Source organism: Astatotilapia calliptera, chromosome 10 (assembly GCF_900246225.1).
Source record: "Astatotilapia calliptera chromosome 10, fAstCal1.2, whole genome shotgun sequence".
In the NCBI taxonomy this organism is placed as follows: Eukaryota; Metazoa; Chordata; class Actinopteri; order Cichliformes; family Cichlidae; genus Astatotilapia; species Astatotilapia calliptera.
Window position 1 is genome coordinate 1,505,986 of NC_039311.1, and position 144,179 is coordinate 1,650,164.

Below are 144,179 nucleotides of genomic sequence, written 5' to 3' on the forward strand. Positions count from 1 at the left end.
TATATGTAATAACAGTGTAATTAGATGATACTTAAAGCAGGTCTTTGGTGCTTTAATGTGGCACATTGTCTCCCAAAACATATCTACCTGTAATTGTGCAGTTACAACAATATTTAGATGTGTTTGTTTACTATGTACCAGCGTGAAGGATCCTGAAATTTCAGATTAGCTGAACTGACTGTAACTTACTACAAGAACAAATTACAAACATGAATCAAAACTAAAAGCAAGAACCGTGCACAGAAATCAGCTCTGAAAGAAAATGAAACCAAGGCAGAAAACAAAACTCAAAGATTAATACACAAAGCCCCAACAACCGCACAACCATGACACAATGCAACCATGTTTTCTTTGTTTAATTTGTTTTGTTTTCTGCGCTGGCTGACATTAAAACTAATTTCAGCAGAGGACACTCTTGTCTTTCGAGCCAAATAAATACCTAACAGGGGATGGTCTGAGTGACACGCTGCATGGATGCTCTTTTATCTAAAACATAAGATGAAGAAGCTCTTTTGTTTCTTGCAGTGCTTTGATAAAAACATACAGGATATGACTTACAATCAAAGTTCCTGGGGAAACCCTTCTGTGCATCGTCCTCTTTTCTGTCATTCCACAAAGGAAGGTAAAGGTCCTGTGATGTATTTGAACTCACACCTCCTATTCATGTGTCACTGGAGCCAGCTCACCAGGTCACACGGCACCTTGGATCCAAGAAAAAAGGCCAAAGTGAAGGTGTGTACCTTGTGCACATGCGCAGTGGTTATTAGCTGTCTTTAGAACATCAATACAGAGTCCCTGCGGCTGTTTCTAATTAATAAGGACACAAAGTGAATACAGCAACCTTATCATCTGCCATCTATTACATGGAAACTGCAGTAAATATGCTGCTGTTGACTGCTCCACCTTTGAGGGAAGTTAACTTGCAAAGTTGGAGCAACAGAGCAGTTTTGCGTGGCAGTGGTTCAGTCAAAGCTGCAGTCATGATAATGAATTGAACTCAACCAGCTGCGCCCTTCCCAAGTTTTGTAAGTGGTATCATGAAAGCATTCAAACATGTAAGGGCAAATCTGATTTGCAAAGCAAATACCCTTAGTCAAACAGCCACTGTCAGTTGTTCGTAAGTAGAGTGTATTAAAAAGCATTTATGTCACTTACAATTATGTATACAGACTTTTTTTTTTTTACAGCTACACGCTGCAGATAAACTGACAGAAAGCTAAGTTATGCATGCATGATTTGACATGCAAACCCTTAGAGAGTGTCCTTACTGTAAACATGATGGAATTTTCACAACTGACGTATCCGTGCATTGAAACAATACGTTAAACTATGTTGCCAGTAAAACAGAAACATGAAAAAATGATTCCAAGCTGAGATTCAGAGCTTCTGCTGAGAAACTTCCTCTGAGTGCAGGACGTGGTGCAAGCTGATCACACACATTATGCCGAGCATATTGCCCCTCAGAACAAGACAGTCTACACAGTAAATGTAAGACGCAGATGCAAACATGCATAATGTATGAGCGCGCAAGTGTTCACTTGCAATGTGAGTGCACCATGTTGAAAGTATTTATGACATATTGCGACGTGAATAATGTTCCTAGACACACATATGTGTGCACATATTTGCATCCACATACACATACATCTTCGCACACACACACACAAACTCACATGTACGCACGCACACACACACACACACACACACACAAACGCACGTGCGCGCGCACACACACACACATAGCTGTCTCTTGGCAGCTAACTACTCACTTAGGTTTCACTGAGCAAGCAAAAACACATATAGTATTATTAGCGTATTAAAAGGGGGCTCACAATAAGCTGTTGGTTTTTTGTTACTATTGTTATGCTGTTGTTAACAACTACAACAGGTTTAGTGTTCTCCATCTATCGATTACTGAACAGCAGAGACTGTTTACAGAGACCATGGGTTCTGCTTTTGGTAAACTCATTGATCAGTAACTAGTATGTTCAAATAAACCAGGCTCCCGAACATCTATGAAATGTTGCCGACTGTATCATGCTGGATAGGTTGTGTACTGTTGCATGTTACACAGGAGATGCACGCATGAGTGGAATTGTTTGAAACGTACTTGTGTGAATGCCACAGTTGTCTGTAAAAAGTCCTAAATATTTGTTTTTAAAAATAACAGTAATTGTAGCTATAATTTTGTGCATGACAAAACCTTGGTTGTGTCATTTCCTGTCAAATCTGGAGTGGAACTTTCAGAATTATTGTATTGATAATTTTTTCCTTTATTTATGACCATATGGATTCCAAAGCTTCTCAGCTGTTTTTAAACATCATGTTTGCTGATATATTGTTGCCTTTCTTAAACGTCCTTTCAGTGAAACTGCTGGTGGAAGGTTTCTTTGTATCCCAATTTTTAATTGTTAAGTCTGTAAATCTGTTACATTATAACAAATTAGACATCAAAAATGACAACTTTGAAAGTATTCATAAATTTGTTACTAGTGTAAATGACAAGCGTTCTTACATGTTTATACTGGATTTGATCCCGTTTGTTTTATAATCTACTTGTGAGGTGACTTGATCATGTCAGACGTTGACGTTTATGAGCTGGAAAATGAATTGAGACTTGGAACGTGCACATCAAGTGATTCGAACAAGTACAGGTTGCTTTTTTTTTTTTTTTTTGTAGAAATGGAGGACGGTGATACTCATCGATCACAGCACCACTTTAATTTAACCATTTCTGCCAGTGTTGCATTTTTCCAGCACAATCAACTAACGTAATGAGCTCAGTGCGGGAAGGTGAGGGGTGGTGAGGGTGGGGGTGTCGATGTGCTTTTGGTGTTGGGGCTGATAGGGTGATCGGATCCTATCACGAGGACTCAAAGCCTGCTGGGTGGTAAACGGGCCTCTATATCAACCAGCTGACTAGAAGGGGGAAACACACGGGCTCTGGAGCCTCCTCCATCCCACACACAGCCTCCAATTAAACAATTATGGAATGAGGCTGCTCTAATTGGAAACATGGCCGGTCCTGCCGCACAAGAGCCTCCACTGCGTCAACGGTCCTTCAGACACCCTACTCCACGCCTCTCGGCATGCCCTTGAGTTGAACTCTCCGCTCTGTCTTGCTGTCACCCTCGTGTTCCTGTTCTCTCTTTCTGTCTGCTTCTGTTTTCAGTTTTAATTGCAGTAGTCCATATGGACGCTGGGAAAACTGCAGTGTCTGCAAGCCTGTATGGACTGCATTTCCTGTGGCTGCTGTGTCCTTTATTTAACACATAACCTTCCATAATCTGAGACTAGGAGTTCAGGATTGCACTGCAGCCGGATCTGGGTGCAATCATTTGCATGTGTCCTTCTGAAGGTTTTTGTTGCTTGTTTATAGGAGTGGCTTTTGTAAACTGGAATAATCACGACACGTAGCGTGAATGCTTCTTCCCTGGATGCGGCCCGTCCCTCAGTGTCACTGTGGAGAAGAATGACAAAGTGCTGTGTCACAGAAGAATGCTGGGCATGTTGTAGCCAGTCGCACAGGTCAGCCTCCTGACAGCGGGCCAGTTTTATGGCTTTGCTGACTGCTGCTTTTAATGGTGTAATTGTGACAATGATCTCATTCTCTCCCTCTCTCCGCCTGATCTCGAGGAGCTCTGTGTTTCCCAGTGGCTGGCAGTCAGGGGGGAGAGGTGGGGGTTCACATTTCATTAGCTTTCAATTCATATTGAATTTATTAATCCCATGCTGGTTCTGCAGGCTCGAAGGCTGCTTAAAGGGGGGGTATCTTCGATATAGACACCTTTTCCTCCATCTGCTTGCAATGTGTGCACAAAACTGTATGAAAGGGGGGGGGGGGGGGTAAAGGAGCCAAGGAAGGCGGGAATGGAGAGGCAGAATAACAACGACAGCCTCACAACAAGGACTCGTGAAAAGACTCCAGCGGCAAAAAGTGTGTCAGATCATTTACCAGCAGGGATGCACGACTTCGCCTTTTTAAAGGCAGCGGCCCTGCAGAAAGGCTCTTGTCTAGTCAGCACTGCAACAAAGGCACAGCCACGGCTTTATTTGTGTGCCTGGAATGTTCCTGTGTGCTCAGGGGCAGCACCCGAACAACTAACCCTCGGCTCCATCAAGGGAGGGAGCGCGGCGCTAACCTCAGCTAGACCTCACCCCAGATAGAGAAGCCAAGCATTGTTGCAGCAACCGAGCTGACAAGCACTTCACACTATTTAGCTCCAGAAGTGACTCAACAAAGGGCAGCTCTCTGCCTAACTGTCTCTGAGTAACGCTGTTTGACGTCGCGCTGTTTCTGAAGAGACTCTGTGTTGTATCACACGGTCCTGTTACAAAGCACAGTATAGAGCTGGAAGTGAGCAGGTGTCAGCTGACAAAAAACAAGTTTATCCATCTCTTGTGCAAACAGTCTAAAAGCATACATTCTCAGCTAAACCACTTGTAGTTCACGATCAGCTATTCATGATCCCCTCACTCAGCGAGCCTTTACACACTACTGCCCGGATAGAGGCTTTGAGGGCACGGAGCCAACTGCTCTGCGTCCTCAGCACTCTGCAGCCCTTTCAAGCTAATAACAAGAAGGCTGTCTCGTGTTATCATTAAAAAAGCAAAAAACCCTTTTAAATTGGCTTTGCTTTATGTTCTTCTGTTAGTGGGAGGGGCTGCTGGGAAGTTCCCATTCAAGCTCAGGCCAAGTTTAAGTCGAGCTGTGTAGCAGCAGGATAGTGGAGTAAAGCAGTTTGATAGCATGAAACGCAATTTGTTTGTCTGTCATTCCAGAGCTTGTTGATTTGGGTGAAAATCTTCCTTGAACACCTCTCAGTCAGCTGGTGCGCTACATGCTGTACTTTCTCGTTCCACACGTACCTGATCTGCAGGCCTCGAGCTCTCTCCGCCAACCCTTAGTCTCACGTATTTCGTTTCATTCTTTCACTTTCCTTATGGGATCTTTCACCCCACTGAAAAGGTGCACGCTTATTCCGCATCATGACTGCATCTTTGCAAAGATCTAAAAGAGCAAACGCACAGTGAACCCCTTTATAAAGACTGCACACTGCACACTCTGTTCACCATTGACAGAAACTTGTTCAACAAAACTGATTTTAATAATGAATTCTAAATACGTCTGGACACAAACCAAACAAGGGCCAATTAAATGCTGCAGTGCATGATGAGTCCTCCACCTCACAGGTCAGGTTTTGCGTCTTTATTTTCATTGCCTGCATCATTATGTTTTATGTTGCGGTTCGTGTTAGATTTATCCCCCTCTGTCTGTGATTCAGCCTCATCAGCACACAGTTGTAGTGTTTTAGTTTACATGCATTTACTTGTCTGTTTCCTCCTTATATGGCTAATTCTTTCAGATGAATGAAGTAACACATGCAAATGTTTTAAGCCACTTCGATTTTATGTTCTCCCTCAGTGTGGATTATGAAGAGGGTGATTACCGTCTCAGAATATTACATTTCACACACAACCTCGGCACGCCTGACGTTTTTCTTCTTCTGTGTCAATAACTTTGCAGTCGATGCCATATGTCATCATTTGAGTGAATGAACAGAGTTAGCGGCTATTCTCACTATTTTCGAAAGTGTTTCTCAATCTAGTGGCTAATTATGAGCACTCGGGGAAGGAGCCAAGGAAGGAAGGAAGCAGGGGGAGCAAAGACAACATATATCTCCATGTGCATTAACATGGCGGCTGGGAGGGGGGTGGCTTTATTTGAACGTGGCACAGTTGTTGACCCTCTTCATAACTAACCTCTGCAGAGGCTAAGAGTGGGATATTACCACTTAGCCTCCGTAAACACAAGTTACACTGTTGAACTCTGGAGCTCGGAGTCGTGCTCTTAACTGCCGGGTGCCTCGGCCGTGTCTGCTCGTGAAGGGGAAAACCTCTTCCTGCCTGGGTGGTCACTTTCATTGATTTACAGAAAGCTTTTCAAATATTTCACATGACTGTTATGATCTTTCAGTAGCAGCATTGTTTGTCTTGTTTCTTGTCTCACGCCTAAGGCCACAGGACATACTCGAGAACAAGAGCAAACACACACACACACAAAGCAGAAAGCATACCAAAGGCTTGTGTTACATTTCTGCACTCAGTTTTCTCATCTTCAGTGTTTCATGATTTATCGTTTCAGCATGTTTAATGATAATCAAGGCTATTTTTCCATCCAGTACTGTAATGTTTTTGCTGTCTTATCTGACCGCAGGCCCTCATTAAATCCAGCCAATGTTTTTCTTCTGGCTAAATTTAACAGATTTTATGTTCACTTTTTCACGCAGGATTTAGAGACACATGGGAACTTTGACAAATGCTCCTACAGCAGACTGGCAGGGACCACAGAGCATGTCAAATCAAATGTCAAAGAAGCAGTCGGCCAAATTCAAACTATCCTAAACTCTCCTTTCCCCAATATGCTTTTGCGCTGCTGGGATAGAATATATGTGACAGAAAGTCTCTGTGGGGCTCAGATAAGAGGGAGCTGGAGATAAGTGAGAGAAAACTATCGGCAGATATGATCGCAATCTGTTACCCACATTACTTTCTCTGGTATGACAACTGTGCTCATCGACTTCACTATTAGATGTTTTTTTTCATTTCTGTTAAACAGTCTTATACAGATGGTATCATGCCACAATTGTTTTTCGTATCAAGGACTGATGATAAAGCGTGGGAAGCTCTGGAAGTGAGATTAACATCCATTCCTATGGGGAGATTTAAGGTTTAAAAAGCTACGCAGTCCTTTAGGATCAGATGAAAGACAAAGCTGATTTTGCAGAGCTTTGGGGAGTGCACAGAGCGAGCTAAAACTCTTGTTATATATATTGCATCTGTAATGCATTTAAGGGCTTGAACAATTAACATAGCTTTGTTAAATGCTGGATTTTTAAAAATGACAAACAGCTCTCTGTCTAAACAGTGAACAAGTATAATTTTGGTTCAGGCACAAATCAAACAGACGTGAGCAAAGTGTGAAAGATGGAAACAGAAGAAATGATCAAAGAGAATGTCACTTGCTTCGAGTGTGTACAGTTTTCATGTTCTGCAGGTGATCTTAGTGAAAATTTCTCCTCATAAGGTCTTGGAACAAATCGATTTCCTCACATGTTCTCTTCAGGCTACCGCACTGTGACTCCATCAGTGTTTCAGCAGCAGCCAGCTGCTTCTGGTCTCAGGATCATCACCGCCTTTCTGTTTCCCTGTTCTCACTGTAAGTCTTGTGAACAGCAGATGTCACTTATACTTATCCTGGGCACACAGGAAATGAACTGCTGCAGGCAGTTTTCAGGTCTGAATTATGTAAGCGCATTATTGCAGGCTTATACAAAAGTCCACAAATGCTGTAATAATGTCATAAACATAGGAATTTTGGAAAAACAGAGACATGTTCTTATGTTGGGATCAAAGGAAACAATACGTGGTATGATGAGATATATGATTATTCCAAAATGTGCAAATAGGAACTGAAATTCCTTGTGGATGAATCCCTGTATAACAGAAACAAAAGGGGCTGGCTACCCAACCATCGGCCATTCATTTCTTTAAAGAAATTATGACTAAAGACAGCTTACACTGTAATCTAATTAGGAACAGCCAACTGCAAAAAACGCAGTATTAGTATTCCATGAACCTACACTGCTCAGCAGGAGTAGACGACTTAAGGGTTAAAAAGGAAACAAACATTACTCTGGCTGAGTTTCATTTTTTAAGGTGACCAGTAATATGGGTTTGAATACATTTATTAAAAATTGATTGTTTAAAAAAATTATGTAGAGATGCAGATGACAACTACCATATACATAGTGATGCAGAAACAAAGGCTCTCTAAAAACAGATAACCTTAAGCTTGATGCACACTACAATACACAGAAGACAGGGACAAATGAGTTAACTGGGTTTATTTTGCATACTGTTTGCAGCACTAATAGAAATCCTTTTAATTTGGCCCAGCACCAACTTGGATCCTGGCTGGATGAGATCAGAGGTGCAGGATTTAGAAGTCTATATCTAGATGTCAATCTATTACTCTGTACTTCAGACAATTTAAAGTGGAAGTTCTTTAAAGCTTTTCTTACAGAGAAGAATTTGAAAAGAACATACAGTAATTACCCTGCTCTGTGTACTGTAGTTGGTGGTACTCAAATGCAACTCTTACTCTTATTTGGAAGGTAAATATTTAACAGCCACACTGCGGTTCAGTATTTTGGCACTGGTGCGTATCTCAGATATCACCCCCTGAACCCTACCAGGGCTCCCTGTCAGATGGTGTGATGAGTAGAGATGTGGCCTTTTTATAGTGAGCGATGTATTTGCTTGGATCTTACGGGTTCTCTTATTTCAAATCTGATGAAACACCCTACAGTGTAACTTTACTCTCTCTTTGATTTGGAATTTGTATAAACAAACAGCATCCTTAACGACACACTTTAGGGAGACTGTGTGGAACATCCTCTGCTATATTGCAACGGCATCAACAACGATTTCTATTTCATTTATTCATGAATTGAACTTTTGCTTCTTACATCTCTTTCACGTGTTGCATTCCTGCAGTGCAGCGCCTTATAAATATGAGATTTGACTGCTTTCATTTCGTCGCTTGAGCTACACAATTTTTAACTACTGCTTTGAATAAAGTAAAAAAAAGAATTCATCAATTCTTTTTGGTCGTGCATTTCAATTGCAAGTGCAACATCACATGCGCTAGGTGGTGCACTGTGTAAGTGAGCAAGTTTATAGGGTTTGATCATTAGTAACAAAATCTGTTGCTCAGTAGCGCCACTTGCGCTGGCCCAGCGGCAATACCTATCAGTCTTGTGTTATTACAGCCCTCATGACCACGACAGTGTCAAATCAACGGCACTAAAAGCGAAAGTCGTTGTCGGGACTTTCAAAGTAAGACGTCCATGAGCGGTAAAAAATTTTTTGCAGGCTCTCTTTTGACATGTTGCATGTAAAAAACAAACAAATGCATTATTTTAGTGAATAAATAGAAATCCCACATGCAATAATTATAGTGTTCAATATCTTTTTCATAACCACGTGTTTATGATATTACTGCAATTGTGAAGAGGAATAATTGCATGCTTTTATTTTTCCGGAAGTGCACCTTACTGTCTGACGCGTGTCTGCACGTGGACGGCTAACTTGCCAAAGATTTGACCACGAATGAGCCAATAGGCTGTGGAAGGCAGAGTTGTCCCTGTGGCCGCCATTAAAGAAAGGAATCCATGAATTCAAATGGAAACCAACAGGAACCGAGGCTGAAATAATGATCGAAATAATCGTTAAAATATAGGCCGGTGCCAGAATTCGAGAGGCTGCTACAGGATGTGTTTCGATTTTAGGCTAAATTTTGCGATGGAGGAGTGAGACAGGACGTTTTTATTTTTTTAAGCGGAGACCGTTTTAGGGCTAAGGGGGAGGGGGAGAGTTGCTTCTTTGCTCTCCTTTTCTTTTTGTTTTATGAACATTTTTCGCTTCCTTGAACGCGGTTTTACTGTGTGCTTTTGACATGTCGACTTAAAGACCACGCTGTCTTTTTTATCCGCTTTTATCCCCGGTGGGAGGAAACTGTAATCGGAAGGTTGTTGAATTAACTATCCTCCAGCCAAATGTTAGAAAAAATATTTCTCGCTGATTAAGCCTGTACATCTTAGAAAACACCGATCCGCAAATTCTTTTTATTTAATTTCCCGGGAAGTGAAATGATGGAGAGTTGGATTTCGCAGTGAAGAAGGATGAGTTCTTGTTTTGTACCAAACGGGGCCAGCTTGGAGGATTGCCATTCCAATCTATTCTGTCTGGTAAGAGATTTAAAACTAAAGGAAAGCAGCCATTTTTAACTAGCTGAACGGGGGCTAAGCTAACGCTAGCCACAGAGGCATCAGTTGATAGCAGCTTAGCTAGGCTTACGGCCCTGTCGAAGCTGACATCGTTTTAGGACAACAAGGTGTCCCACTTTGCTAATATTACCACGTACGCTTGTTATTTTAGTAAGTTTGGCCCCAGGTGTGACCGCTTGCCTATTATAATCTTCTTTCCATTACATTTCCGTTTCCCAGTTCACAAACAACACACTTGAGGTTAACGCCAGTGGCTTGCAAAGCTTCATTTACTTTATGTCATAAGACCCATACACACATACAGAGCAGCATATAGTCTTGTTAGCACGGAAATAAATGTTGTGCATTTTACTGCCAGAGGCAGGACCGTGCTGCCCTGAGTGGAGTTGTAGCACTTTCTCTCCTTTCGCCTCAGCACCTTGTTTATTATTAACTTGCTGCCTCGTTCTCATTGCATTTCCACTGTGTTTTATCGAGTGTTGACCCGTAAACCAAACATTTCATGGACTTCAGTTTGTGGCGTTTAGTCAGAGTCTGACGCTGTGGTGCCTTTGAATACTATTTTCTTTCCCGTGTGTGTGTTTGTGTGGCACTGACAACTCCTGGATGAAAGAATGTCGCTGCCCAACTTGCAGAGCCTGTCGATAGAAACACGCCCCTTAATAAGTCTTGTCTCGAAAGCTCTTTCCTTTTAACAGGCATGTTACTGATATTACCGCCGCAGTTGTCTGTTTGCAACCACTTATCTATTATGTCATCATCTTGTTTATTGGTGGGTTTAATCTCCTTGGACCTCATTTTCTAGTATTCACACCAACTAGGGCACAGGCCCCAGGCTGATTATATAATCTGTGGCATTCATCCCTGGGCACTACATCACACGGGGAAGCTACACACCTCAGCTACACCTAACGTTCTACACCTACCACCACCATCAGCATCTTGCCAGTTGTGGCTAGTTGGCATCACCCTAAATAGTTGTGGTTATGCTTCTAGCAGCTCAAAGCTCCCAGTATTCTTTTAAATCCCGTGCACTAAGAGCCAGTTGTGTGGTCTACAGTCTTAGCCACAGCAGCAAATGTAAAGGTGCTGCTTGAGCAGAGCGTCTCTGGGATAATCAGGAACACGGTCTGAATGTGTTTGTTGTTGCAGTTAATTGGCTTGTCAGCAGGCTTAACTCCAGTTTCACTTGTAGGTTAGCCGAGGAGCACAATGTGCTCGTCTCCAACCGCAGGAAATTGTTAATGTGATTGTCAAGTGCTGAAATGCACCCTTTAGAAAAAGGAGACTTCTTTTATAGATTAAATGACATAGAAACCACTCTGTGGTGCAGTGGCAAGGCTGCAAAGTGCATAGATTGTGACTCAGTTTGTTAATGTTATTATTAGTTATTATATTATTATTATTACATGAAAACCTCAAACAAGAAGTGAGACTACAAGTGCATCACAAGTAATTCTGACACAGAATCTAGCATAATAACAGTTGAGTGAAATATTACACTGTTCTTACCACAAATTGACACAGCTGTCCGCCCCCTAAAGGTAACGTTTTGCTGCAGAAAATCCCCACTCTCTCAGTACTGCTCTGTTGGGTCGATTGTGTGTGCTGAACTCATAATTACAATGTTTACGACAGCACTTGAAGGCAGCGTTGGCTACAGTATACAGGCGAGATAGAGGCTGGTAGTTGTGGTGCTGTGCCTGTCTGGCTGACATTTTCCTGCACACTGAGACTAAGCATAACACCACTGCTGTTATGACTCACTTACTGAACAGACTCCACTTTGTGGTTTTATGGTGAAAGAATGCGAAGACTTTGTGGTAGTCTCTCCCCCCCGTTCATTTTTCCGTGGATACTCTCCTCTGGAGTATGATACTACTTGTTGCATGCTTTTTCTTTCTTTTTTCTTCTTGGCATTTTTAAAGTGGGCTTACTTGGAATAACTCGGAGTGTAAGGTAAATTTATCTGTTCCTCCACTATGAAACACAATTGCAGCTGCCTTGTTGTGAAATTTATAGTTGGACCTGCGATACATTTATGAGCTGGAGAAGGCTGTAAACTCTAAAGAACCACTTGGCAGAGATCTTCCTTTCAGCGATGTGCATCAGTTGAAACTGATTGAATTTTTGCATTCTCCTGAACTCGAAATGCAAACTCACACTTGGTAGTTTCAGGTTTGTTTCCTGACAGTTAACGGTGGGAGAGGGGCAACAGGCAGGAAGAGGGACTTGCTATAAAAGGAGCATATGTGGTATGATTAGTGAAGCTTCACCTGGTGCTTGTCTCTTATCTTGAAAGGCATCTGCTTGAACACAGTGTTCCCATACCAAGAACCAGAACTCTTAAGTTGCTGGAGGGAAGGTGAGCAGCTGGCAAAAGCAGGGGTCATAACCTCCCCTGAGCAGGCATCACCTCAGGCAAACTTCCTGCCTGTATCCACTGGCTTTTTGGCCTTAGCTTCCCTCGTAATGCAGCAGTGTGATTTTTCTGGTTTGGCATATGAAAGACAAAACTTCTCGTGACCCACATCGCTTACGCTGCCGGGACATCTGTATAAGCTGCTGCTCACATACCTGAGCATTTACTAAGACACAGACGGGTGCCTGAAATGTTCAAGGCACACTCGTGCACACAGCCGGGACAGCATGAATGTTGGAAGGAAATACAGATATCCTTGGCATCCCCTGTTCTTTTTTTTGCGCACACACACAAGCTGCAACTAATTTATTTTGAAAGCACAGACAGAACAATTGCAGAAGGCACATTTATCCTTGATAGAGCAGTCTGCCTGTTGGATATTGTTGATGGGAGGCAAAGTACTGATGTGTCCGGCCTTCAGTCTCTTGCCTCTTAAAGCTCAGGACAATCTAAGGACAAAGGGAAATATGTGGTTTGATTTAGTACACTGTCACGTGTTTTGTGTCAGGTTAAAGACTGTTATGACAGCTAAAACAAAGCAGGGAAACAAACTGTAAGCAGGCTGACTGAAGGTGTCTACATTTGAACTACATGAGTTGCAAATGTAATTTAACACCAGTGTAATTCCTAACTGATGTAGCCAACTGTGCGTCTGTGCACCCTGAGAGATTACTTGTTTAAGAAACAGGTTGTATAAAAGCCTTTCACATGTTGTTTAAAGGTTGCGCGCAACTCAAACGACAGAACGTCGCTGGCAGGCAGTGCTGCCGAGAACTTTATCACATGCACACAGAGACGATTTGATCATCTATAAATGCAAAGATGGACTTTTAGCATTTGATGTTGTGGTGTTTGAAGAATTATAATTTACATCAACACATTTTCATTCGTCTTCATTGAGTCCATCCGTTATGAATCAGCAGTAGAAATATTTGGCTTACTTCCCGTCTAAACAAAGCAGATTCTGCTTGACATCTTGCAGGAGGAGACGGGTTTTTATTACTAAGTGGCTTGAGACATTTTCTCATCCAATTCTTCCCAGTAAGCTTAGCGGGTACAGATGTGTCGATAAAATAGAGCTGCTTTTTGTGGTCTTTGCTTGGCAATCCTATTGTCAGTGGAATAGACCAGAGGAACTCGTCGGTACAGTATTTACCCGAGTAGCTCGGTCGATGTTACGTTAGGGTTCAAGTCAAAATTTTTCGTTGATTTCTTTTGTGTAAGAAAATGTGTCCACGGACAGATATGAAGCCATAGCAGAAATGTTAACCATTTGCTAAGGGTTCACTTAACGCGTTGCATAAGTTGTCCTACACTGTGCACAAGCTTCATAAAACTCAGTCTCCTGTATTCAAGCAGCCACCGTAGTTTTTGACTGACAGCATTTCACTGTTGAACCAATTCACCATATTTTCACCTTCTAGATAAGGATGAGGCTGTGATAACATTGACAGCCCTGTTAAGTTGTTGCATTGTGTAACAGGGATCATTTATTGCAAAGTAAATAAAAGAATAGAGGAGGCTGTAGCAGTTTGATAAAGTTTCCGTTAATCATAAAGTCACATATCAAGGTTTGGAAGTGTCAGATTTAAAAAACAAAAACATGCACAAAGGCAGGCAGTTACTTTTTCACTGAAACGATTTGTGTGTGTGGTGTTTTTAAGTTTTATTATTCTAAGTTGTAATTTGATTGCATACTGCACATTAACTGCAGTACAAGAAAGTGTGTAACAAACAGCTGATGGCTGCAACTGCAGAGTAAGATGAAAATGTTCTGTTTCATTCATTCAAGCAGAAGCGTTACTCAGTGTTTTAGCAGTAAATCTCAGAGCCACACTGGATGTGGAGAGTTAACCAACTGTTTCATCTTCTCAGCTGATCAGTTTTTATGCATTTAAGTGCAACACGGTATAGTTAAGCCTCTTTTTTTAAGGAACTTGTCAGAAATACATTTTCACTTAATTGACTAAATATTAATGATCTTTATTGTTTTATTATAGATTACAACCGCTTAATTGCCTGTGAATGTAATACTTATGTGAAAGAACAGAGTAGGAAGTGATCAGATAGAAGAGCCCTGTAGCCACTATGTAAATTCAGGGAAGGCTTTTTATTGCTTGCTTGCTTAAGATAACTCAGCAATAGCAAAATGTCAAGGTAATGCTTATTCCAGTTGTATTTTCAGTGTTTCTCCATAGACGGCTCGACAGTTATTTAAAAAAATATCACAGGAAATATTTCAGATGGTGCAAGTATCTGGAAAAGATAATTATACAAACTGTATTGGCATTAATTCAGTATAGAAACTTGTCTGAGTAACGGCTGATGTACTGCGACCGACTTGCAGACTGTGTGCAGCACATAATCACTTCTAAATGTGTGAAACCAATATGGATGAGTGTGAGAGGCCTGTAATAAAATCTGTAGTGCACTCAAGACCAAAACCTTTTATATGGTGAAATGCACAATGCCATGGGGGACAGGCCATGGTCAGTAAGCTGATGAGGGCTGTTCACTTGCTAATTGCCTATCTGTACTGCCTATGATCTGGTTTCACAGTTAACCGTTGTCTTCGCCCTCCCTTTGCATTGTGTGCACAGATGTTTCCGAGCGAGGTGCAGGTGTAAAGAAGCGCTTCTCGCACTCCAGCAGGAAGGAGCAGCCTAACTGCTGCAGCTCTGTTACACACAGTTGTACACAGACTCATTTCTGCTGCTTAAATCTTGGAGTTTGTCCTCAGCATGTGCAGCTGCTTTGAATTCCCCAGGAGTCTGGTTGTGCATCAGAGACCATGGTGTTTTGATCATACACATGACTATAAAGCAACCTTGGGCTTTTTTGTGTTTGACTCTCGGTTTAGTGGTCGAGCTTGTCTGTATTTGAACAAGCAGCCAGGCTGTTTGTTGCATGTTGTATCATATAGCGAGCCTTTACAGGATTCATGCTTAAACTGATGTTTTTTTTTCTGCTTGTGGGTGGAAATATTCATGGTGTCTTGATCTCCTAACTTCTTGTTGTGATCCAACTCGGCTCCAGCTGACACAACACAATGCCTCCCTGTCCCAGCTAACACCATAACGCTAACGCCACTGCTTGACCACAACCGCTGGTAATCACTTGCTCTGGCTCAGTGCCTTTGCACTTGAATTAGGACGTCCCTTGAACTGTAATGGCTTAATTGGTTGAATATACAGACAGACAGCTTGCCAACTCGGCCAGAACGAAATGAAACTAAATGGTGGGAAGATGAACAGTCTGTGTTGTCGAAGATTACTTAAAATGATGTGCCCCTAAGGCATTGTGTGTATGTGTATTTTTTTATGGTAGTTAGCACGTGTGCATGTGTTTAGGTAGACATGGGTAGTCAGTCAGCGCTTGGGTGATAAGCTGCAGTGCCAGCCAGCAGCAGAGCGTAATGTTCCTGTTTTAACACTTAATAACCCCACCAGTGATTTACTGCCTATGAGGCTTTTTCCTGTGTGTTTTGTTCTCTTTATAAAAGCCAGACAGTGTTTATAGAAACCCCCCCCCCCCCCCCCACACACACACACACACAGTACTCTCCAATAATGAGGATTAAGCTGGTGAGACCACATTTACCAGCATTAGTTTTTTCCTGTGAGTGTTTCCAACATGTCTTTCATGATCGCAGCTGAAACATTAAGTACAAGATCTTTTACAGAAACAGTCGAATGTCCCACTTTGTTTGCGGCTGTTTCTCGTTTGCGTCTGTAGCGAAATGTTTTCTCCCTCACAGTCTCGACAGCATGGGGTGTTGTCAGGATAGTTAGGGGGTGAAAACCCCCATAAAAGAGGATTAATACTTACTCTTAACACTCTGCTCACCACATGTTTCCTCAGAGGTGCTGAGTGGGTCCCAAAGCAGCGACTCTGCACACTAACAGTTTCTCCCCCCCCCCCCCCCCCCCCCCCTCTCTCTCTCCTGTCTTGCAGGCTGACTTGACAGGGATCAAATGGAAGAGGTTTGTGTGGCAGGGTCCCACCTCTGCACCAATCCTCTTCCCGGTGACGGAGGAGGACCCCATCCTATGCAGCTTCAGTCGCTGCCTGAAGGCTGATATACTAAGCGTGTGGAGGAGATGCCAGCAGCAGGGTCGGAGGGAGCTTTGGCTCTTCTGGTGGGGTGACGACCCAAACTTTGCTGATCTCATCCACAATGAGCTTGCAGGTGGGAACTCTTTTGCATACACAGAAGTGCCATTAATTAGAATAAATAAGCAATGCATGTTACATTTACTGTTTAGGTGCATTGCATTTCTGCAGCTTCCTCTCTCTATGAAGGTCGGAGTCAGTTATAGGATAATAGCCAGATTAGTACCAGAGTTCAGAGGAGCAGGGCTGTTTGATAAAGAGATGCCCCTCACAGTTTAAGAGCAGTTCATTTACACTACTGCAGAAAGATGAACAGATAGTGTGGCAAGTTGTTTGGTTTTTTTCTTTTAGATGATGATTGAGTACAAGTGGAATGTTCTTTTATTTTGTCAGAGAAATGACTCAAGTCAAAAAGCCATTGTAGGAATATGAAATTCTACTTCTGCTGCCTCTGTCAGACTGAACCAAGGTTGCATAGCTAAATGAGTAATGGCTGTAAAAGATAGCAGAAAGTGTCGAGGACTCGCAGCTTGTGTAACAGAAGCACTTGAACATGCATCCCCCTATCAAGAAACGTTATTGGTTGTACAATGAAAAATGATACAGATGTCACCGCATGATTGTCAGGTAGGCACAGGGGAGGTACGCTGAAAGTGCGAGCCTCAAGCAAGTGTCGCTATCTGTGTAATCCAACACCTCCGTAGTGCCCCCACCCTTTGCCCTTCTCTGACTGATAACCCAGCCAGCCAGCCAGACTGGTAGTGCCAACATCTGCAGGGCTAACTCCCTCTCCCTGGAGACACTGGGCATCATGCTGTGTTATTATTACTTGTGTGTTTAAAACAGGGTTAACATGTCTGAGTGGTCCTAGGCTGCGGCTAAGGAATCAGCAGCTTGCCTTTTGGCTCGAACAAGCAAGTTGGAAGTCACATGTCACCGTTTTGCACAGGGTTAACAAAAAAGGAAGAAGGTATAAGAAGCAGAGCAGGGGCAGCCATGCAGAAATGAGGCACATGCACCCCCACCCCTGACCCTGCTCTGCTTCTTATTTAACTTTTTTTTAGTAATAGTACAATTACTGGTGGAAGATGGGAAAAGGCCATCTTTATGCATGCTCTCTGCCATGTAGATTGCAGTTTGGAGTCTGAGCTAAATACAGCCTGCCTGTGACACCCCCCCCCCCCCCCCCCCTCCCCTTATTATGGGACATTGTGCCTGAAGTAGCCTCAAAATGGGAGCTGAAGGCTGCAATGGGCAGCACATTTAACTCTTAACAGGTCCTGGTAGTAACCCAAAGTGTTTGGCTCAGGTCTTCTGATGTAGGCTGCTGGGGTCACTGCTGTGTTCTGGCTTTGGGCAGATTAAACATATTTAGTGTTTCAGGAGATGGATATTAGGTAATCAGATATTGTCTAGAAAACCTGGACTGGTATTTTTCCTTCCAGGTATTTTAACACCAAAAGGATGAATCATGTTTTTGCAGTAGTCTCGGCAGCTCGTCTTTGAGGTGTGGTGTTATTTGAATTTTTAATTAACCTCCATTGTGCCTTTTCCTCTTGGGACTAATCTTGACACGGACAGTCAGAGGCTTTTTGCACCGTCCTTGTCTTTGGGTCTTTTCGTGGGGCTGTGACAGCTCTGTACCATTAATGCCAGTGCTGAGCGTGTGAGCGCTCGCAGCAGTATTCTCCTGAACAACAACTGTTGCCACTCAGACAAAAGCACCTCATTGCCACTGGTATAAGTGGAAACCAGAGGCTAATTCCGTTTGAAGTCGGAAATCGGAATCTCCGAGTTTTCGGTCAGAATTTACAACAGGAACACCCGATCAAGTCGTACTTCCTAACGGGAAAGTCAGAGAAGCCGCATGAACCCTGACTTAAGAGTCCAAGATGGCAGCAGTGCATGTAAACATTAGTGAAATTGTAAAATCTGTAGCATTACTGCCGTTTATGTCTGACTGGTTAATTAAGACACACAGAGCACTAACCAGCCTCTCTCCATCAACGTGCTGCAGGAGTGTTGTACTGCCAGCATGAATGGCTTCACCCTTCTGAGGAGCAATGTCAGTTTTCCTCGCTTTCCCGACTTTTACTATGGGAATGCACTTAAACTGAGAATGATGTCACTTCGAGGCAAATGGATTGCTTCAAATGAAACACTTTGTCAGAAGTTTTCTTTGGGGTTGCAAATTCAACAAGTCAACCCCAAATTTCTAAAGCCACATCTTTCCAAACTGTTGCAGCATCTTGTTGCAGCGTTTTATAACCCACCTGTATATCTCTGCGTTCCTGTACTGACGTATCATAAAGAACCGACGGGATTGTACGCTCCCGTCTTCAGCCCAGCGCACGGTTACATAAATTGCTGCGCAGGAAAACTTCTCAGTTCCCAGATTAGAGGTTTTATTCATTTCAGCTCGCAACAGAAAGTCAATTGAATGTTAATAAAGTAGAAAGTGATCATCCTGAACACCAGGACACCAGCTCGAGCTGAGTGTGGGTCTCTGGGCGGGTGTCCCAGAGGAAGCAGGGTTCTGAATGAACACTTGCTTGTGTTTATGGACTCTTCGGGGTACCCTCCCTGTTGAGGTGTGAATTGACAGATAACTCCAACCTGTGCATCCAACCGGAATGTCACAACTGTTGTCGCCTTTTAAGCGCCTCAAACTCTCTGTTGTCGTTCTCTTTTCTTTGGTTCCTGGCATCTTGGGAATTTGAAAAAGCTTTATTTTCTTTTTGTTTTTTTTCCCAGCCTCTATTTTTTTTTTTGTCTTTAGTGCAATGTTGGCGGTAAACATGAAAATCCGCTCTTGTCCTTTCATTTCAGCAGCTGAAATGGCGCTTGCTCATTCCCCCACACCCTCCTTTCCACCCTCATTAGATTAGCAGCCTGTGAAAGTCTTTTAATTTTGAGCAAGTGCCATTTCTGTATACCAGTGTGCCAGTAATCCCTTCTCTCCAGGGAGATGAGGGGAGAAGGAACGAGCCAGAGAGATGGGAGTAGTGAAGGGCGGAAAACTTAAGGGATCTTTTAACGTCAGACTCTTAATCACCATTGAAGGAATGTAAGGGGAACAAACCACCAAGCCCCTTTTCCACACTGTTGGACAACCCGCGTTGCTTGCACTTACACAACGAGAAAACTAATTCTAATCTTCCCCTGGCCATGCACAGAAATTATTCCCAACAAGTGAATGCCATTGCTGAATTAAACGCCCCCCCCCCCCCCCCCCCCCCCCCCCCCCCCCCCGCGCCCCAACTGGGTTAGTATAGGCATGTATTCTTATGCAAATGCAGTGCTCTCTTCATCGTCGTCTCCCCCTCAAAAGCTGGTGGAGTCTCCTGACCAGGGGCAACCAGAGCGAAAGATAAATGCCTGCCTTTTCCTCCTCTCAAAGACCCACTGATCTTTCTTCTTTTTCCTGTTTTGCATAGAAATTAGGGAGTGGATGTCTGTCTGTGAGGGTAATTGCTCCATTGCACATTTGTCCTCAGTCTCCACTAGCTCGCTCAGGTCCTTTTTCTCTGCAAACTAAGTCCCGCCGAGGCTTCTGCTGCCAGCAGCCTGACACCACGTTTCTCTGGGGTGATTCCAAGTTCAGTGTTCCCCCAGCTGAACGTGACCGTAGAGTTGGTGGAGCTGCACTCACATATCAGATTTTTACATTTCCATGTTACGTCTAAGCTGAAAAAAATAGACAAAAATTCTGAAGATTTTTTTTTTAAAGAATAACTGAATAGTTCAGTTTAACTTCAGTGTTGCTGTATTATAATAGCTAATGTCTGCCTCTGAGTCGACAGATTTCAAATTGAAATGATCTGTTTCTGCTGTCCAGAACGGATTATCAGCGGCCCCTCTCTGCTTCGGTCATTGGTGGCCCCACATCTATTCATTACTGGGTGCTGGGTTAGATCCTTGAAGAGAGGAGAGACGATGGGGGCGGGGAGGTTGCGTTTACAATGCCCACCTCCTCCGTCAGTTTGATGATGAACACACTGAGACGTGTTCAGCGATGGAGGGAAGAAAAGTGCAATTTAGCAGCACTCTGTGGGCTTGTTTTTGCACTGATCATCTAACAGTTGTTTAGCTTTTTTTGCTGTTACGCTGTAATGTGTTTGTAGCTTTGCCAAACTTTTGGAGAATTTTCTTTTGTTGTTGTCGTCTGATGACTTTTGTCTGTGTTTGAATCAAGGATGAAATCAAAACAAGCCTGCTTTGCACCTCAGGGCAGAATCTCCAGTTCCAAAGGGCATATTTCAGTAGTCGGTGAGGGTCTGTTAGCTGAAAGTTTCACTTTCTCACAGGTCGGCCTAACCCCACCCCCCCCTGTGAAGATCTCTCGACTGCGTATTTATTGAACTGCCCTCAGATCTGTGACAGGTGCTCTGTTTGAAGCACGTCCTGCAGAATACAGATGCATGTTGACAATATTCACAAAATTCAAATATTAAGTGTTTGAATTACTGTATTTCCCAGACTACAAAGCGCACCTGAATATTAGCCGCACAAGCTAAAATCAGGGGAAAATCCTGTTTTGTACATACATTAGCCGCACCTGACCAAAAGCCGCAGGTGGTTCAATGTTGACTTATCATATGTAAGAGTAGAGCTGGGCGATATGAGATTTTTTCATATCACGATATGTTTTTTTCATTTCAGGCGATAACGATATCTATCACGATATAAGCCAAATAACTATATTTGTAAGATTTAAATGTGCCGTTGCTCACAAGTAAAATGTGAAATAATCAGCAGCTTGTTTTTATTTAAATATTTATTTCCCATAATAAGTTCAACAGGGTAGATGTACTTAAGGAACATGAGACTTTTTCAGATAAATAAAGGCAAATATTGCAAACTACACAAAAGGCAGCCGCTAAAGCGTTTAAGTTTCAAAATAGAACAAACGAAACAGACTAAATTGTCAATTCCACTTAGAAACAAAATATTAATTCTAAAAATAAATCTTAGTTTGTTTTACAGAAGAACAGACAAAACTGACTAACTTTTGTCAATATCAAATAAACTGAGAACTAAAAGGAAATTCTCAATCTCTCCTTGTTGTATAGCTGAGCTTTTCAAACAGTTTTAACAGTTACTTTATTCTGACAAAAGCCGAATGACGAATCAGCGCTTCCAGTCAGAGACTGAGGCTACGTCCACACGTACACGGGTATTTTTGAAAACGGAGATTTTCCGTTTTCGTTTTAAAAAATAATCCCGTCCACACATAAAGGCAGAAATGAAGGAAAACGCTGCTATGAACATGCCAAAGCAGCAGGTGGCGCTAGATTCCTAACCGTGCAGAAATGTTGGCCAATCAGAAGTCTAGAAGCCTCGGTGGGAAAAAGTAAACAAAGCTGGGGCATAGAAGCAGAACCGAGTCGTATGTGTGGAGGGACAGTAACTGTGTGTATATGTAAGCATTTAAACACTGCAGAGAGTAGAATTAACAGTATTGTAGAAATTCATTTCACTGAAACAATAACGTGGCGCACAGTGTGACGCATGCACCAGTTTATTGTATTTCCAGACTTGCTTTCGGCACAATTTACAGTGCAGCTACTCTGTTTTTAGTCAGACTTGAAATAGCCGAAATACCTTCACACTACGGAGCTTCTATGGCTCTTCCGTTCGACAATCTCTCCGGCGTTGGAACCATCATCTGTTTTCTCTTCGGTCACGCTCGGTTGATTTTTCTAGTCGGCACACTCATTTCCTCCATTACCCGCTGGCTGCTTCCCAAACAAACACACGTGCGGCTTGGCACTTGTGCTGTACGTAACAAGTCACGCGACGTGACGCTGCGGCTGTGATTGGTTCGGCTCTGCGCTAATTAGTTTGGATTGGCTGATCTTTTTATTTTTTATTTTTTATTTTATTTTAAGAGGACAAGAGCGGCGAGGTCTATCGCGATAGCTTAATTTCTCTATCGAGTAAAAGTTATATCGCGATACATATCGTTATCGTTCTATCGCCCAGCTCTATGTAAGAGAATATGCACAAAGCGAATTGTCAGGAAACAGATGGCTGTTTGGAGACGCACCCCTTTTATTAATATTTTGAAAAACAAGTTATGGGTACATATTTGCATAACTTTTTAGGTATATGTACAAGTAGCGGTAATTACAAGTACGAAACATGTACTGTGCTTCATAAATGAGTAACAAATGTAGTACATAACAATAACCTGCAGCACACCAGAAAAATAGATTCAGACTACCTTTCAGGCTCAGGTGCAGTGACACGGCTTTAACAAGAAGAAAAGTCAGTCATTCACCATCTTTCTTTTCTTCCTGCGCTCTAAAACCACCAAAGTCCTCTTCTCCAGTGTCAGATATGAACAGGCTCAGGATGGCTTCGTCATCCACTCTCAGCTTCTCTTCTTCGTCACTTTCAAAACCAAACAAATCCTCGTTGTCAGTGTCAGAGTCGAACACCCTCAGAAGGGCCGTGGCGGTGTCCTCCTCTCCATCATGCAACAGTCCAGCCCTTCGAAATCCGTTGGTGATCGTGGATGTTTTCACACTTTTCCACGCTGTCAGAATCCACCGGTGGAGTTGAGCATAACTTGCTTTTCGCAAGTTTATCGCCGCTCGTCATCCACGCCTCCCGCTGAACGCTACTTTGAAGTTTGTTTTTCGAGCTGCTTGTACGGCACTATGTTGCCTGGCGGATGGACATGTGACCAACATACCACTCTTGAACCCCGATACTGTGTGTCTGATCACATGCCCTTCCGCCAGGCAACGTAGTGCCGTACAACAGCGGAACAAACAAAACAAATCGTCTTACGATATGACAAAAATCACGGACAATCCAGAGAAAAGCCGCACCTGACTAAAAGCCGCAGGGTTCAAAGCTCGTGCACAACGTAGCGGCTTATAGCCCGACAATTACGGTACACTCCCTCATTATTTAAGTACCATTGATTCTTTAAACTCCCCATTGCGAGTTTAAAGGTTGCCTCTGCTGTTAATTTTTTGTAAGCCATTAATTAGGGTCATTTTTTTTTTACATTTTTTACAAAGGTAAATGTGGGATGTTTCATACATGACATATCACCATAAGACTTTGTAATCTAAAGTGATTTTCTTTGAGATTAAATTACAAATGAGTCCAAACAGGTTGGTTACTGACTTGTGATTGGTTTAAAGCAGGGCTTACCCTTTTGAAATTGCTCTGTGAGCTGATTTATTCTGTGTGTAGCATGCTGATGCGTTGCATGTGGTAGCCTATAAGTGACTTTTTGCAATCTGAATTAGACAGATGTGTTTATAAAAGCAACGCTTTTATTAGATTGAGTAAATTTCCGTTACATTAAGCTCAGTCCCTCATAATTTTTTCCTTGCGGTTGCCTGGTTTGAAAGACGTGGTTGAGACTTGCGTCGGTCTAGGATCATATGCGTACATAGCAGTCATAGTCCTGGCACAAAAATGACGAGCCATCCGTTATGTGAACGTCTGACTCTGTGGACTAAGATTCTCACTTGGATAGTGACAGAGGTGATGACACGCAACACGACTTGTGATGCAGATTCAGTCCCACGATGATGTAAGGCCAATTGTAAATGCTGTAGCCCAGTGGATGCCCCAGGCAAGGATTCAGAAAGGAGAAACGCCACTCACTCTTTTAGAATTTCCAAAAATTATTGAGGCGGACAGCCCGTGAAAGTCAGACTGAATTTTGAAATCTCCAAGCTTTAGCTGTAAACATGAACAAAGAGTCCACGAAGCTTTGAAGTGGAGCGTGGTTGGCGTACAATTTAGAAAGGAAACATTGTTTCTTTTTCCTTTTTTTGGGTTGTGTGATTGAAAGTTAATGTCCTACAGATACTTTAAAAGTTGCATTTTGTATCTAATGATGCTATAAAGGATGTTTAATGGAAATACTTCTTGATTGCTACCAAACACTTCTGCCCACACATGCGGTAGATTTGTTGAGCTATACGCTGGGGATGTATAGTGGAGATTATTAGTTACACTTGGTTAACCCTAATTTGGGCTTTTTGGTCCCCTCTTCCTTTAAAGGTGGTTCTACACTCGAGTGTGTAATGCAGAGATTGATGAATAGATAAACCCAGAGCAGGTCTTATGGAGAAAAAAGTGGAAGAGGCCGACGGCTTTTTGTGCTTGGGGATCAATTTTCCAGGGCTAATCTCCTGCCTGTGAACCACCCTCCGCTTTCCTCTTTTCCTCCTGCTCCATCTCCCTCGGCCGCTCTCTCTGATGGATCTCCTTTGGCTGGCACGGCACAGGGACTCGGCCATGCATGCAGCTCTGGCCCATGGGTGCACTCTTCCCTCTCTTCTCTCTCAATCCCTCTTTTCCCTCTCTGTTCAAGAAATATTCATTAATTAGTAATGGAGACTTTACAGAGCACTGCTGGTTCTCTCTTTCCTTGCAGATAAGGATGAATAGAGGGAGAAAGTGGAAAGAGAGGAGAGAACCTTTTGGCCAGACTTGGTTAGAATACCCCTGAGCACAGTTGATCACAAGCCATTAATCTTGCTGTTTAATGACTGATTGCTGCCCTAATTGCTTATATACACAGTTGAACATATGTGTGGGTGGGAGAGGGGCCTGTAACATATATAAATACCTTTGAGATTGTCTAATGTGCAGCACATTTTGGTGCTTTTTGGTTTACCGCTACTTCACCGGTTACTCTCGTTGCATCATAGTAAGGAGAAAAATGGGCCAGGCCTCACTCTTTTTAAAAAAAATTTTTTCACCCTGCAGTTATAATTGGTAGGTTAAATAGAAGCGCGCTCTCTGTAGGGACAGAGGATGAACTTAAAACTTTTCACTATGTTTAAATTGTATCAGTCACATGAGACTGATCTCAGTCAAGTCAGGTGCAGTTTAACAGCAAAGAATGTGAAATGTTCATATTTAACCTTTAAAGCTGGCCGAACGTTTGCTTCAACTCACAATGCCCTTCTCTGTTTTTGTAAACACAGAGGACACGCCTCATCATCTGTGATGGCCGAGTTTCTGCTTGTCATTAATTTATGTTTCCTCTGCAACAGTTAAAGCTCTTTCCAAAAGCCTTGACAGTCTCTGGCAGGTTACACTGAGCTGAACTAACATTTTTAGTGCTTTTTATATCTGAGCGACTCGATATAAATGGATTGCTAGCATAGCAACATTAAGACAAAAAAACAAAACAGACTTGTAATCTCCTACGTCAGCCTAAGAGCGATGGAGAATCTTCAAGTGTGTAGATGTTAATGGGCCTCGGACAGTTTGGCTCGTGGGGCAGAAAACTTTGCACCGAGCGGTTCGGCCCTTGTGTTCCAGCTTTTTTCAGTCAGCTTGTGTTTCTTTTCTATAGAAGTAGATGTGAGTTTGCCTGATACTGATGAGCTGCTGTGCTTCTGCCTAAGAGCTTTTATAAAGGTCAACTCATCTGGGTCTGCTGCACAGGAGGCAGAGACATGAAAGTGTCCTAACCATCAGCTGAGCCCATAAATCTTTGTTTAAATGAGGCCACTCATCTTTCACCCCCATGTGCTGACCACCGCCCACCACGCACCACATGTGCGCTCGTTGATCTGCCAGAAAGCTGGAATTTTGGACAAGTGCACATTTATCATGGTTTGGGAAATATTTCGAATATTTTTATTTATTTTCAGAGTCATTTCCAGTCAAAGATGCCAAACATTTTTCAGATGGGAGGATTTGATACTTTGTGTCCTCTAAAGTGAAGCTGATGTGTTTGAGACTATTGGGCTGACGTGAAAACGAGCAAATCGGTTAAATAAATGTAAAGGAATATTTTTATAAATAGTGATTTGTCAGTTAAGTGAGAAAATATTATTGCTTGTTCCATCTGGTGTTTGCTGGAACAGTTCAGTGTGTTCTGCAGCTCGTCACCTTGACTGTGACCTTTGCACGCTGTGAAGTGGATGGATGTTAAGTTACTTCAAGTGTTGGAAGTTTAGTTTCCTTCCTTCCTTTTTTTGTTTTTAAATGTGATTGTGTCTTTTGGTTTAGAGAGGCGGACTGGTAGATTTTGAGCAGAAAGTTATTGTGTCTGTCTGTCTGAAGTGTATTGCAGCGGGCATTGCATGATGAGCACGAGGTCGTTAAAAACACTTGAAGCAAACCAGATGTCTGTTTAAGAGCTACTTGGCGCTGGAGGGAAGGGACAGGCGACGGGGAGGAGGACGAACGGGGCAAATGTGGGTCTTGGCAGAGAAAAGCAAATGGGATAACCATGGCGGTCTTTACAGAGGAGGCCTGAAATGGGACTGGAGGTTTAAGCACTTACTTTGATGTTTTCACGATTTTTCGTCTTTTGAACATTATCGGTCTCAATGATCTGTCTCTCGAATCCTTGATTTCGGCCTAAATCCTATTTTGTTTTTCCCCCTCAAGTCCTTTCTTTTAATCTGCCATCAGTGCCTCAGTTAGTCGGCTTTCTTTTCTTGCTGACTTTTTGCCCTCTTGCCTGTAATACCTCTTTAGGATGGCCTAAAGACCAGATGCTAAATCGCTGAAAGCAGGCTTGTGTTAAGAAAAGGTCCTTCTTGTCTGTTTATGTCCACATTTTCTAGAAAGTTAATGGCTTTATGTTGTTGTTAAAATATTTTTAATCCACTGTTAGCGTTAATTTTTAATGGGGAAATTGTTTTCCTGCCCATTTCCTGCCTTTGCCGTACTTTTCAGTGTTCCTGATCTTATCCCCGAAGATATGTGTGCACCTGATGAATTAGTTTGTTTCTCTGAAAATCGTTGGGAACATAACCCCTTTACTTGGCAGCTAGCCTGAGGGTGTTTTTCTTTTGCTCGGCTGTAATGATTTAAAGGCTAGCCGGAGCTGAAGTTGACTGGATTTGATAGTGTTGGTAATATTTTCCTTCTGAATTGGGCGTCTTTTACATGGCAGGCAGATGTTGCATCCTTGCTTTTCTGGAGTTGAGTAAGCTACAAGCTCTCAGCATCTTAAACCTGCCAAGATGGCATAGAGCCTGTCTCATTCAAAAAAGGAAGCCAGTGTAATTTCCCATGTGAATAACCTTGCAATCATTTTAATTTAAAATGTCGTTACCTGAACTCGCATTAGAACAGCAAGCCAAGAGTTGGCTTAATAATTCAATAAAATTTTGATTAACTTGCTTCTGGGCTGACTCGTACCGCTCTGGCACACGGCGAGCTGACGTGAAGGTGGGTAGGTCACACTCGGTGTTTGTTTCGACTGCGCTCACGCAGAGACGGCACACTCGGGGAGATGTTTGCTGCAGACTTGACTGAAAGGAGCTTAAGTGCTATAAGATGTGAGCAGTGGCTGTTAATGAGATTAGGTCGGCATTCAGGCCAACACTGAATGTGAATCACAAAGCAGCTCTGATATGGGCCCGATCGTGCATTTCTTCATCCAGCGCGGCTAGATGGAGTGTAATGGGTGTCTTGTTTTATTTCAGTTGGACATGCAGACCAATTAAATACAGTCCTGTGCTTTTACGAGTAGTACAGCATCAGGTGGACACTGTAGCTAGGACATTAGGGCATTGTACTTTCCCAATACAGTGGGCAAAAATGATGTCTCACCACTGGACAACGAAGCTCTCTGATTCTCTTATCAGATTTCATTTGTAGCAGCTGTGTAAGTTCCTTCATAGAGAATAACAAGGGCAGCGCTTTTCAAATTCTTTTGCTGCCTCCAGGTCTCCACAAAGCTCTAATAGGTGAAAAAACCCCACACCTGACTTTTTGTACCCGAAGCTGTGGCATTACGCTGACACGTTGCTGTTGTATCGTAATCAGCCTACGGTGATGTCATTATCTCTTAAGGAATTTCCTCTCGTTTGTTTTCATTCCTGAGACGTCTCTTTCTTAAAAAGCTTTCCGCGATAAACATTACGCCCCATCAGCAGAGTGTTTACAGCTGCGCACGTGTATCGCGTGGAATCGGCGATTACTTTTCAGGAAGAGTTTGTGAGGAGGAGACTTATTGGCAGGTGAAAGCAGCGCAGGCATCATCTTATTATTATAGGTGGTTTGAAGTAATAATTCATGTCACTGAGATGTGTAGTAAATTTGTCAGGTCTGAAAGCAAATGGTGCTCGAAGTAAAAAGTGGAAGGGAAAGAATCAGTGCATGAAAGGACGAGGAGTCGAGAGGAGGAGGGGGATTCAGGTGCCAAATCATCATAAGGCTGATTCAGCGTTTGCATGCAGGAGCGTTTCTGCCATGCAAAGGAATGTTTTAATTTTAATAACAGTAAGAAAGTAGATGGGCGTATAAATATACTGGACCGATAGTGTTCACGTGTGCAACATTCTGAGCAAGACGATATTTAGTAAAGTCACTTTGCAGCATGCGTGTAACATTTAAGTTTTACTCTTTGCCTGAGACCAACTTGGGTTCCTACCTGCTGCTGTTTATGGGCGCACTGAGCGAGTGAAAAGGGAGTTGTTGGAGTCTGGAGATCCCTGCTCACCAAGAAACGGCATCACACACAAACTGTTTTATTTAAGGGGGAACTGGTGGACGTAATGGTCACAGACAGTGAATAGCAACGTGAATACAGCAAACATCTGCAGTGAAGTCTCGGTTTTTCCCCAGTGACCTGAAAGCAAAACCGGAGAACTGTTGAATTGTGCTCTTCCACTCCTGAACCCTGGTACTAAACACAAAACATCTGAAACCTCCACCACCTGAAAGCAGGCAGCGGCAGCAGGTTTCCACTTAACCGCTCCCTCTCTCAGTGATCGCACTCTTGTTTGCATGTACACGGCCTGTTTGCCATCTTTCTGACTGTTTTGCATTCCAGGAAATGTTTAATTTCTGTAGCAGAAGTGTCTCTGCGTCCAGACTGTGACAAATATCATGTTACAAGACTGTAACCCGGTCTCCTCTAGTGGTTAAATGTGAATTCACACCGCTGGTGTGATTGGTTGCCACACGTCAGTTTATTTGACAGTTTGTGATGCTGCAGGGTGTTTCATAATGACATCTATAGAATGAAAGGGCCATTTAGTCAGCGTGGATTTTGTTGTGAAGTCGTGGACGCGGCGTGCTCGTGCTCAGTTTGTCAGAAGTTTATACATATTCAGCAGTGATGCGTTATTAAAAAATAAACACTTTCACAGCATTTATGTGTCGCCCACTGTGAAGTCAGATGAGGTCATTCTGGGTGATGAAACGTTTTTAGTGTAAACCTCGGTGTTGGGTGTGATGTGACGATATGTTTAGTTATGACAGTTGGCGTTGCCATATGTAATGTTGTAAACACTGATAAATATCCTTATTAGTGACAGAGCCATCTGATCAAGTGTGAGGCTGCTTCTCCTCAGCACAGCAGCGACACGCTCTGTGCTCTCGTGATTGACATGATTGATTATTTGCCCTGCAGAGTTCTTACTGTTTTCTCTATAAAAATGGTACAAAAGCACTCAAATCTTCACCTTTCTGATAGCTCTTTTCTGTTTTCTTTACCAGCCGAGGACAATGGGCTTTGGGAGAATGGCCCTTCCTACGAGTGTCGCACTCTGCTATTCAAAGCCATCCACAACTTGTTGGAGCGCTGCCTCATGAATCGCAGCTTTGTTCGCATCGGCAAGTGGTTTGTCAAACCCTACGAGAAAGATGAGAAGCCCATCAACAAGAGGTAAGCTGGCACTGCTTGTTCTTGGCCTTATCCTCCTCTTTTTATTTTATAACATTGCTGTTTTGAGTGAGGCTGTGTGTTTGGGTGCAGCTGAGTGGGATGAGCCCTGACGTTAGTGGTTGTGTTCCCACTGTTCACTTGGCATGAATACATGCATTCGTGTGCTGGCTGTGGGGAGGAGCAGGTATCGGATAGTATGGATCGTACCAGGGATTTCCTGTTGTGTTTTTGCTGCAGATCCTCTCAGTAAACATTGTGTTTGGGCTGTCTTTCATGTTTGGCCCTTTTGCTGGAGCCCGAGCAAACAAAGGATCTGGCTTCATATGTGTTTGTTGATGTTTTGAAGCCTGGACTGACCTCAGTCCTGATGGGTGCATTTTTGCTGGGGAGGGGAGGAGGTACCCTTGTGCCAGCACCGTCTGTTTCCTTTCTCTCCTCTCACTCTGTGTGTGTGTGTGTGTGTGTGTGTGTGTGTGTGTGTGTGTGTGTGTGTGTAGCTGAGGTGTCCTCCACCTCCTCGTTGCTATCTGCTGAGCTGGGTTTCTTGCCGTCTGTGTCAGAGTTCATTGATAACAGACAGAGACACGGCTAGTGAGGACAAAATGACCATAGCAGTTCTTCCCCACCAGCTACCCTCCTCACTTTGTCTTCACACTGAACACACAGCCACTGGCTGAAAGCTCCATTGGAGGTCTTTGTAGATAATGCTTTTAAAAACTGCATTTGTAATGTTAGGTGCTGACTAAGATTAAACCATTTGGAGTTGGCATGGTGCTTTTGGTCAGATTTTCCAGACAGCTGATCACGGGGCAGTCCAGCTATTTGATCTTGTGTAGGCACAGCCACGTTTGTTTGTGTTTGCGAGACATTTGCAGCGTCCAGGTTAGAAATTGTGTAAACTGTATCTGCTGCCAGCTTGTTGTTATCACTGCCTCACTGTCGCGTACGAATACGTCTACTGTTTCACTCTCCTACATCTGTAGACAGTTACTCTTGTGTGGTAGCTTCATTTAAACACTGTTATAATAATAGACAAGATGGTACTGAAGATCAAGTAGCTTCTCTCTTGAGCTGTACACATGCCCTGTTTTTAGCTCTATCGCCTCTTTACCCAGTACGCTGATTGCAGAGGGCCCCGGTCAAGGGGAAAAAAACACAATGGTCTTTTCCTCTGCTCTGGAATTCACAGGCCACCCTGTCTGTGCGTCTGGCTTTGCCTCCCTCTCTTTCTCTCCCCTTCCCTCCATCCCCCTCTGCTGTCACGGAGCAGACTGGGCAGGTTATAAATAGTGGTGCAACTACCCTGAATCTCAGTTGTCGTCAAAGATTTTCTTTTCCTCCTCTCCTTTGGTGTGATCTGCAGTGCCCCAGCCGTGCTGGGATTTCAAAAAACACAGCGCCACAAAAGGGTGACAGCAAAGTAACCGGGCTAGTGTCACTGCCGTGTCCCGAACCGCTTTTAATGTAATGCTGTACTGTTAGTTATTCATAAATGGCTCTAGTAATGTTGAACACAGAGCAGAGTCTGACTGTCTTATCCTTCTTTGCCTCTTGTCTCCATGGCAATATTGAAGCTTGCCCTATCAGTACTGTGATAGAGAACTGAGTGTTTACCCCTCGGGAGACCTGATCGTGGTGTGCAGCATGACTCGTTATGACTTATGTCAGTGCGCATATCCAACATCCTTGTCGATGACTGGTTGAGTCCACTGGGAGTGAGTGGAGTCGGAGGGAATTCCCACTCTCATTGTCTTGTGAAAACTCTACTTAACTGTACAATGTTTAACTCCCGGATGCCCCCCACCCCAACTATTGTAACACCATGTAGTTGGATTACTTGACACAGTCGATGTTTGCCAACATAAGCACCTTGCTCTCCTTTCAGTGATTTAATTTAGTGTGACTTTTTCTTCTAAAACACTAATCGACAAGCAAAAGCTAAAATATGAGAATCAGGACGTGGTAAGAAAACTGCAGGTGTGCATGGTCTTTGTAGCTGATTACTATAATCAGAGACGCTGTGTCCAGGAGATACTCATTGTCTTATCTTTCATTTGGAGAGATGAATTAGGAGAACAGTAGTTTTAGAGATCTCCTCATTGAAGCGGTGTAACATAAAGTAGATTTGAGGTTTCTAGACTGAGTCCACGACATCAGTGTCCTGCAGTTATAGTGCCAGGTTTGTTCTTACTGTATCAGTCATAAAACCTTCACAGTGGCCTGCTTGTGTCGTCGTAGCATGCTGGCACCCCCAGTTTAGTGAGTGACTCTGTGATCAACATGTAGACTGAGCGCTTCTTGAATGGCTGTTGGTCTTTTTTAAAAAAGAAAAATCACTCCAGGTTGATTATGGGGGCTGTCCTATCCTGTTTGCCCCTCCTCACAATTCAAACTGACTTTAGTGAGATTGGAAGGTGAGAATTTGAATTCCATCACAACATGACAAAACCAAGTGTTTAGACTATTACTACATATATCGTTATTATATTACCTCAGTCAATGAGGTTATATGATCACCTCGCTCGCTTATGTCTTTCCTGATCTGTCACCTATGCAGAAGCATGCAAGAGCACATTTTTATATTCATTATTCCAGGAATAATGAATATAAAAACTGACTTAAACAGTCATGGAATTAAAAGAAAATCAATGAGAATATATTGTAAATTCTCACTGTGTGCATTTCTACATTTACTCGTAACTGTTTTCAGATGTGATCTGACTGCAGTTGAATCCTCGCTTAAATCCAAACAGGCTTGATTGATTTTGCCCCTTCGTGAGTGCTGATGCGTTATTCCAGCAGTATGTTGTTCTGGATACAAGTGTCTGCTGCAGAGAGCCCAGTCTGGTATAGCTGGACCACAGAGCAGTGCAAAGGTTTACATATACTATTGCTGGATGTTCACCTGTTAACTTCTCACTGCTTTTTGTTTGCTTTGTTGTTCCCTGGTTGGCACTGAGCCACGGTGTATTTACACACTGTATTAATCTGTGTTCAACAGGGCCAAAGTACTTCCATGGAATTGTTATCATGTTGCCTCTTTTCAGTATTTTTTCCCAGTTTTGGAGGAAAATGCACGTGTGTGCTTTGTATCACTTTTATGCCTCTCATTAGTTTTGCTTCTGTGTTTTATGCACCTGTAGTTCAAACAATGCTTTATAGCAGAAAATGTTTGTTTACTTTGACGTTAAATCCATAAGATGCAGACCGACTGGTTGTTTACTGCTGTTGTATGATGGGCTGGTAGATCAGTTGTGTGTAGGCTCTTTGAGAAGTGGTTCTCATCTGGGGAAATATGAAATTGTGATAGGCACATTATTTTCTGTACATACATAGGACGATAAGTATAAGTCACAGTGGATATTTAATGCAATATACAGTGTAGTGTACATGAGTGTACTGCTGGGGCATACTTTTGAATTGGTCAGCAGTCCAAACTTCCAACATTGGAAAAAGATGTTCAAAAGCTGGAACTAATAAATACTGAAACAGCTTGCTGGGTGTATAGCTAAAAATCAGATCTGCAGATGGGAAACGCCGGTCATCCCTCTGATCAGCAGGCGGCTCCTGTGCAGCATCCAAAGTCTCCAGTTGGTGGAGGCTGGGGCCAGCTGACACTGTTCATAACCTCAACCCCAGACCTCAGCACGCCCGTGTTGAAAAGCTTACATCATCCCTGCCCCTCCTCCTCCTCTTCGCTTCTCATTATAGCATGATGTATGTGGCAAACAGTTTTTCTCAATCTAAAAATAATAATAATTAAAATAAAAAACTGCAAAAAGTTGCTCCTCTAGTTATCTTTTATTAGATGACAGACTCGTTTCCATTTGATAAATAAATGGCTGCACGCTGATCAGTTAAATCCCTTTTGTTTAAAACGTGAGCTGCAGCAGCATGAGTCGATCCAGCTGACGGTAATTCTCTTTGTTTGGTGAAAAGGCGGCTCCAAGTTGTGTAGCTTCTGTGAACCTTCTACTGCGAGGTACACTGGCTCCAAGAAAGACAGAGAGGGGGGGAGGGAGGCGGGGAGCGAAGGAACAAGCAAGGGAGAGCTCCTCTTGGTTGTCATGGCAGCAGGGAAATGCACCCTGGGATCGAGTGTTTCCAAGGTGAAGCGGGATGCTCGTGCTCCATTGGTCAGCTTAAGGCAGACTAACTCGTCGACTTGCTCCTAATTGGCTGTGCCACTGAAATTCAGAGCAACATTAAATCCAGCCTGCTTTGAGGTTTCAATTTGATCAGGACAAAAGGGATATTATTTCTTTATCTGCATGGCGTGTGCCGTGTACTTGAAGCGGCATTTACAGCATCGACAATGTACTCCAGCTGCGCTGCAATCAGTGTTAGATTACCACTCCACTGTATTTAAAATGTGTGTATTTTTGTTGTGCATGCAGTTGTTGTTATTGTTGAAAGCATCGTTAACAAGTCAAGCTGTTATGAAATGAGGCCAGTCTGCAGCAGCTCGTATTACAAGAGACACACACACTAACAAACATGTCTCCCACACATGCAACTGTCTGCACTTTTCTGCATGACTGTGGCTTATGTGGATGAGCACATTCTTCCGCTATTGTTTTGGCCCGATGTTGGGAGGTGAATGCGCGAGTCCTGGTTCGCTGTGGCAGGCGGAAGCAGAGAGCAGCACTCTGTTAAGTAGGACAGTGCAGGATAAAGGGCCACTGCCTCCAGTCTGGGGCTAAAGTGCTAAATTTATCCCCTCCCTGCTCCTAGCACAACACAAACACACAAACATGTTCGTCAACAATCAGTATGCGAGCCAGTCCACATCGAGGGCAGTCTCGGTGTTGGCACGCAAGTGGCTGGACATAGAACCCGCAGTCAGCGAGGAAAACGCACGTAGTGCAGTCGCACAGATATAGACATGCAGGAGAGTTCAGCACCTCTGCTCGGTACCCTGCCCCCAGCACTCGACTGCCTACCCCCTGATCTTGCCCACACTTCATCAGTCTCTCTCTGCAGCAACAGGAACTCCAGGGAGACTGGGCTGAGGGACCATGTGACCCGGTGCTCTGGATATATCATGTTGCTGGAGAGATCCTGTCCAGAAGATAAATATGGCTCTTAAAGGAAAATACCGATAGCTTTCATTGGTATGGTTTGTTTGCTTAATTGCTGCCCAGTGATACAATATTAATGATTCATTTCCCTTGGCGTTACATTAGTGTTACATTTTTAAAGTCCTTGCACCCTCATCTTAGTAAGACTCTATAATCTGTAGCTGTCACCTAAGCTTAACTACATACCGACATCAAACCTGTCAGCTGTGTTGCAGAACTCGTTACCTCATTACTGTAAATTGGTTACAATTTTGAATATCGGAGCAGTTTCCGCTGTTTAGTGCCAACCAGAACTGATCAGTCTCTGTTTGTACTGTACCACTGAGAAAACACATTTTAGAAGTCAGCAGTGGAATTCAAGTGCAGCAGCATGACCAGAGTTCCTTGGTCATAGTGAACGATGCGTTCTTAGGTTTCCCCCCACTACCTCGAAGTCACCCTCTCATTTCCTCAGCAGCCGGTGACCCGCATTCCTTCCATTCCTCTCATCTTCCTATGTGACCAGGGGCTATGGTGCAGTACAAGCAAAGGTCTCAAAGAAGTCGTCATAGTTAATCCGTCAGGCGTCACGTCCCCTCATCTGCTCTGCTCTTTTCTGTGATTTGTGTGCTACTGTCTTTAATCCCAACATTCTGGCAGATGGTCACATTTAAAGATAATATCTTATGGTCGGGGGCATTTCACCTCATCACTGCAGACTCCTGTGCGGCTGCGTCACAGCCTGACCTAACCCTAAAATGTCCAGAAAAGATGGAGGCAGATTTATGGATTGCCAGATGTGTAATCCCTTCCATAGATTACATTGCCAATTACACACACATGTTGTCAAAATAATGACAAACCAGATGTTTGGTTTTAGGTAAATGCCATCTTATCTGGGCTATTATGATAAAAAAAAAAAAAAGAAGTAATCTGCAGCAGTACTCGCCAAGCACGCTGCTCCAAGCATCACGGAGTTGCCACAGCTCTTGTGTGGGTTTATTTTACCCCCAGTATCTTTTTATTTCTTTATGTAATCCCGAGCTGACTCCGTGATTTTGAAACTGGGGCTCTTTCAGGGCCATAGCATCTGTTGCAAGAGTCCTTGTTCTTCCTTTTGCTTGAAGGTTTTAATTAATGGCTAAAACCTTTTCACCACATGTGCAGCTTGAGCTTTTAACCTGCTAGTAAAGTCTTGGGCCTCATACTTGCAGGCTTCTGATATTTGTTCTGTTAATGAAAGAGATTCTGCCTTTCTGTTAACCTTTCTTTGTTTCATGAAACCTGTAAATTTGGTCATGGCATTCATTTACATTTGCATATAGTGTCTTATAGATGGTAAAAGTGTTACATGCTTTTCAAAAAGCATATCAGCTTATTAGAAAGAAAAGGGACAAAGCGGGCCTTGTCATTGTGGGTTCACTGCAGAAGCCCAGCTTTAATCCGGGATAATGCTGACTAATTGCCCTTAGCTCCGAGTAATGAATCTTTATTATTACAACTGCACAACTCGCTTACTTGTGTCATAATGATCTAATGACCCAGCACACTTTTAAACAGGCTTAAAATTATTTTGTCATTACATACTAGCATAGTAAATGTCCCCCCCCCCCCCGACAGGTATACGCTGTTTTATCCTTTTGTCTCATCCTTTAGTTTATGAGTGTAGCATGCTTTGAACAGACAGAATATTTCAACAGATTGGTATCACACAGCAGTGACACGAGCTCCTCTTTGACATGAACATGTGCACCGTCACAGTTGTGCTACAGTTGCAAAGGGGATGATGTAAATGTGGTAATGTGCGTAATGTCTGGCTCACATTGAGAAAATGGCTTTTAGCTGATTGTGTGTGTGTGTGTGTGTGTGTGTGTGTGTGCGCGCGCGTTTGTGTGTGTGTGTTACATGCTAAATGGGGAGGCAGCTAGAACCCGACTTGCTGTCAGGGTTATGTCAGTATTATCTTTAGTCAGCTGCGGCAGTATCCGTGTGCGGTTGTGATACACTTGCAGAGGATCGGATTTCTCCTCTTTTTATGGACTTGTCGTTCTATCTCCATCCATTTTTCCTTCCCTTCCAAGTTTAATCTGACGCGTATAAAGAGACTCAGCCCCCGTCTCCGTTCGTGGCAGAGGGAAATCAATTCAGCGTAATAGAGCTCTGCATGTGTGAAAGTGCTGGCCTTAAGATTTTTAGTTTGGTGTTTTCCCCAGCTCTGAGCCTCCTGTGTACACCAGCTAGAGCTGGTGTGTGTCTCTGGGCCTTGTGTGTTTTTGTGTTTATGTTACTTGGCAGTAGACAGCAGTGTTGTTTTTCCCAGTGGTCAGGTGGCTAGACAGTAGGGAAGATTATATCACCCTGGAAATGTCCTCAAATTCACTGCTGTTTACCGCTTTAATCCTTTTTCTTTTTGGCCTTGCCCTGCTGAGCAAAATGACACAAATGAAAATCTTCTGTTTCATTTCTCAAGCCAAAGGCAACCGTGGCATTTTACATTAAAGTCAGATTTGCACCGCCTTTCTGTGTATGTCCTAGTAACAGGCATGCAAACTAAACAGTAACACTGTTAAGGAAAACAGACTGTTTTGTTCTTTGTAAGAGAAACGCCTTTCACAACTAACCACACTTTCTTAGCATGAACATGGATAAACAGTTGTGACTGAGCGGTGACATAAAAGACTCCGTGTGTGATTGCTGCCAGCTCCAGAATCATTGTTTATTAATGTTGTGCCAGAATCTGTGCCTATGCCAGCATGTCTTGTCACTGCTGCAGCACATGACCAGTCAAAACATGTTTACATGCCCCAGATTGTAATAACAAGCTGCTACAATGGCAGATAACCATGTATTGGACAGCCCAGAGGTGACTGATGTTTACAGTAAAGCAAAATGACCAGAAGTGAAAGGGCCTTTGTTTTCCCCTGAGGAAGGCGCACTGGTTGTTGTGCTGAGGAAGTGTACAGCAGCTAAACGGAAGCCCACGTCTTAGAGCGGAGCAGCCGGACGAGCTCGACAAACATCTGTGGAATGTCACAGCTCGACTGTAACCTTCCTTTTTCTCTCTTCTGTCTTTTCACAACTTCCTCCCCCCAAACTCTTCTTGTCACTTCATGCTCCGTGGCTTACAATCGACTTCTGATTCTGCACAGGTCAAGTTTCATATTACCTTTCTAACTCTGTGCGTCGGTGTGTCATTCCTATGCTCAAACAATACAACAGTTCCCAGAAGACTTTTTGGCATTCTCTAAACCTTGTTTTACACTCTCCCAATTAAAACTGGATTAATAACAATAATAAAATGCTTTATTATATGGTTTTATCCAACAAAAGGATGTCTTATAAACAGAAACAAATGTGAAAAGCAAGAAAGAAAGTTATAACAGTGATACCACCAAAGTGCAGTTCACATGAACTTAATGTAGCTCAGGCAGTGAATGGTTTCATTGATTTCTGGGAACCTTGGATAAAGATGATGGCGATGACAAAGGTAAACAGGTGTACTTGGACTCTGGGTGTTGTGCAAATAGAAAAGTGGCAAAAGGCAAGGCTAATTGTGTTGTATGTGAGACACTAAGGAAGGAACAAAGGACTTGTATCAATTACCCAGGCAGAGAGATCGAGCTGGAAAGGATGTGCAGCAGGCTGGGGTGATTAAGGATGTGCTAACGAGGGAAGGGAATGTGCTCAGATGGTGGAAGGAGCTTTTTGAAGAGTTGATGAATGTAGAAAATGAAAGGAGCACAGTGAATCAGGAAGTGCAGATAATTGGTAAGGAGAAGAGGGGGTAGCTGGGAAGAGGAGAAAGGTAGCTGACCCAGACGAAAGTAGCAAGGTTTATGTGCAGAGCTGTAGTAAAAACAGGGGATTAAGCTGTTGATCCACACCAGGAAATTATGCTGAGACGAGAGGTGATGATCATTGAGCAGCAGTATGGCTTCATGCTGAGAGAGAGCACTACAGATGTGATGTTTGCTTTGAGAGGTCAGAACGAGTTTCACTCTGTTTTTGTGGATGTACAGTGCCAAGAGAGCAACCGTGGGACTGCCTGAGGAAGTGAGACGTGGTAGAGACGTATGCCAGGCTGGTGCAGAATATATACGAGGACAGTGGTGAGGTGTGTGGTAGGAGTGACAGATGGGTTCGAGGTGGGGGTGGGATTCCACCGGGGATCAACTCTGAGCCCCTTCTTGTTTGCACTTGTAGTGGTGGACAGGCTGACAGATGAGGTCAGGCAGAGTGAGCGTAGGGAGCACTCACTACCGGAAAGGCGGAGGTATGTTCTCCAGAGAAGGAGCAAGACAAAATAACATGGAGTCGAGGTAGTGAAGGTTGATAGGTTTAATTACCTGGGGTCAACCATCCGAAGCAACAGGCAGTAGACACGAGAGGGGAAGAAGAGTGTGGAGGCCGGGTGGAGTCAGGGGTGACAACAAGACGGTAGTGAGACCTGCTTTGGAGACTGTGGCACTAACAAGAAAACCAGAGGCTGGACTTGAGGTGGCAGAATTGAAAATGCTTCAGCCTGTGTGTGTTGATGCATGTGAAGGCGACAGAGGAATACAAGAAACTGAGTTGTTTGTTAGTGAGACGGTCATTATCATATCATCTGTTTGTGCTACTTATCAAACTATCCCTGCTGAAGGTGCTCTCCGTGCTCCGGTCCACCTGTGCCGCCGCACAGGTCGCTGGTCTTCAGCACCTCATTTTCATGCCAGTCCAGCCGAAGGCAAGTGTGCCCACCTGCCGCCTTTGGTATGTGGCCACGCTTCAAACCCTCACCGGATTGTCTTATTGTTTCCTTACCAAGCTGAGGGCCATTTGCATTTGAGAGGTGAAGCAGGCCTTGCCTCTGTGGACAATCAGAATGGCATGTGAGCAAGCGTCTGCTGTGTGTGACAGTGAAGAGAGTAAAAGGAGGAGAGCAGATCAGAGAGCAGCCTAAGCCATTTGCCAGTTAATAGATGAAGAGCAGAAGAGAGGGAAGTGGGAGGAAAGGTGGAGACGGATAGAAAAGATGATTAAAAGATCTCGAGGTTGCTTTTTCAGGCTACGTCAGCCTGTTTTCTTTTATAGTCGTTCTAAACATGACAGACATAAAAATGTGAAGCGGGATCCCACAAATCTAGTTAATGAACATAATACTCTGACAAGCATCACGCTGTTTTAAAGGCTGTTTAACTCAGCACTTTAGATGCACTGCAACCTGTTTCATCACATCATTCTTGAAATGATGCTTGAATTCCTTTAATAATTTGACAGACCAGAGGAGATACTTAGTTCTTTCTGTGTCCATTAGCTCGAGCTTTGTCTGCTGTTGACAGCTGGTGGTTTAATTGCAGCCACGCAGTCTTTTGTGGTACTCAACGCTGGCCTTGACTTTTGGCCTCTTTTTCCTCTCCAAGTGCAAGCAGTGTCTCGCTGCGGTGGAGATGACATTCTGAAATCCCAGAGAAGCTGAGTCTTGAGGCAGGTTCAGCACAAAGTAACAGACACAATGCGTGCCCCAAGGGATCCCTCTGGGGATTCCTGGTGAACCTTAGGCAAAGTATAAAGCTTCTGAATGAAGTCATAATTTCATTTGGAATCGAGTTGGGATGGGACTCCTACAGGGATGTCAGTGTTGCTTTTAAAGGAGCATCGTTTGCACATGATTTTTACATTTTTGTGATTTATTTTTTCGTGTGTATTCCGTACAGACTTGAGAGCATTACGTTTCAGCATGAAGGTCAGTAATGATTAGAGATGGGGGTGACTTGATAGAGCATTCTATCAATGCAAATATTCAGAATACTATAAACAAGAGGGTTCATCTCACGCACGACCATCCTGGGATAAGGTCAGCCGAGCAAACTTGCATCAAATTGGTTCAACTGAGAAATCATCCAACCCTGGACACACTTAGGTTAACAAAGTTGCCTCCTAATTCAAAGCAAGCTAATGGCACAGCAACCTCCTGCCATGTCTGGCAGGTTGGTTGCCCAGAGCTTGTTGCACGTTAACAGCAATTTCTAATTGAAAGGCAATAGGAAGCAACCTTTGTGCAAACAGTTGCAGTCTGACTTGGACCAAGTGCGAGTTTGTCAAAGTTGTGTAAATAATTGCTCCCTGATATATAAATGCAGACAGAATGCCAACATGTTGCCATCAGTCTGAATTCATCTTTGTCACATGTTGTGTGGGCTCAACTAGGGCTGTGCGATATGACCAGAATCTCATGTCCCGATATAAGACAGCTGCGCGTCATGTAGCTGAGTCGAGTGTTTTAACCGATGCATGAAACGATAAATTTTAGACATAAGTTGTAACGGCGCCGTTTTCTTTGTATTTATTACACGGCGTGCTGCGGGGAAAAGCCTGTTCTAACGTTTGAGTCTAAGCTTTATTTTTTAGCACCTGGCGGCTCTTTTTTACTTCTCATCTGTAAATGATCTGCTCTTTCACGTGATTCAGTTTATTTTGAAAAGTCTCAACAGGATCTTGAGCTTTATTGTGAAAGGTTTATGTGGAAAATAAACAAGCGGACACGCGATGCTGTTACCGTCGTTGTTGCTAACGACAACGCATAAAAACAGGCGCTTGTCTGTCAGCAGTGTGGGTATATTAAATATAAGAGAAAGAGAACTTTAATAAATGAATATAACCACTACAGTGACCATCAGAACGATTAAAAAATATTGCTGTAAACAGTTTATTTTGCGACACCACGAAACAAACGACAGCGTAAAATGAAACGATTTTTATATCGTCATCCGATATATAGGGCTGCTTTGGGTATTTGGGTTGCTGCCCCAAACGTAATAATTAAACGCAACAGATGAGACTTTCAGTGATTTATCGCAGTTTATTGCCGTCTTATCAGAAACAGATTGCATGTAATTGCAAACTTGACCACATTTAATTTCAGACTGATAGCAGCGTTTATAGCAGGTTTTAGGGACGCTGTCATTTTGCAGCCACAAAACAACATAATTTCCTGTTTTTAAAAAAGGTTTTAAATAGCAATGCAAAATGCCATAATATAATCTATCTTATTGTGATGATATCATACCATGGGGTGTCTGCTCTGGTGATTCCCACCTATAGTAGCCATGTACCAAACTCATTTACTCAGAAGTCCCAGTACTGCTCGACTCATCTTAGCTAGCGGAACAACCCGCCACTCTTACCAGCAGCTGTTGGCCGCTGTATGTGTCTGTCTTGCACACTGTGTGCGCACATGGTTTTACATCCTCCAGCTTGCTGTGGGTGTTTGGAGAAGGATTAAAGTTGGATCAATGCAGTGTGTTTGCGAATGTCACGCGTGGGGACAGGATGGTGAACACTAGCAGAGAGACTTGACAGTTTGTGCTACATTTAGTCACAGTGCAAGTTTTACCAAATCCTGCTCCTCGTGTGTGTGTGTGTGTGTGTGTGTGTGTGTGTGTGTGTGTGTGTCAGCAGTGAGGAAATGTATCTCATGCTGTTGATGTTGCGGTGCTTTTTAGGCCAAGTGCTGATCAAGCACCTGTTGACATTTAAAAGCATCTCTGTGCAAATTGCTGTGCAACTTGTAAAAATCACATTTAATTTGCCGGCCTACAGGATTCTGAAACACTGAAGTTACAGAAGGCAACAAAAAAAAAAAAAAGATTTTAAGCTGCAACTACATATTTAAACAGTTTAAAACAAGACGACAGAAGGATAACGTGACATTTGGGTGTTTAAAGCGAGATTCTCACACTGGGAAGTAATATGATAATTTAGTATGACTGTTTAAATGTCAGCAGCTGGCATGTCGAGTAATCTTTTTAACCTGTCAGCTGACACACTGACACACCAATCTGTACAATCACATTTGTAAAGAAATTGATTTGTGTGTGTGTGTGTGTGAGAGTATTTGGTTGTACTTCTGCCTGCTGAGCCACAGATGGCAGCCCTTTACCTCAAGCTTACAAGTGCCCCACAAACACAGATGTGTGTGAATGTGTGGTGTCAGGTTTTCTTTGCATGTGAGAAGAGAATGGCGTGCTGTATTTCTGTCGATGTCTGCAGAATGTGCCGGCACATTTTTACCTCACTCCCTCCCTTCCTCTTTTTTTCTCTCTCCTTGTCACTCTCGAAGCTGTTCACCTCTTTCCTTCCATGTACATAAATACACTACTGTATTAGTAAGTTGGCCTGGTTGGCCAGCAACAAAGACACTGCATTCAGTGCACGACAAGAGCAGTCTATCCAATTCTTAGAAAGCCAAGAATAGATCCTGAGGGGGGGCGGGGACACCACTACCCCTGCAAGCCCGTACTAGTCAAAATTTGCCGCCACCTTAACAATTTGGCTCCACGCCGTGAAAGCGGGAGGGGTGCTGGTGGTTTGGCGACGCGTCTTGGCTCCATAACTGGAGGGTGTTTTTCACAGCGCACACACCCCGTAAGATACGCACTGCAGTCAAAGAATCCTGTTGTATATGGCTGCCTGGTTACCTGAGCTGCTGCGACACACCTCCCAGACAAAGGTGTCTTTGCTGTCTCCTATCATGTGACCTAATTGCCCAGATGTCTCCTTGCATCAGTTAGTTAAGAAATGTCTCCTTGCCAACTTAATGGCAATAAATGTGATTTGTTATTATTTACATGTAGGTACAGACACGATCTGCGGTGGTTCTTCAGCTTTAGTCATTCAGAGTTTTACTGTAAAATAATTGTAAAACACACGTGAATCAACAGTGCACGAGAACCACGTTTAGATACGATTAGAAAAACGTGGAGTTGTTTAAGCCGTCATGTTGTGATTGCACAGAGGGTGCTGGTTCAGGCTGTTCCATTGCAAATGAATGCCACAGGTACAGCACAGCTGCACTATGATGTGTGACTGTTGCACATGTGACTTTGTTGTTTGGGGGTTAAAATAAAGGGGGGGGGGGGGGTACCCAAAAGCAACACTGAGAGGAAGTGTCAAAAGTCATAAGATAAGATAAGATAACCTTTATTAGTCCCACACGTGGGAAATTTGTTTTGTCACAGCAGGAAGTGGACAGTGCAAAAGTTATGAGGCAAAAATTAGAATACAATAAGAATAAATACAGTACACAGCTGTACAGAATAGAATAAAATACTATATACAGTAGAATAAAATAAAATAAATATACAATAAGATAAAAATAGAATACGAATGCTATATACAACTGAGTAAAAATACAACGATGACAGAAAGGATTATTGCACTTAGTATTATTGCATATGTATGGATGTGTGTGCTTGATCAGTTAAAGTCTTTATTATGGAGTCTGACAGCAGTGGGGAGGAAAGACCTGCGAAATCTCTCCGTCCCACACCGTGGGTGCCGCAGTCTCCCACTGAAGGAGCTGCTCAGTGCTGTCACAGTCTGCTGCATGGGGTGGGAGACGTTGTTGTCCATCAGGGATGACAGCTTAGCCGCCGTTCTCCTGTCACTCACCACCTCCACTGGGTCCAGAGGGCATCCTAGAACAGAGCTGGCCCTTCGGATCAGCCTGTTCAGTCTCTTCCTGTCCCCAGCAGAGATGCTGCCGCCCCAGCAGACCACACCATAAAAGATAGCAGAAGCCACAACAGAGTCATAGAAGGTCTTCAGGAGTGGGCCCTCCACTCCAAACGACCTGAGTCTCCACAGCAGGTACAGCCTGCTCTGCCCTTTCCTGTAGAGGGCGTCTGAGTTATGAGTCCAGTCCAGTCTGTTGTTCAGATGAACACCAAGGTACCTGTAGCTGTCCACAGCCTCAATGTCCATACCTTGGATGTTCAGTGGTTGCAGTGGAGAATGCTTGTGCCTGCGGAAGTCTACCACCAGCTCCTTGGTTTTACTGGCGTTGATCTGGAGGTAGTTCAGCTGGCACCAGTCCACAAAGTCTTGAGTCAGTCCTCTGTACTCCTTGTCGTCCCCATCAGTGATGAGGCCGACTATTGCAGAGTCATCAGAGAACTTCTGCAGGAAGCACTGGGTGGAATTGTGGGAGAAGTCTGCAGTGTAGATGGTGAAGAGGAACGGAGCCAGAACCGTTCCCTGTGGGGCCCCCGTACTGCAGACGACCCTGTCCGACACACAGCCCTGAGCCCTCACATACTGTGGTCGGTCGGTGAGGTAGTCCAGGATCCAGGTAGTGAGGTGATGCTCCACTCCAGAGTTCTCCAGCTTGTCCTTTAGAACCGAGGGAAGAATGGTGTTGAAGGCACTGGAGAAATCAAAGAACATGATTCTCACAGTGCTTCCAGCGGTCTCCAGGTGAGCGAGGGAACGATGTAGGAGGTGAATGACGGCATCATCCGCTCCAATGCCAGGCTGGTAGGCAAACTGAAGTGGGTCCAGTGATGAGCTTATTAGGTGCCGAAGCTGAGCCAGGACCAACCGCTCCAGGGTCTTCATCAGGTGGGATGTCAGAGCCACCGGCCTGTAGCTGTTGAGGTCCTTGGGGCGTGAAGTCTTTGGCACTGGTACAACACAGGAGGTTTTCCAGAGCTGTGGGACTCTTCCCAACCTCAGGCTCAGGTTGAAGAGGTGCTCCATATTTCCTGGATTACAGTTGCTTATTGATTTAATGATAATAACGACTGATATGATCTCTCATGTCTGTCGTTGTAACCACAGGAGCGATCTCTTGCAGTTGACTTGAAACAGTTTGTCTTCTTGCTTTTTTTTTTTTTTTTTTTTTTTAATCACTCAGTAAAGCTGGGCTTACACTCTGCGATTTTTGTCCCATTTTAGCCGTGCGACCATTTTGGTGACCGGCCCGATTCTGGCCTTCATCGTGCGTCGTGTAGTATACGCCGGGTAACGAGAAGCGATTAACACCTCACGACCAGCTCCCGATCATCAATCGCTTGGTCGTGAGGATTTCAAACCGTTGTGAGGGTGTCACCGCAGCTGCTCACACTGAGCACGTGCAAAGACATAAACGTCGGTGAAAAAGACGGAGCAGCAGTGCAGCGTGTGATCTGGACACAAGCGATGGAGGCACACCTTGTAGAACTTTGGCTCATCCGAGCCTTTTCGATGTGGCCTCACAAAATTATCACGACCACAACAACCGTGAAAATAGTTGGATTTACTCAAGCTGCTCAATCACAGCTGCCTGATCATGTTTTTCATTAGCAATTTAGCAAAGTTGATGTGGTGGTGTGTCTGTGTGAGTGAAAGACAGAGGGAGAGCCACAGATTTTCTGTTATAACCTCATATATCCATTTTTATGGGCGCACAGTGTGAGCACTCGGGTCGCATCAGAGCATCGGGCCATATAGTGTGAGACCTGCATCGTGACCTATGAACTTCTAACCCTGCGAGTCAATCATGCAGTTTGAGCAGGAGCTGGATAACGCGACTGAAAAAATCGCACAGTGTCTGCCCAGCTTAAGTGAGCTGCATATGCAGGGCAGATCTGCAGTGTAGAATCGAGGCTGAGGTTACAGATTGCATTAGTGACAAGAAAGAAATTGGACTTTGATTAACTTTATTCTAGCCAAACCTGATCCATCAGACGTGCCAAGTTCGGCCCAGGCACTGACCTTTGCAAGTACGACACCTCTTAGTACAAACAATTATGTGTGGCTCATTAAAGGCAAAGAAGCAATCGTGCTCTAAAAACCTCATAACAATGGAGAATGCCCGCTTGATGTGTGGAATTTGATTGCCATCTGCAATAACGCTCACTTGCTCAGGCTGCTCACACCTTAGGAGAACTTTATCAAGGCAATTTGTTTTTCTTTCACAAGACTGGAAGGTCTTTTCTCCCCATGTCGATCTGCCTCGCTCTGCTCCTTTCCTTTAATCCTCTGCACAGGAGGTGTGTCAGTGCCGGAGAGACGGGTAGAGAAGACTGATATTAGCTTAACCAAATCCTCAGAGGAGGCAACCCTCTCTGATCCACTTCCAAATTCACTTCGTCCTTACCCATTTGGTCATTTGCCACACACGCTGCCTCTTGCGCTAACTGTGTGTGTGCGTGCATGTACACGTCAGAGAGAGGAAAGCCTGCCGACAATGCTGTGCATCCCCCCCAGTCCCTTCTCCCTCAGTCTGCCCCGTCCTTGCTTTACTTCTTTAAGTTGTTGCTGCTGAGGTCAGACTGGCACAGGCAGGCTTTGTTGTGAGCACAAGAGCGTGTGTGAGGGAGGGAGGGAGGGAGGGAAAAGGTACTGTTTTGCTGTTAAGCATTTTGGCCACAATGCCAGAAGTAGTCGTGGCTCGCCTTTCTGTTTTACTCTGGATGAGATGTACAGACGCACACTTGAACTCCAAACCACCTGTAAGCATTGCTGTGCAGACTGACTTGCATCCCGGTCTCTGCACATGCTATTGAAGTCTTTAAATACCCACTCGTGTGTCATCGATTGAAAGGATTAGGATTGAACTCTGGAAACCTTTATCATCCACTCTGTTATCGGAATAAAAAAAAAGTGGCGCAGGCTATCGGAGCAATTTAATAGAGGCATAGGAGGCATCTTTGAATCAGATAAGTAGCTTTTACTCCCTCGGGTCTCTCTGGAATCGTTTTTTTTCTTTCTATCCAAAGTCTCTGTCATGTTGAAGCAGGATGTAGGTGAGACGTGAGATTCCATTATATCTGACACACACGAAAGGGAAAAACCACACACAGGTTTCTATAATCATTTTTTCTCTCTCTACCTTTCCTCTCCCTGCCATCTCCTCTGTTTCTGTCTTTGTGAATACGAACTTGAACTAGACTATGTGATCTGCTCATCCTTTTTTCTTTACTTTTTCTTTATTCTACTCCAAAGTCTGCTGGAGTTATTCACTGGAAGTCTTTTCAAAGGTGCATTTGAAAGTAGTGTAATCCCAAATGACTCATCTCACTCTCTTTCTCACAGTGAGCACTTGTCCTGCGCCTTCACCTTCTTCTTACATGGCGAGAGCAACGTGTGCACCAGCGTGGAGATCAACCAGCACCAGCCTGTCTACCATCTCACAGAGGAGCACCTTACTCTGGCTCAGCAGGCATCCAGCCCCTTCCAAGGTGGGTCACTGCTGTGTGTTACCCAGCCTTCAGTGACGTGCAAACATGTGACATAACATCAACTCACGTTGTCATGTTGTTGAATTTGGTTTATAATGGTTTCAGCTGCGTGGTGATGGGCATGTCGCTCCTACTTGTTATCATAGTGCAGGCATAGATATGTGAATTAGTTCAGCAGTCTTTTTACATTTTTCCTGAGCAGATTAAACTAGTGCAATATGAACAATTTATATCTTCACAACTATTGAAATGAATATTTAAACTGTCTTCTCGTTAAATTAGATAAAGACTTAGTTAACTGTCCAAGCATTTGTCCAGAGGTATTACTAAAGTGTCTGTAGAGTAACAAGACTTTGGTGTCACCTCATAATTTCAACCTGACCTTATGAATGAAGATCTGCTGCACACGAAGATTCCCCAAAGTCTGGTGACTGGCAAAAAATCAACACAAACAGGAAGTTCCTAATAATGTGTCAGGTTGATTTGATCTGCCAGACCTCACCCTCACATATTGTATTTTTTCAAATGGCAGTAAAATAATTTTTATGAGGGTTGTTGCTTGTTGTTTGCACAGAGATGCTTTTTTTGTATCTTTAATTTTGTGCATAAAACTACGTTGTAATCCAATAAAAATCTACCAAATAGTACAGAATGATCCCAAACAAATGAAGCACAATAAATATCACGGTTGCCCTGTATCGGCTGCAGGACTTTATTACTTAAGACTTAAAAAACAAAACTGGATTCTCTGGATTTTGCTCTTCAAACAAAAGGCTTATTTTTACACTGAATCAACACATTATTGCAAATTTTCTGCTGCTTGTCATTGTAAGTTTTTCTGAAATAGATTACACAAGTCGTTACAACAACGTGTCTGCTGCTGAGGACACAAACCACAAAGTTTAGAATTAAAGTTGATGAATTATTCAGTGTGAGAAAAATGTCAGAGCTGTAAATAAAATCACAAGTTTCTGCCTGTTTAAAAGTCCAGAGCTGTTCAACCCCACAGCCTCTTGAACCGTTGTTACGGTCAAATTTATTTTCTTCTTTGGATTCAAAGTAACAGGTCACTCATGCAGAGTGGCAACTTTTATCTTACAGTTACTTTAGACTGTTGAACACGCATAAATGGATTTTAATAAAATACTAATACTGCTTGTTTACATCATTGTATTTTGCACAACTTTGTTGCTTGTGAAGCTCGCACACAAGAATTTCACTCACATGTGCTGTACCAATGTACCTGCACATGTGATGTGACAATAAAAGTGATTTGATTTGATGGTTAACAAAAGTGTAGAGATATATTTTTTCTGAATGAAATGGATCAGCAGTCTGTGTGTTCGGTGCTGTTTGTAAGATAAATGGTATGTGATCTTCTGTCGCGCTGTCTTTCGCTGCTCTTTGGCTCGCAGACAGCTCAATGAAAAGTCACACCCCATCCAAATGTTCGTGTAGCGACTTTAATATGCATAGTTTCATACTCGTGTAGGAAGAAAACAGATTGCTTTATGAATACGGTCATTAGATGTAAAACTGCTATCACACACCCATCCTGTTGATTCTTCTATTAGTAGAGAGGTATGAGTGTCGTGTCATTATCTAGTACTCGGCTCTTTCATTTGCATACTTTGCTGACTTGCCTCGAGTGTTCTCTCAGCAGCGTTGGACCGCACGAATGCGCTCGGCTGTGATGTAACGTGTCCCCCTGCACAGAGATGATGCAGAAATTAAAATCATGCATAGCTAAAATGAATGTTTTGTGGAAATTTGACAAACCAGCCCTCACGAGGCTTATCTTTATTTAATCTTTGTGCACCAATAAAAAATAAAAAAAATAAACCCAGTTGGATGAGACGTTTTCCCAGAGGAAAAGTTTGCCGCCTTTACCTTTCTCATTTATGGCTGGATAGATGTGATGCAGCTGTCCTCTTTTTCTCTGTACGCCCCCTCCAGAGTAATAATAGTGATCACTTCCTCCATTCGCCACAGTAATTCCTGTACAGACGGCCCCTTTAGTGTCTCTAGAGACCTCATGAAGGGAGGTGATAATACCTCTCAGTTAAAGACGAGTACTTTAGATAAAAATAAAAAGACTATCAGAATTTAGCATGCAGATATGTATGGTGATGTTTATGGGGTTTTCCAGTTATTTAGAAGGATTATATTGCTCACCAGCTAAGAGTAACTTGCGACTGTTTTGTTAGTCTTTAAATACTTAAATGGCAATATCTCGCCGAGTTTCCATCCTGGTCAGGTAATTGAGGGCTCAAGGTTTTCAGAGATGCACACTGACACCTCTTCTCTTTTCACTGAGTGATAATGCTGCTGAGTACGCTCATACAAGTGATCCACAGGAGCAGTTTATTAGAATGATGCATTCGTTTTTGTAGCATTGGAAACACCCTCATGCAGCCCAGCTATGTGAAACTGATGCGTACACCTGTCTCTACTGTGAGAGCGTGTGTGTCTGTGTGCAGGTGTGCGTTTTCACCGCCGCAGTGTGTATCCTCCTGGCTAACCAAGCATAGCACCGAGAAAGGCCTGACTTCCATCCCCCTTTATCCATCTATCCGCCCCCCCCCCCCCCCCCCCACTCACCTCTGCCAGCTTGGTTTACTGCGCGGCAGAGCGCTCTGGCGGGCAGACCTCTCCAGGATGTGACCTCATAAAAGGGCGCAGAGTGAATGTAATGAACTCTCAGCCCATTACACTGATCTGAGCACATTTGACATGTCTTCAGGGAACCAGAGATGGACTCACAGCCAGAGAGAGGGGCAGGAGGGGTAGCTCGAGAGAGGGGAGGATGAGGTGCGGTGGCGATCAGGGGGAGGGGGGTAAACCATTTCCATAATTGTGCTGAATTTGATCTCTCCTCCACAATTGGCCCGAGGTCTTACGAGCGCGTGTGCGCACAGCAAGAAGTGCAGAAAAGGAGCAGGGCTGAATTTAATCAAGGTTAATGTGATCGTCCATAGCTGGATGTTGTCGTGCATCTCAACGTAAATAACCTTTTGTTCTTCTCTCTGTTGGGTTGTTTTCGCTGAGGTAGTGCGTTCTGTAGGCTGAAGCGAAACAGTACGCCGAGGGGCGTTCGGGGCTCGCGTCTAGATGACGTGTTTTTATAGCTTCTTTCTTTTTTTTAAATGCTCTGAGGTTCATTTGACAGTAAAAAACCAAAATAACATTATTCCTCCAAGTCACCTGACTTTGTCTGGTGAAGCTCAACATTGCTTCCAATCTGCTGCAGTGCTACTTATCTCCCACTGCCACCTGCCAGCGCCGTCCTTGAAATATCCCGAAGTGTCGGATCTGTTTGTCACTTTTTTCCCTTTGTGTCCAAACAGTGTCGTTTAAAGTTGTAATCCTTAAGATTTCAGCCCTGGTCAGTTTGATAACGGGCATGGTTGGCTTGTAAAAGCAAGTGCGGTTAAATGCTGCAGAATTCTTTGAGCCCCGACTTTGTCAGAAGCACAACAGAAGAGCAGCAAGTGAATCTGTTTAAAGTTGTACCAAAAACAAACTTGGATTGCCAGTCAAAAGTGAGGATAATCAGGGTGTGACTTCAAGTTTCACTGAAACAGGAAGCAGCTGTTCATCTTGTCCAGAAGTTAGGTGTACAGCCTGCTGCCCTCTGTGGTTGCTCCTGAGCCTTTTCCGTTTCTCCACGCGGTATTTAAAAGGATCCGCTTGCAACCAAACCTGCCACAGCATGTGATTGTTCTTGTTTCCTGTTGCTCCTTCATGATAAGTCCACAGTTGGAAGCTTTTGATGCAAAGAGCTGAAGTTAATGATTCATTGTAACTGCTTTTTAACCTCCTCGATCATTTTTTGCCCCTCGTGTGTTTACTCAGGTGGGTCACTTCGATCCTGCTATTAAAAGCTAACATATAGGTTTTTAAAAATTGCTTAATAGAAATGTGTTAAATGGCTGCTTCCAATAACCTACTGAACATAAATGGGACTTTATCTGCACATGCTCAAAGCTCCAGGCTCTTTCCTGGAAAGACTATTTGTGCACACAGGCTTTCTTTTTCTACCCTCTCCTTTTTTTCCATTGTCTCCTGCCATTTTCCTATCATGAAAGCTGTTCTGCAGTCCAGCCGCTCAATCAATACCTGGGGACAGAGGCCATCGAGTCTAGTAATGACATACTAGGAAGGCAGAGCAGAGAGGGACATTAACAAATGCTCACTCACACACCCACCAAGCCAGTCTGTTCGTAGAACCATTATACCCCCCTTTCCACATTTCAATGCATAATAGACAAAGAGAAAGGAGAATGGATGCATAGCAAGATGGTGTGTGTGTGTGTGTGTGTGCATGTTTCCAGTTGGTTTCTGTGCTCATACGTATGCATTATGCATGTTAGTTTATGGTGCTATCTGCATTTGGCTGATGGATGTTGGTCTGTTCTGTAAGCTGACTGATGGGCTCTCTCTGCCACTCTCATATGTCTGTGAGGTCAAGTGTGTTTGCCAAGGACTGGCCCCTTTTATAAGCCTCTGTTTATGGGCTCTGAGAGGCTGCTGCTTCTCAATAATTGGCGTCTGGAAAGGTCAGAGCGCTCCTGATTCGTCCAGAGATGGCAGAATGACAATGAAAGGAAAACACATGTACAAAGAAAGACGAGATGAATGATGTGAAGAATTTAGCGACAATAAGAACAGACAGGAAAAGAATCGCAAGTGGTATGGATTTAGAGAAAAAAGGGACCAGGATGTAATGGGAAAACACGAACTAGTTTTTAAGTGTAGTTGTGGAAGATGTGATGCAGAATGGAAGATTCCCAAAGTTATGCTGACTCTTTCCTTCTTGCTGCTTTTCCTTCCTCCCCCTTTTTAGTGATCCTGAGTCCATTTGGTCTAAATGGAACACTGACTGGCCAGTCCTTTAAGATGTCAGACCCACCTACCCAGAAGCTGATTGAGGAGTGGAACCAGTTCTATCCCATCAGTCCCAGTGCCAAGGAGAACGTGTCAGAGGACAAAGTAGAGGACATGGACTGGGAGGATGAATCTCTGGCCTCTGTTGAGGTCCTCGTTGGTCAGTATTTATTTTGAATCCACAATCTTAAGAATACCTTTTTCACGTGTAGAGTTTCTAGTTTAGTTTGACTGATTTGTGATCCTGAACTTTTTGCATGTTTTGGTTCAGGTGGTGTGCGTATGGTGTACCCAGCCTGCCTGGTGCTGGTACCCCAGTCAGACATCCCTGTTGTGACCCCTGTGGGGTCCTCCCACTGCACTGCCGTCTACTCGGGTGGCCACCAAGTGCCTGCTTCCCAGCGAGAGCCCGCCATGTCTTTGGTGACACTCACCCCTCCCACATCACCCGAAGAGGCGCAGACAGGTAAAGACATAAGACTCCTGCTGAGTCCTAAGTTGAGGATTTCTCTTAACATGACTGGAAGAATTTGTCATCTTTTGTCAAATGGTCTGTTAACCTTCCTCTTTCCTTCCCCAGTGGACTCTCACTCGGCTCAGAAGTGGGTTAAGATGCCTTCATCATCTGATGCGTTTAGCGTGGACAGAACAAGTCACCACGGAGGAAAGATTCCACGCCGGCTAGCCAGTCAGATGGTGGAGCGTGTCTGGCAAGAGTGCAATATCAACAGAGCCCAGAACAAGTACGTGTGACATTGTGCAGAGTGCTTAAACATGAAAACTGCCACTAGGTATGCCGTAATGGATGCATCACCTATCGGTTACATTGGCTTTGCTCTCAATCAGACTTGTTTGTCTTCACCGTATGATTATGGGAAAATATTTGACAGTAAATTCAATTTAATTTTATTTACACAGCACCAAAGGCACTTTATAATGTAAGGTAGAGCCTACAATAATACATACAGAGAAAAACCCAACAATCATATGACCCCCTATAAGCAGCACTTGGCGACAGTGGGAAGGAAAAACTCCCTTTTAACAGGAAGAAACCTCCGGCAGAACCAGGCTCAGGGAGGGGCGGGGTCATCTGCTGTGATTGGTTGGGGTGAGAGAAGGAAGACAGGATAAAGACATGCTGTGGAAGAGAGACAGAGATTAATAACAAGTGTGATTCAGTGCAGAGAGGTCTGTTAACACAGTGAGTGAAGAAGAAACACCCAGTGCATCATGGGAATCCCTCAGCAGCCTACACCTATTGCAGCATAACTAAGGATTCAGGGTCACCTGATCCAACTATATGCTTTAGCAAAATCAATCTAGACCCGTGCATTAACTGGTACAAACATGGTCACTGATCATTCCTGGTTAAAAACATATTATTTCAATATATGTGATGAACAGGAAGAAACCTCTGGCAGGATAAGAGGAGCAGTTACCTCTGTACAGAAATACTGAGTGTGTATTACAGCGAGTTGTGTTTATATACGTATATAAAATGTAGATAAAACTGAAGATCTGATTATTGCTTATTTGATATTAATTAGAAATATCATAAATAACCACATTACTTGCACAGACATAGATGAATTATTCTGCTACATTTCTGTCTGCTTTTTATTATTGATTAAACTCGGACAGATATAAATGTCGGTAGTCAAGTAATAGCTTAAAGTTTTAGGCCTTGGGTTGTTTTTATTATTCTACAGCAGTGACTCTGACACGTTGGGTGCACCTTGGGATCTGTTGCCTCTTGACCAAGCACAAAACGTTGCCTATCGTTAGCTGTCAGCCAAACCATTACCGCTCCAAGGAGGGTGATAAAATCAGCCGTGGCTCAAAGCTTTTACCAATCGCTGCTGTATGTGAAAGAAAAATGGCATCAAAAGTGGATGGGGCTGTTCACATAAATGCTGCTTGAAAGAATTGGGGAAATTGAAAAGTCTCAATAGAATTTCATTTCGACTTTTTATTTATTTATTTGAACTCCCTAGGCGAAAGTTTCCAGCTGCAACCAACGGTACCTGCGAGGAGGAGCCAAGTGAGAAAGTGGGAACCTGGGATTTTGTGGAGTCTTCACAGAGGTCGTACTGCAGCTGTTCGAGGTCAGTCGATGTGCAGTTCACACAGGTATTGCTCATATGTGTGCGCTCAAAGACATTTCAAAGAGGTTACATGGAGTCCACAGGGCTTTGAACACCGGCGCAGAGGGCCGTACTCAGCAAAATATCTGCAAGTTACATCTGCGTCTGGACTTTGACAAGCATATTATTCTTCACATTTTTCAATTTATCACTATTTTGTGTAAGCGACAGCCGTGGCGGGGCTGAAACCTCTGCTGGCTTGTGTGTTTCTGTAAGTCGGACGTTTTTATTCCCGCACTGACTGGAGTGATTTCAGGCGGAAAGAATAGTTTGACCTCTGATGTAGCTGTTGAGGGTGGTAAATGGAATGTGTGTTGTTAATGTGAACAAATAAGCTCAGATCATGTGTTTGCCCTGGTGTTTTATCAGTCTGAATCAGCCCAGCTGTCCTTATAAAGTCCTCACTGAACAACCTCCTCTGTATTTATTTAGGATAAAATAACACACCCATCATATGCATTAATATCATTTTGCATGCAGTAGTCTAACACCTTGTAAATGCTATTCTTTGTTTGCTTATGCCTGCAGACGGTTAATATTTGTCCTCTCTGGTTAATATATAGACATTCTTGTCTATCACATTTTATTTAATGACAGTTTTTAGATCATCGTAAACAGCATGCTGCTATGTCTGCGTCCCATGATCTTCATCTTCTCTGCCTCCTGATAAACTGCAGATACAGGCAGCTGTTTAATCCGCTGAAACGCAAGCCTGACCACTCCAGTCTGCACATCTAACCAGTATACTCTATGCCTGGATGCTTGACTGGTTTTGTCAGAAGTCCAAACCAACTGAAAGAAAGTCCTGCTTTGTGGTTGATAATGAAGCGCTATCTAAAGTGGATCTGTGTGCGTGTTTGGGGAATCCTCTGCACCGGGCTCGTGCACCTTGGACTGCAGATGAGCAGAGTGAATTGGGCCAGTCAGCTGGAGCATGTTAATTTGTTGGAAAGCACCCAACTCTTTGGCAGCACATAAATGGGAAGCTGTGCGTTGCCAGTTTTACTGTCCATTAGCTTTGTTTTGTAGATGGAAGCCATACGTGTCTGTTTATGTTGACAGCTGAATGCGAGGTCACACACAAAGCCTGCTTATTAAAGAGGGACACTGATGTGTAAGTGTTGCTTGCAGCGTGAGTGCTGAGCCGTCAAAACGGAGGGTAAAAGATGACCTCAGACTATTTTTCTTTGAAACGTGTCTGATGGGATGTAGGAGCCAGGTGATACCAAGGTGAGGTACGGGAGAGGGGCTTTGGTGAGGTGGGTGTTCTAGCAGGTCATGGCCCTGGTGAATCCTTCATATATTTTGTGTCTTTTCTTCTGACAGCACTCTGTGAATGTGCTTCATTAATTTCTGTTTGGCTGTCTGAGGAAAATACAATATTGATGTTTTAGAAGATGATTTTTTTTCATGCCATCAGTTTGACTGTGAATAATTAAAAAATGTATGACTATGCATTAGCCTTTGTGGTTTAGCTGTTACAGCTTTACTCTGGAGCTGATCCGTGAAGTGTTCTCTGCTAATTGTGTTGGGATAAATTTGGGGGGCGGTGCTGCCTTGTTGCTCGTGAGCATAATTGGGCTAATTGATGTTTTATAAGAGCAACGGATGCGATGGCTTAAAAGGAAGTTTCACACGAGCTGCACAACTTCTCGTAAAAGACTCTCTGTATGTGCGAGTGTTTTGCTCCTTGTCATCAGTACGTCACGGTCTCACTGCATTTCCCTGTTTTTGCTCTCCTGCAGATACAAATTAGTTAAGCAGCGAACAGCCAATAACACGGGCCAGCCTCAGTCAGCTGGCCAGCCATCCCAACCTCCGACCAAGCACAAAACTGGAGGAGAGAAGCCAGAGAAGGGTGACAAGCAGCAGAAAAGACCCCAGACACCCTTCCATCATCGCAGCCTGGCCAGCGACGAAGCCTCCATAGACACAGAAGCAACAGCTGGACAAAGGTTGGCCCTGAGGAGTCAGGATGGAGCAAGATTTCCTAGTATTCGCTCTGCAGATGTATCTGCCATCCAAAAAGCCCCCCAGCTCCACAGTGGGGGCGTTAGCACTGGGCCATCAGAACAGGCCAACTCCCCTCAGCCCCCACCACTTAGTCCCCACCCCTGTGAACGCAGTGAGGAGTCAGGGGAGGGCATGAAGAACCCTTCGACCCCCAATAGCCAACACTTTTACCAGCCGCAGCCGGAAGCTTGCCTGGTCGGGGTGAAGGGTAGCAGCGAGGAGCAAGGAGGGCCAGAGGCTCTGAATCAGCACTTCCAATCCCATCAACCCAACCCCCACCCCGGAACCTCAGCCTACTCCGAGCCTCCTGAGCCTACCGTGTATGTGGGTGCAGCGATCAACCTGGAGGACGACAGCTCCCACGCACCATGGAGGTTATTCAACTTACCCCGAAGGAAAGAAGCCGAGCTGCCCACGCCGCTGCTGCCTGGAGACAAGTTGAGAGAGGAGGCAGCCGCATCACAAGACAACCTGGTGTCGGTCACAGAGTGAGTGGCAATTACACTTCAGTCCCCGTTCAGTGGCCTCTGTTTGGGAAAGCCAGCTATCCCAGCTTTCCTACTTTGTATACGGTGCCAGTGAGCCGCTTTGAAGCACTTTCAACAGCCCAGAAAAAAATAGTTTAAAAAAATAATAACACATCTGCCTCCTCTTTCCTCACCCTTGCTGCCCCTCCTATTCCTCCTGTTCAGTGTAACACTTAGCTACACACAGCTTTGTGACCTTTTGACTTCATACATCACCAATATGCAGGGCTAGCACTACTCAGTGATTCCTTCACACAAGCACAAGAGAGCAATGAGGGAGAGAGTAATGATGGAGTTGGATAAAGAGAAAACACTGCTATTGTAATAGAGGTGGAGCTGATAAAAGTACTATCTGCTGGTTATCAGTTTAGCAGGTTCTAGAGAGCATTTGACTGAGCTGCAGCTGCTAGTGAGGTATCACAGATAGTGGCAGCATGAAGGGTCCAGGGTGAAGACCAGGGTGGCCAGAGAGGGAATTATCAGGGAAGTTATGCAGTCCTGAGTGGGGCCGGCCACTTGGATGGCCTATCCTAGCTGTAATCCCCCCAGCTACAGCTCTGAATATTGGCTAAGCTGTGACCCAGGTCACTGCACACCCATCACCTTGCATCAAAGCTGGACAGGCGTGATAGGAGGACAGAAAAACACAGTTGTTGCTGGCAGGGAAGGCCAAGGATAACGCCTTCTTCTCCGTGTCGTCCCGGGCTGTTACATATGATGAACACGTAGGCCAGAGTCCGAGCTACAGAAGAGTTTTTGATGAGTGATGCAACAGGTGATAGTTCTGTGTGTCAGGGCCACCGTGTTCTCATAAAGCCAGCAGAAATGTAATTGTCTGACAGCAAACAGGAGGCTTCTTCTGCATGACGGCTGTCGGAACCAGTTGCAGTCACTGCCATTTCTGTAACTCCAGTAAAAAACACTGGTACATGATGTCACACCAAAACAGAGCAGATGGGGCAGTGTTCTTCTCTCACCCTGTTCACACACAATCGCAATCATCAGTTAGACTGCTACTTTATGAAGATCTTTACATTAAACACTAGGAGTCACTGCGTTTTTTATCCCCTATCCAGGGTGATGTCTACGTCTAAATGGCCACTCAAGGTTTCCGAAGAACGCGTGCAGATGTATCGAGCCAGGAGGAACCAGCATCTTGCTGCTGCTGTAACAGATGGAGATCACGAGCCTGAGGTCGACCCCTACGCCTTTGAGGAAGGAGATGTCAAGTTCACATTTTCCAACAAGAAGGATAAGTCAGGCGGGGAGCGGGAGCCAGGAAAGAAACACAAGGTAAGGCCAGCCAAGTGGAGGAGCGAGGAATGCTCCTCAGCTGTTAGCAGGATATTCATACGGCTTTACTGCGCGCTGTAATGGATGCATTATGCCGACCTTGCTGTAAAAATGGCCCCTTTTGCTTATTGTTCTTCTGACAAGAACATCAGACAGTAAGCTGTAAGCTCTGCCTGCTCTCTATTACATTTTCTCCTATATGTCCATTACTTTATTTAGATGCATTCAGAATAGATTTTGCAACATTTTCAGAACTGAAAAAGTGTCACTTTCTGTGAATGCAAAATTACCTTTTGCACAAGTCACCCACAAGGTACGCTGCAAACCAGCTCTGCCATGTGCCATTTATTGGATGGTCTTCATTCTCTGATTTAGATCAAATTGCTTATTTGTGTAACAGTAATCTTTACAGTTATAATTGTAACTGTTGCAATCTAGATCTAAAATAGAACCGCTAACTGTGACCAGCACAGTATCCACAACATCCTGTTATTATCATTTACTCACTTTCTTGTCTCCATATTTGTGTCTTGAGCTCTGTTTGCACAGGACAGGGACACTGACAGCACGTTGTACTAATAGTTTGTAAGGTGAAAATGCAGAGGGGAATGATCATGTCCTGAACATCGTTATGATTTTGGTGTTTTTCTTTTTTTGTCGTTGTTGTCTTCACTACATTTCCCATCAGTCTCTTTTCCTTTGTGAGATTTATGGCTGCTGTGCTGGTGAAAAAATGAAAGTTTACACTTACAAAGTCAGGTGGGCACAGACTGGAGATCTATTCACAGATAAAGCGTAAATGATTATGGGAGATGAGATGGGTAGTAGGGCTGCACGATTTAGCATAAAATGAGAATCACGATTTTTTGGCTTAGAATTGAGATCACGATTCTCTCACGATTCTCTTTTCCAGTATAAATATTTATTGCACTTATTAACTGCACATCAACTTCATAACAGTTGAGACTGAACATAAAAACAATAAATAAACATAAAAATAACAAATGTCTCACGTTTTGTTGTTGTCCTGCTTGAAATTCCGTCTCCACCGTTGCTCGACGCTGCGTGTACAGAGCAGGTAGTGCAACAATAGAAAAATAGTTGCGGGACGGCACTGTGTAGCGTTTGTCTAGGGTGTTGATCATTTTCCTAAATCCCTCGTTTTGCACAGTGTTGATGGGAGCCATATCTTTGGTCAGGTGATAAGTGATAGCCTCCGTAATTTCTTTGTGCCTGCGGGAGGTCGACGGGTATAGGGAAGCGCTGTATAAGGTTCCCGTTATTGATGTTTGGGTGGTTGACCGGGACGGATTTTCTCCTGTCACTTTCTCGTCATCCCTGACGTGCTCTCCGTTGTTTTTTCCTGCTAATTTTAGCATCACACGGCACAGCTTCTGTATCACGTGGTATAAGGCTCCGCCCTTGTCATTTGTTGAGCAGGAAGAGTGAGCGCTTGTTTTCATGCAGAGTACGTCCCGGATCAAAATGCGGTACAGTCGTCGTCGTCTTTTTTTTTTTTTTTTTTTTTAATCGTTGTCATTTAGAAATGAGATCGCACATAAGTATGAATCGAGATCGCGATTTTCTAACGATTAATCGTGCAGCCCTAATGGGTAGCGTGCACTCTTTTCACAGGCCCAGCTTATTTAGCACAATATTATGTCTGCAGCTTGTAGTTGTTTAGCGCCAAATTTCAGACTTTGCTTATCTCCGTGAAAGTGTCGCAAAACACACAAATGTTGCTGGTAGTTTGTAAATCCCATGAAGTCTCCCAGTCGCACTGATCCCATGTAAAAAGGACTTGTTCCAAAAAAGAAAATTCCTTGTTGGTTTTAATATAAATTCATTTTATTCTAAACAACTTGTAACTGCAGCTTTAATATAAATGAGGAGTAAAAACTGCATGAAGTGACATTAAATATAAATAGTCGAGGCATGTTTGAGGATTAAATGTGCTTAGCTGCTTTCCTCTGATCATCATAATGATTATAAACCTGAGTCAGCAGATATTCCTGTCAAAGGCAGATTATCACGTGAGACTTTTATCGTGATTTATCTGTGGATTTGTCACCTTGAAGTCCAGCTAGTTTTAATGCTGGTTTACCTGCTTAGAAAACAGCTGTGCGAGGCGGTTTGGCTGCTTTTAGTTGCTCTTGTAGCCGCAGTCCATCGGCTATATTACAGAAAGCTGCAGTAACAGTTTGAAGAAGGCGTGTTGGTGCAAAGCCTTTTTGAGCATCACCGCTTTATTCCAAGCCGTCTTTCACTTAGTTGCCTGGGGTGAAAAAGGGACAAGAGGGCTGATTTTAAGATCCGGGAGCAGGCGAGTTAGAAAATAGGCCATCCGCATCCTCAGCAACGCTGCACTAAAAATAACAGGGCAACCACTTTCTGCATGCATCCGCTTTCACTGCCAAAGTCTAAATGAGCAGGAAACCATTCCTGAATCACTATTGTTGTTTGCGCCCAAAGGAACACCAAATAGTTAGCCTCTCCAATTTCCTTTGAGTTGTTGTGTTTTTCCTATTTGATCTGCCCTCTTCCTCCTTCCCCTCCTCGCTGTGTTCTCCTGCTCTGCTTCCGCCTCTGCGGCTTTTAGCTTCGGTTCCAGAGAAGGGCCACCTGTTGGCTGGTACGATTTTGAAAGGGAGATTCGATGTTTGTGTCCCCGTCCCCAGCGGGACGTCACAGTGCCACAAACCCGACTCACTGAAGCGTTGAGCCTTAAAAAGCGCACTCAACTATTTTCCTTCTCTTCTGTCTGGTTACGACCCCGCTGCACGCCCCCGATGTGTGCAGAAATGTGAGGGTGAAGGCAGCTCTCGGTGGAGTGAAGTCTCTTAAGAGCACTGTGTGCAGTGGAGCTCTCCCTCTGTCTGTCTGCTTTACTTTGTGTGTGCACATCCACCACATGCTCTGCGTGTGAGCGTGCACTGGTTATTTCTTAAACTAATAATTTTGTTGTCTTTCGGTTTGTTTTTGTTGTTGTTTTTTCCCCTTGAGTCATTCATCGTTGTAGCTGCAATGAATTTCACCTCCTACCTCAAATCAAATCACTTTTATTGTCACATCACATGTGCAGGTACATTGGTACAGCACATGTTAGTGAAATTCTTGTGTGCGAGCTTCACAAGCAACAGAGTTGTGCAAAATACAATAATGTAAACAAGCAAAATACAAGAATGGCTACATCTGAAACTAATAAATATATGTACAATATATAATAGTATATGCATTTCTGGATGTGTATACTAAATATTTTTCTGTGTGTGTGTGTGTGTGTGTGTGTACACATATTTTACAAATTAAATAGAGTAAACAATAAATAAAATACATAAAAATATAAAGAGTTGAGACATGTGCAAAACAGTGGCATTACTGTACAGTATGGAGTGCCACATATTTAATCTAAACCTTCAGAATCTGCCTGTGAAGGTTAACTTTACTGTGTCAAATTAAATCTTAATGTGAGATTAAGTCATTATTTTAATAACGCTTATTTGTCGAGTCAGACATATTTACTGCTCATCAGACTATTAAATCACTTACTGGCGACTCGTCTTGTGAGACGGAGAAGAAAGCTGGGCTGCTTTCGAGTCTTTTGCCAGATGCTAACACACCTTCCCACCCAAGGCTACGCTATTGATAAGGGGTTAAGGTGTCTTTGCCGCCTATAGATTGCAGCCTTGGTGGGGATGTTGTGCGCTGCCCTGGATTGGGCCTCTAAGGGAGACAGATTAAAGCCTGCGTTACTCAGAGAAAACCCTGGAGCGTAATGAAATCAATGGCCGGGACATAACATTGCTGTTCCCCTCTCAAACTGCTCAGCACACAGTGTACACACAACACGCCACAAGAGCACGCTGGCACAGAAGGCCAGGCCTCCCAGATATCGATGTCTGTGTAGGAGCCTAACAGGCCATTCCTTGGATCGTGATTTCACTCTGGGCTGCACTGGAAATCTTATTTGCCTCAGCAGACACGAGAATCTACTGCTCCCCGTTTGTCTGCCTCTCTCACTGTACTTTTGTTATTGATAGGTTGAATTATTTTGCACATTGATTGGATAAGGTAGCATGTGGCTTTTGAAATGGTTCTCTTTGTGTTTTTGTAGTTCATCAACTTTATTTGTACATTTTCTGAATCACAGTTTTGGGCTTAAAAGATTTGACACGCCTATAACCATGCAGTTGTGTGAGAATTTCATTGATATCGGTGCAATTTAATTTGAGAATATTGTTTAATGAAGCTATGAAACAGCGTGTCAGTAACAGTTCAGTGTTTGTGTTGTTCTAAGCAGCCAATCTCTTTTCTCTCTCACAGGGTGAGGATGGAGGGACCGGCCCATCAGATGGTAAGCAGCCTGTTTCCAGCATCACCCCAACACACTCAGTTGTACTGTTGCTCTCAGAAGACCGACATAGTAACTCCAGCGTTTTTCATTTTAGTATTCAGATGGATTTTGGCGAGCCACCACAGTGACTGAAACCTGTTAGCTACATTTCCAATATGTCAATAGAAATTAATTTACCAAATAAGTAACATTCATTCTCAATTACTTTTAATTTAAATCTCATATAACAGATTTGTCATGCTGAAAGCATTTCACTAATTGAATTTTTGGAGAATTCTAACGAAACGATCACAGCTCAGAGCAACGTTGCTGCCTTCAGTGGATTCTCAAACAGCTGCCGTCTACTTGTGGAAAGAGAGAAGTATTTACAGCAGTGTTTGTGTGCGCAGACCCTCAGCGTGCAGCGCCTCACAACCGCGTGACTTCCACCAGCCTGATCCACGAGACGGACCTGGTGGTGTCCATCAACGACCTGGACAACCTCTTCAACTCAGATGAGGATGAGCTGGCGGTCAGTAGAGATCTTGAGTGTGGTTTTGTGTGTGTTTCACTTTTGTGCCAGAGCAGTGGTACCTCTGGTATTTACAAGCCATTTGTGTGTGACTAATACCAGGAATGAATTAATAGCTATATTTACTGACTCAAAAATACCGACTTAATCAGGTGTTTTATTCTTTTTCGTCCCTCTCCCTCCTACAGCCGGGTTCCAGGCGACCGGTGAATGGAACGGACGGGATATTTGGCAACAAGGAAAACAAATCATCCATCTTGGATCCTGTACCCTGTATGTATCGCTCAGTCTCCCACCACTGTCTCTCTTGTGCCATGCCTCCCTAGGCTCCAAACACAGATGTAGAATCAGATTGGTCGCACCTGTGAGGCCCCTGAAAATTAAGAATTATACACTGAGGTTTTGCCAGAAGCCACCTGAGACATAAACACAGTATTCCCCACGCCTGGTATTCAGCTGAGGTTAAAGGTTTCATATCCTTTAATCCACTAAATGAAGTTCATGTTTTACAGCTCAAACACAGTTGTTGCTCAGACTGGATTTGGCCACCTAGTGGTGAAAAGTGTGACTGTTCGCTACCAGACAGCTTAGAAACCTGCTGCTGCTGGAAGTTATTGGTTTGTTAGTCTGAGGTCAGCTGCAGCTGAGATTTTCTAAGCAACAAAAACAAAATATGTTTCTGTTGCTTAGTGTTGGTTGGAGCACTGGGACACTAGAGCCTTTTAAAGATGCTGTATATTTCACTGTGAGGAAAATTGGTCTCAGATCAACCGTTGTCTTTAGTTTTATGTACAGCCCAGGGCCGTGGCCTTTACTTTAAATTGTGTGTGGTCTCCCAGATGCATCTCACAATAGCAAAAGTAGTTAGTTGTTGGATATTCCCTCAGCATACTGTGGCCATCTATTTATTTAACCAGGATTCTGCTGCAGACTTATCTTTATGTAAATGCAAGACATGTAAAAAGGAGCTGCTGGTTTCACTATCATCTACCTTTGCAACAGCTGAGTTTCAACAGCCCAGCTGAATTCTGAAAATAGTCTTGCATTGAATACCTAATGCAAATGCAAACTTTTCCTCACATGAGGGTGATAGTCCTGTTAGAGGAATGTAAGGAATTAGACATTCATTGGTTTGGTAGTCACATAGCTATAGCTGCCTGTAGCACCACCATGGCTGTCATATTTGATTACAGAAACATAAAACATGCATCAGCAGGCAGAACGCTTAGTAACACTTAAAGCTAAAATTGAAACATTTTTTGTGAAGCTATTTCCGTAGTTACTATCTTACTAAATGGTTTGTGAAGTGCGGTTTAAACATAGGATACAGACCTATAATTACTTGTATCCCCAGTGTAAGCTGTGTGATAACAGCAGTAGTCTTGCAATAGACGTTTGCCTTAAACCTCCTGCATTTGTTCCTCTTCAGACACGTTATAGCCTCAGTCTGACCTTCATCGTTACCCTCTGGTTCTTCTATTCTAGGTTCAGATCATCTAATCCAGATGTTTCCCACGCCTCCCTCCCTGGAGCAGCACATCATGGGATACTCACCTATGAACATGTGCAGCAAGGAGTACTGCACCATGGATCCCAGCACGGGCATGACAACAGTGGAAGGCCCTTCAACTCTAGGAGGGCACTTCAAGATTGAGGTGGAGGAGAGCTTCTGTAGCCCTAAGCCATCTGAGATCAAGGTGGGTGTGAGACTTACAGCTGACTGACTCTGTAGGGAGGATTTACTGCCAGAAACTGTAGATGTCAAAGCTGGTGATTATTGGTGGATTTGGTTTTTAAAACAGATTCGGAATCAAGGGCCCATACCACAATGCAATCTGCTGGATACCAAGAGCAAGAACAGCAATCTTTTGTTGTGATGCACAGAATTTAGAATTTCTTGTCTGTCGTGCTTCAGAGGTCTCTTCTTGTAGGGTGATCTAAACGTGCAAAAACATCTACTAGAAAATAAGGAAAAATGATCTTTTTTAACAAAAATGTAACTGGCCCAGTATCAAAGTAATCTAGTGATGCAAATATTGCAAACGGGATCTGGCCAGCACCAGTATGTCCTGCCTGTGCATGCATCTGATTTCATTTTCTGCAGCACATCCAAACAGAACATGCAAACTGTCAATACAATAACTGTGTATCAGGTAATATCTGAATGTGAAAAGAAGCTGCCGCAGGATTTGTTTGGGATGCTTGTCATTCATCTTTTGGGTGTTTGTTTGTGGCTACCCCGCCCCCAAAGGACCAGACACAGTGATGCCTTATTTTCTGTCCATTTTGCAGGACTATTCTTTTGTGTACAAGCCAGAGCTGTGTCAGCTATTTGTAGGCTGCTCCATGTTTGCCCCGCTGAAGACATTGCCCAGTCAGTGTCTCCCACCTATCAAAGTACCAGAGGACTGCATCTACCGACCCAGCTGGACCATGGGCAGGGACATGCTCAACCCCGTGCCTGTGATGACCTACCTTAACAAGGACAGGTATGCTGCTCTGTTTCTGTGATATTATTTGGATGTTTACCTTCAGGTGTGACTCTGTAGGTCTTTTTTTCTCTCTGTCTTTTGACAGTCAGTTGAACTAATTCAGATATGTCAGCCTGTTTGAAAGAATTGTTCTGATTCAGGGCTCTAGTTGAGTGTGGTGTGCGAGGAAGTGTGTACCCTGCTCTCTGTCTGTCCACACAGCCTCTGGTCTATCCCTGGACACCACCTTAGCAGTCAGCTCAATTTCCCATGCATGGCTGCCTCAGGCGGAGCAGGGATCCGAGTGTAAAATGCCTTCTTGGTTGAAGGCGAGGATTATAACCGCAGTGGTGAGATGGGCCCCCACAGCGGCTCCATGCCACCTAGCTGCTCATAGCAGCGTGCCGGCTATAGTAGATCTGTCAGTGCTGCTGTTGGCTACACACATGCAGCTCTGCTATTTTCCACACAAACATGGAAACTTATTTCTGACCGTTTGGTTTTTCTGCCTTTCTTCGGTCGACCCTCACATTAGCTTTGTGTTTGCTGATTTCTATCTAGGCTCTGTTGCTCCTCTTGTACAATGATGCACTTCTTATTTCAGTATTAACCAGTGTTACTTTACTTTGTGTGTTTGACTAATACATGCATATTGATAAACTGCATAACAAACCATGTAATTTTCTATAAATAATAAAAACCCTTTAAAGCAAATGACTGAACTGGACCAAACGCTAGTTGTTAAAGATACGAGACGCGTTGCTTTTTACTTACAGGAAGTGCTCTTTCTCAGCTGGAAAGGTTGACAGATTTTTTTTTAAAATTGTTTTTTCCACAAGAAGTCATTTTTTTAAAGCAGAACTAATTGCATCTGCGGGGTTATACTGTCGCCTGATGATGCAGATCATTTAAGAACATTTCTCTCTCGAGTACACTGGAGCATGACTGCAGATGTAGAGCATAACAAGCAAAGAAGGTGGTCAGTGTTTTTGGTTTAAATATTTGAATAACTGTAACATTAGTAAGGTTTTGGTTTAAGTTATTGGAACGCTAAGTTGAGCCTGAGTGGGTAGACAGAGGTGTCTATAAGCACTTTGTATATTGTTGCTATGGTGCTGCCTTGCCATCTGCATCCCATGGCGACTGTGTCCCGGCTGGAGAGTGTTGTGCTGGGACTTCCTTCTAATGGGTCTGCGCCAGGAGCTGTTCCCCCGACATGCAGCTAGGGACACGATGTGCTCACCCACCCCCACCCTTCTCTGGCTCTCTCACACACTCTGTCTCCCTCTGCTTCCTCACAGTTGCTTGCAAACCCAAAAATGTCCTCACCTCAGAGGGACGCTTGCTGAAATGTTTATTGAATGTCTTCTCCCTCTGCTGCCTTTTTTTGTTTCGCAGTCTCTCCCTCCTGCATTCGTGTTCCCTCATGTGTAAACATGTGTCTGAACCCACTCTGCGTTCCTTATTGTACTGCCTTATTACTCAAATTGTCTTCGCAAATTCAGCAAGACAGGTGGATGGCAGTATGCTGTTATCTCAAGCGGTGTACTGAATGTTGCTGATCTGGCACCCAAGAAGAACCATGTTTTGCATACAACTGTGTGGTGTCTCCCATATCTTTGCACCGCAGTTAGACCCTCTGTCCAGGGGACTCGTGTACGTGAGACGGATCTAATTTGTGTTCTTTAATTTCTCTGCGTTTCTCAGTAACATCCCCAGTGTGGGCAGCACCATGGACCAAGAGTACACCCCTCAAACCCAGACGCCTTTCATGATCAACAGCGCTCCACCAAGTAACAGTGGTGGCACCGGCATCCTGCCCTCACCCGCCACCCCCCGCTTCTCCGCCCCTACCCCACGTACGCCTCGCACCCCCCGCACGCCACGTGGCCCCTCCAGCGTCCAGGGTTCAATCAAGTACGAGAATTCTGACCTCTGCTCCCCAGCGGCGTCAACCCCCTCCACCTGCCGACCGCTGAATTCGGTGGAGCCGGCCACGGTACCCTCCATCCCCGAGGCCCACAGCCTCTACGTCACCCTCATCCTCTCCGAGACGGTCATGAACCTCTTCAAGGACTGCAACTTTGACAGCTGCTGCATCTGCGAGTGCAACATGAACATCAAAGGAGCGGATGCGGGCGTGTACCTGAGCGACCCGGTCAGCGAGGCCCAGAAACTTTGCAACTGTGGCTTCAGCGCCGTGGTCAACAGGCGCTATGGGAACGGCTCGGGCCTCTTCCTGGAGGACGAGCTGGACATCATCGGCCGCGGCACGGACATCAGCAGAGAGGCAGAGAAGCGCTTCGAGGAGCTGCGGCTTTCCTCGCTGGAGAGAAATGGAGCCGGGAGAAGCGACCATATCTCGGACGAGCTGATTCTGCTCCTGCAGGATCAGTGCACAAACCCCTTTTCACCCATTTCAGTTCTGGAGCATGACGCAGTGACTCGGGGGCCAGGTGGGGCTCCTATACCCCCATGTGTACGGGTAGAGGAGAGGGACTACCGCAGCGACTGCTACATGGCCATGGAGCACGGCAGGCAGTTCATGGACAACATGTCAGGTGGCAAGGTGGACGAGGCGCTGGTCAAGAGCACCTGTCTGCACAACTGGGCCAAACAAAATGGTGAGGACGTAACGCCTTCAAGAACCTGCTTTTTTAATAGTTTTTGTTTTGAGAAACAAAATAATTGTTCTTTAAACACCATGTTTAAAGTCCATGGTTTGTTTCCCCCCCCGTAATGTTGGTGTTGTGATGAATCTCTGTCTCCTGTGTTCACCTGTCCTCCAGCAGTGGACGTGAGTGCGCTGTGCTCTCAGGATGTGCTGCGGGTGCTGATGTCCCTGCAGCCCGTACTCCAGGATGCAATCCAGAAGAAAAGGACGGTGCGGTCATGGGGCGTTCAGGGTCCCCTCACCTGGCAGCAGTTCCACAAGATGGCTGGACGGGGCTCTTACGGTAAATCCCGTGTTAAACTCTGAGACCTCGCTGCTATTCACGCGACGCTATTAGCGATTGACTGTTTTCGTTTCCTGATACAGAAGATGAAGAGGTGTCAGACTGAGTAAAATCCCTGAATCTTGCTTGTCTGAGTGCAAAAGTGCTAACTGAAAAGAATTGCCGGTCAGATCCTTAGTTTGTAGCATAAGGATGATTAAGAAACGTTGTGGATGACGTTTGAATCTCGAGGGAGCAAAGCTCTGGAGACTGTCACATCAGTAGTGGGTGAAGCCCCTCTGCTGTGGTTCTGCTGGGAGGAGCTGTCACGTTGCTGGGTGACCTCACAGTGAAAGTTTGAATGTGACAGCTTACCAGTTAACTATTTTCACTCTTTGGTTTATTTCTTGTTGCTTTCGGCTTCTTTCCACCCACGCTTGGTTTTACCTTCACTCTTCTCCTGTTTCCCATCACCTCCACAGGCACAGACGAGTCCCCGGAGCCTCTACCCATCCCCACCTTCTTAGTGGGTTATGAGTATGACTTTGTGGTACTGTCTCCATTTGGTCTGCCCTACTGGGAGAAGCTGTTGCTGGATCCCTTCGGCTCCCAGCGGGACATCGGCTATCTGGTTGTTTGTCCTGACAACGAGGCTCTGCTCAGTGGTGCCAAGACCTTCTTCAGAGACCTCACCGCTGTTTATGAGGTAAGGATTAAATGTCCATACGATGCCCCTTTAGTTTGTCACCACACAACAACTACTCTCGGCACTTTCTTTAGCTAAATCAAACTAATGAAAGTAAATCTATGTATCATACTCTGTTTTTCACACGCCGCCATTATCCATTTTCCTCCAGTCATGTCGTCTGGGACAGCACCGGCCCATTTCCAAAGGCTACGCTGATGGCATCGTCCTTGTTGGTGGCAACGGAGCCAAGACCCCCGTGGATCAGCCAGTCAGTGATTGGTTCCTCAAGGCTGCCAGCAGCAACAGTGACACCTTCGCTAAGCTCAAACTCTATGCACAAGTGTGCCGCCACAACCTCGGTACGTTACGCTGACATTTCCTACCACGTGCTTGATTCTGTGTGGCTGCTGGTTGTTCTGGTGGATAATATGGTTCATTCAGCTCTTTGGTGCTGAATTTCCACCTTTTAACACCTCTTGATGTAGTTATTAATATATTGCTATGTGATAAAAAAGCTGGCTGGAGAACCTTGACTGCTTGAAAGCGAGCAGAGCTTCCAAAGAAGCGTGATCAGAGTAGGAGGATGTTGAAAAGTAGTAAATGGAGTATCATTTTTTATTTTCAGTCTGCTTTATCTTATTGATAAAAGTCCAACGATGTGCGCTCTTCTTTCCTGTGTTGTTTCTCGATGCAGCTCCATACCTCGCATCACAGGCATTAGACAGCTCTCTCCTTACGCAGCCCAGCCCCACACCCTCATCCAACCAGTCATCATCCACACAACTATCTAACTCCACCTCCAGCACAGCCAGCCAGCAGGCTTCAGTGAACGCCGCTGGCTCCACTGTTCCCAGCAGCAGCGGGCCCTCCAACAGCTCTGCGCCCTCCAACAACCTCGTGACATCGTCAGGCCAGACCGGCAGCACGATACCTGCCAAGCCCGGCTCCTTTCCCCCCTTTGGGAGCATGGGCGGCCAGGGCCAGGGAGGCGGCCCCCAGAGTGGACAGCTGGGACAGCAGGCTGGTACCCAGAATACCGGTGCCTCGGGGGACAACTCCAGCAGCCAAGCCCAGGGGCCCACAGAGCCCCCCGAGAGGTATTGTCAGAACACAAAAGCCCTCATACATCCAACAGAAAAGTATTAATACTAAACACTTTCATGCACAAAAATAAAGTTTAGCATTTATGATCTAAAGCGAATAAGTTGGCTGAGCGTAAAATGAGTCCTTGTATTTTCTGTAGCACTTTGGAGCGAGAGAAGGTGGGAGTGCCCACGGATGGGGAGTCCCACGCTGTCACGTACCCACCTGCCATCGTTGTTTACATTGTGGACCCCTTTAGCTACGAGGAGGCGGACAGGGGCGCGGGGCCAGTGCCCGCACAATCCAGCGTGTGGACGCTGGGTCTGCTACGCTGCTACCTTGAGATGCTTCAGTCGCTGCCTCCACACATCCGCAATTCTGTTTCTGTACAAGTAAGTAGATTTCAAAGGAGAGGTCCTGCATGTTGTTTTGATTTCATTCTCATCGTGGGAACTGCAGTGTTGTTCCACAACCATAACATGTGTGCTACTTCCCACTTTTCATGTTGCATGTAAAGAAGCATTGGTAAAGAGTTTAGAGTTTGGTTACCTGTCATTTTAAAAACTTTGTGTCCCTTTCGTTCTCTTCTGTTAAACCTCAGATTATCCCATGCCAGTACCTGCTTCAGCCAGTGCGAGGTGAAGACCGTCATATCTACGCCCAGCACCTCAAATCGCTCGCATTCTCAGTGTTCACTCAGTGCAGACGGCCACTGCCCGCCTCCACCAACGTCAAATCACTGACCGGCTTCGGCCCGGGCTTGGCCATAGACACTGCACTGAAGAGCCCGGAGGTAAATGCAGCAAAAGCCAGGTTGTAGGCGTTGTCAAACTCACAGTGCTCTCTTTTGGGCCTGTGAGTTAGTGTTATTGTCCGGGTATCCTCCTTTCTCTGATCGATCGAGAGCAAAGAGAGGGTGGCACTCCGACCCCAGCAGCAGTGTTTCAGGCCAAACATGAACCTGACCTGATGTGGTCCAGCCTCGAGCCCCAGCTGTGTTGAGTGTGCAACCAGAAAGAAATAGTTTTCAGACTTAACCATCCCCAGAGGGTTTTTTTTTTTTTTTTTTGAAACTGGAACCGGACCAAAGGAACTTGTAACCCTCTGCTCCTCCAGAGTTTTCTTTCCATTATGTGCTTGGCTAGCTCCCTGAGACCTTCATAATGGGATCTTGACTCCCAGTTTAGACAAAGGGGTGCTTTAGATCAGGACCTAATTCAGCTGACTTCCTTCCTCACAGCAATGCTACCTTTTCCTTTTATACACTGGAAAGCCTTGAAGTACCTTGGAGAAACAACTGGGATATGGGTGGGACAATGGGACAGACACATTAGCATATTTATCCATAAATAATATGGGAAGTCAGCCAAGACAGAAGAGATCTAGTATTTATCCTTTGGTGCAGAAGAGGTGAAACATAAATCCTGAATCTTTTTTTCCATCTGCAGAGGCCAGAGTGTCTGCGTCTGTACACGCCGCCGTTCATCCTCGCACCTGTGAAGGACAAGCAGACAGAGCTGGGGGAGACGTTTGGAGAGGCCTCGCAGAAGTACAACGTGCTATTTGTAGGTTACTGTTTGTCCCACGACCAACGGTGGCTTCTGGCTACCTGCACTGACCTGTATGGGGAACTGCTGGAGACCTGCATCATCAACATAGATGTACCCCACAGGTAGGACTGCATCAGCGTTACAAACCTGCCATCTTCACAGTTTGGACCGTGGCATGTTTTTATGAAACAAAACCTGGCTGTTTAATATTACTCTACACAAGTGTTTAACCTCGATGTCACTCAGGGTGTCTGCTTCATATCTAATCTGCACGACGCTTAGCACTCAAATTTAGACAACAGGCAAGAGGTTCAGCTTAGAGCTGGGCGATATATCGAGTTTTTAAAACATATCGATATATTTTTATACGAGATATAAGATGTGACAATATCCTTTATATCGATATAGTCTATGTTACGTTATAACTATAGTTGTGGAGCCGCAAGTTTGCCTCTCTTTCGTCCACTTTTGTCTCTACGCAACGTTACTCCGCCTCGCCTTCACTGAAGACAACTCCCCCTCCTCCCCCATTGCTTCACGTGCAGGCAGCGACAAGATGGACACGGCAAATCTCCGTTAACGAGTTACTGCGCATCGACCCGTGCGTGGGGCTGGACGGCGTCAACGTGTTAACGAGCTAAACATGCTAACCCTAAAATCCTTGCATTTTCTCAAAAGTTGACAGCGCACCTTATGTATGAATTTTGGTTGTGTTTGATGGCCGTGAACCGATTTTATGTGGAACACGGCGCTCAGCAATCTGTCAAAAATGTTTTATTACGACTTTGGTAAGCTACGGTGCTGCACCGCTTGATAGTTTGTCGGCGCATTACGGCTACCGAGGAGCCTTCGCGGAGTGATACGTACTGTGCTTCAACGTAATATTACCCTACTGTGTATAAGGACCATAAATGGCACCTGTTCAGAGACGTGGTTACGAAGAGGATTTCAAACTCAATGCTGTCAGTCACAGAGTAGAAGTTGGGAACAGAGCAGCTGTGAAATCTGTCTTTGTTACTATGCTCAGCGTCTTTTAGTTTACATTTTGACTGCACAATTGTGAGCTTTTTGTTATGCACAAAAACAACATTGTTTTCTTTTATTTATGGAGCATTATTATTTAATAAATGCTCATAATTTATTTTTGAGTAAATTTTATGTACATCTGCTCTATGTTAATAAAAGTGCCTGTGTGACATCTGGGACACAGCTTTGACTAAGAACTCTCTTTTTGTTCTTACTTTATGGCTTTTAAAAAAAAATATCGAGATATATATCTTATATCGCCGTCCAGGTAAAAAATATCGAGATATGAATTTTGGGTCATATCGCCCAGCCCTAGTTCAGCTTATCCTGCATTGAACCCCTGCTGAGTGGCTAACGCGAGGTTTTGACGTGTTTGTGCTGTGTGTGTTCTGCAGGGCACGGAGGAAAAAGGGGTCAGTTCGGCGTCTTGGCTTACAGAAACTGTGGGATTGGTGTTTGGGACTCGTGCAGATGACATCCCTTCCCTGGAGGGTGGTGATTGGCCGACTAGGCAGGATCGGGCACGGAGAGTTGAAAGGTAAGGAGGACAGTCGTGCTGATTCATTCATTCATTTATTTATTTATTTTTAAAGTTTGCCGAGGCCAAAAACCAGATTGTCGAGCACTGAAGTGTTTTCGTACCAGTGTACGATTCACTCAGTCTCCCCTTTGTCTCGCCTCTGTGTCCCAGACTGGAGCATTCTGTTGAACAGGAGAAACCTGCAGTCGCTGAGTCGACGTCTGAAGGACATGTGCCGAATGTGTGGCATCTCTGCCTCGGACACCCCCAGCATCCTCAGCGTGTGCTTGGTTGCCATGGAGCCACAGGGATCCTTTATCATCATGCCAGGTACAACGTGTGCGCTTGACAAAGATTCTAAATAAACGTACTGATTTAATGTACACGTCGTATCTGAGTGACAGTACTTCACCCAGAGAGGCAACGCTGGTGTGTGTGTGTGTGTGTGTGTGTGTGTGTGTGTGTGTGTGTGTGTGTGTGTGTGTGTGTGGCATGATGGATGGTAGGAGCGTATCACAATGCCCCCCCCTTCCCTTCCCCGTCCAGGGCGGATTGATGGCAGGGAAGATCGTGTACCTTTCGCTCATAAAGCACTACCTCTCAGATACTCATTGATCTCAATGCAGTGTGATGGAGAGCCAGATCAATGGGTTTATTTTGGGAAACGAGTAGGGGGGGATTGTCAGTGCATCATGCTGGGATTCTGTTGAGCTATGCCAAGCTGAGGACATCTCCTTTCTAAAAACCCCTTCAAGCTGAAAGAGATTAGCGAGGCTGTGTTAGCCTCAGATGACTATGACTAAGGGGGTTGGCACTAAATGTAACAGCTGTTCTGACATTCAGAATCTACTTTCCTCCGTGGTGTGTATATATGTGAGGACGCTTTAAAATACGCTTTGAAAACCTAATACTGTGATTTTTAGCTGCAAAAATTAACACACATGAATATTTAATCAGTTAATTCTTTCAATTTTGAATGCCGTAGCTGTGTTAATCAGTTAAAGCTCTAACTCGGCTTTTCTGTTAACATAGTCACGATGGTGCGGTGAAATTAAATCACTTTTAACGATTGGGATGGGATGAATTTGCTCAGCGAGCACCAGTTTAATCACTTTACTTGTACTAGACAAAAGGATTGTGAATGGATTCTTGTTCATATTGTGTGTCTTCACTGACCCTTTCTCTCTCCTCTGTGCGTCCTCTCAGACTCGGTGTCGACGGGCTCGGTGTTTGGCCGCAGCACCACCTTAAACATGCAGACATCGCAGCTTAGCACGCCGCAGGACACTTCCTGCACCCACATCCTGGTCTTCCCCACCTCTGCCATCGTCCAGGTCGCCTGCTGCAATTACACCAACATCGACACCAACATCGACATTCTCAATCCCACCACTGGTCAGTCGTTCTCCTTTATCTGTCTTTCACTCAGCAGCTGTTTCTTGTTTGTTTGTCTCACAGCAAACCCCCCCCCCCCCCCCCCCCCCCCGTTCAGTGCAGTTTGTTTCCAAATCCTCCCTGTTTACTTTTCTAGTCTGTTAAGAATGAATAGTAGTCATGGTTGCATACATGCTTTCTGCATCTATGGCACCCTCAGGGGTCTTCAGCTCATTTCTTTTGCGAAAAATACATTTGTTGGCAGAAAAAGAAGCTATATTTACAGTCACAATTTGCATTACAGTAAGTGGCACACTCACCCTCCAATCGCAGATCCTATTGAGCTGTTCTCTTCTCCACAGATGGCTCTGATGCTATCGGGATCTTGGCCCTGCTCGACCAGGAGAACGATTTAGTGGATCCAGACATCATCAACATCTCACCTACCACCTCCCCGGTGCACTCCCCTGGCTCTCATTACCACCACGGAGGTGATGGCAGCAAGGTACAACATGTACATAACGCACACACACGCTGTGCAACATGACGCTTAGAAAGCAAAAAGTTTATCTCGAGTTTCCACCTCGTTGCAGGGTCAGAGTACCGATCGTATGGAGTCCCACGAAGAAGTTCCTAACCTCCTGCAGCAGCCTCTGGCACTCGGCTACTTCGTCTCCACGGCCAAAGCCGGCCCACTACCCGACTGGTTCTGGTCAGCCTGTCCGCAGGCTCAGAACCAGTGCCCACTCTTTCTCAAGGTACTACTTAAGGATACTCCTGCATCTTTACTGGGGCTGTTCAATATGATGATATACATCTGATGATGATATGAAAACATTGTTTCATGTCACGCTATCGTTTGTTTCGTGGTGTCGCAAAATAAACTATTTATGGCAATATTGTATTTTTATTTATTTTATTTTGAAGCAGCCATATTAATTTTTTTAAGTTCTCTCTTTCTCTTATATTTAAAATAACCACACTACGGACGGACAAGTCACTGTTTTTATGTGTTGTCATTAGCAACAACGACGGTAAACCCAGCGTCTGCTTGTTTATTTTCCACATAAACCTTTCACAATAAAGCTCAAGATGCTGTTGAGATTTTTCAAAATAAACTAAAATGATGACAAACAGAAGGACCAGTCAAAACAAATCCAGCACCTTATTCCTAAAGGAGGGGCTGCCTCTGTAGCACGGACATGGGTTGGTTATGAAAAGTCTGACACGGACCAGAAAACTGTAATTATGCAGGAAGCCGGCCCCCACCTCAGACTCCACACGACAAACGTCTTCTACCACCTACGCAGCGATCACGTGAAAGAGTGTGGAGAGAGTTTACAGACGAGAAGCAAAAAAGAGCCGTCAGGTGCTCCAAATAAGCCTCAGACTCAAACGTTAGAGCGCGCTTTTCCCTGCAGCACGCCACCTAATAAATACAAAGAATACAGCGACCTTACAACTTATGTCTAAAATTTATCGTTTCATGCATCTGTCAAAACACTCGACTCCAGGTGCACGACACTCAGCTGGAAACTCTTCACGCAAGTAGAGCTGCCCGAGATTCACAGAATTTTCAGAAAGTGTAACATTTTTGTGATTTGTATTGTTGTCGGGCTGATAGATGTCTTATATCGGGATATGAGATGTTGGTCATATCGCACAGCCCTACTAGTGAATTTAAGGAGCCGTCCTGAACATTATCACCCAAAGCCCGACACCAGTGTCCTGTGTGGGTTGCAACCCTGACCTTTTTTCTTACCTGTCGGGTGTTCTACTAAAATGCACTGACACTTTTTTACGACAGAGCTCTGCGTGGCCGTTATAAACAGTGCTGGTTGTTAATCCCGGGCTCAGCTGATAGCTCTGACCGCTCTGGCATAGACTTGGTTCACCACCCCAATAAACCACAGCTATGTCGGAAATGCAGTAAATTTGTAAGGCTGGTGAAGAATGTTGCTGCTTGAGCAAGTGTGATTGAAGCCTTGTGCGTAATTGCACACAATCAAAGTGTGTTGTACTTAGAATAAGGTCGTTTTGTTTTGTTTGCCTTTTTATCCATTGCTTCTGGAATTGGCTGCAGACTCACTGCTGCTACCCTTCTGCTGTGAAAAGAGCTGTCATTATTTAAATGACATGTAATGAAAGGTTGATAACTTCATTATAATGCCTCTGACGCCACCTCTTCCCCCCGTGCTTCCTCTCAGGCCTCTTTGCACCTCCATGTGGCTTCAGTGCAATCAGATGAACTGCTGCACAGCAAACACTCCCACCCCCTCGACTCCAATCAGACCTCAGATGTACTCAGGTAAACAACACCAGCACACACTCTGCATCAGGTCGAGTGCACAAATTACTATTACCACCCTGCTGACTGTTTCCAGGGTGAGTTTTCTATTTGTAGCCGATTTCAGACTGACGCTGGTTTGTGCACAATGCTGGTAAAAGTTGCCGCATGTTTTAATGTTCATCGATTGAACGTTGAAGCGTAACCGTTTTGTATGCCTGTGTTCCTCGGCAGATTTGTGCTGGAGCAGTACAACGCCCTCTCCTGGCTGACATGTGACCCGGCTACGCAAGACCGACGATCGTGTCTACCAATTCACTTTGTGGTGCTCAACCAGATGTACAACTTCATCATGAACATGTTGTAAACATCAGGCTGTTACAGGAAGAAGGCGGCGGGGGGTCATAATGAGTGAAAACCAGTGTACGGAGCTGGATCCTGCACCAAGATGGGATCAGATGGTTTTCCAAGCCTAGCCAGTCCTTCTCCACCACGCCGCCCCCCCCCCCCCCCCCCCCCCCCCCCGTGAGACTGGATATTCTGTCCCTGTGATTTAAAGACATGCACGTAGAGACAAGGGAATAAAAAAGAGGGGAAACTAGAAGCTGAATTGCATTCAATGAACGTGAAAGAATGACAGATTGGTTGTCATGATATGTAGCATGGCAGCACAGTCACTGGCCAGTCTGTATCGATGAGACAAGTTTATCTGTAAAATTATTGGAAGAAAAGGGACATATTTGATCAAGGAAAAAACCCAAGAATGGATCTTTGGTTTTAAGACATGAAATTCCTTTTTATTCCTTTGGATGTAATTGTATCCAAACAAAATGCCTGCATTTATCTTATTTATTGTAAGTTTTTAAATGTATAATTTGTCTTATTTCTTAACCTCTTTTATATATAAAAAATGGAGAAGGTTTATATCACCTTCCTGCTTTAAAGCAATTGGTCTAAGATATATGTAATCGTCTTAATAAAAACACCAGAGGAAAAAATCCCATAAAAATGAAAGTCCCAGTAGGTTGCTTTTAGAGTATTATTTTTTGTAATGGAGACAGAATATTTGTATTGTCACAATGTACAGAAGAATTAGAGTGGAGAACTATGTTTCATGCCTTTGAGCGTGAAGACCTTACAGCAAAGCTGTAGCTACAGAGGACTTGTACAGCAATGAACTTCACTGTGTTCAAATAAAGAGGTACATTGTTGTATATAGTATTTTATACCACACATTTAGACACAAAAACCAAACGGCAATATATATAAAATAATTCTATATGAATGCCATGCCAGCAGTCGGTGGTGTGGCTTCTGTTTTAGGAATAAAGTGCGTCAACTTATTTTCCTGTGCTTGTGTTTATTGCCTGGGGGAGGGGGCTGTGATGTGCAATTGGACAAGGACACCAATAGTGCAGCGGAGTGACAACTATTGGCATCTCTTGGAAGTAGCTGACCTCAGGTTTAATCTTATTTCTTTTTTTAATCCGTTTATTTTTCTTCGAGAAGAAAATGAAAGCAAGACCGTGAGAGAGACATGCAGTGTCCTTTTCAGCACATCCCTTTATTGTAGCGCGCCTCTCCGTACTCCCATTGGCTGAGGTCTGCCTCCTGGCACCACTTCTGATTGGTTATGGACACATTTAGACCAGTCCCATTTCAGTGTGAAAGTAAATGTGTGGTGTAAATGAACCTGTTATGGATGGCTGCCCGTTGGACATGCAAAGACAAACATGTTCTGTCTGGATGTTTCCTCCATCTACTGATGTTGCTCTTTATCTTTCATATTAGCCAGCGTCTGTTGGCTTGGAAAATTTGACCATTAAAATGTATTTGGTCTTATTTTGAGTGTAGATAAATACATTCAATATTTAATAAACCTATGAAAGTTTATTTTTCCATGTTTTCTTTTTTGGAAAATCATGGTTGTTTGCAGTAACCATCTGCGTCTAATATACAATATCTCTGCAAGCTTGTTACCACACTATTCACATGTGGGAAAAGGCATTGGAATAACCACGCAGAGCCATTTGAGTGGGATATTTTGCTTGTAAATGGCTGAGTTGCCCCTGGGTGGCATGTAGTAGCAGCTGGCAGTTCATTCTTTTGATAATTTTCTGCATTTCTTCTCGCTGTCAGCGACAGGGGGATAAACGGGTCCTGCTCTCCGTTTTCCTTCCTCACCAACTGCTGTCTGTATATTCTTCAAAATGTGGAATTTATACTGACACCAGAAACTGTTTGGGTAAGTACAAATCAAGATTAAATGGAGTTAGAAATGGGCAGGAATCTAAAAGCCCTAATATCTCATCATAAGCGGTATTTGCAAAACATTAGTGTAATCAAAATACTACATATTATTATTTTTTAACATTTCCACCAGTCTGGCATAAGCTAGAATAAACAGTTTCCATTGTTGTCTGTCCGTTATAACATAGTCAAACTATAAAAAATCAAAGCGTGTGTAATCTAGCTGTAACTATGAAAGAATCCCCATCATATACACGCGCCTATGATCAGAGAGCTCGCAGCACGCGCAGGCTGGAGTAGTCTTTGTTCGGTCATTGCTGCTTCACGGCACCGACGACATTGGTGCTTTTGCTTTCACAGTACCCACGGTGTTCCCTGTGGGTAACGATGAGATTTAGGGTATCTATAATGGAGTGAAAGTGCCAAACAACGGCAAAGACGTTTCCATAAACGTGCCGGTGTTGTGCCAAAAAGTGATTTCCAATGTTTCCGTGTATTTTTTATGTGTAATATCTTTACGTATGTTGGTAAATAGACTTCGGTGAACAGCGTTTACAAAGGGGTTATATATAGAATTAAAAGATTATCTGTTTTTTCAAGTATCTTTATAACTCTGTGTTATTGTACTCACATTATAACCAATCCGGTCCTTTTCCCCCACTTACAATATTTTTACTGAACTATTGTAATATTTGCTGCCATTTCTGCTGTCTTACTCTTACAAAAGACATTTTTAATGTTAATGAGATTTTTTTTAACTGCATAAATAAAGGTTCTATAAAAGTCGCTGCCAAAAACTGATTGCGGCTTCTACCTTGTTACACGAATGTTGTTTGTGGCTCAATATGACTTTGTGTCATCCATGAGGGATGCATTTGACATATGTTTCACATATTATAGGCCATCAAGTTACTTATAGCAGTTTAAATACGAGCAATCAGTTTTTGGCAAATACCGGAAATCAGTTTTTGGCAGACAATCACTTTTTGGCACAACACCGGCACAATCCAGGACAAGTTCCTCTGGGGGCTCTCCCCGATCGTGCGACCGCGGGGGCTGACGGTACAGTCTGACGTCTGAAGGCCTCCGCGGCGATAACTGTTTGAAACAGTACGTGTCATCTTAATGAGCCAGGTAAGGGCGTTCTTGTGAATTCGTGTATTTATGTTACACTTACTTTATAGCTTAGACGGACCCGTCAACTCAAGGTTGTCTTGTGACAAACTAGCCTAGCTCTTAGCTTGCTAGCAGTATGCTAAAAGTCTTTCCAGAAGCGAACTGAATGAGTGTTAGCTACTGCTAGCTCATATGTAGCCGTAAAAAACCCAGCTAAGTAGCCGAATTGCTGGTGCTTTAAAAGGCATATATTAAAGATTTCTGAAGGTGAGTCCAGATGATATTTTCACAACAATCCAGTAAACACTAGTTCATGTATTACTCCCAGCAGTTGTTAGCATTTGCTTCAGTTAGTGGTTATAGACGGCTGTTATCTTGTTTCTTTAGTGGCGTGTAACAGCGTTTCTGTTTGTAGTGACTAAACCTATGAACAAGTTATCAAACAAAATCATTACCATCAGCGTACAAGTTACTCTCGCGTTAAAAATGTATATCGAGGAATGAATGGTCACATTATGACAACCGTTAGCTCTGCAACTTAAAGTGTATGTACTGTTGAAAGCAGACTAGCAGACTGTAGAAAAAAATGCATCCAGTTTTCCTCTTTAAACCGTCAGTTTTGTCTGTTTCCCCCAAGGTGTATGCACGGAGCGATGGGAGACAGTGCAGGGCTGCAGTTTGTCAGCTCCTATGCTTTTGAAGCCATGCAGAAGGTGGATGTAGTGCGCCTGGCTGCGTTAAGTGATCCGGAGCTGAGGCTGCTGCTGCCCTGCTTGGTGAGGATGGCGTTATGTGCCCCCGCTGATCAGAGCGAGTCCTGGGCACAGGACAAGAAGCTTATCCTCCGCCTGCTCTCTGGGGTTGAAGCCGTCAACTCCATTGTAGCACTTTTGTCTGTTGACTTTCATGCCTTGGAGCAGGACGCACGGAAGGAGCAGCAGCTTAGGTATGACTTATTTTCACATGGTAACACTATATACTGGCACAGTAGTGGGTTACAGAGTGGGAAAAGCTGCTTATCGGGTCATACATATACAGCTATATTTGTTACTGTGTTTTAAAAAACAAAAAAGCCTACTTGGAGTTCATTTTAGCAGTATACATAATGTACCGTCTCCTCTGCTAGGCACAAGGCAGGTGGCTCTAATGCAGAAAGCATCCTGGTGTCACAGCTGCAGCACGGCCTAACTCTGGAGTTTGAACACAGTGATCCCCTCAGGAGACTCCGTCTGACCCTCAGTGAGCTCCTGGCTATCATGAACAAGGTACAGTCAAAGCTCCCCTTATAATTCGGTAGATCTCTGGACACTGACGATGATAACTGAGCATCCACGTTGTAGAAATGTGGAACAAACATGTCACGTATACCTGGGACAGCTGTGTATATGTAAAGAAATGGAAGTATGAATCATTAATGAGTGTCACCTGTGGACTACAGAAACAAGATTGTGCTGCTTTCTTTAACTTTTCATTAAATTTGAAGTTTCTATCAGAATTACGACTAAATCTCTGCCAGCTGCTCTCGCTTGGAATGAAATTAACTGCGTGCTGCTGTTGTCCTTTAGTAGATCCATCTTCATCTAATAGGGTGAGTTGGGTGATGCGTCCCTGTGGCCTGTTTCACATTCCCATGTTGTTTCTCAGGTGGCAGACTCAAATGGAGAGTTTTTCTTAAAGTCTTCTGAACTCTTTGAAAGTCCTGTGTACTTGGAAGAGGTTGCGGATGTCCTCTGCATTTTACAAGCAGGTAAAAAAGATTATACATTATAATAGCATTGCATTTAATGCAGCAACATTCAAAAACTAGAAAATGCATTTTCTGAAGAAACTGCAGTGTGAATGCTGATAGTTGAATGTTTTGAGCTGAAATGAAACAATTGCTGAATGTTAAGTTAAAAAAGTTGAATGAGCTGAATTAGGGATGGGTATCGTTTAGGTTTTATCCGATACCAGTACCAAACCGGTACTTTTGAAACTGTGCCGGTGCTCAACCGGTGCTTAAAGAATGGAGAACACAAAATCGGTCCAAAAACCTCTCATGTTCAGCTGTTTTTTTTGTAAAAAGATAACAATGTTAGCCTTTTCTGCAGCTATGGGGCATATATGGTATCACTCTTGGCTGGAAGCAGTGCTTAATCAATGGAAAAAACACAAACTTTGTCCAAAACCTCTCATGTTCAGCTGTTTTCCACTTTTTCTTTGGTCATTTTAGCCTTTTTGGCCAGGGTGAAGGGAGCATCTGCCATCAAACAAGAAGACAGCAGCATGTAGCTATGATGGTGTTTGCTAGTTCACCTTACCTGCATTAATGTAATAACGTGGTTAGCCTACTCAACGTAAATTACACACGAACAACATGAAGCTACTCACGCAGAGAAGAACGGCTGCTGCTGCATCATCATCCTCATCATTTCTGCTACACTGGCAGGGCTAGGGGCCAGGACTCTCCTCTTCGGGGTTTTGGGGGATGTTGCTAACTCCGGGTCTGATAACAGGTACCACACCCGCAGTAGATGTGCACGGTGTGAGGTCTCGCAGCAAGCTATCAAATACGGCGCATTTCTCGGCTTTAACAAACCGCTATGCGTCGCCAGGTGTTTAATCGGATTTGAGGTGTTACCTCCTTTCACAGTATCACAGTATCAGCTTAAAGCACTTGTTGCTGCTGAGTTTGCATCTTTTGCTGTGAAGTACAGCCAGACTTTGACCGCTTCGCCTTGGACATTTTAATCTGTAGCTCTGCTCTAAAAGAACGTACGTACCTGGACCCGCCTACTACGCTCACAAAGGTAAAATGATTGGCTAGAATCCAAAGTGTATGACACGTGCCATGATGGCACTGGATACTGGTACCCATCCCTACAGCTGAAACATATTGAATAATTCACCTGAAAGATAAAGTGGAGAACTGTTGAAAGCTGAAGTTCACACAGAAGAAGTTTCAAAGTTTGAAAGTAGATGATGTTAAAATGTACATTAGAAAAAGCTGAATTAATTTTTTTTAGAAAAACAAAACATCTGAATGAATATTGAAGGTTCATATTCTTTTAATCACTGAATGACTGAAATGTGGGAGATTCAGCTACAGACAGGTAAAGGGTGTCAGTTCTAATAACCCCTATCAGCTGGGGCTGGTAGGTGTGGAGCTTGCTACAGGGGTGCTACTCTACCCTGCGGAGAATGAATATGATTATCTGAAATTCATCATACAGACTCAGGGTCAGCCACCAGATCGTGTTCTAGACTCTGGCATTTACACTGATGACTATTTCATTGAAGACGACTACAAGCAACAGCGCTGGACAGATAAGACTGACCAACAATTTCAGTACGAGACAGGATATCCATCCCTGGAGACTCGATACATAAAACTTAAACGTCTTGATGACCTCGAACAAATAACGAAGGTTAGACGAGGACCAGAAGATGGCCAAAGCTTATTTGTCAGCTTAATTAAAGAGATGTTGGCCTTGGATGCACACCAGCGCATAACACCCTTGGAGGTTCTCCGGCATCCCTTTTTCAACCCTGGCCTCTCTAACAGGTTCCCATGTATTGACACTGAGAGACCACACAGAATCTCCAGAAGGGAGAAACAAAAGTGTGGATCATTGGGTCAAGCTACATCAGATGAGGCAAGAGTGACGCAAAAGAGAGGAGAAAATTTCGGACTTAATGCCAACGTCCAGTGGTTTGGCAAAGGAGGGATGCGCTGGAGCGGAGTCCTTCCTCGTTTTTATGAGGAGCTATCCACACAGAGACCACCTGACATATTGGTAATCCATGCTTGGGGCAATGATTTGGGACTCATGTCTGCTTATTAACTTCTGTCATTGAGAAGGAATTGATGCAACTGCACACAGAGTTCCCTCAATGACAATTGTATATTCATCCATCAACGAGCGTCAGTTGGGAGATATGGAAATCCAGGCAAAATCAATAAGGACAGGCAGATCGTGAACGCCAGCATTAGAAAGGCTGCTGGAGTGATTATTGAGCATCCATGCTTGAGGTTTTTCAACAACTCCATTTTTTTACCCGACGGAGTTCATTTAAACAAGAAATGCACTGAAAAGCATCCGCTCGGCGTCTTCAGTCACCTCACAGAAAACCATATGTTGTTTATTTTAGGCAACGTGAGCCACACTCTCATTTTTCTTTTCTTTTGCCTCTCACCCCCCAACCAGCCATGACAGATGGCTGCCCCTCCCTGAGCCTGGTTCTGTCAGAGGTCTCTTCCTGTTTAAAGGAAGTTTTTCCTTTCCACCGTTGCCTGGTGCTTGCTCTCATAGGGGATCATTTGATTGTTGAGCTTGAATTGAATTGGATTGAACAACATTTTAAACATTCAGGTGAGAGGTTCACATTGTAGGGAGCACTACAAAATCTACAAATAAAAAAATTGTCACGAGCGGCAAATGAAAATAAAGAAAACAATTTTTGAAAAACATCTCTTGCTGCTCTGTTGGCATGGCAAAGTGTTGAAAACATGCCGAAGCTCAAACACTAATTGTTTACTGCACTTTGTCATGCAGCTGATTTCTGCTTGAAGAGCAGTCTGCAGCCAGCCACTCCCATCTCCTCACAGCCTTGTCTTTTTCTTGTAAAAGGCAGTGACTTGCTTTTTGATAAATACAAAATAACTGAAAAATCGAAATAATCCAAATAATAAATAATCCACTGCTCCTGAGAGTTCAGAAATAACGCAGCATATTTAAAATAACAAATATTTCTGTAAACATGTCTGAAAACAATCCGTTTCTTTGACCCTGCCGTCTGAAGTGTGTTTGGATTTTCTCCGTCTTAGAGCTGCCTTCGCTCCTGCCGATCGTGGATGTGGCCGAGGCTTTGCTTCATGTCCGCAATGGTGACTGGTTTCTGTGTCTGCTGGTTGCCAATGTTCCTGACAGCTTCAATGAAGGTAATTCATCTGTTGCACAACGCTGCACATTCTGTCAGCAGATAATGGAAAATAGAGTGGCTGATTAATTGACAGGAATAGTTGGATATAGTCAGTGTGGAGGAAACAGGACTTTATCTGAGATTACCTCCAAGGTTTCTCGCTTTATTAGAATTACACACTGATATCTACAACTATATGTGTTGTTCTTAATGCTGTTCACGGCAGTGGACCGAGAGTGCAGGCATTTGTCTTTGACTGATGATGAACATTATTATTATGTCATCCTGACTCCCCGAGAGCCCTTTGAGAGGCTCTCTGGAATAAAACACTCACTGTCTCCTTATCGCACAGAGTGTCAGATCCATGTCAGGCGCAGATTTGTGCTGCGTAGCGGTGATCATCACAGATTCCTTTTGGCTTTGCTGCTGCAGTTACTCTTTCATTGACATGAAAGTGCAATGGATTCATCCTTGGATGAAGTGTTTGTAAGGTTTGCCATGTTAAACACCAGCTGGCAGCCAGACTTCACCCTGCCGCCTCATCAATGGTGTATGAATGATCCAGGAGCAGCACAGATGGAAACTAATTCAATTTCAAAGCGTTGCCATAATGCCAGCTACCAAATTTACTTTTAAACAATATACAGTGGGAAAGTGAAGGACAAATATGCCAGAGAATTGATGTAATCATGGCTGTTGTGTATTGAAGGACATAACTGGGATCTGGAAGTATTCAGATTATACAGTGTTGAAAGTCTGCATACGTTTCTCCTCATTTGCTGTAAGGATATAGTAAGCAGAAGGTCCACAGTGTTTAAGCGTGCCTCTCTGTTGTTGCAGTGTGCAGAGGTCTGATTAAGAATGGAGAGCGTCAGGATGAGGAGAGCGTAGGTGGGCGGCGCAGGACTGAAGCGCTCCGGCAGCTATGTCAGATGAATCCCTCACAGGCTCTCAATATCCGGGCTATGGTGGTAGGTATACCGTTAGTATAATGGCGGGACTGAACTCACGCCAAACTCCCACTTTATTTACAGCATCCCAAAAGTCATTTATTTCAGATGAGAGATGAGTTCTCCCATCTAGTAGCTGCTCTTTTTCTACTCTGGATGCACATTTTCTGCAACATTCATTCTGCTGCCCTGTTTTATCCCATTAATTATGCATGTATTAAATCAAATTAATACTCGCACCAGCACATTTGGAGCATCTGCTCCTTTTTTATGAAGCACTCTCCTGATTAAATGTTTGGATAGCACGACGGTTGTGTTTGCAGAAACATAGCCGCATTAAATATTGATTGTGATCTCAATATAATTATTTGCCGTTAAAACATATCTTCCATAATTTTGCAGTTTCTCTTGGTAACAAATTTAACGCGGCACCCCAGCAAAGCTCATCTGTTTCTCTGCCTCGCTAAACGTAGCCTGCTGGTAATGTAACAGTCATGCACAGATTTCAAGAATGAAAATCAGTTTGACAGACAAATGTTGTGCTTACACCACTTTGTTAAATGATGAATAATTTGTAAGCTGTAGACGTTTGTTTGCTTTTAGCTCCTAAACGTCACTCTTTAGTTATTATAGACTTGACTAACGACTGGCTCTGCTGTGCAGGGAACTATTTTCTCTGCTTAAATCAACTCACCTGATAGAGGGCAGTAAAAGTGATAGGATTTTGCTCTTTAGTCATTTATGTTGTGGTACTCTTAGTGACGCTGTCCCCGAGGGGGAGAAATGAGTCTTATTTCTATCGCTCATAGAGGTTAGAATGTCGGCTATTGAACGAGGCAGAAGAAATTCATTGCCTTGCTGAATGATTCATTAGCAGAACTCGTACTTGGCTGGACTTTGTGGTCTCAAACAACAAGGTCTGGGAATTGATGGGATCCAGTGCTGAAAACAATGTCTGGTGAAGGGCAGTAGAGCTCGCAACCAGCAAGGTCAAGCAACGCGTGATGTTAGAAAATAATGTCGAGAAACATTAATAGTAGGATGACGAGGAACAGTGAATTTAAACAACAATGATATTTCGTTTGCACAGAAAAAGAAGACGACACTAATACAGCAATGCAGGCTTGTATTAGAACGACACCCATATTGCTAGTTCCCCTTTTTTAATTTCCTTTATTTTCAAACCTTGTTTTGGCTCATAATCACTCACTTAGCAAGACAGCTTCTTTGCTCATGTTTCCCCTCAGTAAGAAAAGGAGCTATACAGGGGTCTCGAACTCCAGTCCTCGAGGGCCGCTGTCCTGCAACTTCTCCATGTGTCTCTGCTGCAGCACACCTGAATACAACTAATAGGTCATTAGCAAGACTATAGAACTTGACTGCATGCTGAGGTGGCGACCCCTAACCCTGCTCAAGTAAATGTGTTTGGAACAATGTAATTCCAACAATGCTTTTATTGCACCGTGTTCATTCAGTCATGAGCTGCTGTAACATGAATCAAATGGCTGAATTGCCACCTCAGCATGCAGTCAAGTTCTATAGAGTCTTGCTAATGACCTGCTAGTTGTATTCAGGTGTGTTGCAGCAGGGACACATGGAAAAGTTGCAGGACAGCGGCCCTCGAGGTCTGGAGTTCGAGACCCCTGAGCTATACCTTGGAGACGCGTGTCTTTGCAAAGACCGGGAGCACATCAGCCCATAGTGATAATCAAACAAACATAGACGTAGTCATTATGAAAGAACATGATTAATATTTGATAGAACAGGTGACGCTCTGTAATTGACTGTGGGTGCTCTGTGTGTTCCAGGTGGAGGAGTGTCACCTGCCTGGTTTGGGTGTGGCTCTCACTCTGGATTATAAACCAGATGCAGCAGATGAGGCAGTCAGTCCTCTTGTGTCTTATGTCAGCGGACTGCTGCTTGGCACCAATAGCAAAGTCCGTACGTGGTTCAGTATGTTCATTCGCAATGGACAACAGGTAAGGCCCCGGTTGACTCTCGTATTTCCTGACAACACATAAACAGTCACTCCTTTAGGTGCAAGAGGTGGACCACCCACAATGTCCTCAACATGCTGGATTGTTCCTGTGATGTTTTTAAAGAACAGACAGTAATACAAACACTCGCTGACATTCAAAATGAGATCCTGGTGGGAGTATCTTTCTTGTATTACTCGGTGTTCAGCGCTCGAGTTGGATTGCCCCAAATTTAAGCTAACATTCAAAATATCACAGCAGATATAAAGGAGATCACGAGTCTGGCTATCTGCTGGCATTTCTTGCAGTTTATGGAGCGCAGACACGCTTTAGTCAGCTTTTCACTGTAAATGTCATCATTTGTTTAAATTTCCCTTTCATAAAATGTTGGGGGGTTTTTAGGCGATAAAACTCTGAGGAGGAACGGAGCTTCTGCTCGCCATTGGAGAAATGTCCTAAAATGTTCCTCAAGTTGCTGCTCATGCAACGAGTCAGTTAATGATCATAATTATCAGATTTGTAAATGAACTTGGGCAAACTGTTACCAAGGCCCAGCGGTGGAAGCATGAAAGTTAAATGGTGTCCTCTCCTCACTCGATCCTGCCAGCGTAAGAGGGAAAGCAGCTCAGTGCTGTGGCAAATGCGCAGACAGCTGCTGCTCGAGCTCGTTGCCATCCTGCCGCGTTCACGCAGCACCCATGTGCCCAATAATGGCGGCATGGAGGAGGAAGGAGGCTCGGGGTACTCTGGCCTCAGAGAGGAGCACGTGGTGAAGGCCAGCGCCCTGCTCCGGCTGTACTGCGCCCTCATGGGTATTGCAGGTCTCAGGTGAGTCAAAGATCATGATAGCTTTTGTTACATTTGATTTTATAATCAATATTTTATGTACTAGTTGTAACAATGTAACAATGTATTTTAATGGCTGTGTTTCCTTCCAGACCTACAGATGAGGAAGCAGAGCAACTACTGCAGCTGATGACCAGCCGGCCTCCTGCCACTCCTGCTGGCGTTCGGTTCGTCTCCTTGTCTTTCTGCAAACTGCTGGCCTTTCCTACTCTAGTCAGGTACATAACGTTTATTGACTCTTACTTTTAGACGTCTTTGTTTTATTCTGCCAACACAAACAGGCCAGGGATCACAAGCTCTTTTTAGCTGCCGGTGGTCTTGAATTTTGATTTGCTCGCTGCTTACCAAAAAGCCCTGTCGGTGTTTTTTGGCATTAATAGTATTCTTTTCATATGTCGACTGAGCATTATCCTCTGTGTGCCTGTGCAGCACTCCAGAGCAAGAACAACTGATGGTCATGTGGCTCAGCTGGATGATCAAAGAGGAGGAATACTTTGAAAGGTAACAATAAAAAGGCTTCATGGAGAACGCAAAAGATTAGAGAGTAAAATCCATCACAGGAAGCTGTCACATGTCTGAGTTTATTGTGACACACACGTTATTGTACTGATTTTATATGTCGTAAGCTTTAAATGTTCATCACATCAGCTGTGATAGGATGATGTCTTTACAGAATTAGTCTATAATGCAACATAAACCCATGTGTGAAAGCATTTGTGGCACTTAGATCCTGATCCTGTCTCCTATACTGTGAAACATTATACACAGCTGCTGTTGGTGGTGACCTCCTTTCATATGAAGAATCAGCAGATTTGTTTTTAAAAAAAATGTAATTTAATTTTTTAAAATTAATTTCAGGAAGTAGAGCCAGTACCATTCACCGAGTTTGGTGTCGGTATAAGACAAAGGTGCTGAGGTCAGCTTCCTCGCCAGTTTTGATTGGTTGTAACTGGTGCTGACATTGACTGGTATATATCTGACATGCATAGATAGCTGTATGGTGTCTTTTCTACTCCTGCCATCCATCTCAGGTATTATTTTTAAACAACCACAGCATACTTGTCCTAGAAATATGAATTGCTAACCAGCTACGGCTAAAACCAAAGCTGCTGTAGGCTTATCACAGATTTCTGTTTGGGCCCGTTCAGTGTCTTTTTCATAAGATCCAGGATAGTAGACATGGACATCAGAGGGGACTTTAAAGTCAAGAACCTCTTTTTGAATATTGGACATTATTAGTCAGTTACATTAGTTATGTGCATCTCCAAGTTTGGCCCGTTGTTGTTGCTCCAGTGCTGATGATGCAAGTGACAAGGATCAGTGGATTCACGCTAATCGGTGTGCCGGATTTGAACATTTCTTTACATTAGGCTCTGATAGATTTCAGTGTCAGATGAAGAGGGATGAATAAGGAAGGGCAGATAATCTAAGGATGCCTACACACACTCGGTTTCCTTGCCCCTTGACCAAGTGACCGAGGAAACAAAAAACGTTCCAACAATGAACAAGAAGTTGAAAGTATTAAATCGTCTTTATGTGTTGAACTCGTTCCTTGGAGATTTGTTTTTCCTGTATGAAGTCTCTGACCTGTTTCAGCACCTTCAGCATTGAATATGAATCCGTGTTTTTGTGACTCGAGTCCATAAACCATAAATCTGACAGGTTTGTCTGACTAACCTAAAGGCTGTGAGAGGAAGGTTCGGGTGTGTGTGGGTTGATGTAACGGTCATAATCACTTTTATTTAAATTCTGTCCTGCAACATGAAGGCTTAACGACAAACCTAAATGTCTTCTCTCACTTGCCTCTCCTGCATATGTGTTTGTCTTCCTCCTTACAGCGCCGCAGGCGTATCTGCTTCTTTTGGAGAGATGCTATTACTGGTTGCCATGTATTTCCATAGCAACCAGCTCAGCTCCATTATTGAGTTGGTGTGCTCTACTTTGGGGATGAAGGTAAGGTGGTAGGTGGGAGGGAGGCAGTGATCAATACATCAGTCTGGCTGACCAGCCACTGGCCCCTCTCGTCTGCTGCAGCAGTGGTGCATATAAAGACTATATCACTAATGAAACATTTGCAGCATACACGTATCTAGCTAGCTGCTCTACACCCTGCAGCCAGTTTTCAGTGTTATTACTTATTAAGTGCACTATTGTTTCTTGTCTGTGTGCTAAGTAGTTTCCCCGTCTCACTGTATTTCCCACTAAGATGTGTAATGTAATTGGATTTAGAGCCTGTTTGTTTCCACCCCTAGGGCAATCCTCTCAATTCAGTGTTGTGCTTGCCATGTAGAATTTTTCTTATGAAATATGAAAAGAGGGAATTACAAAATAGCAGCGCTGCTGCCTACAGGCTGTTTTCACTCACAGCGAGCCTGCCACTCTGGATGTTTTTCATAGTTTTTGTGTAATTCCTGCAGATTGCCATCAAGCCCAGCTCACTGAGCAAGATGAAGACCATCTTCACACAGGAGATCTTCACTGAACAGGTGTGTATGTATATTACAAGTCCATCATTGTGTATTGTTACTGGGCAACCACCGTTTTTGTCAGTGATTTGATTTAGATCTCTGACTCAACACCTCCATCCTTTCAGGTTTCACTGTTTACTATCAGACCAATTGGGGGGGGATTTGCTGCTGAAACCTTTTTCATAGGAAGCACAGAAAGTTTTGACTTTGATATCTTTAGGTTATTACTGCTTGACGTTGGCAAACTGTCACGGTGCATGACAGAGTTTTCACACCAGTATAGACTATTAGCATCACACACATCTGTCTGTGTCATGGGGTAAGCTTCTTAAACAGTGTTATAAGAGAGATCGGACACCTCATGAGTCTTGAACCAGTAAATCCCATAATGGCAACGATCGTTGGATAGTTTTAACCCTATTTTGTAGCAAACCTTTTAAACTGTTTTTTCAGATTCAATTTGATATTAAAGTTAGGAGCTACTTTTGGCTGCTCCCTTATTTCCCAAGGATCGGCATATTTGATTTGGCACACATTTGATGCCCTTTGCCCTTTCTGATGCTGCCCGCCCATTTATCTGGCATTGGGACTAGGAGTGCACTTGGCTGGGGTTTATCTCCTAACAGAATTAAATTTACCATCATTCACATATATGGTGAATGTGTTACCACTGCACCACGGAGCAACTATATTATTTCGATAATGATTCAAAACGTAAACACTTGGCCAGAGATGATGGTTGGGCCCATGCTGCTGGTATAGAAGTAAATTTTCCTGTCCAGGAGCTACAAAAGAAATGTGGCACAAATGTTTATAGTCTTTACATTTCTGAACTGTTAACAACAGTTGTGTGACTTTGGCTGTGCAGGTGGTTACAGCTCATGCAGTTAGGGTTGCAGTGACCAACAACCTAAGTGCCAACATCACAGGATTTCTTCCCATTCACTGCATCTACCAGCTGCTTCGGAGCCGAGCCTTCACCAAGCACAAAGTGTCTATTAAGGTAATGCGCACGTTATGGCTGATTGTGACTATTGCGTAACTTTGTACTACTGCACAGCTGTTTGAAACTGTGTTGTTGCCCTTGTGTGCACCTTCTAGGACTGGATCTATCGCCAACTCTGTGAGACGACAACACCCATCCACACCCAACTTATTCCCCTAATTGATGCTTATATCAACTCCATCCTTACTCCAGCTTCCAAGGCAAACCCAGAGGCCACCAACCAGCCAATCACAGAGCAGGAAATCCTCATTGTCTTCCTGAGCTCTGCAGGAGTAAGTCGCTTCCGAAGCTAAATCCGCACCCTTACAAAACACCAGTGCAGTGCATTTGATGGGTTATTGTTAATTTAGTTTGAAACATAATTACACTTTCATAATGCATAATTTTGCTCACATATCCATGTCCACGTTTGCTGGTGATCTCTTTAGCAAGCGGATGGTAGTCGAGCAGGACGGCAGCGCTACTCTATCACCACCCAACTGCTTATCCTGTACTACATCCTGTCTTATGAGGAGAACCTGTTGGCTAGCACCAAACAGCTGGGTATGTATGAGGCTGTTTCCCAACAAAAACACTGCGATGTGTTTGGCTTCCCTTTGTGCTCTTGGCTCACCTCCCTCCTGCTTCTCATTTTCTCTTTCTGGGCCTGTCTGAATTGCATCCTTTGTCATTTTCCTCACTGAAGAATGCATTGTGTGGATGATGAAGGGAATTTGTCAGCAAGTGAGAAGAAAAAGGAACCTTTTGTCCTCTGTTAAGTTGTAGGAGATGCTCTGGATGTGCAGTCATTCATCCTTTTCTCTCTTGGCACTGAATGTTGGCTGCTTCATAGAGAATAAATGGTTGGCTGACAAAGAGCCAAGTACAATGGCTGCGGGAGCAAAGCTAACTAGGACAGCTGTAGGTTAGATTGAGCATTAGCAGTTAGCCTAGTCAGTGTTTATTCTCTCCCGTGACGAGCTCTCCTCTTGCCCTTCATTAGGCCAGATTTATGTGAGAGTTTATGCCCATCTCTTTAATTGCTGTGTTTACCCAAGTGCTCTCTCAGCCTTCAAGGAAGGAGTAATGAAGCCCATCAGCAGTGGTAATGAACCCACGTCAATGAAAAATCACCTCAGCTTCTCGAACGCATCGGCACAGCGGCTCTGGTGTCCTCACACAATCAAATGAAACATTTATCCTCCATCTCGTCCTTATTTTGCTTCACATTTTCACTCTGTTTAGTATTTAATTCAGTATAGTTTCTGTGATCCACTCACTTGTCCTGTTTTCCTCTTTTTCTGTTTTTTTTAAGCCCTGATGCAGAAGAAGCCAAAATCCTACTCTGCAGCCCTGATGGACCAGATCCCCATTAAGTACTTAGTTACCCAGGCCCAAGGGCTGCAGCAGGAACTCGGGGGTGAGGGTCACTTTTGGCTTTTTCTTACTAAACACATGGAGAAAAACCCCCAAAAGGTAAAAATTATTTGATTATTGTAGACTGAACGCAGTTTCTTCACTGATCCCAGGTCTGCATTCGGCCCTACTGAGACTGCTTGCAACCAACTACCCACATTTATGCCTTGTGGAGGACTGGGTGTGTGCGGAGGAGGTGACCGGTACCCTGCCCCTGTTGAGGAAGATGATGCTTCCCAGCAACACCTGTAGATACACCCAGAGACAGCTTCACCAGGGTGAGCACAGGAAATTTAAGATGTAGCTGCTGAATTTAAGTTAAAAATATTAAGAGAGAAACATTTTAAAGTAATAAAAACCCAGACAGATGATTGATGGCTTTACTAGCACCACTGACGCTAATCTAGACGCCACAGTTGGGCGAGTGAAATGCCCGATTATCTGTTTTAGGTTGGAATAAAATCATTTATCAATCTGTAATCTTTGTGGTTAATCTTTTATGCTGTGTTGATCCTACAACTGCTGAAGGATCAACAGTTTCAATAGATGTAGGTGATGTGTAGCTACATCCAGATGCTGTGTGCCGCTGCACGACAAACGCAGAGAGCTGGCGTCTCGTTTATTTGGCTCTGTCATGTGGTGTTCTTGTGTTTCTCTGATCTTCATTGTAGTAGTTTAAAAGAAAGTTGTTTGAACTGAGTGATGGTTACATACTTGTGTTGCGGAGCCTGTCTCTTAACCTGAACAGCTTACTCCATTTGTATGGCGTTATTTTTGTGCCACTATTCTGAGCGCACGTAAAAAAAGTTTGCATGTGCAAGTGTTGTATTTTGAGGAGAAATTTATTTTGAGCAAAGAAAAGCTGAACTTGAGTGAACAAAATTCACTGCTGCGTGCAAAAACTGTATTTCAGTGTTTGCTATTATCCACACACACAACAGCAGCCCCTCTTGCTCAGTTTTTGCATTTGCGCTCGCTCGCAATGTGTTGCTCGCGCGCTCAACTCTTTCTCCACACCGTTATATTTGTGCCACAAAACCAGCCAATCACAGACTTGGATGCAAAAAAATCTGATTGGCTGTTTTGGTCTCCAATCAGCTCGAAATGACGAAATGCAATATCCCAGAATGCATTTCATCCAAAACTCAAACGAGGCAGTGGCGGAGGGACACAGAGTGGCGGAGTTCGGAGATGCCTGTTACCCACCAGCTGACCGCATAGCTGGACTGGCCATTGGGCATCCCGGACATTTGCCTGGTGGGCCGATGGTGATTTTTTATGTTTGTTTGTTTTTGGGCTGGACCAATTACAACACATCCGTATTGAAGGGAAAAGGAACGCGATTAGTCCCGGACTTCAGCTAGAATCAAAAAGGCAAAGCTGGAGTTATTCTGTCTTTACGCTGCACAGCTGCCTCTTCTTCTCTCATTCTCTCCCCTCTCTCTCCTCTTGCTACTTCAATCATGAAACTGATCAATGATCAGCTGATCGTCTCTCTTGTTTGTTTATCGCCCACTTTGCGCCAGAAACAGGAAACCAGCGGATGTTGCGCTAAACAACAGCAGCACGTTTAAGCTGATCAGCTGTTGTTAGAATTTATTTAAAATTCATTTCTAGTATCAGCTGATGTTTGCTGGAGCCACAGCTGTAAAGCTGCTGGTCATGATATCGGTTTGGAAACATGAAGGTGATAGAAATCATACATGTATACCAACAAGACAGTACATCACTGTCACAACAGCGTTTGTTTTAGTTCAAAGGGTTTTTTTTTTCTTCGTTTTTCCTGTAATACCTGGTGGTGTAGTCGGTGATTTTCTGTCAGTTCAGCCTTTTATATTATGTTTAACCCGAGTGACCACCCGGTCAGCTGGTGGGTAACAGGCATCTCCGAAGACGTCAGAGCACTTATGCAAATATGTGATGTCCTGATGAATCGAGCAGGTATTTGAAGTTTACACAGAAACATTCTCGCATGAAAATATCTTTAAAGTTTATTTTGTGACCCAGAAAGAGTAATATTTCAAACTCCGCCCCTCTGTGGTCCTCCGCCACTGCCTCGTTTGAGTTTTGGATGAAATGCATTCTGGGATATTGCATTTCGTCATTTCGAGCTGATTGGAGACCAAAACAGCCAATCAGATTTCTTTGCATCCAAGTCTGTGATTGGCTGGTTTTGTGGCACAAATATAATGGTGTGGAGAAAGAGTTGAGCGCGCACGGGCAGAAATGTTGAGAGCACGAGCAACACATTGCGAGCGAGCGCAAATGCAAAAACTGAGTGAGAGGGGCTGCTGGGGTGTGTGTGTGTGTGTGTGTGTGGATAATAGCAAACACTGAAATACAGTTTTTGCAGGAATGAATTTTCTTCGCTCAAAACAAATTTCAAACACTTGCACCTGCAAACTTTTTTTACGCGCGCTCAGAATAGTGGCACAAAAATACCGCCATACATTTGTAGGATTTAATCTGTGATTTACATTTTTCCTCTCTGACTCTTGAAATGCATCCATGCTGCTAAAGGAATCTGTTGATTAACCTCAACGGACAATCACAAAATAATTCTCAAGTGTATTTATGATACTGTGCTGTGCACTTGTTGTACACTGATGGAGATGCAGCCAAAGCTTCTCTATGAATCAGAGATTAAAGCTTATGTTTTCCTCCCAGCCTTCCAGAAGTTGCCATCAGGTAGTCCCAGGCTGATGCGTATCCTGGAACATTTAACACTGCTTTCACCTGGAGACCTGATCCCTTACGCGGAGGCCCTCACAGCCAGCATGGCTCTCCTGTTGGAGCCTGCTGTGCCTCGTCGTATACTACAGACCGTCAACAAGCTCTGGATGGGTCTGAACACCGTGATGCCCCGCAGGTACGTGCTCCGGACATGCAATCAGGAATTTGTGCCTTAAGGCATTAATGGAATCACTTGAGTAACTAAAATTGGTCTAAAGAATTTTCTTGTCCTCACTAATTAGAATTTGACATCACTGAAGTCAATGAACTCCCCTGCTGCTGGTTAAATAATAATTATACATGTTTCCAGTAAAAGGCTTACAGGGGTGTTTGACTTGTTGCTTCCTCCTCTAGGCCTCACTCTGCTGCTCAAAGGAGCACAGCTACCAAAAGGAGCCTGTTACAAGACGAGCTCAGGCAGGAAGACTGAGGGGGAGATGTAAGGGGTTGTCGGGGGAGCATGCTAGAGGGCCGTCGTTATTACCGTGTTGTTTGGAAAATACAGCACACTTAAAATCAATCCTTTGATTTGTCTGAAAGTCGACAGAGCCCCTTATAATCCCGTGTGCCTTATGTATGAACTCTGGTCGTGTTTACTGACCTCGAAACGATTTTATGTGCACGGCGCTCGAAAATCTGTCAAATGTTTTAGTACGACTTTGCTGAGCTACGAAGCCGCACCGCTTGATGGATTGTGGGAGCGTTACGGCTATCGTAGGCGGAGCCTCGCGCACTGTGCTTCAACATAATGTTTCCGTATTGTGTGTGTATAACCTCTTTTAAGTTTTGTGGATGTTATACATGGTTATGCTGAGGATACGTCGGCCAGTTTCCACTGGAAATGCCTTTTGGTTAAACTGTCAATGAGGAATTTGCACTGTTACATTTTTCTATAACTTTAATGCACATAAAAAACAGCTGCTTGTTTAAGTGGAAATACATTGATGGTTTTTTTTTTTGCACTAATAAAGTTGAGGAGTTGTAAAGTATTTTGTCTCGTGTCAATTATATCGTCAGTTATATCGTTATCGCAAATTTTCAAATGATATCGTGATAAATATTTTTGGTCACATCACCCTGCTCTAGTCTGAATATTAATCTTGGGCGTAATACTGTCAGTTTTACTTTGAGCAGTTTTAATGTTGTCCCTTAACAAGGCAGTGTTTCTTAGTCTTAGTTAGGTCAGAGTTCTTTAAAAGCCGGGTACAGTCGGTGCTTCAGTTAACAAAACTGTGTGGTGGGAATGAAATTGTGTGTCTGTGTCACAGGCTGTGGGTGATGACGGTAAACGCCCTCCAACCTTCAGCGAAGCTGCTCAGGCAGCAGAGGTACACCCAGAATGACCTGATGGTCGATCCTCTCATCGTGCTGCGCTGTGATCAGAGAGTATACAGGTGACTACAAAAAGCCACGCATGGACTCAGACATACAGTCTCAGACGTGTTGCAGTAGGTGGGCTTTCATGTGGTCCACATTTTCACTGAACGTAACTAAAGAATTTCTTCTTATACAAAAGATGAACCCTTTATGACCAGGCAGCGCGGGCACGCTCCGTTTTCCGTAACTATTTTTAAAGCCCGGTAGCACTGGAACCACGTGAGCTAGCGCAATCATTTTTTTTTGCATATGAAACCGGAGGAGTTGTACTTACATCTTATGCCATCAGCTCGTCCTCAGTCACGGTTTCCTTCCACATACAGCTTTGCAACACCTGCATAAAAAGCACTTGCAGCAACAACAACATAATATTCCAGAAACAGGCTCGTCCGATCCGATCAGCTGTTCATAACACTTCCTACGTTGGAATAGACGTCAGCGTGAACTGTTGCATGCCCGCCATGACCTGCCCGGAACTGGAAGTGACGTCATTTTCACAGAAAATTTATTTTTTGTCCTGTAGGGCATTTACAAAGATATGCAGGTATTTTTAAAATAGATTTTGAGTTTATGCCTTTCTGTATCGTGTCTGGGAGGCTTAAACTCAAACTGCTGGAAATAATCTGTTTTGATGCTTTTTTTTTTTTTGCAAATTTGCATCATAATATTTATTTTCATTTTTCCTGCAGTATATAAAAATTAGTGTATCTCAAAAATAAAACTATGAAGACACTCAAAATAATTTTCCTGTGGTTGGAAACTATTTTGTGCAACTGTTTTGTATTTACAGTTTTGAGGGGTGAACCTCTGAAATTACTCTAACTGGAAATATATGGAAAAAAACAAAAACGATTTTCAATTTTTTTTTTGTCATTTATTGCACTTTTTTATGTAGTTACTAAGGACTTAATGCATACATGTTATTAAAATTGAGGCTATAATGGTTGTATTGATGTATAGAAACTGCATGTAAGAATATAAAGATGAGCTCTGGCAGACGTGTTATGATGCGTCTTAATTGTCAGGTAACAATATTTGTTTTTGGCCAGGTGTCCTCCTTTGATGGACATTGTCCTTCACATGCTGAATGGCTACCTGCTGGCCTCGAAAGCCTACCTACAATGTCACCTGAAGGAGACGGCCGACTTTGATCGACAGAGCCAGACTGTGTCGAGCCTCGGTGTGCCGGGACAAGCAGATACGCCGGAGGTCACCAGGGAGGAGCTAAAGAACGCTCTTTTATCTGCGCAGGTCATTTGAGTTTTATAAGAGTGCTATGCATGTGACAGCATATTCATTCCTAACCCTGTTTCCCGTATCACGTTGTTTCTTCATCCCCCCCAAAATATTACACTGCAAAATTTTCAAATCTTATTTTTATGTGAGATTTCTATCTTACTGGTGTTTCAGTAAAACAAAAAATGCAAAAAGACACTAAAGTGTAACGGCGGGCCTTTTATGCAAAGTCATTATAAATCCTTGTTTTTGTCCAACTGCAGGACAGCGCAGCAGTGCAGATTCTTCTGGAGGTGTGCCTGCCAACCTCTGAAGAGCAGCAGCTGGGGGCCACCACAGACAGCCTGTTGAGGAGCATTCGGGGCCCCGTGCCAGGGAAATTGAAACAGGGAAGCCTGGGGCCTGCAGCCAAGGGGGGCGGGGAGGCTGCGGAGCCAGAGGGAGGTTTGCTCAGTGATTTGAGGGAGGTGCAGTGTCTCATCTGTTGTCTGCTGCATCAAATGTTCATCGCCGACCCCAACATTGCCAAGTTGGTCCACTTTCAGGTAATATAATGCTGGCAGGTTTATTGTGCCATTTTGTGCATCCTTCCACATTTTCCTATTGAAAGCATTACAGTCATTGATAATTGATTACACCGTAGAGCAGAAAATACCTTCAATGCATTTTTCAAGAAGATCCGAATCATATTGACCCCATTAGTCATCAGATTGTGCCGTGGCGTAAGTAATAAGTGAGTGCAGCTCCCAGAAGCAGCAGACAGCCATATGGTGGACTTCATCAAACCGCTTCCTGTCACAGTAATCCATCCACGCTGCTGAGCAGGAGCTGCTGAGCAGGAGCTGCTGAGCAGGAGCTGCTGAGCAGGAGCTGCTGCAGTGTGCATCGGCGCACACGCATGTTTACGCTGGCACTCATTTACATAGACGACTGTTTGAATAAATGAACTGCTTATTTGCGATTTCTTGCTTATGTTGCTAGATTAATTCCAAGTTTCCCGTTTCCTCTTGTCTCCCTGTCTGCCAGGGTTACCCTCAAGCTCTGCTGCCTCTAACTGTGGCAGGCATTCCCTCCATCCATATCTGTCTGGACTTCATCCCAGAGCTGCTGGCCCAGCCCCAGCTGGAAAAGCAGGTGAGGCCTCCCAACCTCCCCTCCCCTCTCTTTCCTGGCTTTCACTCCTAGACTTGCCCTGGGTTTGTGCCAGAGCCTCTCTTACACTGTTGTGCTTTTATTTATTTATTTTCTCCAACCAGCTCTGCTCGCTGCTCTGCTGAGTGTTTGCATATTTGCTACATAAATAAATGTATTAAATGTCTCACTGTTGTTATCGTGTGTCCCTGCAGATCTTTGCAATCCAGTTGCTATCATATCTGTGCACCCAGTACGCCCTACCCAAGTCCCTGAGTGTGGCCAGGTTGGCCATCAGTGTCATGGGTACACTTCTTACAGGTCGGTAAACACTCTTTACGTCTCACACGCTCATGCATGTGGTGATATACTTCCTCTTTTAGTGTGCGTCTTTTCTCTGTCAAACATTCAGTCTGCTGCCTGCACTGTGCAGTTCATCTTACATGAATCAGCTGTTGGCACACAGATGTTTTTATCCCTGTGTTTAGCTGCCATCCTCTGGTGTTTAGCTGTTAGTGCAACATTATTTCTCTACACTGTATTAACTGTTTATCAGCCTTGTGTTTTGTGTTAATTGTGTATTCATGTGTGTGTTTTGCTTCCTAGTGCTGACTCGTGCCAAGCGGTTCCTCTTCTTCATGCCCACCCTGCCATGCCTGGTGGCTTTCTGCCAGGCGTTCCCTCCACTCTACGATGACGTGGCAGCTCTCTTAGTACAAGTGGGTCAGGTTTGTTCTTCGGACGTGGCCACCAAAGCCCGGGACATCGATCCTTTTATCGCGCGTAAGCATGATTACTCGTTTTCTTGGCAGAATAATGTTGACACAAAAATATTTTGACCCAAATGATTTTTGTTCATCTTTTTAAAAATCCACAATCCAGATGTTGTAATTAAAGCCATCTGATCATTTCTGTCCTAAATGTCTAAGAATTATGAGAAAGAGCCTTCATCATTTATTAGCTTTGATGTGTTTGAGTGAAGCCTGATGTTGCCTTACACATAAAGACCAAGTGCCAGCCTGCTCCTCAGACTGAGGGTTTGAAGCTCGGTGTTGATATCACTGCTGTTGGATCTGTACTCACTGTGGATGCACAGCTCATGTATTTCACTGGATCTAGTAAATGTGTAGTAGGAGTATACCTACCATAGACATTTAAAGGTGTTGTCCATGTATGCTACTGCAGACAGGCTTGATCTACTTTGTTTATTCAGCATTTCTGGACGCTTCGATTGGACATAGAATAATTTGTGTAGATGAGTTTAGATCTACCAGTGCTAAAGAAAAACACTTGTTTTTTCACTCAGGCTTGCAGTATCTTAAGGAGAAACCACTGGAGGCTGTGGTCTCAGGAGGACACCCCTGCAAGCTGACTCTACCCCAGAAGACAGCAGAGGAGCTGGGTGGGGCTGACCCTGATGTCCAGCTCTGTTACTGCATAGAGGCCACCTTCATGGACATTATCAGCTGCACCCTTCACGGACTATAGAGCAAACACACACAGAGACTCTGGATGGTTCAAAGGGACTTGATTAAACCAACAACTCCAAACACTCGGTGTTCATGTGCTCTGTGATGATTTGTAGAAATCAAAATGTTTTGGGGTTTTTCTTCGACCTCTGTAAGCATATTTTTTTAACTTTAAGTGCTACGACCTTTTTTTCTCAGGCACTGAAAAAAATGTTGCCTTCAGATGTGAGAGTTTTGTAATGTATTTGTTTGTAATAAAACAAAGGAAATATCCGTCTGAGGTTTATTCTGCAGTGGGAAGTTTGGATAGATGTGGCATCTCCTCTCAGCAGAAATCTGGACTCCTGGTTTTCGGTTTTCTGCCCCTTGCATATAATTAAGATTTTATTTCTTGTTTTTACTGGAAATAGTTAACTTTTTTTTATGCAATCAAAAAAAGACCTTTAAATCCAGTTACAGTTAAGTCTTAGGAGTTGTTTACGTTTTTGACCTTTTAACATTTTAACACAAGTTCACAAACATCAAAGAAGAAAAAGGATGATTGGAGCAAACGAGTTGGTTCTGTTGGATATTTTTACAATAATCTTGATAAATACCTGAAATGTACAGAAGAACCAATTCTTGTCAGTTACAATGTTTCCAGTAACTAAAGTCATTAAAATGGTTTGTTTGGTTTATAATGAAATCTTTGTACCTCTGAGCACAAACATGGTTGGTTCCTTCTAAAACAAGCAGCTGGTTTCAAAGACAGATAAATAGCACTGAGGCATATTCAAACATTCACACGCTTCAGATAATAACTTTGGGTTATGATTCTTAGATGACCTGCTGCTAGTGCACGTGTATAAAAATACTGTCCAACTTAAAAAAACAACAAAACAAAACTTGTTCAGGCTTAAGCAAAAACAGCAGTGTTTATTTTCTAATTCTTGAATTCAGGCTGGGCTCGACCCCCCAACCAGCCCACGCCTATTTCTTAAAATGCTGTTGTGTGCACTGTAATGTGTAGCTGCTATCTCACATGTACCTCGGGATGCATCATCATCTGTAGGCCTCGTGGGCTGACATCAGCCTATCAGGGAATAAGATGGCATTTAGTGATGTCAGTGGCTGATCTGTATCTGTCGCGTCACGCCGCTGTTGCAGTAGGTAAATGTCCAAAGATGTCGAGATAAAGAGCTGGGAGGCTTTCAAACTATTTTTAAATGTGGAATTATTTTATTTTCCTGGCACAAAGGTGTTGATTTGAACTTATATTCTATTGGAGATTATGTATCGGAATTTCAGGAGCAGGACCTCCAAACACGCTCCAGAGGGTCCCCCAGTTCTGCAAGCTGTCGTTCTCGTTTACGTGCCCCTCCCTCCCTCCGTCCCTCCTTGTTCTCATTTCTTTAACTTCACTTCTATTTAGTACACGGGGATCTGCCAGGCCTGGGAGCCATCGCCAGTCTCCTTCGAGGCCTTCCCCAAACCGCAGCTCACTTCATGTCCAAGCATCACCTTTACCTACTAAAACACTGTCAAACCTAAAATGAGGACGTGGGCCCAGCGAGTGAGTTCTATTCTACTTGCTTACTATTAGTTACTTCACATTTAGTGTAGGTTGTTGCTGCTGTGCTGTCCTGACAGGTGTATCCTGATAATTCACCAGAGGGCACTCTTGCCACACTAAAACCAACACGTCCACTCCATCAACAGCCATTAATTACAGAAACCGTGTTGATTCAGTGGTAAAGAGTCAGAGAGTAGTTTTCAAAGTTGATACACAAATATAAAACTGTTACTGTCAGAAGGTAAGAATGCAGCCGCCCTGTGATTTACAGTAATATGCAAAACGCTGCTGGAGGATTTTACATATTATGTGCCAGTACATAATGGCGCCACCGCTGTTTAAACGACCAGAACTACTGCACATAAAATACATACCGAGGGATTTTAGACCTAATTGCACCGGCAGTCACGTGTAAATGTAATATATGAAAACAAACTGGTAGATGATATGCATCATGTTTTGTAGCCTTTTAAGGGAGAGATGAGTTGCAGCCACAGTTTCTCTGTTTGTGAATCCATGAAGTGCTCTGCAGCAGTTTGTTGTGCCGCTGCAGTTTCCTGGTGCTGTGAGAGATGCCTGAAGCAAGTGAGGGTGAAATCACAGAGCAGTTTTGTTTTCACTGCTGTGCTTGTAACATCGAGCGCCCAAAAATACAACATCTTGCAAACTGCAAGGAGAAGGGTGCGGCGAGGGGAGAAGTAAGAGAGATGTAGTTGCTCAGTTCAGTTTGACAGAAGCTGAAGAAAATAAAGAGAATCTTCAGGTAACATTTATTATGTTTCGTGCTGATTTGGAAATACCAAACGATGGCATCTATGTTGTAATTAGAGTCTGTCAGCAGACCCAGAACAAAACTGCTCCAGTTCAGACACGAAGACGTTGTGTTCTGCAGGGATGTAGATGCCGTCGACATAATCAGACCTTCACGTCTTTTAAAGAATGTTATTTAATGAGGGAAGCACCAAAACCACACTTTAGTGCTGATACTGATACAATACTCACAAGTGATTTGTCTGTCACGGCATCTTTCAAACAGCACAAATTCAGTCACACGTGTTTAGATCGCACGTATAAGAGCCGCAGAGTTCACGCCGCGTCCCTCACGTACAAAGTTAACATTTACAGTAACGATGCGGCGGCTGCTGATTATCTGCTGTCTCTCATTCATGAGACACAACCAAATCTTCAGAGATCAAATGGTCATTTTTAAATAATCAGTTTTACATTCAGTACATCAGCATTCGACAGCAAACAGGCAGCAGCTGCTCAGTGAGCATGAAGACTGACCGTAGTTTCACAACAATGCTTTCATGTCTTTAGAAATCTCCGAGATCACTGAAGGCAAAGTGGCTTTCTTAATGTACTCGTCCGAGTATAATGTTGCCCACATTTTCACTTCAGGTTGCTTTTGTTCACGTTTGTTTCCTGTTTGCTTTTGTTTACTGGCAGTAATAAAAGGCGAGCCCTTAAGAGGCAGCACATCTCCCACTCCAGCTCGTTACAAGAGTCGCTGAGGGTAGCAGAGCATTCTTCCCTTGTTTGTCTCAGTGGCTCTTAGACAGAAAGGCACTTCAGGTAAAATGCAGTAAAACGCCCACGTACTGCTATAACTATGCCTGAGACATCCATGTGATGCACACTGCTTGGCTCTCGGTTGCTCTTCAGGTATTTGACTTTTCAATCTGTTTGAATTCTCTCATACAGAAACAGCATTTTTTACACTGGTGAAATCAAATCTGCAGTGACGTTTCCAAACACAACTCTTTAGCACTCCAGCATCTTTTTACATCGTTTCAAATTATACACAGCAAAACTGAACACATCCCTCTGCAACATCCAGTTATTCAGAAAGATTTTGTCTTACAGTAACTGTAATTTGAAATATTTAGTGGAAGCACTTAACTAAGCACCTCCACTTAGTTAAGTGCTGTTTTATTTTGGTGTGAGTTTCTAACACCGGGAGACGCTGGCATTGGTGGAATTACTGAACTCTGCAGGTGCTCACATAGAAAGCCCACGTGGATCTTTTGGATATTGCACCGTTTCTCCAGCATACTTTAACCTGTGTGGCGTGCTCAGTGTTGGACAAGTTACTTTGAAAAAGTAATTAATTATAGTTACTAGTTACTTCTTCAAAAAATTAACTGAGTTACAAGATTCTAAAAGTAATTAACTACTGCGTTACTTTAAAAAAAAAAGTTTAACCCTCTGGGGTCCAGTTCAATGTTCCCTCTAATGTTTCACGTGTCTGAGCGAACACACAAACTCCCTGAGCGGACACTTGGACCACTGTGAGCAACAGCAGACGTGTGCACTGTGGTCACGCCAGCATCCAATCCATCCAAGTTACATGTTTATTAAAGTAATCAAATTACAGCATTTATGTTAGACTACTTTTAATTGACTGCTTTAGTCCACTTACAATGAAAATTTAAATAAATCTTGTTCATGACCTGTGCAGCATGTTAACACCATTGGAAGGAAAAATAACCTGAACTCCAATTTTTAAAACACAACTTCTTCTTTTTTATTTTTTTATAAAGCTCTGACTGTATTGTGAGTCTGTGGGAGAGAGTCTGTAACTCTGTCTGCAAAATACAGTAAATAATGACCAATGCTGGGCAGTTAATTATATAGTTACTTCTTCAATAAAGTAACTGAGTTAAGCAAACAAAGTTTTGCAGCTGTTTACCTAAAAATGCAGCCAAGGCGTTTTTTAAACAAACATTTCAAACTATTTACAGAACAATCAGCTGTTCTGCATCAAATCTGATGCCACACAAATTATTTGTGTAACTCCAAAAATAATTTGTGTCCACTATGAGATGAAGGAGAACAGCAGCCTGATACCTGCAGGCCTGACAGCAGCAGATGTGTCACTGCTGTAACACCTGTAACACTCAGCAGTCGCCTCATTGTTCTGACACACAACAACTACTGACCACACTACACACTAACTACACACTCACTACAGAAGACAACACATTAACTACACACTCACTACAGAAGACAACACATTAACTACACACTCCAAACACGCTAAACGTCACAAATCTCTCACATCTCAAAACTCTCTCTCTCTTCCTAAACAACCAAATGTCATGTTGCCATATCATTTTTTGATTGGTCGACATGGTGCATTTTTCCACCAACACCAACAGGCTGTTTTTTGTTTATTTTTGTTTATTTTTTGCTCATAAGCAGAGCGTGCTCGCTGCGCTGTCCTTAGACAGCAAACGTGACGAAACTATTGAGGAAAAACAGGCGCATATCTTGTTTATCATGACTCTGGTTTTACGTGGCCTATCAACACAATTTATAAACTGGTATATGTCACCTTGTTGCTTTGTCTTGAAGTGGTCATGTGATTGTCTTACCACGACTACTTTATTCTTCCTCAGTCAAACAGCAGCAGATTGTTTTGCCCCCTGAGCTCCAGGTGTTGTGCCTAGTGATGTGCGGATCGATATTGAAATATCGATTCTTCCGATCCCAGTAGTAGTTCTAGAATCGATTCTCATATTAAAATATTAATATTTTAGTACTTTGGGGTAAATTTGTAGTTTTTCATTAACAGGAGCACAGTGGAAAGAAACTACATCATTCGGATCGTCTAAATTGGAAGGAACTACTTCCTCTTACGCCTTTCATAGTCATGTGCGAAACACAGCTGTGTAAATGTGTCGCAGCCCCTGATCAGTGTTGCCAACTCCTCAGTAAGGAAAATCGCTATTGGCTGTGCTGAAAGTCTCTAGAAGTCGCTAAATGACGTCATCGCTTAATTTGCACAATTGGTCATGCTGATATCATTGTAACCCACGTTGTTGGAGAGAAAAAAGAAGAGACATAAAGTGAGTAAAAACGTCCTAAATGCATTTAGAATTTATTTAGAATTACAAATTATTTTTTTCTTTAGCGATTATTGTTTTGTTGTTTTTTAATGTCACAATTCCAACTCTGCTCCTTTATCCAGGCCTGGACCGGCAAAAGTGACCCGAAATAGGCGCTCTGGTGGAGTTACTGTGTGTGTGTGTTTATAAGTAGTTTTAAACCTTGTGATCCACAAAACAGCATAAGAGTAAAAGAAGACCTGACTGCGTTACAGTCAGTGCGGGAGCAGCGGCTTCGCTCATGCGCGATTCATTTGCCGTTTGGACGCACAGGTGTGAACGTCTCCTGCCCTGACAGCAGCTGAGGAGGACTGTCCTCCGCCCGTGAGCGCTTTGGCACGGGTGAGGTGCCCACAGCAGCACCGCTGCTTGTTGAGAAGAGCGATCCGCGCTTTCACGTCAAAAAGTCGTCATAAATAAGTCTCCAATAACACCAGAAAAAGTCACCAGATTTGTCGCTAGTCGCTTTTTAGAATAAAAGTTGCTAAGGGGTCTGAAAACTCGCTAAATATAGCGACAAAGTCACTAAGTGGGCAACACTGCACCTGGCGTGCGCACTCCCAACAATGGCTGAGCGTAAACAAAGTCACGTGTGGACATATTTTACCTCCACAAACAGCCAAGACGCGGTTTGCGATACATGTGGCAAGACAGTGAGGTGTTGTGGCAACACCTCTAACCTCGTGAAACACCTCAGAGTGAATCATATCACAGAATATGACGAGTGTATGTTGAGGTGAACTGAAGACGAGGACAGGTGCTGCTGGGCGAGGAGTCCTTTAGTGCTGCAGGCAGGCAACATGCTCAATAGCGCTCACCTTCAAGTTTTTTATTTCTATATGATAATTCTGCATCATTAAGCAATAAGAACAAGTAGTCTGATGTCCTGTAATCATTGTGAAGCTATATCCTTATATTATTATTACAATGACATAATGCAATTCTATATTGTATTATGAAATACAATGAAACAGGAAGTTTTTGTACAGAGTATCGGATCAGTGTCGTCGATACCACCCTGGATTTTACTTGGTATCGGATCAGAAAGGAAATCAGTGGTATCGCACATCACTAGTTGTGCCAAAAAGTGATCGTCGGGCAGAAAGTGACTGCTGTCCGCGGGAGCGCGCAGCTGCTTAAAGCTGTAGCGTCCAGATTACTTACAGCTACTTCTGTGCAACTGATATAAGATGCGGTAACCTGAACACAGCTTCAACCGTCTGTTTGTTGAAAAATAGTAACGCGACTGCATTTTCTTGTTAGTAACGGTAACGGCATTGTAACGATAGAAACAGTAATTAGTTAGATTACTCGTTACTGAAAAAAGTAACGCCGTTAGTAATGCCGTAACTGTTATTCCCATCACTGGGCGTGCTTCAGGGTGCCATGTCAAAGCGTTTTATCGAGCTGGTGGGTAGCAGACGTCTGCAAAAACATCGGAGCACTTTTGCAAATACGTGATGTCTTGATAAACCGAGCAGATATTTGATGTTTACACAGCTACTTTCTCGCCTGAAAATATGTTAAAAGTTTATGTTGTGACCCAGAAAGATTAGTATGAGTAATTTTAAAACTTAGTAGCAGCCGCCATTGCCGGAAACTGGAGTTTGGCTGAGTCGCGCTATGAATTCTGGGATATGGTGGGCCACGAAGGACACACCCGACCCATCCTTCAAATTTAGGGAAATGAAGGACGCATTTGTCGGCCGCATTCGGAGGAGTCTACGAATTTGGACAGGCTTCGGCGCGTCGCTGTGACGTAATCGGTCTACAAATGCGTCAACGATCACCCCCAGTGATTCGCTGGCGCTACGATTCCGCACAGGAGGGAGGGGTGAGTGAGGAGCTATTGCCTTGATGTGAGCTTCTACTCAGGCTTTTTCTTCCAGTTCAGAGCAGAAATGTTTCTGTTAAGAAACTGGCTGTTGTTTTTTCCCCCACAATTTTAATTATAAGCTAGATATATTTCACTATTGAAATGAGTTTGCTAACAGCAACAGGGATGAGTCAGTGAGTCCGTTGGGCTTGTGAATCATGATTCACGAGTCAGTAAAGTGATTCTCGAGTTCTGAACGATTCGTTCATGATTCGCACATCACTAACCTTCACTCAATACAGACGAGTGAGAGCTGCGTGTCCGTGCCATCCTCTCACCTCTCCTCACTGTTTCCCCTGTTTAAGGGCACAACATTACATTAGTTGTAACAGTAAAGTAAAAAGATAATTCTGTGTTTTTACATTCATCAGGTCCCAATCAGCCCAAATAGCAAAGAGAAAATAAAAATGCCAGGAAAGAGTTCCTAAGTTGGCTTAAACACCTTTTTTAATAGCGTGGAAAAAGACTCATCATCACGCCCTACTCAGCAATGACAGGAAAAGGTAACGGCGAGAAGAGGAAAACTACATGTAAATGCACATTAAGCTGTACTACACCATTAAAACCAGCAGACAGAAATAGCCTCCCTCCCCATGTGCGCTGACAGCGTGTCGGAGATACTGACACCATAATGACGCAGAATAAATCAAATATGAATACAACGATAATTAAACCACTGATATTATAAATAAATAGGATAAAAAATCATGTTGATTGACAAACTATCAGTCATGAGTGGAGATGATGGGCCTTTGCTGAGCCATACTGGATACTGAAGTCCATCCACATTAAAAGCAGCGTAATGTTATTGCAGGCACGAGAGCTTCAGAGCACTGAAAGCATTCACACGATTGCTGATCTGGTTGGAGGAGTAATCGACCTCGATGATTACCGGCCTTTTTAATCACCAGCTACAGCACCGAATGAAAGAAAATTTGTAGATTAGGTGATTTTCTCTTTATCCACATTTCTTCCATATGAAAAGAAGTTTGTTTTGCACGATCAAAGAACACGCAGAGACGATGCCCCCCCACCCACACCCACCCACCCTGTCGTCTTCTGCTGGTGGATGCTGAGGGAATTGATTACACGGAGCAGGAACACTTTGTCAGGCCTGAATGCGTTTTTCACAACGTGTTGCCGGGAACAAAGGGACACTATTAAAGCTTTCGTAAAACCCTCTAAAAACTTTTGATTTCCCTCTCGGTTGAGCAGAAAGCGTCAGGAAGACCGCGATTGAAAATTAATTGGCAGCGTGTCAGTGGTGTATTTACATTTTGTTCTTTTAAAGATGCAATTAATTACACGAGATGAAGAAATCTGCAGAGAGATGAGATGCGTAGCGTTGGTTGCTCTCCTCCCTGCAGACTGTCTCTGCTCTGAGGGAGTGTAGGCAGGCTTGCCAATTAGACACAGACTAAAAAACCCAACACTGCAATGTTTCAGCAGGTAAAAAAAGAGAAAGGCCTAAATTTAAATTGCCTGGAAAATCAATGTAATAGACAGACGGTAGCGTGTAGTTTTCACATTCTGATGCTTCAAGCTATACGAGGAAGATGTAAGAAGAATGTTCTCTTTCAAGAGTTTCCTAACTCCTGGAAACTGCTGCAAATTAGGTGCAGGGCTGGCACGGCAAGTGTTGTATGCAGTAAGTTAAGCTTTCTTATTTCTTCTCCTTTTTTTGTTCGCCAAATGAGGTGTACTTCAGAGCAGAGCTAACAGGACTGACTGCATGTAAATGTGTCTGTAGTCACCTTTACATCCAGTCAGTCTGACATTCATCATCATCATCATCATCAATGGAGCAGTTACTCCAACATTTCCCAGATTTTCCTGTCTCGACTGTGTTTCTCTAACAAAACTCAGCAGACATTAGTAACATTGCTGTATGCTCTATTTTATGAAACCAGTTCATTTTTTACTATTGCGTCCCTTAAATCTTCTTCCTTTCTTACACTCAGTCGCGCAGTTTCTGGCCTTTACAGACTCTTAACACGGAGGCTAAACTGTCTGACCCCCGTCAGGACAAATGGAGGGTTAGGCCTTTTCATTCTTTCAAAGCTAAAACACAAAGTGAAGCTAACAGAAAAAAGGAAGGTTGGATTTGTCCCACCTTACAAACACGCGGCAGCAGTTGCTGCTGAACGCTTCTTTAAAAGCAACATATGCTTTTTGTACTGGAAATACATTCGACATAACAGGAAGAAGGAGCGGGCGAGGCAATTGAAGTTTGGCAATAACATCTCAAATGTCCCACATTTCCACTCTGGCAGTAAGTACGGAAAAGTTTTAAAAGAAAGAGACAGTTTGATGTTAGGACATAAAAAGGAGTAATGCGAGATACCTCAGGAGCTTGCTTGCCTCGCGCTTTTCAGTGAAGACCAAAGAGGGCCTTTTAAAAAGCTTTTATAATTGATTCCACCCAGAGGTAACCCAAGGCAATCACCTACCTCACCAAAAGCGAACACTGAAGCCCTGTGTAAAGACTGCCTGTTCCCCCCTCTCTATTCCCTGCCATCTTTTTTATTGGAGCTTTCATCTGCGAGTGTGAATAACTGCGAAGTGAGCCAAAGCTGAGTAAACATTGTCTGAATAGGTGATTGATGGATCAATTTGGGTCCCTCGTTTCCCAGCGCTGGTGGCGGCATTCACATTGATTATGTTGCCTGTGGTCGTTGGCCAAAATACAGTCCTTGAAATGAGTATGTCTCTTGGAAAGCGTCCAGCGCTCCTTCAGCCAAACAGATGGCTCCCAGTGCTGCAGTCATATCCATATTAATGACATGATTACAATGCATTACAATCAAGAGATCTTGTCATTAACTTTGCGATTTAAAAAGCAATTATGGGTTTTGATTATCCTCTGCTGCAGATATGAGGTGTGCATGTCTTCCTTTGCCAGTGGGCCCTTAATAAAACAGCAGATTGATTCCTCAGCTTTACCCTGACTGACAGCTAATGAGTGGAATGGCTTCTGCATAATGATGGAATGCAGCAAGGCTGAAAGGAGGGAATGGAGAATATGAAGATGGGCGTCATCGTGTCAGAAGAGGTCCTCTGTGTTTGTGAGCGTCCCCACAGACTGCAGCGTCGGCCGCTTCGTCTGTAGAGCTGTTGGAAATGTTGGATACATGTGTGGAGGGTTCATGTCTCACTCCTGATGAGTTAAGATAACGTTTCTGATTCTCTTTGTCGTCATATGAAGTTTTTATTTATCCAGATACAGACTGTATACTAAAGATGGAGAAAGCCAACATCAATCCATGTGAAGCCTTCGTGTGTGGCTACCACCAAATTATTTCACTGGAACCAGAAAAGTGAACGAAGGTTGGCGAGCTCGATTCACCGCATCAAGGATGCTGCAGGATTCAGGATTCACCACGACTGAAGGGCCAGTGTTTTGGACACAACGAGCTTTATTATTCGTGACATAATTTAATAATAGTGCAGAAAGCACTACCAGCACAAACACGATGGCGGGACATTGATGATGAGTCTCCAAAGCTCACAAAAACCTGTGTGTCACATACGATGAACTAGAAGACTTTAGTGTAACGCGCTTCCTTTGATGTGATGAACTGTGGCTGTGTGGTTAAAGGAGCAGTACTTTATTTCAGTGTAAATTAGTGCTGTCAACAGATTTAAAAAACAAACTAATTAATTGCACACGTTTCTGTAATTAATTGTGATTAATCACATTAGTTGATCAGTAGCCTGGCTGCAATTACACTTTATCAACTTTATATTTGAGCTTGTAACAGACATTTATGCAATATAATGAAATAAATGTAGAACAAACACAAAGAATGTTAAATGCTTAAATTCAAAGAGAATTTGTTCAGTCTTTTACAGGCTCTCTCCTGTGAAATGCAACGAAACTAATATATAATATATATGAGTGCTGTCAAACAATTAAAGTGTTTAATCAGATTCATCACAGGGTTACTGTGGATTCATTTTGATTAATCATGATTAAATATCATTTTTATTCTATATTAATCACATTTCATTTTGCACGAGCAAACAGACTCGAGAAAAAATGGAAAATATACGAACTTTATTGAACATTTGGAACATTCATGTTAACAGAAACCTCTGTAAACGTTCATCCTCTCTCTGTCACTCCTGGGGAGGCTTCAAGTCCTTGAAACGAGGACCCAAAGCTGTGTAAAGGTTCTCAGTGATGTTAACAGGTCTGCAGTTTGTTGCAATCCACTCGGCGTCAGTCGATGTGTCCGAGGGCGACTTACTGAGTCCCCGATGCTCCGTGATGGGTTTGTCCAAGCTGTGTGACGCGTTAGCCAAAGTGCTAGCAGCATCCTGGCTAACGTATGCTTCGCGTCAATGTGATATTTTAAGCTGGAAGCGCTTCGGTGAAAATTCCTTCTTGCACAACGTCCATGAGACTGTTCGGTCTCATGGACCGAACAGTCTCATGAACAGTCGGTCGACTGTTCCGGCTTCTTGTTTTTTAATACTCAAATTTCCCATCGAGAGGCCGATGTGCGTTTATCATCTTCCATATTGAGTTGATTGGTTCAGTCACTGCCAGATCAACTGCCCATTTGCACATGTGCGAAGGTAACTCTGCTTGGACGAACTGCCCGAAATGCGCTGCTGAAACGTTTCAGGGATTTTGAGTCACTCTGCTCCCCAGATGCGTCAATTTTTTTTAACTGCGTTCATCGTGATGACGGCTTAATCTACACGTGAATTTTGACAGCACTAGAGTAAGTATTTCAAACACTGGGAGACACTAGTATCGGTCTATTGTTATTTGCAGTTGCACCTCTTGACACTATGCTAGGCAAGTTAATGTATTTTTCTCTAAAAGTTTCCTTTTAAAAACGTTGTAGTTCCCTTTAGTCTTAGCTAACTATGAAAACAGCACCGTGCTGAGCTCGGAGCCAGACTCTCACTTAACTTGATTCTTTAAAAGCTGTTGAAAAACTGCATCTGACTCGGTGGGCATGAGCTACTCTCTCCACAGAGATAGATGTGGAAGCTGTGTTAGCCTGCACTTGAACAGTGTTAGCACATTTTATCATCCAGATTTTAGCCAGGATCATGTGTGCCTAATCACAGTACTTCATCATCATATAACGTAAAAGCTTTATATGTGTTTAGAAGCTCTGAAAGCTTGACAGAAACCTTTAATTCACTTTAACCGTTACAATGAGTGACACGGAAATGCTGGTAAATCTGGCATCAGATGAATGGAGGCATAAGTTGGAAAAATGAGCACAAGTGAACTTAAGTGAATGTAAGACACTGTGCTGCTCTTTTAAAGCATGTGATAGTTTAAGACCTTGTAAAGGGTAACACCATCTTCCCTGATGAAGAGAAAAAGATGGGTAGCAGTGTAAAAATGTGATCCTATCTTCTGCCTCCGCTCTGTTATTACCTCAGGTGTGAAATCCTTTCCCGCTCACGCCGGAAAACCAAGCGGGCGTGCTCAGCTGTGAAATTGTATCTTTTCTGCTTTCTCTGCCCTCGCTGTAGCTCCTTTCCCCGTCCTTCAAAACAAAGCCTTTTCCTTACCTTCAAAATATGTGCTGCGTTTTGTAAGGTGAAGCCGTCCTGCACCTCGGCTGAATAATCAGGCGCCTCCCTCTGCATGCCTTTTAATGAGTGACTGAGAAACCCCAGGAACACCTCGACACGGTCCTACGCTGGCTGAGACTGGGCTGCTGTCTGCTTGTAAGGATTTCATGCAGTGCTGAAAAGCGCGGGACATTTTATTGAAATGTAATGAAACCTTGACAAAAGGTCCCAACTGTTAAAATAACAGGTTAGTTTGAGCATATCTTTAAAAGCATTCTGTAATAGTGAGCTGTTGCTGCCAGGCAGCTTAGTAGGCCCAGTGCAGCCTATGCAGGTTGTTTTCCATGTCTTTCCAGCAATGGCCTGTTTTCTTTATGCCTTCCCCTGTGAGGACAGATTTCTCTGAAGCCTTTTAACGGAGAAATGAGAGCAGCAGTGCGCCTGGAGCTTTATGGCTCATAGGATTGACCTGAAGCTTATAGTGTCAAAGAACTGGAATGCGTAACTCAGAGGGATCCTCATCACGCACAGACTTCAATTGCTTTTAGTCATTCGGAGTACAGTGTTTACATTTGAGGTGATGGCATCTGGAATTACAGAATCTGTCACAATGCTAGGTCACAGCACCTCTAAGAGTCTCTTGTATCTGTATACAGTACACACAAACACACTCAACGTATGTTAATAAAGAACTGAGTCTGTAACACTACAGGCACCCTGTGAAATCAGAATCGCATGGCACCGTGAAATAATTTGGATATCTACGCTTTAAGTGTGCAATTCCCAGCATACATACTCCAAAAAATGACAAACTCTTTAATCAGAGTCGGGGTCGTTAATCGGTTTCAGCTGCTTTGGTGTTAATGAAATTAACAACAGATGCACAGATGAGGCAGCCGAGATGGACAGGGCTGTAGAAGGTCCTTAACCCACCAGGAGGACCAGTATCTGCTCCTTTGTGCAAGAAGGAAGATCAGCAGCCCACTGATGTAATGTCCTCTAGTGGGCCCGCTGCTCACTGCCTGGCACCGTGGAGCCCAATGGCAGGTCCACCACCCGACCTGGCCTGTGTTACTCACAGTCTGGAGAAGCCGTGGAGAACATCATGCAGGACCAATGTTGTCAGACATGCAGAGAAGCACGTGGGGGGCAAACACACGACTGTGTTATGAGCTGGTTTAATGAAATCGACCTACAGAGGGCGTCTTTGAATGCAGCCCTCTGCAGGTCGATGAGTTTCACCTCCATCAAATGATGTGGCAGTGTCAGGACAGACAACCACTGAGTTCTGATGTATTTTCAAAGTGTTCCTTTAAGTATTTGAGCACTGTGTTCACGAGGTCAGCTTAACGCTACACAGAGCTGCTGGTACTGCTTGTTCTGATACGTTCGACAAAGGTGGAAACTGTCATCTATATTTGACGCTGAATTCAATAAAAGTGAATTGTGAATTAATACGGGTTGTCGTTACTGCTACTATTGCTCGTGTGATGAACTACCTGGGAGTGATTTCCAAACTCCGAGCTTGTCCCACTGGTGTGTCGACCTCCTGTGATTTCCTCCTGCTGCACCGCAAAACGTTGTAAAGCATATCGTCTGAAATAAATCCTTTTCCGCTGAAAACATTTTTAGGCTCTGCGCTGGAAGCATAAAAAATATTATGGCTTTTAAAAAGGCTATTACAGCCTCCATCAACACTGCAGTAACCACAATGACAAAAACAGTATTACATCAGTGAGTGAAAATGACCACAGAAAGATGAAATGTCAGCAGCCTTGGAATGCCTCTCACTAAGCCCATAGCATGGCTGAAAATAAGCACTGTGTGAATTCTCCTTTTCGAATGTACCAGCACAATCTGGCAGCTACACATTTGGAAGCCTTTCAACAGGCAACACGAGCTCCATATCCTCTCTAACAGAATAGTGTTTCCCTGCCTGCAGTCCTCAGCGGAGTGAGGCTGACAGTGGGAACGCCTGCAGAATAATTTAACAGGACTGTGGGGAGAGCCAGAGAAAAGACAAAGCCCTCCAATATGATCTCCAAGGACCCCGTAGCAATCCACCGTTCGCCTTCTGCCATCGCCATCACTGACACTATTGATTATGGCCCTGGGAGTGATGATAGCATTCGGCTCTCCCCCTCTAGCGGAAGCCACAATCACGCCGTGTTGGCCAAATGATAGACTGTCTCGGAAATGAAAGAGGAGGAGAGGGCTGGGGAGAGAAAGATAAGGGTGATTGAGAGAGATAGGAGATTGAGGTGGTGGGAACGGAGGCATTAATATGGCTCGGTTAGTTTTTCATAGAGGCTGAGGAATGTAATGTTTCTGTCAGCGGTATTAACGCAGGGCTCCATGTCAGAATTGTGTCACAGGGGCATTGGTGAAACAACAAAACGCCGTAATTGCCTCTTTGCCCGTTTGAAGTGCTAACAAGAAATTTCGACATTTTTTACGGTTCAAACTGTGGAAACTGTAGGACATCCAAGCGGTTCAGGCTCTTATGTGGCTGCTTGCAAATGAGGGAAAGGGCCAGGCTGATGCTGCCGCTGAGAGTGTAGAAAATCTACTCGAGTATCATCTGGAATGTCTACACAAACAGGACACACACACACACACATGCGCACTGCTCTTCACATGCCAGGTGGCTCCTTGATTTAATTAGCACAGTGGAGCTCCAATTAGCTGCAGTTGTAAATCAGATGGTGCTTTTCATCAGAGCGTCGAGCTGATAGGCCCTGTAGGATCGTCTTCATGCCTCCCCCAGGGAAGGCTGCATCACAGTCGGCCTTGAGTGGGGGATTATACAGAGATTATAAGCAGACTTAAGCACTTCAAGCCACTTCTATATCTGGGTGACCTGCAGATGAGCCCATATTACAAACTGTATATTCTCTAATCTGATGGTCGATGGTCAATATGAAGAAAACGGCACAGCCCTGTTGCTGCTACGGCGTCTGACGGCGTCAGAATAAAATCTAAGCTTATTACTATTTTCCAAAACAAAATAAACGTGCACATTTTCACGGTATGAGCAGACATTACACAGTAATATAGGCTCATAGTTGGATGTGCTGGCACTTATCCTCTACAGTAGACGGTGTACAGTCACTAAGCAGTAATGTTCTGGCTTTTTATCATTTCAAAAATGGGGAAAGAATAAAAGAACAAGATCCACATACACACCATGTAGCAGCACTTCCATACTGCTCTCATACCGTACGCATCGATTATGCTTTCAGTATAGTGAAAAGCATTGTGCTACTTTTGTGTTAGTACTTGTTGTTTATTTCCCTAATGTACAGTACTGTGCAAAAGTTTTGAGCCACCCTCTTCCTTTATATTTTGGCAGGAAAATCTGAAATGCGTGCAGCAGTTTATTAAACTAGGCAGACAGTGGAGGTATAGACTCGGGTCTTTGTTGGATTCTTTTTCCTGTTTCCTAAGGACGCGACGTTCAGATACTCTTCATCTGCTCCACTTGTCGAAGGACACACTGCACACCATGGCAAGAACTTGCCAAATTCAGCTTGTTGATGAGCTGGTTTTGTCACTGCCAGAGGCTACAAGCAGTAAAGATACAATTTAAAATAACTTGTCTGTTATTTGTGGACATAATACAGCTCAGGGACTCATAACCTCTGTCTTTCTCTAAGAATTCTTACAAAAGACGTTGGTGTGATGAAGAGTATAACTCACCTTATGGAGGGCACTTGTTGGTGTATCCTAATGAATGTTTTTGCATAGAAAGTTTGTGTGCTATCCACCTTTTAAGCCACAGCTGCAAAGATAGCAAGGCTCATCAAAGGACCAGATGAAAGGTGGACCTAATGATCTCAGCTCAGCTCTCCAGTCCAAACACAGACATATGCTGCTGCGTGTTCTGCTTGAAGCTCTGCTGAAGGCTGAGCAGATGGAGGATGACCTGGAAAGATCGGATCAACAGCCATGAGTGTGTGGCTCACACCTCGCTCCTGTTTTATATGCGCATTTTCATGCACACCTGCCACACTGAGCTGCTGTAGCTTTCCAGATGTTCTGCTCTCAGTGTGCAACGTTGTAACGAGATTGGTACAGTTTCCTCTGTAAGTCTACATCTCCAGCAGTGGCGCTGTTTCTTACCTCTACATTCATATATGAATGAAAAATGTGACTGTAAGTAAGCACCAAATGAAATGCACGGGAAGAAAAAGCACCAGAAATGTGGTATTTTTACACTTTACTAGTGAAAGAACCAGTATTGTTCTTATAAATATTTATTATCGCTGTCCACAGTGTGTGTTTTTGCCTCTCTCTGTCCCCTCACTCCCCACCAATCACAGCAGATGGCTCCGCCCCTCCTTGAGCCTGGTTCTGCCTCCAGGTTTCTTCCTGTTAAAAGGGAGTTTTTCCTTCCCACTGATGCCAAATACTTGCTCATAGAAGCTCATCTGATTGTTGAGGTTTTCTCTGTACTGTTGTAGGGTCTGTATTATTGGGGGGGGGGGTAGGCCACAGACACACCGATGTCAGATTGTGGTTTACGTCGGCTGCACGAGCATCCGCAGATTTATTTTCTCCACACTGGTGCATTACTTCACATGAGTGGTTATACATCAGTATGCTCTGACAAAGTCAACATATACACTTGTATTCATCATCTGTCTTACCCTGGCTAGTGTTGGGAGTCATAACTCACAGGGGTTTGACTGATTGTTGGGTTTCCTCTCTATTAATATCGGTTCGTTACCCTTAAAGTGCCTCAAGGCAACTTTTGTTGTGATTTTGGGATACTTAAATAAAACTGTTTGATTAAGGACAGGGGTCAGTATAGTTTGCTTTAGAGTGGATTCATTTTAAAATGAGAGAAAAACATGGCAGCTTGAGAGGACTAAGCTGGGAGTTGAACTGCTTACTTTAGAGTTGCAAAGCATAGTGTTTTCAGCCTAGAAAAACACCACCTATGTGCATGCTGTGGTTTCACAGCGTGCACACGAGCATGTGGAAACAAGCAGCAGTATTCAAGCTGTTGAGTTAGCAGTATAGTATAGCACACAACAGCCCACTTTGACTTTGGCTTCTTGTCCGACCAGCAGGGAAAAGAAACCCTGTTTGTGTAGGAAGAAGCCATGTAATCTTGGGACAATGCCTTGAAGTGGTGGGGCACTGGGACCTCACTCCAACATGGTCGTGTCCTCTGTCTCTCTCTGGCTCTGGCACCTTTGGTTGCAGTGTTTCTTGGGGTAGTGTTATGCAACCACACGTCCACCACACGTCAGGACAGGAAAGAATCTGATTTTACGTCAGCTTCTGGTACATTTCACTGAGTGGATTCATTTCTGTGCCTTTCAACGTCATTACAAATGAGCATGAGTCACGAGCCTTGAGTAACATCTACATAAACATGTTGGAGGCATTTCAATTAATGCTAATATTTAAAAGTCTGTCAACCCTGATTGTAGACTGTCAAAGTCTACAATCAAGATATGGATTCATGAATGGAAATGAAAAGTTTACAGCAGGCTGCAAACCTCTGATTTCACTCAGGACCAGTCTGGTGAGATTAGAGTCTGTAAAAACAACAAAAACAAAATCTTTGCACAGATGAAACCAAGACGGTTCAAAACACACCACATCATCTGCTTAACACTGTCGTGTACGGCTGCCAGTGGAACCAGGTCAGTAGTGTTTACTGCTGATGTAATTGCTGCACTTCACAGTACAAACTGGACAATGACCAAAGCATACTGAAAAGGCAAGCCAAAGGTTTTTCAATGTAAAAGAAACAGGATATTCCTAAATGGCCGAGTCAGTTGATCTCACACCAAAAGAGCGTTTGCATTAAATCCAATAAATACAAAACTGAATGCAGAAAGATCCACAAACAAGCAGCAACTGCAGCAAAGGTCCAAGGCACAAAACACAACGACGAACACGATTTCTACATTTCAGGCTGCACAGACTGCAGACATTTTTCATCCACGTATTAAACATTTTATATTAAAATCTGTTTGTGTCCCATTATTTCTGAACATTTGAAAATGGGTTAGTGTAAAAAAAAATGGCTGCAAACACTTTTTTTTGCAAAACGCCTTGAATTAAAACGGTAATTTAAAGCACATATTGATCGTTTGATGTCCCATCTACTGTGGTGGTGTCTTTGTCCCAAACATGATGGAGGACACTTTACATTGTGAGGACCGACCGCACTGCGGTGAGCACTGAACATGCCCCCCTTGTCCTTGCAAAGAGTTCTTGTGAAACTTTTACAAAACCTGCGTGAATTAAAAATCTTTATGACCTGATGTGATTTCACAGATAATACGCATTAATATGAATGATGGTTGGTCAGTGCCATTAGATGTCCATCTGACAGGAGAGGGTGGGAGGAAATGAAAGATGCGAGGAGATTAGATGGAGTGAAAAATGGGCCGTTATGAGAAATACTGTTACCATGTAAAGCAGCAGATTGACATAGATGGATTTCCCACAGTTCCCTCCTGTCCAATATATCACCCAGGGGCTGACTTTGTCCTTCGCTGCTAACCCTGGTGAGTGCAGGTGAGTTGCTAGAAAACAAGTTAAAAATGTGCCCCAAATGTGCTCACAAAGTTAGCGTAAAGTGGAAATGCTTGCCTCGGTTTATTGTTTGGCCAATTCTGGTTTGAATTTAAAAACAACAACCAAAATGTTGCGTTTGATTCCCACAATTCCAGCTGAATCATGGAAAGTCTGTTTGACATTTACTTTCCAAACCTCATATTTAGACAGATCATTTCCAGGAAAAGCAATTTTTCTGTGAACAAAATATTTAAGTGGCTCACAGGCACAAGTAAATGCTGGATAAACTGTGTGCTTTTAATCTGTTTATTACCGATCCGTTGGCTTTCTGGGTTTCTCTGTATTTACTTTAAATGTAATTTCCTCTGTTGAGATTTTGTTTTCTCAGATAAGTGGTTTTGTTTCTTTATGGGGTTTTTTTGTCCTTAAATAAGGTCGTTATTAATTTCAACTTATCTTGATTTTAAAAAGTGGTCTGGAACATTTTTTCCTGGCGAGTTTTCTTTACATCGTTTCGTACACAGCAACTTCTTCACTAACGTGTTAAGAGTACGCTGTTAGCTTCCATGCAGCAAAGTCTGAGCGCGCTCCCGGCGTGTAAAGATATTGGATGCTAGACTGCAACAGCTGAACACACTGAGGCAAAAAAGGCAACAACTTTGAGATGAACAGACAATAATCACATCTGTGGCTACTTCTGTTTCCATAGCTAACCGCCTTTGATAGCAGAACTATGGCTTTGTTTTGACCAGAAGGAGTGGAAAAGCTTCTCTATCAAACAACAACAGTTGCTCTCTAAACACAACCAATTAGGATGACGAATGACTTGCGCCTTGGCAAACGTCCCACGAGAGACATGAACATACAGCTCAAATAACAAGACAAACAGAGAAAAACAAAGAGCGGCATCAGAGAGAAAAACAGGATATTTTTCATCCTGGGAATTTTTGCGCCTTGATTCCCTCCCCTCGGTCGATTGTTCTATATCAAGCCTGTCACTCTGTTCTATTTGAGGAGATTTGTAGTGCAGGTTTTGATGCATAATGGATGGGGTCTGACTCAGAGCAGTGCCTTGTGGGAAGATGGAGTTGAGCCAGAGAGGGTACGCCGCCATTGCTGATTGCTTCTTATTGAGCCCGAGCGCCCTTGGGAGCGTCGTTATGAGGTACTCGGCATGCAGGAGCACTGTACTGTGTCATGCCTCGTGCTATGACCTACACGAGTTACACAGAGTATACGAGCAGCCATTGAGTCCGCGAGAAAGCTGGTTTATAACTCATTAATGCGCCATTATTGTCTTCACTTTCACACGCTGTGTGGGACGGCGAAAGTCTCCTTGAAGAAATAAACCAAGTTGTAAACAATGTCGAGATGAGCTCCAGGAAACCAAACCTTTTCTCGCCGAGAGCGTTCGGAAACCTCATTACCGAGAACTACAGAGAATTACTGGTGAGAAACCTCTTTAATGAGCACTCGTTACCCCGAGGACAGAACGGCAGGACGACAAGGGAATCTTTATTTAGTGGTTCTATATTTATCATTTAATATTCGGGGGAGGGGGTCACATGCTGATATTCGGGATGTATAGGCTCACAGATACTAAAATATATCTTTAATGTGCCTTTTTATTGTTTCTTTAAGATGATATCTACACTCACTCAGGATCCATGGTAAAACCTGACACCAGAATTAGGATTAAAGTGTTCCAGGGGCTTTTCCCATCAGCCGTATCCTCTCCTCATCCCTTTATCTTGCTCCTGTCCGGTTCCATTTGCCTACGCAGCGGTATCTTTGTAAGAGCTGCCAAAGCCTACACAACTATATTTGAGCCCTGGCTCTGCTAAAAAAAGGAGTTATGTTCAGTGATGACAAGAATTGATTTCCAATTTCCTCCACAATGACTGCATCATTTCCAGCGACTCAGGCAATTTGGCCTACATTACTGAGGCTGCCAGGGGCTGTAGATCAGGGTGACAGCTGTCTTCACCTGAGGCCCCTTTCACTGAGATCACAGAGAGAGAGATTGACTCTCAGGCTTTCCGTTGATGGCGCCTCTATTACGCTGGTGATTTCCTGTAGAGAGTCCAGGATTTGCACTTGTTTTCTCATGAACTGAAACAAATGTGCTTTTGCGTTTGTATGAGGCCTTACAGCATTTACTCGCCTAATACACAGCGCTGCATTTTGCTGCAGTATTTATATTATCTGTTTTTTAAATGTGCTTTTGGCACAAATCTTGTTGGTGTATATATTTACTTGGTATGTATATGATGTCTAACAGTGTCTGCCAGCAGTATTTATTTAAAAAGCTTACCGGGAAAAGGTCCACTGATGGAATAAACACTCCCAGACCACACTGTTGGGAAACATGGTCCAGCGTGCATCTGGGAATATTTCAGTCACACTTGATTCCAGAGAAAAGAGGGTTTTTTTGGATCATACAAAATCATTCAAATCCAAATGCAATACTTTTTTTCTTTTAAAGATCATTATCATTTTCTGTATTATCAGTTCACATAATCACGATTATTCAGTTTCATAGTTTAATAATGCCACAGATAAGTGATTCAGTAATAGCACCTAAGGTCACACTATCTACAAAAGATAATTGTAGCTATGACCCATTGGTTTTTGTTTTTTGTTTTTTTGGGGGCAGGGATAGCTCAGTAGGTAAAGTGGTCGCCCCATGATCGGAAGGTCGGCGGTTCAAATCCACTTAACGGCTACCCTGAGGTACCCCTGAGCAAGGTACCATCCCTACGCACTGCTCCCCGGGCGCCTGCTTAGTGGGCTGCCCACTGCTTCACTGAGTGAATGGGTCAAATGCAGAGAAAAACAAGTAATTTCCCCATGGGGATCAATAAAGTATCCATTATTATTATTATTATTTTTAATAAGAATAAGAATAACTTTATACATCCCAGGGAAACTCGCATGTCTGACATCGCTAATGTACTGTTTGCATGAGGAATGATTTTCTGCATGTCTCTGATATACGATGAACAGAGAGGAGTCTTTTACTACTGATGTTTGTTTTGTTCTACAAAGATGTTACAAAGTGGCTGTTCAGAGTCGTTCTGTAGTTTTGGGGGTTTGATGCTGTTTTGTTGGAGCCTGAGCAACATTCCCGTTTATCAGCTGATGCTACCGAAGCTGGTTAACAGTCAGACATGTTTGCTAATTAGGGCTAAGTATCTAATTAGCAGGCAAATAAAACAGTAGATTTTATGCACACGAATTATTTAGTCAGATAATCTCATTAAAATGCTTGAAAAGCCTCTGTCCTCACAAACACACAGGGTTTCAGTGAAAGTCCTGATTTGTGAGCCTGACTCCTGTGGTGTGGAAAGGAAACCATGAAACCTCCTTTATCTTTGAAAGACTTACTACTCGGGTCAAACACTATGTAGATGATATTTATGTCAGGATCACAGTAAATTCAGTGTCTTAAGAGTCCCTGAAAGCTGTCTAACAAATTGTTAAGCAGGATAATGTTGATTACTTGACAGTATAACAGAAAGTAGTCAGTGAGCAGGCCTTTGCATATTTAGCGTGGTTGAATAATGTTGATTGTAACTGTGCTTGGATCCAAATTTCACATTAAGAAGGTGCAGAGTGCCGAGGAGCACGTGACTCGATAACAGCAGAGCTCTCAGCAAAAACGTGCGCTGTCAGCTTCATGTGATGGCTGAGCAGCTGCTGTAGGTGTGACGTGTAGGTGGTCCAGTACCGTCCACCGGCTCTGTCGACTTTTCAGTTTCTCACAATGGTTCATTTGCTTTCTTTTTAAACCTGTCCATCCCCCAGAAGCAGCAAAAGTGCTTCAGTCTAATTTACAGTCACCTCCTCAGTGCCTCACAGAATTAGATCGACTAAAGTCAGGTCAAGGTTTTAAGCACATTGGTCCCAGAGTAGCAGTTGACTTGCTCTTATGTGGAGCCAAAGGTGAACTGCTTTTCACCGCTCTCCTCGCCAGTTTGTGCATTTCCAATAGAAAAAGGTTGAAGTTCTGAACCAGCATGTTTGTAGTTCCTGCTGTGTGTGATGGTGCTTCAAATGAGAGCAGAGACTTTGTTGTGTTCAGAGGATTTGATTGGTAATGAACCAGTGAGTGTCTAAGAGCACTTCATGCAGAGCTGTGACAGAGCGACGAGTCCTGTGGCTACACGGAGGTGTATGTGTTTAAACATCTCAAACTCGTGGCGATGGAGAAGTGGAGCAATCAAGCACTCGTCAACAATCAGCCTCCAGCTGTCAGCTTCTTCCACTTGTGCTGGCAATGCTGCAAATGCTGAGAGGGTCAGTCAGCAGAGAGAGTACACAAAAACAATAACGGGTCTTCTTTTTCTTTCTTGTAAGAGCGACACATGGATCCTCATCTGTGCCGACTTGCAGTTTGTCAATCCACAATCAAACAGATGCAGATCACTGTCGGATTCAAAAGCTGTCATCTTTCAATTTACACACTACCTTCGCAACCTTCGTCTATTCAGGGAAATTTGCTTTTATTTTATTTATTTGTTTGTTTCAAATCTTGAGTTCTCCTACAGGGATCCTTGCAACAGATCAGTGCGTTTTACTTTCGGTGTATCTGAAAGCTTCAGATGGAATTATAATGAGATGCGAGAGATTTAGTTCACCCCCCCGATGGTTCACAAAGACAATGAGATATAATTAAACTAATCCCACGATAGCTTTCGCCATTTATGGCAGTAATTTCAGGAGCGATTGTGAAAGATTCTTTAAAAGCTCTAAATTGTCTTTGAGGAAGGTGTTTGTGTCTAAAGTAACAAGCATTATATAAAAACTCAAGGTCAGACGCACAATTGTGCGAGAGATTGCTTTACCGATGTTCAAAGACTGGACGGCTTGAAAGAGAAACAGAACGTAATCTAATGATCGATCAGACTGACTCAGTTTGTCACTGTGGTTATGGGGAGACTATGGGCTCTCCATTAGGTCCCCACTCATCCATGTAATATTAAAAATGGCTGAAAGTCTCTAAAATGTTGACTAATGAGTTGGCTAATCTGAAGCACGCAGCAAATCGATATATAAACCGGTGTCTGGATGAATGAGAACTGCCGCTCACGGTGTCAGGACGCTCAGCCTGTGATTGAAGTGAGAGAGGCAGGGGCAAAATCGATAGCTGAATTCATCTCCCAGATCACAGGAATGTATTAGTGTTGTTAAACACATTCCACTTAAGGCAGCAGATGAGAGCTTTTCAGACTCATAAAATGAGTCATCGTTTAAACTGTGTTTTAGTGGTGTGTCTCCACGAGCTATTAAATGCTGCCAGACCGTCATTAAGCTCCGTCTCATTTCTCGTCAAACGCTGGTGTCACAGGCTCTCAGCTGGTAGGAGAGCACCAAAAGCATCTCATCGATTTAAAGTTGTGCTGACCACTGACTTCAGACGAGAATACATCAGAAGTACGCACACTGACTGAAATTCTTATGACTGTAATTCACAGGGGGCACGTTATACTGCAGAGGAGTCGGTCTTTCCAGGAACACTTATCTGCCTTTCACTGAGTGGAATCTGTCCTTGGCCACAGGGTGGGGATGTTTGACTTTAAATAATCCTGCAATTACACCGGATCAATGCACGCTCGGCTGTAGCAATCATTTTATGGAGGTATTTTCAAACTTGACAGGCATTCCTGCTGCGCTATACAGTCTGCATTGTTTGCCACCAGCAGCCTTAAAACACCATCGCTTTTGTCTCAGGGCTACTCAGTTAATAAGGTTTAGACAAGTGGGTGTTTTTATGCTGGACATCCATTTCATGGCATTTCTGTGACATTTCAAATTGTTAAACACATTTTCTGGAAGGTGCAATTCAGTGTGTGGCACTTTATTGTAGGGCTGAGCCTCTGCTCTACAGTCGTGGCAACTATCTCATTAAGGCTTCGAGGGCTGGTGTCCTGCAGGTTTTAGATCTCACCCTGGGTCAACACACCTGAATCGACTGATTAGTTCATTACCAGGCCTCTGGAGAACTTCAAGACATGTTGGGGAGGTCAAATCAGAGGTTAAATCAGCTGAGTTGGATCAAGGACACGTCTAAAACCTGCAGGACTCCGGCCCTCGAGGCCTGCAGTTGTGCAAGCCTACAACACTTTGTTGCAGGGAGACCAAAGGGTGATGTCCACTGGGTTTCACCAGGGTCTAGGTACCCAGTGTTGGGGACTAACAGAGTATATGTACCGCTGTTACGTACTTAAAATACAAACTATGAGTAACTGTATTCTGTTACAGTTACCGTTTAAAAAGGTGGTATTCAGAATACAGTTACATTGTTGAAATAAATGGATTACACGGCGGTCTTTTCCTGTTTCATATGTTAGGCCAGACCTTCCCAAAGTGTGGGGCCATTGCAGGGGGGGCACGGTACGAAAAGGGGAAAAAAACCCCAAAAAACAACGCTTGGACACTGCCAGCACAGAGCACCACACAAACGCAAAGCAGGAGATGAAGCTGAATATGTTTCCAAACCAACTTCATTCTAAGACAAAGACTAGAAAATATGGTGAAGCAAATCTGCCCTTTGGCTTCACCTGCACAAGTGCAGAGGTAGGTCTCCCTGCAGGATTGGTTTTCCCTGCGTCGGGAGCAGCGCTGGGCTGTTCAAATCACGGACAAACAGGATCCCACATTCTTGAGTGTTCACAAACACTTGTTGTAATGACTAACTACTCCTGACATGTTGGAGATGTTTGCTCTTTATACAGCAAAGTTACAGCGGGATACAAATAACATCAGGCTGATCCTGCCACAGTTTGTTCCCCCTGTCTAAATCACAGACAAACAGGATCCAACAGCTGTTTATGTGTTTAAACCCATTTTGCACAGAGAGGTGTTTTTTGAAAAATGTATTGATGCAATGTTGAACATTATTACACAGGAAAAACAACTACATGTAAAATAATGACACCGTGACGCCTCTGCCTTTGTAAATGGAGGGACAGTAACTGCGTGTAAAACCTGAAGATAGAGACAAAATACTGTTAATCAGACTATCTGCCATTCTGCAATTCATCTCATGTAAACAATAACGTGGCGCACAGCGTGACGTGAAAAAAGGCGCATACCTTTGACATTGTGTGACGAACTTTGTATTCCTCGTCCGCACGTAAACACAAAAAAGGAGTTTTAAAAAATCTCAGTTTTCGGTGATTCGAAACACCGTTTACGTGGACGAGGAATACAGAGTTCGTATTTGTCTTGTAAAACAAAGGGGGGCTTAGCAAAAAAAGTTTGGGAACCACTGTGTTCGGCTACGCCCTCTCTATTTTTGGTAATTCCACGTTGGTGGAAACCCAAACAAAACACGCATTAAGAGGCTCTGATGCGTGGCCCATGTCACCCTTACTACACCTACACCTACACTACATAATGACGTGACAAAATATTTTTAAAAATTATTCAAAAATTTATTTAACCTGAAGGCAACAGGCAGAGTGTTACAGGCATCGCCCTAAAGCATGCAGCCTGATGGGCAGTGTAGTCCGTGCTGCAGGGAGAATGGACTGCCATACCCGTGATGTGTCTGTGAGCGAGGAGGGAGAAAAAGGAAAAGTAGGAGCTGTCACCGAGCAGAAACAGGAGCTGGAAGCATGTAAATATAATAATAACCACTGCAGCCAAACAGAGAGCCTGACCAGTCCAGCTGTAAGTAAGCTGTTAAGACTCGACTGTACGCTGTGTTCGTGTTTTCCTCTGAAACAATAAGTCCCGTTGGAGCAGTCTTTCAACGCCTCTCTCTGTCTCTCGCTAGCAAAGTCGACCCAGACAACAAAGTAAAGCTAGTTTTCAGCTACGAGCCCGACACGAACCCGACGTATCAGCCAGAGGTCCCTTTACTACGGTTCGGAGCCGCGGACCTGTTTTATATACGCAAGGAATAGTTTCTATACGAGATCGCTGCAAAAAGTGCAGCCTTACCTAATGTCCACCTACTGTTACTCATTTATATTAAGATTTAAACATCTAGTTGGTGTTGGTGTGGAGAGTAACCTTCAGTAATAGTAATAAATCACACAGCAATAGGACATTCATGTAGCTGTAAAAAGCTTAATAATATATTAAGTGTTCAGAATATGTTACTCTCATTGAGTAACGTAACGGAATACGTTACAAAATACATTTTGGGGCATGTAATCTGTAATCTGTAATTTGTAATCTGTAGTGGAATACATTTTAAAAGTAACCTTCCCAACACTGTAGGTACCATTCATTTCACCCACTTCTCCCCATTCAGTCCCTTCTCAGTCACTGTTTCCCTCGACAGAGCACTGAGCCAAACATTCTGACCCTGCATCCTGTTGCTTCCAGTCTCATCTCTCTCAAATAGAGTATACGCTTAATTGGCTCTTTTATTTTGGTGCAACGAGTCACCCTCTGCTCACAAGCTTTAAGTGGCCTTACCCGGGCACTAGTTAAGCTGTGTTAAGATGACAAGTCACCACACTGAGTTTTTCAGGATAGTGGTTACACAGTGAAATTATTTAATATACACAGCATCATAAATGGATTCAGAACCAATATCATGCTTTCTTGCATTTTAATTGGACCAGTATTTTCTCTTCTTTTGGTTTTGCTCGGTGTGCTCCATGATGCAACTTAATATTTTACAGTCTGCATGTGTCCTGGAGCTGTAGGGATCTGTTGTAAATCTGGAATAAGTGCTTCATTGTCACTGGGGGTGGTGAGTGGAGTGCAAGATGTTTAGAAACTACACATACTTAACTTAAGCATGTGTAGATCTTAGGTTCTTTACATGTACATCATGAAACAGATGGTGCTGTAACAGCTCCCTGTGTGAGCCTCATTCTTGTACATTGTTCGTGTAGTGAAGCATGTACACCAATCAGATATAACATTCTGACCGCCGACAGGGGAGGTGCCTAACACTGATGATCTCTTCATCATGACACCTATTAATATGTGGGAAATATTAGGGAGCATTATGTCCTCAAAGTCGAGGCGTTAGAAGCTGGAAAAATGTGCAAGCATAAGGATTTGAGCAAGTTTAACAAGGAGCCAGATTGGGATGGCTACACACTGGGTCAGAGCATCTCCAAAATCACAGCTGTTTTGTGCTGTTCTCAGTCTGCAGTGTGATCTGCAGACTGAGATCTGAAGTGATCTGAAGAAGTGACAGTGATGATCCAGTGACATGTTCACGGGCAGGAGTGAAGGCTGGCCCGTGTAAACCTATCCAACAGACAAGCTACTGTAGCTCAAACTGCTGAAGAAGCTAATGCTGGTTCTGGTATGACCTGATCTGATTAAACACATTTTCTTCTGTATCATGTGGAAGCCCAGTCGCTTACCTGGGAAACATCTAACGCCCAGATACACTATAAGAAGAAGGCAAGCCAGCAGAGGCAGTGTGATGCTTTGGGCAATGTTCTGCTGGGACATCCATCCATGTGGATGCTACTTTCACACATACCACCCACTTAATCGTTGCTGCAGACCATTTACACCCGTTCCCTTAAGGGCGATTGCTACCACTTTACTTACTTTTACGGAAAATGTTTTTCCCGTTGGGCGTGGCCTCTGAGCAGGATAATGCCCTCTGCCATAAACAGGTTCAGGAATGGGTTGTGGAGAACAACAATGACTTTGGGTGTTAACTTGGCCTCCAGTTTCCTCAGATCTTAATCCCAGTGTCTGTGGGATGTGCTGGACAAACAAGCCCAATTCATGGAGGCCTCACAGATTACAGGACTTAAAGGACCTGTTGCTAATATCTTGATGGCGGGCACCACAGCACAGTTTCAGAGGTGTAGTGATACAATCCATTCATCCATCCAGCCAGCCATTCATCCATCCATCCATCCATCCATCCATCATTCATCCACTCATCCATTATCCATCCATCTATCGTCCATCCATCCATCAGCCATTCATCCACCCATCCATCCATCCATCATCCATCCACCCATCAGCCATTCATCCATCCATCCATTCATCAGTTGATCCATTCATCCATCCATTCATCTGTCCATCCATCATCCATCCATCCATCCATCCATCCATCCATCCATCCATCCATCAGCCATTCATCCATCCATCCATTCATCAGTTGATCCATTCATCCATCCATTCATCTGTCCATCCATCATCCATCCATTCATCCACTCATCCATCCATCGTCCATCCATCCATCCATCCATCCATCAGCCATTCATCCACCCATCCATCCATCCATCCATCCATCCATCCATCCATCCATCCATCAGCCATTCATCCATCCATCCATTCATCAGTTGATCCATTCATCCATCCATTCATCTGTCCATCCATCATCCATCCATTCATCCACTCATCCATCCATCGTCCATCCATCCATCCATCCATCCATCCATCAGCCATTCATCCATCCATCCATTCATCAGTCGATCCATCCATCCATCCATCGTCCATCCATCCATCCATCCATCCATCCATCCATCAGCCATTCATCCATCCATCCAGTATCCTTGTAGCTGCTCAGCGTTCTCTTCAGGGGGAACTCCAGAAAGAGAAAGCATCCAGCCACGTTCTAATTCTTTTCTTTCTAGTTTCAAACCCAATGCTGTGTTGTATTCAAAAAATTAGGTAAATGATTCATTTATAAACTTCAATTTTGGACTTTAGCATAGCAGACTGGCAGGAAGCAAGGCAGAGGAGAGAAACAAGTCGGTAATGGATACAACAATGTTTGGAGAGCTGTATTGGTTAAAGAGGTTTTAACATCCTAATTAAAATCTGCTGTAGGCCCTCTGTTCATTAATGCCATTACCTTTAAGGGAAAATTCTGCTTCCTCTCTCTTGTGGACACTAATCTCATCCTCTCTGTGTCTGCTGAGCTGTGTCATATGCTGTAGCAACAGAGCGAGACATATAGCAAAGGGGAAGGATGTTGGCATCAGCTATCAAAGGAAGTCATGTTGAATAGGCAGGAAACACACCTCACCTTGTATTGGATTAGATTATTGTTTGTGCAGGTGAAGCCGCTCTGTAGGCAGCGCGGTCATATGTCACGTCATGTTTTTGTGTCAGGCAGGGTTTCACAGGCTTTGTTCAAAGCATTCAGTATTTCTATGCTTTACACACTTGTTAAGCTCAAAGGATGAAATTATATTTCAATTTGTTTCAATGATGTGAAAGTTTGGCGTGAACACTTCATCACTGATGACAACAATTCAGTATTACTCTTTGTAGTAGTACTGAAGTGAAATACATTAGCAATAGAGTAGTTTAAATAGCTTTTTACTTAGTTTGCAGTTTAGTATACATTTAGTATACAGTCACAGTAATAATGCAAGACTCTGAGGATTCAGATTCAGAAAACTTTATTTATCCCCAAGGGGCAATTAAGAGACTGACCTTGCCGGACCGTACATACAATACACAAACATCACATTGGGGAGACAGGTTAGGCTAGGTAGCTGGCCGGTCAGCCACACGAGCAGCGACCCGAAACCGAACAATGGAAAAATGCACAACATCAGGAAGGACAAGGAGAAAAAAGAACTCCCCCCAAACTGAGCTCAAACAGGGAGATCAGTTTGAGAACAGAAAAAAACCACCTCAGCGCATAGCACATGAAAAACTCTTATACACCATAGAAACACATGACAAGCAACAGGGATGGGTAAAAGGTGAGAGACAGCCAGTGTAGACAGCACATCCGGGCCTGCAGCATATGCGCTGGTCCCCTTTGATCCACCGTCTGCATCGGGAGGAAATAAGCATCGAAAGCATTTGGAAGGGGAGGGGGGATGAGTGTATATCTGCATGTGTATATGTGTTTGTGTCCAGAGTTCAGCTGAGAGAGTGTCCTTTGTCCTGCCAGGCTAAGTAAACAGTCTTCCAGCCAATCGAGGTGACCTTGTAGGATAGGAAGGAACAGTCTAAACACCGTCTGTTATCAGGGAGAATTTGTTTTGTTCAGCTCCAGCCTTGAGACCTCAGCTGGCCCCGAAATGGTAGCCGCATGAAATGATGGTGGTTTATTCTTTTGTATGAACAGCTTATGTGAATTTCAAAGCCGTTCTAGCAGTCCAACACTGGTCTCTCAATCTCGCATTGGAGAGCCGTGAGCTTCTCTGAGATGTTATCCATGCTGCGTTCAATGAGCCCATTTTGAGAAGTCACAACTCGACCCATTGTTTCAATCACAGCGGCAGCTTTCTTTACAGGGAGTGCAGAATTATTAGGCAAATGAGTATTTTGTCCACATCATCCTCCACATGCATGTTGTCTTACTCCAAGCTGTATAGGCTCGAAAGCCTACTACCAATTAAGCATATTAGGTGATGTGCATCTCTGTAATGAGAAGGGGTGTGGTCTAATGGCTGGAAGGCTGAAAGACGACCACCACTGAACAAGACACACAAGCTGAAACGTCAAGACTGGGCCAAGAAATATCTCAAGACTGGTTTTTCTAAGGTTTTATGGACTGATGAAATGAGAGTGAGTCTTGATGGGCCAGATGGATGGGCCCGTGGCTGGATTGGTAAAGGGCAGAGAGCTCCAGTCCCACTCAGACGCCAGCAAGGTGGAGGTGGAGTACTGGTTTGGGCTGGTATCATCAAAGATGAGCTTGTGGGGCCTTTTCGGGTTGAGGATGGAGTCAAGCTCAACTCCCAGTCCTACTGCCAGTTTCTGGAAGACACCTTCTTCAAGCAGTGGTACAGGAAGAAGTCTGCATCCTTCAAGAAAAGCATGATTTTCATGCAGGACAATGCTCCATCACACGCGTCCAAGTACTCCACAGCGTGGCTGGCAAGAAAGGGTATAAAAGAAGAAAAACTAATGACATGGCCTCCTTGTTCACCTGATCTGAACCCCATTGAGAACCTGTGGTCCATCATCAAATGTGAGATTTACAAGGAGGGAAAACAGTACACCTCTCTGAACAGTGTCTGGGAGGCTGTGGTTGCTGCTGCACGCAATGTTGATGGTGAACAGATCAAAACACTGACAGAATCCATGGATGGCAGGCTTTTGAGTGTCCTTGCAAAGAAAGGTGGCTATATTGGTCGCTGATTTGTTTTTGTTTTGTTTTTGAATGTCAGAAATGTATATTTGTGAATGTGGAGATGTTATATTGGTTTCACTGGTGAAAATAAATAATTGAAATGGGTATATATTTGTTTTTTGTTAAGTTGCCTAATAATTATGCACAGTAATAGTCACCTGCACACAGATATCCCCCTAAAATAGCTAAAACTAAAAACAAACTAAAAACTACTTCCAAAAACATTCAGCTTTGATATTAATGAGTTTTTTGGGTTCATTGAAAACATGGTTGTTGTTCAATAATAAAATTATTCCTCAAAAATACAACTTGCCTAATAATTCTGCACTCCCTGTAATCTTTGATAAGCCAGGGCCAAACCAGCTCCGATCAGCAAGAACCCTGTTATCATGGTTCCGAAAAGGTAGATGTCTTCAATGTCCTCCATCGACAGCCCCGCCAGGCACACGACCCTCCAGTTATGCCACCCGTCCATCGTGTCTCCGGCAGGGAACGTCCCTCCAGGACACTCAGTCTCACCCGAGCCCAGGCTTCTAGTTGAGAAGAGGGTGTCAATTGCATTCAGGGACCAGTTGATCAAATCCATAATTCCTTGTTTAGGTTTTAGAGAACAGACTGTGAGAGAGTTCCAGGGCAAGAGTAAAGAATAGACGAGACTAGACAAGGACACAAGAAGCTAAGCAGGGAAGGTCAGTGTTGGGAAGGTTACTTTTAAAATGTATTCCACTACAGATTACAGATTACAGATTACATGCCCCAAAATGTATTTTGTAACGTATTCCGTTACGTTACTCAATGAGAGTAACATAATACTTTGGATTATTTAATATATTATCATGATTTTTACAGCTACATGAATGTCCTATTGCTGTGTGATTTATTACTATTACTGAAGGTTACTCTCCACACCAACACCAACTAGATGTTTAAATCTTAATATAAATGAGTAACAGTAGGTGGACATTAGGTAAGGCTGCACTTTTTGCAGCGATCTCGTGTAGAAACTATTCCTCGCGTATATAAAACCGGTCCGCGGCTCCGAACCGTAGTAAAGGGACCTCTGGCTGATACGTCGGGTTCGTGTCGGGCTCGTAGCTGAAAACTAGCTTTACTTTGTTGTCTTTGCTAGCAAGAGACAGAGAGAGGCGTTGAAAGGCTGCTGCAACAGAACTTATTGTTTCAGAGGAAAACACGAACACAGCGTACAGTCGAGTCTTAACAGCTTACTTACAGCTGGGCTTGTCAGGCTCTCTGTTTGGCTGCAGTGGTTATTATTATATTTACATGCTTCCAGCTCCCGTTTCTGCTCGGTGACAGCTCCTACTTTTCCTTTTTCTCCCTCCTCGCTCACAGACACATCACGGGTATGGCAGTCCATTCTCCCTGCAGCACGGACTACACTGCCCATCAGGCTGCATGCTTTAGGGCGATGCCTGTAACACTCTGCCTGTTGCCTTCAGGTTAAATCATTTAAAAAAATATTTCTTCACGTCATTGTCAGATGCGAGATTGAGACACGGGCATTTGAGCCTCTTAATGCATGTTTTCTTTGGGTTTCCACCGACGTGGAATTACCAAAAATAGAGAGGGCGTAGCCTAAAATATGAAACAGGAAAAGACCGCCGTGTAATCCCTTTACTTCAGCAAAGTAACTGTATTCTGAATACCACCTTTTTAAACAGTGACTGTGACGGAATACAGTTACTCATATTTTGTATTTTAAATACGTAACAGTGGTACATGTACTCTGTTAGTCCCCAACACTGGGGAAGATAAACGAAGGGGAGAGGAGAAAAGTGTGACCACCTTTGCCAAGAGATGATGGACTTTTGGAAAATGAATGATAGGTACTCAGTTAATGCTAGCTTACTTGGTTAGCAAGCTGCATTCATAAACATCATGGGTAAAACACAAAGACAGACATATTGGCTAATCGTTGTTATGTAACAGACTAAGAAAATACTGAAAAAGTAATTCATCAAAACACAAAAACCTCTGTGATGATCTGAAACCCACAGCAAGCCTATTAATCAGATAATCCATTAAAAATATTCCACAAAGCCTCCTAAAGCACACACACACACTGAAGAGCTGCAATCTAACTCAAAGTAGTGGATGAAGCCTAACAGACAAACCTTTCTGGAGTCCTCTGTTTGGATACCTGTCAGTCAAAGTGGCCACACCCCCAAAAACAGTGGCCCACAGCTCATTGAAGTTGGAGACCTCTGCACTCGAGGAACTGCAGCGTGTGGCCCGTCCAGGTCGGCTTAATTTTTGAGCCGTGGAGGTCGTCACTTGGTTAACACGAGACCGATGGTGGTCGGTTTATTATTTGGTTCACTGGTTCAATACGTGTCAGCATGGTGTAGCTCATTCTACAGCTTGTTTAAAAGTATGTCTTTATGCCTCATACCCAGCCGTAGCAAGCTTCTGCTTCACTGTGTTAAAGGCTGTTTTGACTCAAGCTACCACAAATCAGCATGAAATTACACAATGAAATTAACACAAGCTGTGAGTAATTAATGGAACAATAGAGTCATTTGCTGTTAGAGATTCAGCATGTAGCTGTTTCTTCATTCTTAATGAATCTTTTTACATAATTCATTGAAAAACAATGTTACATTTTACTGTAACGAGTACAGAGATGAATCATTTTGCAGATTTAGTTCTCCTCATGGCGTACCGATGATTTACGACAATTCCAACCTGGAAGCGCTTCGTGTGAGTCTGTTTCTTTTCAGACAGCATCAGAAAGCAGACAGATGGACACCGGCCGATAAAATAGAGCCAGACCAGCAAGTTTCTGAAAAACAGACAATCATGGGAGCGCACACATAGTTAACCTACTTTTCTGGTAGAATATACTACTATTGAACAGTACAGGGAGTGCAGAATTATTAGGCAAATGAGTATTTTGTCCACATCATCCTCTTCATGCATGTCGTCTTACTCCAAGCTGTATAGGCTCGAAAGCCTACTACCAATTAAGCATATTAGGTGATGTGCATCTCTGTAATGAGAAGGGGTGTGGTCTAATGACATCAACACCCTACATCAGGTGTGCATAATTATTAGGCAACGTCCTTTCCTTTGGCAAAATGGGTCAAAAGAAGGACTTGACAGGCTCAGAAAAGTCAAAAATAGTGAGATATCTTGCAGAGGGATGCAGCAGTCTCAAAATTGCAAAGCTTCTGAAGCGTGATCATCGAACAATCAAGCGTTTCATTCAAAATAGTCAACAGGGTCGCAAGAAGCGTGTGGAAAAACCAAGGCACCAAATAACTGCCCATGAACTGAGAAAAGTCAAGCGTGCAGCTGCCAAGATGCCACTTGCATCCTTCAAGAAAAACATGATTTTCATGCAGGACAATGCTCCATCACACGCGTCCAAGTACTCCACAGCGTGGCTGCAAGAAAGGGTATAAAAGAAGAAAAACTAATGACATGGCCTCCTTGTTCACCTGATCTGAACCCCATTGAGAACCTGTGGTCCATCATCAAATGTGAGATTTACAAGGAGGGAAAACAGTACACCTCTCTGAACAGTGTCTGGGAGGCTGTGGTTGCTGCTGCACGCAATGTTGATGGTGAACAGATCAAAACACTGACAGAATCCATGGATGGCAGACTTTTGAGTGTCCTTGCAAAGAAAGGTGGCTATATTGGTCGCTGATTTGTTTTGGTTTTGTTTTTGAATGTCAGAAATGTATATTTGTGAATGTGGAGATGTTATATTGGTTTCACTGGTAAAAATAAATAATTGAAATGGGTATATATTTGTTTTTTGTTAAGTTGCCTAATAATTCTGCACAGTAATAGTCACCTGCACACACAGATATCCCCCTAAAATAGCTAAAACTAAAAACAAACTAAAAACTACTTCCACAAACATTCAGCTTTGATATTAATGAGTTTTTTGGGTTCATTGAGAACATGGTTGTTGTTCAATAATAAAATTATTCCTCAGAAATACAACTTGCCTAATAATTCTGCACTCCCTGTATAGCTTTAATGCACATAAAAAATCAGCTGCTTGTTTAAGTGAAAATAAATGAATGGGGTTTTTTTTTTTGCACTAGTAAAGTTGTGGAGTTGTATTTTGTCTCGCATCAATTATATCGTCATTTATATCGTTATCGCAAATTTTCGAATATATATCGTGATAAATATTTTTGGCCATATCGCCCTGCTCTACTTTGCGGTTGTAAGCGGTGCTGTTGCCATACCAGGTGGTGATGCATCCAGTGAGGATGCTCTCAATGGCACAGCGATAGAAGGTCCTGAGGATGCGGGGGCTCATGCCGAATCTTTTCAGTCTCCTGAGGAAGAAGAGGCGCTGTTGCTGGGATGCGGGGCCTCCCTGCTACTGCAGATATGGAGGCGGTCTGCCTTCCTCCACCTCAGAGAGAAGGGTTAAATCTCCTGGGTCTGGGTATGGTTTGCCCCTCTGGGTGCAGGGGTACCCGGACCTGGGATATAGAGTATGTTTGGGGAGTGTGAATGTGTGTGCAGTGTCTATTTGTGTCTGTCTCCACGTCGGGTGAGTACCGAGTATTTGTTTGTGTATATGGGGGTGGGAATGCACGTTTGTTTCTGCGTGCGCCTGTTTGTCTGTGTCTATATGTCAGCGGGGTCTTAGACTCCACCTCTCTGGGAACATCTCAGGCTCTCCGAGTTATGGAGGCGTGTCTCCCCTCACCACACTCCCTGCCAGTGGCTGATGCCCTCAGACGTTGGTGTGTTGGTGGTTCTTGGTGTCTGGGCGCACATGTATGTACCGACTCATTCCTGGTGGCCGATTGGCGGGGCCTGGCGCCTGTGGCCCGGCTGGGCACCTTCCCAGGGTGGGGTGCCCTCAGGCCTGTGGCCTCTGGGCCTGAGGTCCGGTCCTCTCTGGCACAGCTGGCGGCCCGCGGGCTCGCGGGCACGTCACTGCAACCCCCTCTGGCCTCTGCTCCGTGGTTGCTGAGTGACCTCTCGTTTGGGGCTCTCCTCAGCTCTTCCCAGGAGGGTGGCACGGTTCCCCCTTTGGTGGTCCTCCTTGGGTCCTCGTACTCTGGGGCCTGGATCTCCTCCATTCCTGCTTCATACCCTGGGGGACGGGGCTATGGCTCCCCACACTCCCTAGCAGATCGTTACATGGAGAAACCTTTGGAATACAAGCGTGCTGATCCACACAGGTGTGCACACAGGTGTACACACGGGTGTTCACTGACACAAACTACACCTTTCTTGGCTGCTGCCTCACAGCACATTGTGCGCTGTTGATCTTGCGTGCTGCACAATAACATGTAATATTTAGTATCTACTGTTATCTACTGTTAGCTAGTATATTGTGATGGTGTTGTATTTATTATGTTGCTCTTTCTTGTTTGTTTTCTCTTCTGTTTTTCTTATCTCCATACAGGTGATCCAGGTGTTTTGTTTGTTTTTCTTTCTTCTTCCCCCCCTTCTCACCATCTCTTCACCCCTCCTCTATTTTTCTTTCTCTCCCTCTCTTTCTTTCATTCTTTCTCCCTGTCCTATCCCCCAGTCCTGTCTGTCCTGTCTGTAACAACCGAAAATCAAATCAAATAAATACATAATTATAATAAAGGTCAATCAAATGGACCAATATGGCAAGGCCATGATGATCCACTTGGTAAAGTAAATCCGCTTGGCATCTTTCTTGGCCTTCAGACAACAATTCTGATGCTAAAGATCCAAACGGGACAGGTAAAAAAAAAAAAAAAGACTGATCAGCCTGTCATTCACAGCTCAACTCAGTGCCTCTCATCATCGTTAGCCTAATCATCTTCCCTTGGCAGCTGATTGCTTTTACCACACTAATAATCCAGGAAGATAGACCCAACAGCACACACGCATACGCTATTATCAAAGAAGAACGTGTGCTGATGTGTGACAGCTGCGTTCAACTCAGGATCATCCGCCACGTTGAGTTGCTGCCAGAGGAAACACAAAGAAAGTGCTTTAGTTTTGATTTCTCCAGCAGCGCGGTGAGGAAGGGAGAGTGGAGAACGGCAGTGAAATTCATTAATTCCACCCATTTGCCAGTCAAAGCTTCTGCTTTTTCTCAACCAGACTGAACATAAACAAACACAATCATGTGCAAATGAGTCCAAATGAGATGTGACAGTTCTATTGGGCTTAATTTATTAGCAGTGATTATGTAGGCCCGCTTTCCACTGGCAGCCAGCAGAGACGACTGAGCGTAAATAAAAGAAATCAGCAGCATTATGAAAAGTGGATATTATTAATAGTGATGGCTAAAGCTGCTGGCATGATGAGATTCATTTAAGCACTGATATGCTCAGCCTTTATGAGATAAATTGTGATGTTTTTTTCCTTTTGCTTGTGGAGCACTAAATTCAAGCCACAAACGAGCTTTTCGAGGCTGCCCTGGGCTCTATTGTCACAGCAGGGGTTAAAAGGACACTATGAATTTTTAATGCATTGTTTTGAGTTTCTACATAATATCACAGTGTGAAGCACTCTCGTGGCAAGTAATATAAATATATGTAAAAGACATGAATAACCTGAGCTGATTATCTGAAAACTTGCCCAGAGTTAGCACTTCAAAACTTGTACAAAACCGAAGTGTGTTAAAGTCTCATTCAGTGTCATTAAAGAAAGAAAATTAAATTCAGCTGAAATTGCAGAGGAGTTGGTGTTATGATTGTGCCGAACTTCAAATTAAACGTACGGAAAAGAAGCAGGTAGTGTATGGATGCGAGGTACCATCAAAAAGCGCAGGAAGTAAAAACCACCTGTGATTTAAACTGAACTGAGTTACCCTTAAAGCCATCATCCTGTGAATCCACAGATAGCCTTCTGGCTGCTTGTGCATAAATTTTAATCTGCAACCTAGCATTACATCTGCATTACTCATACTCTCATAACACATACTATAGGGCCTTGGGGGTGGGCATGTTATACAGCGTCCAGAGGATGTTCTGTGTATTCAAAACCACCTCTGGCGCTGGTGCCCTAAACTCAATTATAAATGCATGTAGACACTGAGGGTTTTCGGGAGGAGCCGTGCTGCTCTCTGGCAGTCGTTTTATTTGGATCGCTTTGTGGATGCCCGGCTCTCTCCCAATGTGATTTCACCTCAAACTTGCACAGGGTGCAAACAAGTCTTTCAAACTGGCCCAACTTTATTTTGAGTGCACACAGATGGAGCGCATACAGCTCAAAGGCTGCGTGTCAGATCACACACATGCTTGGTTTTTACCCATGTTAATGGGATTATGCTGAGACATTTAGAGAGAGTCCGTTCAGCAGGATGACCTGAGCTGTGTTGCATGCCCTGGTATGTAGGCACAAAGTGCAGCGATGATTTAGGTGTCCTTTTGCGTTTCCCAAATATTAAAATTAGTATAAGGGTCTTTATTTTGACATGCTGGAGGGCATCCAGCGCACATCGCAGAGGCATAAATGTGATCAACAGAACACAACTATGACCTTTAAAGGAAGGCAGGCCACATTTGAATCAGAAACAGTTTTTGATTTTTAGTTTTTGTTACATTTCTCATCTTGACTCTCCAGCAAAGCACCACAGGATCATTTTCCTGACATTACTACAGTACATATAACACTGTATGCACTTATAAAAAAGATTTAATCTACATTTTACCCATTTGTCCTAGTCCCTGCCTTCAGGCTATGAATGCTTTACTATTTACACAGATGGGCAAAGAGGAAAAGGGAGTGAGGAGCAGGCTATCCATTTTCCACACTTAGATGACAGTTTGCAGTTAATGATCTCAGTTGTCGCAGGGGAGGTACTGATATCACGAGGCATTTGCATTGCTCTCACCTGTCATCGAGAAAATCAAATTCAGCGACATCCTTCTGATTGATAATGTGATCAGACTGTTGGCTTTGACTCTCGTGGCCAGGGGGACCTGAATAATGAACCAACTCGAGCCGATGGGTCGGCTCAAGCTGCCGTGCTGGAGACCAGGCTGATTTCTCACAGGGGAAGCTCTGCAGTCCTAGGGTCACACGATATGAAGTCTCTGGGTGGGAGCTGCAGTCACATTATGTGACACAGAAAGATGACTGGCTCTAACAACACAAGCTGCTGAATTTGTTAGAGGAGGTTTCATTTCTCTTTTGTTAAGCTTTTTAACAATATTTCTTCACCATCATTTAAAGTGGATGGTAACAACGACTGAACCACAGAATTAAAAATGTTTCTTCACCACACAATCGATTTGAACTCTAAGAGTCAGAAAAAGTCTTTTATGTGTGCGTGTTTGTTTCAATGTTTAATTTGCCACATTAGTATCATTTGCATGCTAGAGAAGAAAACAGAAAGAACACACAGAAGAGCCTTAATTAGGTGTGTGAATATTCTCCATAACTGCTGTAGCTTTGGTCGTACTGTAAACATGAGTGTGTGTCTGTGTGCATGCAGCTGTTGACGTTTTTCTGCCAGGTCCTGGAATAGTTGAAGACATGTTATAAGCATGGATTAGGTCTTATTGTTGCTCGAGCTATATTCAACACCCAGAGTCCAGCGTCTATCTGCTGTCCTCTTATGTGAATGTCAGGTTATGAGTATTAGGGAATACCTTTGGCAGGTAATTTACTTGTAGTTTAAACATTATTCCAAAAAAGCTAACTGACTCCTGTCCCAATGACACACACATTCACTGTTTTCTATGCCCAGGCCCAGCACTGACCAAAGCTGGTATTCAGCATCAGTCCCAAAGATGCTTTAACATTCAGACTGCAGCAGCTGGGGAATCGAACCACCAACCCGTCAAATGGTAGCCTACTCACACTGAGGCACAGCCACTCTACTAGTGTAGGTAACATCTGCAGTGCTAGCAGATGTTAGCTACACAATGCGGTTATGCATTCCTTCAGTCAAGCAGGTGTCTGTTTGTTACTCTAATAAAGCAAACATATAACCACTTATATTCTGCATCAAAGTGCCACGGCCAATGGCGTGTCCAGCGGGGTGGCCTGGGGGGGCACAGGCCACCCCCCCAACCAGACTGGCCACCCCAGGTGCCACCCCAAAGGCAAAATAATAAAATTCAATCAAATATCAAATGTCCGATTATGTTTTCACGGTGACGCTCAGATATCCGAGTGTAAGTGAATGCAGCATCGGCTTCCGCGCTATGTGCATCACGTTAGCAAAGGTAGGAGA

The 144,179-nt window shown here is 43.7% G+C and overlaps 2 protein-coding genes across 3 annotated transcripts; both read left to right on the plus strand.

Moving 5' to 3' along the window:
* Positions 1 to 9,161: 9,161 nt before the first annotated feature.
* Positions 9,162 to 79,058, plus strand: med13a (mediator complex subunit 13a). The gene is made up of 30 exons (XM_026183115.1): positions 9,162 to 9,812; positions 16,228 to 16,462; positions 29,839 to 30,007; positions 47,905 to 48,050; positions 52,897 to 53,097; positions 53,209 to 53,403; positions 53,518 to 53,680; positions 54,932 to 55,042; positions 56,827 to 57,582; positions 58,698 to 58,914; positions 63,238 to 63,268; positions 63,658 to 63,779; positions 63,968 to 64,052; positions 65,265 to 65,476; positions 66,072 to 66,268; positions 67,958 to 68,874; positions 69,040 to 69,207; positions 69,669 to 69,892; positions 70,044 to 70,233; positions 70,569 to 70,971; positions 71,118 to 71,349; positions 71,559 to 71,750; positions 72,406 to 72,629; positions 73,929 to 74,071; positions 74,225 to 74,383; positions 75,260 to 75,448; positions 75,790 to 75,932; positions 76,021 to 76,185; positions 77,635 to 77,735; positions 77,949 to 79,058. Exons 1-30 carry the CDS (start codon positions 9,747 to 9,749, stop codon positions 78,079 to 78,081), a joined length of 6,489 nt encoding a protein of 2,162 aa, XP_026038900.1. The 5' UTR covers positions 9,162 to 9,746; the 3' UTR covers positions 78,082 to 79,058.
* Positions 79,059 to 80,934: 1,876 nt separating this feature from the next.
* On the plus strand, positions 80,935 to 102,650 carry ints2 (integrator complex subunit 2). 2 transcript variants are annotated; one of them, XM_026181950.1, is made up of 25 exons: positions 80,935 to 81,098; positions 81,718 to 82,026; positions 82,207 to 82,345; positions 82,725 to 82,827; positions 85,888 to 86,001; positions 86,823 to 86,953; positions 88,741 to 88,911; positions 89,516 to 89,736; positions 89,847 to 89,972; positions 90,184 to 90,255; positions 91,593 to 91,707; positions 92,172 to 92,240; positions 93,091 to 93,225; positions 93,324 to 93,500; positions 93,657 to 93,771; positions 94,523 to 94,627; positions 94,737 to 94,901; positions 97,291 to 97,492; positions 98,625 to 98,750; positions 99,783 to 99,984; positions 100,233 to 100,514; positions 100,996 to 101,103; positions 101,316 to 101,421; positions 101,707 to 101,883; positions 102,407 to 102,650. In XM_026181950.1, the coding sequence occupies exons 2-25, from the start codon at positions 81,722 to 81,724 to the stop codon at positions 102,586 to 102,588; spliced, it is 3,648 nt and encodes a 1,215-aa protein (XP_026037735.1). In that variant the 5' UTR covers positions 80,935 to 81,098; positions 81,718 to 81,721; the 3' UTR covers positions 102,589 to 102,650. The 2 variants fall into 2 exon arrangements, with proteins under 2 accessions (XP_026037735.1, XP_026037736.1); XM_026181951.1 differs by lacking the exon at positions 80,935 to 81,098 and adding an exon at positions 81,126 to 81,347.
* The last annotated feature ends 41,529 nt before the right edge of the window (positions 102,651 to 144,179 follow it).

What these genes read in the sequence shown, in the direction of transcription:
- ints2 (XM_026181950.1), top strand. Translation starts at nt 81,722, where the DNA reads ATGCACGGAGCGATGGGAGACAGTGCAGGGCTGCAGTTTGTCAGCTCC. An exon ending in TCATTCGCAATGGACAACAG is followed by an intron (nt 88,912 to 89,515) that starts GTAAGGCCCCGG and finishes CGATCCTGCCAG; the next exon opens with CGTAAGAGGGAAAGCAGCTC. An exon ending in AGCACAAAGTGTCTATTAAG is followed by an intron (nt 93,226 to 93,323) that starts GTAATGCGCACG and finishes TGCACCTTCTAG; the next exon opens with GACTGGATCTATCGCCAACT.
- med13a (XM_026183115.1), top strand. Translation starts at nt 9,747, where the DNA reads ATGAGTTCTTGTTTTGTACCAAACGGGGCCAGCTTGGAGGATTGCCAT. An exon ending in CTCTGTTGAGGTCCTCGTTG is followed by an intron (nt 53,098 to 53,208) that starts GTCAGTATTTAT and finishes GTTTTGGTTCAG; the next exon opens with GTGGTGTGCGTATGGTGTAC. An exon ending in CTGCACTGAAGAGCCCGGAG is followed by an intron (nt 71,751 to 72,405) that starts GTAAATGCAGCA and finishes TTCCATCTGCAG; the next exon opens with AGGCCAGAGTGTCTGCGTCT.